The 130,321-nt window shown below is 42.2% G+C and overlaps 4 protein-coding genes across 4 annotated transcripts; 2 read left to right on the forward strand and 2 right to left on the reverse strand.

The window, feature by feature from the left end:
• The first annotated feature begins 61,604 nt into the window (after positions 1-61,604).
• cmss1 (cms1 ribosomal small subunit homolog) lies at positions 61,605-96,501 on the forward strand. Its single transcript, XM_015966097.3, has 10 exons — positions 61,605-61,733; positions 87,330-87,460; positions 94,537-94,608; positions 94,714-94,852; positions 94,955-95,014; positions 95,100-95,202; positions 95,275-95,335; positions 95,410-95,497; positions 95,566-95,654; positions 96,256-96,501. The coding sequence occupies exons 1-10, from the start codon at positions 61,694-61,696 to the stop codon at positions 96,337-96,339; spliced, it is 867 nt and encodes a 288-aa protein (XP_015821583.1). The 5' UTR covers positions 61,605-61,693; the 3' UTR covers positions 96,340-96,501.
• LOC107389758 (filamin A-interacting protein 1-like) lies at positions 63,525-66,145 on the reverse strand. Its single transcript, XM_015966093.3, has one exon. The coding sequence runs from the start codon at positions 65,934-65,936 to the stop codon at positions 63,735-63,737; it is 2,202 nt and encodes a 733-aa protein (XP_015821579.1). The 5' UTR covers positions 65,937-66,145; the 3' UTR covers positions 63,525-63,734.
• Positions 96,502-96,804: 303 nt separating the features above from the next.
• On the forward strand, positions 96,805-101,629 carry tmem30c (transmembrane protein 30C). Its single transcript, XM_015966096.3, has 7 exons — positions 96,805-97,133; positions 97,265-97,381; positions 97,449-97,556; positions 99,948-100,038; positions 100,105-100,248; positions 100,324-100,539; positions 100,622-101,629. The coding sequence occupies exons 1-7, from the start codon at positions 96,936-96,938 to the stop codon at positions 100,816-100,818; spliced, it is 1,071 nt and encodes a 356-aa protein (XP_015821582.1). The 5' UTR covers positions 96,805-96,935; the 3' UTR covers positions 100,819-101,629.
• A 747-nt stretch (positions 101,630-102,376) lies between these two features.
• dcbld2 (discoidin, CUB and LCCL domain containing 2) lies at positions 102,377-120,565 on the reverse strand. The gene is made up of 15 exons (XM_015966095.3): positions 120,306-120,565; positions 118,342-118,566; positions 110,866-111,003; positions 109,293-109,344; positions 109,145-109,217; positions 107,147-107,280; positions 107,019-107,059; positions 106,729-106,944; positions 105,048-105,172; positions 104,572-104,719; positions 104,356-104,484; positions 104,194-104,287; positions 104,076-104,125; positions 103,874-104,008; positions 102,377-103,015 (listed from the first exon to the last, which is right to left on the reverse strand). Exons 1-15 carry the CDS (start codon positions 120,406-120,408, stop codon positions 102,597-102,599), a joined length of 2,082 nt encoding a protein of 693 aa, XP_015821581.1. The 5' UTR covers positions 120,409-120,565; the 3' UTR covers positions 102,377-102,596.
• Between the last annotated feature and the right edge of the window lie 9,756 nt (positions 120,566-130,321).

Raw genomic sequence — 130,321 nt, forward strand, 5'->3', positions numbered from 1 at the left:
CCATTTGGAGTACCAAAGCAGTATTCACCTTTAACTCAAGTCTCAAGAAAGTAATAAAGTTCCATTTGAACAATATATTGAAACCTCCAGACTGCTGCCAGTGGTTGCACACTTAAAAGCATAAGCAGGTTATTAATGCTCAAGACCTTTCTGCAGAACACTCTTAACACTCATCTCAACTCAATGACTTAGATCTAAATCCTGCTTTGTTAACTTTTTCACTTTATTGACCATATAGTGTACCAAACACCCCTTCTTGCATTGTACATCCTTCCTAGTCTTCCGTGTTCAGGTGCTGGCTTTCTCAGACACTAGTGATTTAAAGAGACACAGCAGGCGGACATGCCGTCAGCTCTTGACTTTTGTGCATAAGAGCCCTAGCAGTAGAAATGACAGCCAACCTAATGCTGCCCACCTACACTCGAACTACTGAAGTAGAAAAAGAATCAATCCAGCTGTAGATCTACGGTCTAACCCGCAGTGCTGAAAATAACATGCAAACTGGTGACAGGGCAAAAAGGGCAACTGATAGCAAGACTTTATTAAAGGCTACAACCTTATAACTATTAGCATAGTGGACACAACACATTTTTATCACTAGATCACTTTAATTAAGAGATTCTGGAACCAAACCAAAAATCCTAATTTGTTCAATAAAGCTTTGAAAAAACAAATGTCATTTATTTGCAGTAGCTGCATCATGCTAATATTGTGAGAAATCCATCCATCCATGGACGTGCTAATTCTTTTTATGTTCATGAGGAGTGAATCCATCTCAGCAGCGAGTGAGGCGGGTTGCACCCTGGACATGTTGTCATTCCATCACAGTCGACACAAAGTTGAAACCAACAACAGGAGTGCTGCCATCTAAAAGCAACTCCATTTTCTTAACTTTTACAGCAGTTTGCATGACTATTATGTAAAAACAAATACACCACTTAGTTTGCATTATATGGTTATTTCAGCAGAAGTATTAAGAGAATCCTCTGGGACTCGGCCCCTCGGATGCATCAGAAATACAACATTTTGCTGTGGGTGTTGATCTCTATTCTAGTAAATGAATGTTATGCAGCATTGAAAGTATTGTAAATGGTTGTGAAGCAATGCTACTATGAAAACTTGGAGACACAAGTTCTTTAGTTTCACATGGCAGCAACAAGCATTGGTTCTGGTAGCTCCTCAGTCCCAGAGAATGTAAACACAATTTATCCAAACTGGGATCTCCATTTAGAATCTGATTAACGCAACATCCACTCACACTTTCCTCGCCAAGATGCCAAAATTCAGTTTATAGACTTTATACCACTGACTTACAATTCCAGTTGTCTCCCAGTAAAAGGGGCAAATGATTTCCAGTTAAATTGAGTGTCGTTAAAGGTCCTATGTGTGGAATTCATAGAAATCACAGCAAAAAAATGCAGGTCTTTAGTGCCATGCAGTTCAGAGTCTTGAAGGAAGCAAGCAAGTTCTGTCAGACCTTGAAGTTGTTACCAATTCACACATGGAGGAGGGGTGTCGACAGTCGGGAGGTTCGGTGTCACGTGGATCTGGAACCAGCAGAGTAGTGACAAGCTGGCTGCTGCTTAGCCACCAGCTAAAGCCCAGTTTATACTTCTCCGTCAGTTCCACGAGGGAGAGATTTGCACAGAGACAATTTGCCCTCATACTTCTCCGTCTGAACCCTTTGTCACCGGTTCTGTTCATAACCTTTATGGACAGAATTTCTAGGCACAGCCGTGGTGTGGAGTGTGTCGAGTTTGGTGGCAGGAGAATCTCGTCTCTGCTTTTTGCGGATGATGTGGTCCTCCTAGCTTCATCCAGCTCTGACCTTCAGCTCTTGCTGGGTAGGTTCGTGGCCGAGTGTGGTTGCCTCCTGGACATCTCCCTGGGGAGGTGTTTCACGCATGTCCTGCTGGCAGGAGGCCCCCGGGTCGACCCAGAACACGTTGGAGAGGTTACATCTCCAATCTGGTCCGGGAACGCCTTGGGGTCCTGCCGGAGGAGCTGGTGGAGGTGGCCAGGTAGAGGACGGTCTGGAGCTCCCTAGTTCGGATGCTGCCCCCGCGACCTGGATCTGGATAAGTGGAGGAAGACAACGACGATGACAACTTCTCCGTCTCCTGGGGAGTGTTGCAAAGAAACTCCCCGCCAGGACAACAGAGTAGCGCTGTTCTGTGGTAGTCTGTCACGTATCCAGTCCAAGATAGTGTGTTTATATTGTGTTTTTTGTATTTAAGAGACTTTTTAACACAAACAAATCTGTCCCTCATTCTCCTCCACCTCTTCGTGCGCTCGCCACTTCTAAACCCACGTTTTCCATCATTTCCTTCCACAAATAAAACACTTGCTGCGCATCTTTTCACTCCTCCAGTCACGGGTGAATAAAAGGTTCATATTTTTAGAGTTTTTTCCACAAGGTATTCTTCAAGCTTCTCCGTGTCTGCTGCTAGATATCCTCGGCTCTGTTAATGTTTTTGAGGGCGCAATGGTGGCACTGTAGATGACAGCAACATCCTGACGAATCACAAGCTTGTGCTCTCCGTCTCAACAGATGGCTGTTTAGAAAAGAGAGCTCAAGACTGTCCATCCTTGCGAGCCTACTGGAGAGCCCTCGCAAGGACGGATAATGGCGTTGCGAGCATCCGTCCTGACATAGAGGGAGAAGTATAACTTAGGCTTAACAGCGGCTCACGCTGTGGAGATGGAGCGAACATCAACCACTGGCTGTTTGTTAGCCATCGGACAGCTGAGAAGGTTTGGCTGGAGCCGGTGAGACGGTGAAGTAAACTAATGCTGACTTAGCCACCAGCTAGCGGACAAACGCTGAAACGTGTTGGGGGAGAGACGGAAGGCTGTGGGAAGAGAGGAGAGTTGATTAGGAGGAACTTCCTTGAAGAAAGACTTTGGAACTGATACGTTGGGACCAGATCGGGAGCTCTGGTTCAGTGAAAAGACAAATTAGCAACTTGAGGTAAGTTTGGGAGTCAGGGACACCACTTGGAGGCTGGTGTCCAGCTAATGGAGGGCAGTGATCTCATCATATGACAAATTTGACATGTCTCTCTATTTCATTTTTTGTTATTGAAACTGACAAAGTACAGCAACAGTGTAGCTTGTCTCTTCTTCTAGCTGATTTGTCAACTTCCAGGGTGCAACGCTGCCCTCTGCTGTCTCTTTCAGGTTACAGTCGTAGCGCTAACATGCAACGCGGAGCTCGTATGTCCCTAAACAGCTACTGTAGATGTGTGGATGACCATGGAGTGCCGACTACAGTTTATGTATTTAAAAATGTAAAACTTCAAACTGAGAGGAATATTTAGAGTTGATGTTTTGAATACTATTGAAAAGGAAGATTGGTGAACAAGGAGATGTTTGTGAACTGGATGCACAGAATTTGATAGTTAACATGTAAAACTATTACGCACTGGGGCTTTAAGTTTCATTGCAGTGCAGGAAAAATATCTCAAAGCCATAAAAGAGAAAAGGATACTTACCTTGATGGATTATGCAGCCCATACTCAAGACTGAACTCCTTTATTTAGCTGTCTAGAGAATAAAGCGTACATGCAGAAATATGCTTCAGAAAAACAAAAGATGAGGCAAATGATGCCACTGACCTAAAAATAAGTTCTTCTCTTTTATCATTTTATATTTTATCCAATAAAGAGACGACCCAAGGGTGTGAGTGTTCGCTGCATATCCTTCAAGCGTGGCAGTTTGAGGCTACGGCTCCTTTGACTGACAATCTGCAAAGTCACCAGAAAATATTACAAAATTTTGATTTAAAAAAATGTCCATTACTCACTCTGAGAGAGAACACTGAAGCTGCTATCATCTCATTGTGTTTTTTTTTTTACATTTACATTTCAAAATGTGTTTTAAAATGTGCCTTCAGACAGAGCAGCAGACTGCCTATCAGCTTCTTCTTTTTTTTCTTTTTACAAAAGTAATACAATTAAAAGAGTAATAGGATGAATAGGAAGCAGATTTAGGAATTGTGTGAAACAAAGTAATGTCACAATAAAAATGTCTCTGAGCTGCTCTCGCCTGTCTCCAGCAGGTGGGCCACTCACTAAAAACAGCTCACTGGCCAGATAAGACCACACTGTGATGTCAGGGAGGACAGCGGCACATGTGCAACCACAGATGTGCCGGTAATTACGGCGGAATGAATAGTGGTGTTTTAAGAGGAGATCGGGGGCAATTATAGTGATTTAAAGCAATGGAGTCAAGCCACGAACACACACCTTCTAATTACCGGCCAAAACCTCGCAGCCAGCAGATCCTGCAAGGTTGCATAACAAAATAAAACAAGGGCTGCCATGTGGTGTTTATCTTTCTTTATCTCCTGATCCTGCCCCCATTTGATAGCACATTTGCTCTGTGATGTGTTTGTTGTTGGTGCTAATGCCTTTGAAGGAGCTTGGTGATATATTTAGCCACTAATCAGACAAAATTAATCTAAAGTCGTTTGGAAATTTTGTTGCATTCCAATTGCTTGCGGGACTACATCGGATAGGACTCCGTGGTGGGGGAGGGGGTTTCCACAAGAGGCTAAAACAGGGATATAATTTCATTTGATTGCCACACTTATCAAGCCCAAATGAAGATTAATGAACACATGATGGAGGATTGAAAATAATAATATTCCTGTTGTCTTTAGGGCTCTAATTTGTTTGAGAACACGCTGTCACGCTACAGAGAGCTTATTGGCATTTGCTAATGGACTGCTCATTGCAACAGAGACAATAAGGTGGTGGTGGGGCCATCTGAGTTCACATGAGGAGTAAAGATGAGAAGTGAAAAGGTGTTTGTGTTTTTAAGCTTCGTTCAAAGCGACTGCAATGAAGGACAGCTTGAATGTGAGATTGCGTGAGCAGGAGTGAATTAGTGTATGCAGATTGTAGTAGCCACTTCCCTAAATAACTTGTTCATTGATTGCAGCAAGTAGATGCAGTATTGATAGTGTTGTTCACCCAAAGGACCCAGATCCACTAATAATTAATTGCGATTGAATAAGCAGGCAGGGCGTCTATACTGCATTGCAGCTTTGCACAGTACATCGGAGAGACAGTGTGCATGTTCAGCTCTGCTTCCTGTGTGAGACTCATTTGCAGCAGCCAGAGAATGATGAGAGTAAAATTAGAGTGGTCCAGTTGGAGGTTTACCAGTAACGAGGAAAGAACTTCACCAAAAGATTACATCACTACAAAGGCCGTGCACATTCTGGGTGAACCGTAGGGTTTAACCGATGTCCTGTTATTGCTTTTTAACCAAAATGCTATCACTTTAATCCCCCACTCACTAGAGATCCAGTTTCTAAACTAAAATGTGTTCCACCATGTGAAAGGCAGTTTCCTGTAATCCAGCTGCCCGCTTTGCAAAGCTGCAGATCTAAACTCTGTTAAACAGACAAAGGGAGCTGCTGCAAACCACATTAGGCGTGCATCTAATGACCTGAGGTTTATGGGAATTATGGAATGTATTAGTCACTCAGGGGTCATTACGTATCAGTAAAGACAATTATTAAACATTCCATCTTTCAGTTCTTTTTAAAACACAGAAAATGTTTAATTACCTGCAACGTTTCGTTTGCGGCTGCAACCATCAGGCTGACGCCGATGGTGGCGTCACTTCCTTTGTTTATCCGCGGGCAGCAGAGGATGTTGTCGCCCTCTGCTGCCCGCTCTCCCCTCTCCGATGATGCAGTCCCATACACGATCCAAAGAATAAACTCCATCATCTCTGCTCATGGTCCCACATCCGCATCTCCTTATCTCTATAGCTTCTTTTATCCATCTTTTGTATTTCTGTTATTCGGTGTTTACGATCCTTGTGTTGTCCCGTCCATTACATGGTTTTCTCTTGTGTAGTGATCTGTTACAGCTGACTTCTTTATTGTGCTTTCTGCTTCTTGTTTTGCTGCTCTTGTGTGTTTTGGACTTGTTTCTTTCTCACACTCCTTTCTATGTTCTATTGTTCGTGTGTTGAGTTGGCGTCCGGTTTCTCCTATGGATGTTTTACTGCAGAGTTTGCATGGGATTTCGTAAATGACTCCACATTTAAGTCCAGCTGGTATTTGTCATGGTGGGTGGCAATTTCTTGACCCACGACATGCAGAACCACAACAAGGAGAACAGGTAAGTAAGTAAAGGGTTTTATTAGGTGAGGAGCAAAGGGCGAGAGGGGAACCGACGAAGTGCAGGACTGGCAGCAGGATACCAGATGGGGATTCTGAGGAGGGAGACAGAGTGAATATAAGGTGGAAGCAATGGAGACTTATCTGGAGGCTGGGCTTACTGTTTCTTGGTAGTGGTGAAATGTACAGGGAGGGTTAGGTCAGGTCCGGGTGAGCTGCGGAGATCCAGGAGATGAAGGAACTGATTTATCCAGAGAAGTAGGAGTAGGGATGGCTGATGGCAGGTGAGCGGCTGAGAGCGGGCGGCCAGGGGATGAAGCAGTGTGGTCAGGAATGCAGAGATCCGGGGTTGTTCTGGAGATGATGAGGGATGACGATGAACCTGGAGGAGAGCAGGGAAGGGCATTCAGGAACTTCAGGCAACAGATTAACATGAACAGGATACAAATATCAGAATCAGGTTGGTGGCTAGAGCTACCCAAACAGAGTAATCATCTGGCGTGATGAAGTGTCACACTGCTCCTTAAATCCCCTGGGCCTTGATGGTGAAATCAGCTGCAGCTGGGAGCTCTCAGACACGCCCACCTGTGAAACAATACTCAGAGGGAAAAAACAGGGTTACAAGCTGGCAGCTCACCACGGACCATGACGGTATCTTGTCTTTTGGGTGTACTAGTCTGTTTCTAACTGTTGTGTATGGTTTTGTTGGTGTGTTTATGAGGGAGAGGGGAGAGAGGGCAGCAGAGGGCGACAACTAAAAGAGATTACAATAGAAGAAAACGATATACTCGTCTCACATGACGTCACATCCCTGTTCACAAAGACACCAACCCAAAAAAACATAGACATAGTAGTTAACAGAATCAGACAGGACAAGACTTTACACAAAAGAACAAACCTCACAGCAGACGACATAGCACAACTGATAGGTCTGGTAGCTAACTCCACTTACTTCACGTACAATAAAACAATATACAAACAACTGGAAGGACGTTACTTCTGCTGCCCGCGGGTAAACGAAGGAAGTGATGCCACCATTTGCATCAGCCTGATGATGTTGCAGGTAATTAAACATTTTCTGTGTTTTAAAAAGAACTGAAAGATGGAATTCGAAACTAAACACAGCAAGAACACATTATAAAACATGTTTGTTTTTCTTTGTTTATTATGATTTAGACATGTTCTGCATACATAAATGTGTCCAAATCCTTCATGAGAAAGGAGTACTCCAAAAGGGTAGCTATGTGTGTTATTTCAAGCTCAATGGAAATGCAGAAAGGACTGGGTTGGAAGGTTTTATTTTTTCATTAGTGATCCAGTTGGTACTGTTGCCTTGCAGCAAGGAGGCTTAAAGTTAAAGTTATACCTGCTCCATCATCTAGAGGAGCTCTGAGGAGAGCCGCTGCTTCTTTACGTTGAAAAAAGTTTGCTGATGAAGTCTGTGGACCTGACTCAGATGTCGTTTTTGTTGACTCCATTTGGAAAATGTCAAGAAACGTTTCACTGATCACAGGACTGACCCAGAACTTGATAGAGGGATTGTTTAAATTCCTTCTAGAAGTGGACAGTTCTGACATGCCCACAGTAGAAGGAAGTATGTCCCATCCTGGAGCTGATATTACTGTGATTATATCTTCAGTGAGTGGCATACAATGAATGAGTAGATAAAAATTAGTTCTTTGGTGAGTGCTTTTCTTTTCATAATCCAGGTTTTTCTCACTAAAAACCAGGAGTGTAACAATACATCAGTCGACATCGATACATGTGGTGAACGTTGATACATTGATTATATGGCCATTGATCCAAAATGAAATAATGTATACAATAATTATTTATGAAATGTGGTTTTATTATGAAAATTCCTTTTTTGGGATGTTCCGCTGACATGCTGCTCTCCACCTGTTCCTGCAACTCAACAAATGGGGTAAATGAAGGTGCCAGCAGCGTGATAGCCAGCAAACAGTGAAAATTTCTCTCTCCCTGATTGTCTTACATCATAATATTTTTATATATCGATCTGTGGATCCTAAATCAAACCAGATATTGATGATATTGTGACTGAATTGTGTAAACATCGAGTCATAATCCACTGTATTGTTAATATATCGTATTGTGATATAACTAGTTATTTACACCCCTGCTAAAAACCATGGAAAAATGTTGACATAGGATGAGGCTTCATTTGTGTTCACCACCACCACCAGCCTGAACCGTTGATACAAGGCAGGGTGGATCCATGATTTCATGTTGTTGGTGCCAAATTCTGACCCTCCATCTGAATGTTGCACCACAAATCGAGACTCATCAGACCAGGCAGCCTTTTTCCAATCTTATATTGTTTAGTTTTGGTGAGCCTGTGTGAATCGTAGCCTCAGTTTCCTGTTCTTAGCTGACAGGAGTGGCACCCGGTGTGGTCTTCTGCTGATGTAGCCCATCTGCCTCAAGGTACATGTTGAGTGTTCAGAGATGTTCTTCTGCATACCTTGGTTGTAACAAGTGATTATATGAGTTACTTTTGCCTTTCAATCAGCTGGAACCAGTCTGGCCATTCTCCTCTGACCTCTGGTGTCATCAAGGCATTTTCTCCCACAGATCTGCTGCTTACTGGATGTTTTCGTTTTTTTTGGACCAATGGTTGTGTGACAATCCCAGAAGATCAGCAGGTCCGAACCTGTACTCAGACCAGACTGTCTAGCATCAACAAGAACGTGACATTCAAAGTCACTTAAATTTCGTTTTTTCCCGAATTTTGAAGCTTGGTTTGAAATGCAGCGAATCGTTTTCACCTTGTCAACATGCCTATATGTACTGAGTTGCCACCAAGTGATTGACTGATTAGCAATTTAACGAGCAGTTGGACAAGTATACCCAATAAAGTGGCCAGTGAGTGTATCATATCCTATCTCTTGTATAGAAAAATATGTTGTACACAAGATTCTTGACAATGCACACCCCTAAATATAAGAAATACAGTATGTATACATATGTGTGTGCGTGCGTGCGTGCGTGCGTGCGTGCGTGCGTGCGTGCGTGCGTGTGTGTGTGTGTGTGTGTGTGTGTGTGTGTGTGTGTGTGTGTGTGTGTGTGTGTGTGTGTGTGTGTGTGTGTGTTGACCAGTAGCAAGATGGCGCCCATGAGTGGCTGTGCGTCTGCTAGGCTCCTGATCTGTTTTGGTTATTTGTTGTTTTTTATTGTTTTTTGTCTATCTGGTGCGGAGTCCCTGCTAACATATGATCGAGACTTACTGTTGTCGATCAGGTCCGCGATGATCAACCTCCAGAACTCCGATACCGGACCCGATTTCCCACCGCCTCTGGAACCTGGCGTTAACCCAGGTCTCGGCCCTCTGTTACCTGTCGGCCTGCCGCTGCCCAGGAGGCCATGGAAGAGGAAACGGGGGAAGAGAGGCGGCTACTTCGTTCAGCTTCGAAAGATCCTGAGAGGCGAAGCTCTTCCCGATCGCTGCTCCGCGGCTGTGTTGTGGCGGATCCAACAGAAACTTAATGGAGTTGGGCTGATCTCGCTGCTAAATGGAGCCCCTGATACGGGACGCTACCTGAAGGTGTGGGAGACAAAGAACCACCGCGGGCGTAGCGTGGAGTCGCTATGTAGCTTAGCCCGCCAGCCACCCACCATTATCGAGCCCACGGCACACACACCGCCAGATTCCTCCGCGAAAATGATGTTGATAAACGCGCGCTCCATCGCCAACAAGTCTCACATCCTCAACAATCTGTTCCGGACCAAAAAATTTAACTTTTTGTGGATTTCTGAGTCGTGGCAGCGCGAAAATGACGTCACTCATCTACGTGAGCTCTGTCCTCAAGACTGCTCATTCTTCTCTGCTCCACGAACCACAGGCCGCAGTGGAGGAACAGCTGTTATCTTTAAGAAACACTTTTCGTGCCAAATTATATCCTCAAACTCCTACAGCTCATTCGAGATGATCATGATTAAAATTGGTCGAGTTCAACCAATTTATGGAATTCTGGTCTATCGCCCACCTGGATCTACTTCATCCTTCCTGTCTGACTTTCAGGATCCCCTATCTTCAACTATTAAACTAGACAGGATAATCATTGTTGGAGATTTGAACATCCACGCTGAGGATCTATCTAACAGCTCCACTAGGGAGTTCCTAAACATGATGAACTCTTTTAACTTCTCTCAACACGTGTCTGGTCCCACTCACAGAGCAGGCCACACCCTGGATCTGGTCTTTTCCTACGGACTTCTTGTTGATAAACTGCAGATACATGATGTTGTGTTCAGTGACCACAAGTCAGTTTCTTTTCATATTAACCTAAATTCTGAATCTCTTTTACCAGACTCTGTCAAGCAAAGACGTATTATCAACAGTTCTACCATTTTAAATTTCTCCTCCCTCTTTGACTTTGTACCTCCTTCCTCTGATGACGTAGAGCTCCTTACCAACTCATTTAATGATCACCGCCTCAAAATTCTAGATCAGGTCGCCCATTACAAAACCAGCCGCAGTTCCAGTTTCTCCAGTTCACCCTGGCTGAACAACCAGATTTTTGATCTTAGACGCTCCTATAGAAAAGCGGAACGACGGTGGAAGAGGACAGGTCTGGTTGTTCATCGTGAATATTTTAAAGAACTTCTAGAGTCATACAACGAAGCTGTAGAAAATGCCTGGTCTTCTTTCTTCAGCAACCTCATATGCCAAAATAAGAATAATCCTAAGGTTTTGTTTGATACCATCTCCAGCATCGTGTCTTCTCCTCCGCAGCAGGCTCAGCTATCTTCAGCTGATGACTGTAACACCTTTCTCCACTTTTTTGCAAACAAGGTGCTGAATCTGACATCCAGCATTCCACCAGCCCTCCCCCCCTCAGGAGGGGAGGCCCCCCAGTGCTCCGAGTCTTTCACCTCCTTCTCCCCAATTACACTAAATGACTTAACCTCAATAATCAGTCAGATGAAGCTCTCATCATGCTCATCAGATATCTTAACTCCCTCTATTTTAGTCAGGTCCCTTGCCTCTATCAGTCCATCTCTGTTGACTATAATCAACAGCTCACTGAGCCAAGGCTGTGTTCCATCTCACTTTAAAAATGCAGTAGTGACTCCTCTCTTAAAGAAACCCAACCTTGACGCCAGCTCCACCAGTAACTTTAGGCCCATTTCTAAGCTACCTTTCATCAGCAAAGTACTTGAGAAGGTTGTTGAAACCCAACTCAGATCCTGGTTTTCTAAGTTAAAGATCTCTAACCCCTTCCAATCTGGCTTTCTGAAGCAGCACTCACCATGAACAGCACCATGATAAACCACACTTCCCATGGCCAAGCTGGTCGTTTTGATGTAACACTTGTGGGGGTGCATGCTGCTGTTCGAGCAGCTTAAACAAGCAAACAAACAAACAAACACAACCAAACCTTGAAGTGACATTAAGGTGATCACCCCAAAGCCATGATATCCCACTTCCCACAGCAGAGCCGGTCGTTTTGCCGCATTAATAAAATATACTGAATACAAAATAACTAAAATCATAAAATAAAATAAAATTCCAGAGAAAATTTAAAAAGGGACCTGCCACCTGGCACAAGATAGTTTTTATGCAAATGTTAAAATGTCACACACTCAAACTTTGAAAGGGTAGTTCAATCTGCCCAAAATAGAGGAATTTTTCGAAGTATTTTGCTAATATTTTTGCCATGGTAAATCTGATGGGTTAGAAAAGTAACAGCACTCCTCCCATGGCCGAGCCGCTCGTTTTGATGTATGATTTGTGGGGGTGCACACAGCCGATCAAGCCGAATTTATGTCTGCAGAATAATAATAAAGATGATTAATGCCAACCCCCCAGGTGTAGCACTACTACTGCTTGTTACCAGGTTCCAGAAGATTCCAGACAAGCCTTTAGTTTCCATGGAAACAGAAGTCCTAGTAGTGCTCTGGAGGACCATGATACTTCAAGGGGGAGGGGCTTGGTTGGTTGTACTCTTTGATGATGTCATATAAGAGCCTTTATCCGCATCATCAAAGCTGACAATCATTCAGTCCGGGTCCACAGGTGGTGAACACACACACTTTCTGACTCTCCACTCAGTGCTTGTCTATCTTGCTTTTTGAAATATTTCAGTAATCAATAACTGTTTTATTCAAAATGAGCAGAGTAGAATACATACACAAAGCCAAAAAGGGAAAATCTCCCCGGAGGCACGAGGCGTTTTACAAACATCGTACCATCTCACCTGCTGATTCAAAGCTTCAGATCGATCAGATGAGTTTGGAAATTCAGTCGCTTAAGGAAAAACTTTCCAAACAAGTTGTAGCAACTGAAGTTATGGAGTTTAAATGGCGTCTGTCTGAAGATCAGATTGCTGTGGTCCAATCGGAAATGGCTCAAGAAAAACTGGACAGAGAAAAAGAACGAGAGATGTTCAACGATGAGAAAAAACATTTATTGTTTTCTCTCAAGGTTCTTGAAGACGATTTGCACCAGAAGAGAGTGAATGAATCCCAGCTGCGCTACCAGCTAACTAAAACAGGAAGTTATAACTACATCAGAAAGTTACAATGGGAATTAAGAGAGTCTAGGACCAGAGAGATTGAGCTGCGTTCTCAGCTGTTGAAAGCTCAAAACCACTGCTGTTACTCAGACGAGGACTCTACAAGCTCAGAGTCTGAAGAGAGTGAAAACGTTGCTGTTAGGCCCCAGACGCCAGCCGAGAATCGGAAGAAAAGGAAGGCAGAAAGTGACTTAGAGAACACTTTCCCTCCATCCAAGAGACTGACGGTACGGCCGGAGGAACTGTAGTTTCTACCCATGAACTTCAAGTCTCTGAGCAGAAACTTGGTGATATTCTTTTTTCTTTTTTCTTTTTTTTAGCAGCAGTTTCTGACATTGTTTAGTACTTGTTAGCTCATTAACGTAGCTCAGTTAGCTTTTACTTGTTTCTTGTTTAGCTCGTTTCTTAGTGTTTTTACTTGTTCTATGGTTAGTTCAGTTCATATGAAATGTTATGCCTTGCTGTTATGTGTACTTATGTGTTTTATAAACAAAAGCGGCCAGCCTAATTCAAGCTGCATTTGACGCTCTTGAAGATGAGATGAACAAGAGCAGGACTCGTGGTGTTATAAGGTCCGCCAAAACAGAAAACTGAGACAAACAAGATGGTAGATGAGACTCCATCTACACCTGAGGCAACAACGCCTGCCTCCCTGTTCCAGGGGGCTCGTTGCTTAAACGTTAAGGACTCTGAGAAAATTCCCAAACAAAAGTTAGAATCTGATGCAAATGAGACCAATCTACAGGAGTTAAACATAATTACTGAACAGAATATTCAGGAAGAACAAGAGTTTAGGACCAGAGATGTCGAGATGCTGGTGCAGCAGATGGAAGAGGGTTCTACCAGTGAACGTCTGAGCTCTGAGCAGAAACAGACGTCTGTTAGAGCACACGTTCTCACACCTGAAGCATTGAAAACTGACGATGGATGACCAAGCATGTGTTTCTGAGCGTTGGGGCTTAGAGTCCTAAGTCTCTGAGCAGAAAGTCTGTGATATTCAGGAGTAGCAGGAGTCTAAAGAAAGGGAGACAAGTTACAATCCCAGCTCCTTGAGTCTCAGCAGAAACACCAATCAGATCTGATGCAGGCTCAGGCTGCACTTCAAGAAGTCAGCAAAATTCAAGCTGCATTTGACGCTCTTGAAGATGAGATTAACAAGAGCAGAACTCGTAGTGTTATAAGGTCCGCCAAAACAGAAAACTGAGACAAACAAGATGGTAGATGAGACTCCATCTACACCTGAGGCAACAACGCCTGCCTCTCAGCTCCAGGGGGCCAGTTTCTTAAACGTTAAGGACTCTGAGAAAATTCCCAGACAAAAGTTAGAATCTGACGCAAATGAGACCAATCTACGGGAGTGTTTCGGTAACTGCTGCAACAAGCCAATAGATGGCCTCAGCAGCAGCACCAACAGCTCCCATCTCCTGGTGTTCTGTAGTTTTGACCAGCTGTTCCTCATTTAGAAATCACCTCACCCTGTTAAAGAGGTGAACCTAGGATTAGACAGGGGGAAAAAGGCTCTGAGAAGTGGTGACACGGAGGTATCCTCGCCACTCTTTTCTCCCCCTTCAGTGTTATCTTATTTGAGGCTTGAATACACTCAGTTAGGTTATAGAGAACCCCAAAGTAAATTCGTGTGTGTCCGAGCCCTGGTAAAAGATTTGCTCAGCTTTTCGTTTGATTCGGTTTGGGGTTATTTCTCCTCGGTTGAGTTCTACTATCTCGGTCCTGCCCTGGTGTGGGCCATGGACTATCTCAGTACATCCATCCAGATCGGTGTCCTTCTGGGAGTTTGCCAGACATCTGCAGGAGACCTTTGGCCTTGGCTCATCTCCCGTTCATGCCTCAGACTCCACACCCCTGGGACACCAAGTCACCTCGTCCATATCTACTCTGTCAGTCCCGAGTCATCATTACTCTCCTGCTACCATCAGATCTGGTTTCCTCTCCTCTTCCCCGTTCCTGCTGACGCCGTCTCAACCTCCACACGACGACAACGCCTTAACCCTCGCCAGCAACCTCCGTCCAAGCACCACCTGCCCGCTCCACATCCAGGTCCCGCGGTGGTCCCAGAGGACGCTCCACATCCAGTTCTGGTGGTGGTCCCAGAGGACGCACCGCACCCTGTTCCAGCGGTGGTCCCGGAGGTCGTACCGTACCCAGGCCCAGCGGTGGTCCCAGAGGACGCTCCACATCCAGTTCTGGTGGTGGTCCAAGAGGACGCACCGCACCCTGTTCCAGCGGTGGTCCCAGAGGGCGCACTGCATCCAGGCCCAGTGGTGGTCCCAGAGGGTGCTCCACATCTTGTTCCGGTGGTGGTTCCAGAGGACGCTCCACATCCACGTTCAGCAGTGGTTCCAGGGGACGCTCCACATCCAGTTCTGGTGGTGGTCCCAGAGGACGCACCGCACCCTGTTCCAGCGGTGGTCCCAGAGGGCGCACTGCATCCAGGCCCAGCGGTGGTCCCAGAGGGTGCTCCACATCTTGTTCCGGTGGTGGTTCCAGAGGACGCTCCGCATCCACGTTCAGCAGTGGTTCCAGAGGACGCTCCACATCCAGTTCTGGTGGTGGTCCCAGAGGACGCACCGCACCCTGTTCCAGCGGTGGTCCCGGAGGTCTTATCGCACCCAGGCCCAGCGGTGGTCCCAGAGGACGCTCCACATCCAGTTCTGGTGGTGGTCCCAGAGGACGCACCGCACCCTGTTCCAGCGGTGGTCCCAGAGGGCACACTGCATCCAGGCCCAGCGGTGGTCCCAGAGGGTGCTCCACATCTTGTTCCGGTGGTGGTTCCAGAGGACGCTCCGCATCCACGTTCAGCAGTGGTTCCAGAGGACACTCCGCATCCCATTCTGGTGGTGGTCCCGGAGGACGCTCTGCATCCAGCCATCACCGCCAGTCCGGACCTCACCCATCGCCGCCGGCCGTCCAGACACCCGCAGTCCCGGCTCCTGGTTCCCCGTTGCCGGCCCCCCAGACTCCCGCAGTTCCGGTGCCTGGTTCCCCGTCGCCGGCCCCCCAGACTCCCGCAGTGCCGACTCCTGGTTCCCCGTCGCTGGCCCCCCAGACTTATGGCGCGGTGTGGGAGCCAAAATTAAGACTACTGCACAGCAGCAGGAGGCTATATAAATTCTGAAGCAAACTACTGATCTGATTAATGATGAGCTGGCACCGGTACTGAGAGACTTGCGCTGCTTACCGAGGAATAGCACCTTTACCGGCGTTACTACTAGATACGCTAGGGACTAGCAGCCCTCGGCTGGTTGTTGACTGGTTCAAACACTCCCTCTGCTGTCTATTAGCATGGATAGGCTAGCGTTAGCCTGGACGGGCTGGTGTTAGCATTGGAGAGGCTAACCATTAGCGTGCCTAGGCTGGCCACTAGCTGGATTTCCTACCTCCTCGACGGGCCATTAGCATGGATAAAACACAATTCCATCTAGGGGGTTCTGTCATGACTCCCAGTCTTTCACCCTCCTCTGCCTCTGCTGCCTCCTCATCAAGCCCTCAGCCACTTCATTTATCACACCTGTCCCTATCATCAGCTCATTACACACACCTGCTCCCTCTGCTATATATTCACCAGTCAGCCACCAGTCCCCTGCCAGATTATTGAACGCTCTTTGCCAGTAGATCTTCCAGCCTTTCACCTTGCCTGATCACAGCCTCCGGACCTCGTTTTCACACCTGACCCCTGCCTTGAATTCTGCCTGCCACCACGACCCTCGCCTGTCTTCTACCACGTCTCCAGCCTGTTCCCTGTACCTGCTCGTCCCGATCTGGTTTTGACCCACGCCTCCTCTCCGACTCTATCTACTGCCTCGCCCTCTTCGAATCATTTCACATCTAATAAAGACTTTTCATTTAACTTTTTACTGTGTTTGGTGTCATCATGGGTCTTCCAAGTTCTGGTCGTGACACTTTTGCATAAAATATCCCCTTTAATAAAAATAATTATGATATAAGACAAATACAAAACTGATCAGGTAAAAGCTGTAAATTCTGCTTTATGTGACATGATCATACAAACATAGTGTGATGTCATTGTGCTAAAATTTTAAAGTTTATTTCAGTGAAAAAATAAGCAAATGATGGTTGGTTCAGATCCAGAAAAGGACACTTTGGTAATAAATTTAAGTTTTGATCTCTGAGCTCTTTATCTAAGCTAGCATAAAAACCACAGACAGGAAGTGCATCATTATAATGTGATTAAGAAGTCATTTCCTCAGTTTTGATTCAGTTTTCATGTTTTGTCACAGAAACTGCTGAAAAATAAAGATTGTCATAAGAGACGGGCCAGAGTGGAACAAATTTTCAACCCTGGAGTTGCAGGGCTCAGACCGACCTACTTTAGGTTCACGGCCCATTATTTTTAAATCATGTAATCAAAACCTTATATGTTAAGTCAACAACAATTTATTTAACAGTGCACTGTTCTGTAAAGCCTTGTAATTCTGTGTATTTATTAAAAATATTTCCGTGCGTGTATAATTCAGTGCAAGTAAAGGTTGCTTCATAAAGTAAGTTTATTTCAACATCAGTTCACATCTCCAACATTGTACTTTATGACATTTTTAACAATATTAGAATCTATATTCTGTTCAAATAGGTGTTCAGAGATTTCCAAACCTTAAAGTGAAATAAATGAATTACTAAGGATATTAAATATTACATTTTAGTTGCGCTTTCTAAAAACACTGTTATATCTTGTTCCTCTCCAAGGGAACAGATCTATCACAAGTTAAATTTCACGAATATGAGAACTTGAGTTAAAGGGTGAACCTCCAACATCAGAAAGTCCGTTACTGCTAAATCCAATATCAAGACATCTATCTAACCCATAGAGAGAATTATTACATAATTACATTATTGCACTGTTATCGGACAGTTATTCTTTTATTTTATTTTTTTACTTTAATTTCATTTCTTGACACTAAAATAAAACTACAAAACTAAATAGCTAAAAACCAAAATGAAAAGGGGAACAGAAAGAAGAAAACCTCTGTCCCTTTTAACTAAAATAACATTAATACCAAGCACGTGCAGGGGAAGGGGTGGGGGGTGGGGGTCTTGAGCACCTGCCCCTTTTGTCCGAAGTGCCCAAAGTGCCCTTTTTCCGGTCATTCGTCAGATTTTACCGTACAAAGCTGTTATACTGTGATACCTATTGGGCACTAGGACCATGCAGAGGCAGCCACCACCAGCTGAAGCCTATTTTCCCTTAGACCTGCCTACAAGCTCACTGATTGGCTCTGCCGCATCATACTAACGTGTGATTGGTTGTCTCTGCTGTCGCTCTTCCTTGTAGCCATGGAAACGACAGACCGGTGTTTTGCCTGCAGGTAGGAGTCTGCGTCCATCTACCTGTAAGTTTTTATTCTGCCTGCTTCACGTCAGCTGGATGGATTTTAATATCAGAGCTTTTGTTTACGTGCGTTTGAGTCCGTGGCTAGTGTGTGTGGAGCAGAGTCAGGTAGCTGCATGTCTGGGACAGAAAATGAGACATGAGAGAGACTTCTCCTGAAGTGTTGAAGAAACTCACAACAAAGAATCACAGATGTTGATGTTTCTCACTCTAGATTCTCCGGGTCATAACTTCTGAATTACTAATCAAATAAGAATAATTCAAACGGTTTCTAAAAGTACATAAAACGAGCTTTCCAACGAGGTATTACATGATGTAATTCATGTTACTCCAAAAATCGCTATGAGAAGGAAACCAGCTTTGCAGCGTCACAGAAAGAAATGGAGTGAACCGCGACGGGAGAGCAGAGAACCAAAGGGAGGAGACAGTCTGATCATCTTCAACAGCAGCTTTTATAAAGTTATGGAAACGTCACAAACAAAATCCACCTGGTTGGTCAGGTGTCCTAGAAGGCTGTTTCTGTAGATGGTGACATGAGGAGGGACAGATTACAGTCACACTGGTTTTTATTTGAACACTCAACTGTTTACTAAATGATTCAGCTTCATTCCAGCATTATTTATACGTACAATAAATATTTATTTAGCTGAAAATATAATTTTATCAGTGCAGAATTTTATTAGTTGACTTTTTGTAATGAAATGTTTACATTTAACCTTTTATCTGCTTATTGATCTTCATAATGCTGGTAGAAATGTAGCTACAGTTGTGAAGTAGCCCATGAGTGTTATTTTATGATACCTAGTATTTATTTTACTGTATCCCGTTCTCTGGACCAGAGCATAGACCTGTGGTCACAGACAGGCTGCAGTCATTAAACTGATAATCGTGAGGCCAGGGGTCACGCTTTTTTTTTTACTGGTCTCAGCAAAATCTCCCTCTCACGCCTTCAAGCCATCCAAAATGCAGCAGCCAGACTCCTAACCAAATCCAGCAGATGAGCTCACATCACTCCAGTTTTACAGTCCCTCCACTGGCTCCCGGTAGAATATAGAATTCAGTTTAAAGTTTTAGTCCTGACCTATAGAGCTCTTAACAACCAGGCTCCAAGCTACCTATCTAAGCTTTTATCCCCACACTTCACCTCTCGGAACCTTAGATCCACATCTGAAAACCTCCTGGCTGTTCCTCGAACCAGACTGAAAACCAAAGGGGACAGGGCCTTTCAGACTATTGCACCCAGACTTTGGAACAGTCTACCTTCAAATCTCCGTCTCTCTAACACTGTAGAGGTCTTTAAAAATCATCTAAAAACTCACCTTTTCATCCAGGCGTTCCCTCCCTAAATGTTTCAAAAAGATGGCTTTGTTCGGGTTCACACCTTCACTTTGTTTATACTCATGATTTAATTTTCTACTTTATCACTGCTATTGTTTTTCGGATGTTTTTATTGGTTAGAGGTATTTGCCCTGATCTTTATCATGTTGTACAGTGCTTTGTGATTTATGTCTGTGAAAGGCGCTATATAAATGCACTTTTACTTACTTACTTACTTAACATCGGCCCAGTTTTGCTTATCAATACCGATATGGCATAAAATGGCTAACATTGGCTGATACCGGTAGCTATATTGTGCCTCCCTGATAGAAACAAAAGAAACACAATTCATTGCTCGACATACTTGAACAAGCTCCTCATTCTGGATCAGCACTGTATCCAGAAGATAGAAAGTCCCAACAATCACCAAAGAAATTTCCGTTACAAGACGTATTACAGTCTTGTGAGGAAAAACATGAGAATCTGAAGCCTCAGCCAGGGTTAGTCATTGTTACGAGGTTTTGTGTAATTGCTGCAATCACCACATCCCTCGTCTCATCTTTTTAAGCCAAGTGACATCCAGTGTTTGTAAGCGGCACGGCTCAATAACACCACGCTTGTGCATATGAGTTATTAATAAGAGAATACTTTCCATGTTCACGCTCTCAGCTCTTTCTGGCTGACACTGCAGCCAGGCGATGTATCATTCCAAGCAGCACTGTCCAAATTAAAAGTAAGGAGATGCCCGGGGTTTATGAGTTCTGTCGCAGTCAGGGCCAAGGGATCACATCCAACACACAGCTGCAGATGAGATGTGTGATTCGAACGGAAGGAGATGACATCCCTATTATTTCCTGAGTCATCAAGTATCTATTCTAATACTTCTCATCTGTCTTTCATCCCATCTCTGGTCTCTGTCACTGTGTATTTTAATGGGACTCTGCAGTTTTATTAACTTTTCAGCCAAGAAAAAGCCTGGGATGTGGGGAAAGGGATAGAATACGCACAGAGATTATCTGCAGGGAATTGAGGGCCATAAACAGGATCTTGCATTTTATTTTCATCAGATTGTCGCCAAAGGTTCACAGCTTAGGCGCCTTTACATTTTTGCACAGACAGCAACATTTCTCCAGCCTCTTAATACTCGTATAGGTGGGACTTCTGGGTAATATCTGATTCTTTTCACTACTAAAGAAAAAATAGATGAGAATTTGTGCAGAAAGTCACATAAATGTCAGACTCTGACAACTTGCACGACCTTTAAAATGTAATTTAGTTGTAAAGTTGACTCGTTGTCAATAGAACAGAAGAGCAGTAATTACCTTTTTATAGCTCAGGATACTGCAGAATGTGAATGCAATATTCTGGAGAGATGTATACATGTCACATTGTGCATCTGGTGACTCCAGAGTGAGGTAATTTGCTGTTTGCCCTCATGGCTATGTATAAATGTGATGTACACTGTAGGTAAGATGGATAATGTCTTGGGAGAGACCAAAACTGACAAATACAACCTAAATATGTCTTGTGCGATGTTGCATATCAGCCTAACTGTTAGCCAAGGCAGGATCAGGCAATTTATTTGCAGTTTGTTCTTGAAGGAGTGAACACTTGCAAGGGCTGGCATGCCCGTGAATTGTGTGGTATGTGATAAGGGTCACTAGCTTACCCTGCTTGCTGAGAAGAGAAAAATGATTTGTGCTTTTTTATCAGTAGAAAAGACAACTGGATTTAGCACAGAAGGGTTTTATGTGTTTCTAAATGGAAACAAAGTGATTAAGTAGACAACAGATTTGCTGTTTTTGAGGAAAAACACTATATATGTTGGTGATGGTCCTCAGTCATCTAGTTATGCAAATATTTAGTCATGTCCATGAATAGTTTTCATGAACTCCATTCTGTGAACGTAGGGCAGTGGTGGGCATGGTCCGCTTTCTGTCCTGACAATAAAAATTTCCCACTTATCAGCACCAAAAGGACATTAATATATTATCAGGAGAGCGGCTGTAAAAAGTGATGTTCAAGGACCAGAAGAAGCATCGTTTTTTATGGTGCTGTGTAAGACAACAAAACCTAATGAATGACATTGTTTCGGGTGTAATTCTGCTGCAGTTTTCAGCGTTTTGAGTTTAGAAACGATGATTTTAAAGCAGCGCAAACACTGATCATTTTTATTTGCTTCTATCCACAAGCAACTCGTCCAATTTTACAAATGCCGATTGTATTAGCGACGTTTGCCAATGTCATTTCCAACTGAGTTACAACCAGTCAGCGCGAGTTAACCACAAGTCCTGCTCAGCAACTCTACCGGCCTTTCTGTGAACCTGCCCCTGATCAGGTACTACGCTTGTTCCAGAAATGATCTGGAAAATGATCCTTCTGTGACATGGTCTCGGGGAGGTGTTTGACCCAAGACATAATCAGAATCAGCACTCGACACAGAACTGGGTAAAGAACAACAAGGTTTTTCTTTACAACTTAAAGAGCACCACAAAAACGGGTGAAGAGCGGGAGGCAATGGCTAGACCAAAATGTCCAGAGGGGGGAGAGGGGTCAGGTCTGGAGACGGTATTGGGTCTCCAGGAGGAGTGTGGTTCCATGAGGTAGGTGGGCGGTGGAGAGCGGGTCGATTGTAGGTGGTGAGGAGACTAATGCAGAGGTCTGGCAGCAGAATGCTGACAAAGGTGAGTAATCAAGGTTGAGCAATCATCCGGCGAGGAGTGGTAGTCTCTCTCTTCCTTAAATACCAGTGGTGGTTGATTAGTAGACTAGGTCCAGCTGCCCACTCCTCGGAACCGCCCACCTAGAAACAAAGCTCATAGTAGTTGGTGAGAGCCACTCACCTCAGATCGTGACATTCTGGGCTGGCCCGGTGAAGTGGAGACACACACATGGTGCAAAGTTCTAATAGTAGAAACAGCCCTTATTTCTCTGAACATAGGCTGTTCAATCAAATTTCTCTGTTCCAGGAATGTTCATAAAGGGAAAACTGAAATAAAATTCATTTCTGTGTACCTGGTGTGTCACGTTTATGTTCTGCTGATGATTTGTGCACAGATGAAATATACTATGTTTATCATTTTATAACATTTTAAAGTCTTAAAACAGTAACAGCAACGGTGTTTTATTAGTTATATTTTTATTATTTGGGATATAAACTGTCTGATCCCAACTGTTTTACCAGATAAAATATTACCTTAATATTTTCAGGGATTGTTACGGCCACCAGCCTGGCCATTGGGATGCAGGAGCCAGGATCGCCCCGGTGATCAGCCTGGCCCCTCCTCCTCCTCTCTTCTAGGCTGCTGAGGAGCACAGCTGATCTGAATCCTGCTGATGACCAACACCTGGACAAAAAGGCTGTGCCTTCAGCAGTCTGGGAGGCAGCAGTGCAGGGGTCCTGCTGTCCTCCAGGCCTCATTTTGTTTTCAACCCTGTCGAGTTGAACAGTTTTAACTTTGGTAGTTTTAACTCTTAGTGATCCACATGGATCTTTTGTGCATGTCACCTAGTGTTGACTGTGTTTTAAGGTTAACTCTGATTTAGTTTTTAGACTTTTATCAACTTCGTTGTGTTGATAAAACACCTTCAGTTTGGTAAAACTTATAATATAGTTTTAACCAGGTGTTTTATATAGGTGATGATTGGTCTTTTAACTGTTAACTGTATATAGTGACATTTTCATTTTGCATTATTTCAATAATGCTTGCCATCTGTTTGCACTTGTTTTTAGAACCTTTTATCACAATTAAACCCATTTTAAATCCACTGTTGCAATTCTTACGTTACACACACAAACACAAACACACACACACACACACACACTTACTTTAACACCTCCTGTCGGGGACATAACTGGGATTGAAAGCATGAAAAATGAAAGTAAAAAACCAGAGGAAATCACGAATTACCAGAACACGGTCAGTGGATCACTGAAGGCCAGACCAACATAGTGTAGCAATTAGTACATATTAATTATGACCAATAAGATGTGATATTCCATACAAATATGAAATATCAATCTGATCTTTGAATGTTTAATCAGAAGATTCTAGGGTTCTTTGCTTATTCAGGGACCATAAACACACTTTGTATTAATTCAGAGTCAGTATATAGTTTATAAAATGAATTTAATTATTTTTCCTAAACTAATGATACATGACGAGATATGAATAATGAGATGTGGTGTGGTGGATGTGAGGTGTTGTGATGGAAGCTAGATGTTGTAGCAACCGTTCTTTGTATCTGAGAGAAATTGTGAAATCTGGGTGTAAAAGAATGTGTTCTTTGTTATAAACTAGAGAGTTAGTTATTGGTAAAAACCTCATCAGACTCCAGTATGCAGGCTTACGATACCCTGGTATGAGTTGCTCCCGGCGGTCCGGAGGGGTGCGGTCACAGTGGTGAGGTCACCGGACACCGAAATCACAATACTCAGAGATTAGCGGCTTTCTCTGAGTTCAGCTTCCCCGGCCATGAGATGCAACCCGGGTTCTGCAGATTAGGTGTACAAGGTGGATGTCTGAGAGTTGAAGTAGCTCTGAAAAGAGCTGTTGTGACTGTAATTACTTGCAGCGTCGCAGAAAGGTTTTGACTTAAGGTCAAAGGAGATTGTTTCAAAAGAGATGCTTCTTTCCCGATTTGGCCGAATCGGGGTCAGCTGGAAACTGAATTACTCGGGAAGTAATTCTTGTTTTATTACTTATTGTGTTGTTATGATTTCTGGCCAAGTTTGGCAAATCAGAATTTGACACGTTTCTGAGTATTTACCAACATCCCTCGGAGAGGCACGCCTTCCTTCAGAACCATAATAACCTTAATATGTATCTTATTGTAATGTGTATGAGTGTAAACAATGATTAACTTGTTAAATCAAACACATAGTGATTTGTGATATTAATGGATCATTGTAAGAACAATATTCATTTCTAATTTATTGATTTAAGCACAGGTTATTCAAACATTTCATTTAAACGTCTTGTTCATTCGTCACACATGATTATTCACTTATTCAGAGTGAAGAACGTTGATGTCTGGCGTTCACACAGTGAGTGCAGGGAGAGAATGTTTGTTTGAATGTTTTGTCTTCATGGAATGCCAACACGCGCTGAGCAGAACCTTCTGGATTTAGAAGGTCACCTAGAAAGTGGATTTATTTCTGTAGATGAAAGGTTATCATGTTGATCCATTTGGACGTTACAATAGCAAATCAAACCTACAAGTTTTGCCGGGGCCTGGATAAAGACTTGGGTTGTATCTTTTCGGTTTGGCCTGTTGACATCAGTTTTTATTTCCTAAACTCTTCTCTTGATTCTCTTCTTTTTTAGTCTCTTTCATGTTGTCATGGTCTGCGTCTGCCCCTTCCTTCATGTGCCTCCTGGTGTCCTCCATCCCTCTCTAGATTCCCTTTGTGTCTCTTAGCGCCCTCATGTGTCCTTTGTCTGCGTTTCAGTTAGGTGTCACCTGCCTTCCCTCCAGTCCTCACTCCACACACCTGTTTCCTGTTTCCTTAATTGCTCTCCCTGTGTATTTAAGGCCTGTCTTGTCTCTGTTTGGTGTCGGTCCATTGTTGTTTGTATTTGTCAGCGATTGTTACTCGTGCTCCGTGTGAGCTTTTGGTCTCCAGGTTTTTGGTGCTCTAGGAGAGTTTTTGTTGTCCTGTGGTCAGGACTTTTGGTTTTTTGGCTCGCTGCCTTTGGGATTTACTTTTGTTTTTCATCCTGCAAATAAAGGATTATTTACTTTATTTCATCTCCTGCCTCGTGTCATCCTGGGTACTTCATTTTGGGTCCAAACATTCCCTAATCGTGACAAATGTGAGATGACCCATCTGCTGACTCTGACCCATCTCCAGTGTGGAGCAGGACCAGACAGGCAGGCAGGGCCATTTGAGACATGGCATAAATTTAAAGGTTGTGAAACCTAGCAGACTACGTCTGTCTCTGAGCACCTCGACCAGAGGGCCTCTGTCTGCCAGAGACATGGCCATTCTCACCGGTGCACAAGTTTACCCTCAAATAAACACGCGTTAAGCTTCATTGTGGAGTAATTCAGCTTTACTGTCTCCATTCAGTCTGCACATGAACTACTGCATGAAATGTGACACTAAAAAATCATTTAACCCGTGTGTGTTTTTGGACCGTTTTTGTTGTCCCTTCCCAAAATGACCTGGCAGCCATGGAGTTCAAGTCTGTTTGATTGTGTCTGCCCGAGTCTCCCTTCTCCTCCAGAGGGAGATGTAACGGTCTGTCAGCCCCTCAGATCCGTGGACAGATGGAGACACTCATCTTTTCTCCTCCTCCTCCCTCTGTTCTCCCAGGCGGAGATGCTCGTCCTGCCCGGGGGAACATATGTGCTGCTTCAAGGGAGAAGAGCAAAAATTTGCACAAGGGCCAACTTCCAGATCTGGCATGCTTCCCAAATGGCTTTGTGTTATTGTTCTGTTGGACCCTTTGTCATGATGGACATGTAGACTTGGATTCAGTGTCCAACCCACTGGATAAAACACACAGGACGCTATTAACAGTTACTGTCTGTCAGCATATGCGGAAACTCTTTTCAAGTCATGTGAACATGGTGCAAGTTGTTAGCCTTTGGAGATTGATGCTGAAAGCTAATTACTTCATGCAATATTTCTTTCACTTTTACAACCGCTGAGAATAATTAAATGCAAATTTCTTGCAGGAAGTGGTGAGCTGTTAAATGGCCCCACCTCCGCTTCCCTATAATCGGCTCTTCGTTTCATTTTTCTATAAAAGAACAGAAAAACGCAAAATCAAACTCAATTTTCTGCAAGGTTATTATAATGTTAACACGGGAGTGTCAATCACATTCATGATGCTTGATGGTTTGGGGAAATTTTCTAAAATAAATTAACTTTTTGTCTTCAATGAGTCGCAATTACTATATTTTTCTATTTTAAAAAAGGCATAACTCTGGGTTCTGATTTATTTCCAGCTTTATTAAAAGTTTTAGATTCCCAACCGGACATATATGGATAAAGTACACTTTGGTTTCTAGGATACATTCAGATTAGAGATAGTCTCATCAGCTCTGAATTATTTATTATTGATCCTTTCAAACTGAGGCGTTTCTGGAATAGCACGATAATTTCTTACGAGTTTTATTCCCAAATACACTTCAAATCACTGACAAGTCACATTAAGCTTGAGAAATCAAATACTTTAAATGTGTTTTTGTTTCCTTCAACAGTAAAAAGCTAACTGTTTTGGATTTCATGTAATATTACATCCATCCATCGTATTCATAATCATCCACTTATCCAGGGTCGGGTCGCTCGCGGGTCAGCAGCCTAAGCAGATAGGCCAAGACTTTACTCTCTCCAGCCACTTGGGCCAGTCCCTCTGGGAGAACCCCAAGCCATCTGAACTGGCTCCTCTCGATGTAGAGAAGCAACGGGTCTACTCCAAGCCCCTCTACAATGACCAAGCTTCTCACCCTATGTCCATAGGAGAGTCCAGACACCCTTGTATCTGTGATCTTGTTCTTTCGGTCACTACCAAAAGCTTGTGACCATATGGTGAGGGTAGGAACGTAGATCGACCAGTAAATCATGAGCTTTGTCTTCCGGCTTGGCTCTCTTTTCACCTCGACAGATCGATACAACGCCCACATCACTGCAGATGCAGCACCAATCCGCCTATCGATCTCCTGATCCATCTTTTCCTCACTCGTGAACAAGACCCGGAGATGCCTAACTTCCTCCACTTGAGGCAGGACCTCATCCCTGCCCTAGAGAAGGCATTCTACCCTTTTCTGACTCAAGACCATGGTCTCAGATTTAGAGGAGCTGATTCTCATCCTAGATGCAAGCCACTTCAGCGAAAGCTGAAGATCACGTTCTGATGAAGCCACATGCAGGGGCGGATTTAGGACTGAAGAAGATTCGGGGCTTAACACACACACACGTGCACACACGCGCGTGCGCACACACGTGACATGCACTAGTCAACATCATATATGTCTTGCACCACGTAATTTTTAATCTGAAACTACATATTAAGCATATTCAAGGCAGAGTATTGTTCCTGTTAGTGTTTAGTGTGAGATGATAGTAAATATTCCCATTCTTTCTCCAACAACTTTACCTGATAGTAAGCTAACTTTAGGCAAACCAGCAGCACAACAAATATTTTCAAATAAGACTCACAAACCTGAGTCAACACCAGTCTCATCAAAGCTGGGGTTCTGTCGTTGTACTTTTTGTCTAAAAAACGTCCTTATGTCCGTCTTCACTCATGCGTTTCAGGCAGAGAGTGTAGAAGAAGCCGGCTGCTGAAGGGCTTCTTCTTCAGTGGGGGAGGCTCAGGCAGGCTGTATACAAACTGCTGCCAGCTGCTCCCTCTCTGTTGGACTTTGGTACTGCATGTTACTTCCGCGATTTAGATCCGGGGCTTCAGCCCAAGTAACCAGGCCTAGCGCTGCCCCTGGCCACATGTAATATTTAAAAAGTCTATGTTGAAAGGAAGTTTGAGAGTGCTTTATATTCAAAAAGGTTGAAACATAAATGTTAATATTTCAAAGAAAATGTAAGCACTGCTTTTCTGTTTTTAGATGCTGCCCAGAGGACTGATCTTTGATCCATATGGCGTCAAAATAATGAATTTTTGAAGACAAGATTAAGTTCTACTAAGTTTAGTTGTTTGGTCTTTAGATTCCAAATCTGAATTTAAACGGAGTTGAGGTTGAAGTAACATGAAAACATCAGAGTGTATTCTTTAGGAAAACGAGGGTTTACGACACGTTGTTACTATGTGAGATGCTGGAGACCAGGAGATCACACAACTCATCACGCTTCACGGCTGAGAGTGATCCTGAAAGGAAAATTATTACACAGCAAATTAACTCGGTGGAGTGTGATTAAAAATATTTTTTGTGAAACTAATTTGCACTTACTGTAGCATAAAATTAAGGTTGTGTTGGAACAGTTCGTTCAATTTTCAGAGGACCATCAGGACTTTTGTGGGTTTAATGAGGAGCCAACTCACTCCTTTTTCTCCCTTTATACATCATGTGATTGTGACAAACTGATGGTGAATTTGGCAGTTAAAAAAAACACATTATAATAAAACACAGAATTTTATTTTGTGAATTAGGCCGAGGACTGCTGGTGCATTTATGTTCACCAAATTGAAAAAATAATTAACTTCGGGCATCTTTACAACATGAACACAACAACCATGTCACTTTTCACACGTTCTGGCCAGATTTTACAGTCTGTACAACATTTTCTTTAATTAAAGGTTGAATATGAAGCGCAAACACCAAAGTGGCATCTAGTGTGTGGAGGTTGTAGTTGCAACAATAGAACAAAAGGCTTCAAGTAGTCGGGATACCAGGTTAGCTGCCAATACGTGATATTTTTTATTTGGGTCAATCTGCTGTAGGCGTCACCTAAACTAACTCTGGTTTTAGATCTTTTATGGTTGCCCTTCTTCTGAGAAGTATAAGGACATTTTCTGGGCTCACAAGCAGTTGCTTGACTCACCAAGTCCACCATTTTCCACAGGGCCAGCCTTGCTGTGCCAAGCGGACTGCTTGGCAACCCGCAGTGGTGTCCTCTGCTGGCTGGCAGATGTAAAAATAAACCCAGCGTTGTGCCCATCAAAATAAATATTTGATAATTTTTTTATTGTCAAGTGAATATTTATTTATATAGCACATTTAAATGACAACATCCGTTGCCCCAAAGTGTTGCACAAAGGCAAAAATAAGTCAAAAGCAATAAAAATTCATAAAAGAGATGACAAAAGCATTATCAGAGAATAAAATCACAGGCATATAAGACAAAATACATGAAAATGGCAAAAGAGTAAAACAACAATGCTGAACTTCACAGGAAGCCAGTGAAGACCATTTACAGTACTCAAATGATAAACCACTGAAGGGTCAAAAAAGTGTCTTTTCAGCACTTGATTTCAGTAACAATAAAGTATCTAAGAACTGCAACGTCTTAATCTTGTTCTGATGGCATTCCAAAAAGAAAAAAGTGAGAATCCATATAAGCTTAATGAATATGCATGTAATCATGTGTGGAAAATGCCCCCAGGCAGTCAGCACAGTAGAAAAAAAAAATTATTGTAAAATGAAACGAAAAGAGCTGCATTTGGATTTGGGGTGACTCTCCCATGATTTTAGTGTGTGTGTGTGTGTGTGTGTGTGTGTGTGTGTGTGTGTGTGTGTGTGTGTGTGTGTGTGTGTGTGTGTGTGTGTGTGTGTGTGTGTGTGTGTGTGTGTGTGTGTGTGTGTGTGTGTGTGTGTGTGTGTGTGTGTGTGTGTGTGTGCTGACACAAAGATTGGCCTATTTGAAGTGAAGAGAGCAGATCTTTATGAGCTCTTCATGATATGGCAGGGAGACATCAGGGTGACGGGTGTTCTAACCCATTCTCCTCATGGTCATTGTGCGGAAGAGAAATGCGGGAGTATGACAGCGGAGAGAGCAAGCAGAATGTAATCATCCTTTACCTCCGCATGGCCTCAATCGAGCGGAGCGGCCCCTTTCTTGTCCTCTGCAGACATCCGACCGCAGTCTGTCTGCAGTGACAGAAAGAGAGGCCTTAACCGAATGGTTGGAGAAGACATGAGAGCTAGCCAGCTAGCGTGTGTGCATCTTCAGATAGGCCTTAAAAGAGACAAATTAATAAGTTAAGTTAAGTCAGAAATTAGTGTGATTAATATGAGAGGGAGAAAATAAGCAAACAATAAAAGCTTCTACACGTTAAGGTGGGTGAACTATCAACTCTTGTCACTAAAACAGGAATTTTATTAAGGTGAGGTTCTTTTTTTCTTTTTAACAAATGATCAGTCACTAAGTTTCACATCCATGCATCAGATAAAAATAGTCCTCAACTCATATTTTCTGAATTAGCTGGCAAAAGAAAATAGACAGGAAAATGATCGGGTCAGAAAAAGCCACCCTAAAGTTTCAGACAACCAAAATGTGTTTGAAGCTGATTATCTGTCAACCGTTGGTCACTAATAACATAAAAGCATCCTAACATGTTCATATAAACCTGAATTCTTGCCGCGGCATCAGAAACACTTGATCCCAGACGGGTGGTTGTGGGTAACCTTGTACCTACAGTGAAGGAACCACAGGAGGGCATGTTTCCACCACAGGCTGGACAGCTGCAGCTGAAAGGACGGTCTGACGGTGATGGATTACAGAGGCCTGAGCAGAGAGATAAAAAGGGTGAAAACAAGACAGAATGCAAGCAGGTTGGGTTTTACATTCTGTATAATGCAGATGAAGCTATTTTTCTTTAGATCATTCCTGATCATTAGGTTATAGCAGCTCTCCACACAACAAAACCCCAACATCCTTGTGTCGAACCATCTGGGGTTTCTCAAGGACAAACAGAGGCACAACTAAAACCTCTATTGATGTAATTATCTACCACCTGTCAAGCTGCAGTTTTTAAAAGATTTGTTGACACTTTGTTCTCATCAGTCTGTTTTGAACAGCTTCTGTCCTTTTTTCCTCTGTTTCTGGGGCCGCTAAAAGTCCCATCCCTCTCCTGGCTTCAGCGTTTGAGGCCTGGAAGATCGGCCGCCTCCTCTGTGACAAAGTCTCCTCCATCCAAAGTTAATTTTTAATGACACACTTTGTTATGTGGGTCTGTAGGAGGGTTCTAGCGGCTGCGCTTTAATAACGCGAGTCTCACTGCTCGGTCCCTTCTGAGAAGGCTTCATTAAAGGTGGCAACAGAAAAAGAAAGCAGTTTCAAATCCCAGATTTGAGCCAATTCAGACTTTCACATCTCTGTCCATCTGTCTGTCTGGGTTTTTTATGACTTTATTTTCATTTTTATGTCAAGTGCTATAAACAAATTTGATGCGTTGGAGGACAGATGAAGTGACGGGGTGAAAAATGTGTTGTTCAACTCCAGATAGAGGGCCACACACGCAGAACATTGACTCCTATCAGGAGTTTTTCACTTATGTTCCATAAATCTTACTTCCTCACAAGGTTAAAAGACGGTTTCATCCAGTGTTGACATACTGTGACTGCAAGCGGTCAGTATTAGTGCATAAATCCAAACGATAGGTCAGAATAATGAGCAAATGCATAGAAACAAATGTTGATAAACTCATTAAACAATCATCTGTTGCTGTCATTCAAAGATGTGCTTCGATTTAAAGCCAGTAGGGTTAATTGGTGAGCCTGAGACGGCTATGTAAGCCTCTGCGTGATGATGGGATCACATTCATGCTGCCAGCAGCCCCGACGGGCTTGGCAGTAAAACCATATAGTGTTAGTTTGATGCCAAGTGGGTCTGGTTTTGTGCTGTCCAACTTGGTTTTTGTTTGGCCGTTACCCATGTGCTAAAAAGTGCATTAATAAGCTACCTTTTGACTCTTACGGCCACCAGCTATGAGTTAGTTTTGTTGGATTTTCTTCTAGAAAATCCAAACGCTTCCCAAAATAATAAATATGTATTTATGCATTTTGGTTGTTTCGGCTGACATTAAGGAGACAATTAAAACACAGAGTTCATTATAACAAGAGCCTTTTTGGCATGGTGTTTTATTTTGCAGTGATAAATAACTGTTGTCATGGTATCTCAATCCATTGTTTTGACTTATTAAGATGCTCTTTTTAAATTTGCACCTATTACCTTCTTCGTTTCTACACTTAAACCATCTCCTACGAGATAAGCTGGAGCAGGATCCATCAGCACTTAAACACCGTTTCTGTGTGGAAATTGTTCCTATCAAATAAGCTCAAATTATCTTCTAATGTTCCGTAGTTGTTGGAGGGAAAACAAGGTTTAGAATTTTTTTATTTAATTTTTTCTTCCCTTCTGTGAAATTCAGAGAAAAAATGGCACCTGGACAGGAAGAAGCTTTCATGATCTTGAGCTTCTTTCTGAGAAGATCGCCAGATATGAAGACAGCCGGAGTCAAACAGGCAGCAGAAGAATTAGGCCTGGGTGGACAAACACAGGAACCAAAATCAGCTTGGCTGAATATTATTAATTAGGCTCCAAGCTGGATTTTTGGGAGGGATTCATGTAGTATCGGCTCTGAAAAGTGTGTGACAGCAAGGCTGAATGAGGCAAGCTGGTGAAGCCGTTAAACTGATGATGGGTTTATGATATGGAGCACCAGGCGGACTCTGTAAGTCACTTTTCACCGTACAAATTAAGACAATTTAAAAATAAATTCAATATCAATATAAAAACTGTGATCGCCTGCTTCTACTTTTCAAAGGTTAGGCCATAATATCAGGGGCGTGTCCAGGGAGTGGCCTGGGGTAGCATATGCCACCCCTGGAATCTGATTGGCCACCCCAGGTGCCACCACACTAATTTACCTTTAAATCGGCTTTTCATTGTCCACAAAAGGCTTGGGGGTAAAACAAAAAAAGCATAACCATTGGTGCCACCCATGCACAAAGTTGTGCCTCACCTGGGCCACCCCATTTTAAAAGATCTGGACACGCCACTGCATAATATCTAGGGGCTTGTTGGAAAGAATCTGGTGATATGATATAAAACGATGCACCGGTGAGATTATCTGACATGTTGTGATACTTAAATATATATATTTGCCATTTTTAGATTGAATTTAACTGAAAAACTCAGACCAGATGCTTCCAAGACACATTGGCTGTGTCTCAATTCAGGGTCTGCATCCTACGTCGGCCGGATTCGTCGGCCGGTTACGTCACAGCGCCGCGACTAGGCCTGTCCCAATTCGAAGACTCCTTCAAATGCGGTCGACGAATGCGGCCTTCTTTTCGCCTGAATGAAGGATGGGTCGGGTGTATCCTTCAACAGGTAGCATTTCCCAAGATGCCTTGCGGGCCGGCCGGCAGAAAAACTTAAAAACAATGGCGGACAGTGAAGCGGGAGCTGTCGGAGAGGATTGCGCATATAAATGTCAGTATAAACTTGAAAACTGTTAGGTTAAGGGCTTTTTGTGATACATGAACGTTATTTTAGTTAGAAATGTAACAGTAAAAGTGCTCGTATTGCGGTCTCGGCTCGTATGTTCGGCCGCGCTCGGGTGTCGTACTTCTCCCGTTACGTTTCCCCCTGATTTTAATAGAAGTTTGTATTTTAGGAACAAAAGAGAAAACCAGGGAATTTATTAAGCTTAGGGCGGAGATGGACCACATGATCACCGGAGCAAAGTATTCGGCGGCTGTGACATGGAGGTACAATAACATCTCATATTTTAAATAACTCGTTTGAGTTTATTTTTTTCTGCGAAAACATGAAAGGAATAACCCGTTGTCCTCTTTTCTCTATCTGTTTTTTTTCTTACATGTTTGTTAAGACTTTTCTGGAGAAAATGGGCATCCAGGGGAAGGTGCCAGTGATGACCAGCTTCTGGAGCTGATCTGGGAGGACATGAGGCTGCAGAGGGAGGCAGAGCAGCAGAGGGCACAGGAGAGAAGGAAGAATTTTGACAGCTTTTTACTTTGCTAGAAAAAAATGGTTAAGGAAGATTAAACATGTACATATAAAAGAAATATCTAAATAAAATCAGTTCTGCATTAAACTCTTGAATTTTATTTTTGTTTACAAATGAGAATTGTTTACTAGAGGGTATCCGCTGGGTCTTGAAAAGTCTTAAAAGGTGATAAATCGGTTTTGGTCAAATTAAGACACTTAGAAAGTATTAAAAACTATTATCACATCTTTGCTCAGGCTCAGCTTGTCTAAAGTATTTTCTCTGAATTAGCTCTCCAACAGTCAAGGAAATGATTAACCCCCAGAGACCCACATCAGATTTAAGTCTACAAGAATAAACCTTCCCCATTTTTTTTTCTTTTTAAAACCACATTTACATTGCTAATAGGCCCTATTGTTCAGTTCTGCAACACTATTGGCTGTTAAAATGTGTAAATAGGCCCGTTTATCTGGCCTCCTAGAACAACATGTGAAAGGTTAAAAAAAGATTTTGCAGTTGTTTTCTAAATTTGAGTTTCTGGGGGTTAAAAAGCTAAATAAAACGTCGAGCTCCATCGTTTAAAGTTCCTTCTCCCTTCTGCCCAGCGGTTCCACGGTTGCTAGGCGACGGAACGTTCGCTGAGGGAGTTCATGAAGGCTAGGCCTGTCCAAATTCACATTCGTTAACATCCGGTCTACCCGGCCGACGGAGGACGCAGCCCACGTCGGCCGGGTGGGCTGGGTCCTTCGAAGGATGCAGACCCTGAATTGAGACACAGCCATTCAGTGTTATTGTGAGATCCAGCATCTCCATTATAGGGCTTCGCGAGATCTTTTTGTTCCATAAAAAGGAAGGCAGTAAAAACTTCTGCCACCTAGCAGTCGGAGTTTGAATTGCACCACACAAAAGAAATACAGTGAATTATAATATTCTGTTTGTCATCCACCCTGCCGGTGCTCTTACAGCAAATAAGAAATTACACGCTAATGTTTCGATGCCACACTCGTTTCGTCAGAGTTACTTCTGTGTAGTTACACACATCAATTATATACAGGTGCTAATAATTTGGTCCAGAGACTGACTGTAAGGAATATAGGTCTCATAAATTAATATAATTAAATGGGGTAAAAAAATGAATAAATAAGAAGATGAAAGAACCTTTAAGTAAAGAATATATTCTCTAATTAATGAGGTTCACCCTATTCACATTATTGTGCACACCTCTCTACAAGGATCCGTTTCAGTAAAAAGCTAAGCAAAGCAAAAAAATGCTGATTTCTTCATTCGTTCCTGTGGTTCTGCGGTATTGAGTGTGTGCTTTCAGTAAGTTTCTCTTTTAGGGAGAAGAATGATAATGTCCCTGCTTCCAGTGGTGCCTCCAAAGAGTGGCCAGGGGTGGTCAAGGCCACCCCTAGAAAATTGCTGTCCACCCCACTGACCACACCAGAGGAGACCAATGATCTTTAATGAGTCCTATTAATGTTCACACAAACTATAAATTCTGATTATTTAACCAGACATGAATGTAAAACCCAATAAAAATATACAGTTGAATAATGAACAGATAATATATGCTTCTCACCATTTTCATAATAAAAGTTTTAATCTATAGTTTCTGTGAAGACATCGATTAAAGTGTTCTAAAGATTTTACAAAAAATATAAAATAACAATCCAACTAACAGTTTGAAATGTCTTTTTCTGAATAAATTATGTTTTTCAAATTTGAGATAAGTGTGGTTGGTGCTTATATATATATATATATATATATATATATATATATATATATATAAGGATAAAGGATCACCACAGGCTAAACTCTCCTGGAGTTACCACACGGACCAATCTGGTGAACCACCCCAAAGGTTTCTCTGGCCCCATCCGGTCAACCCTATAAAAATTATCTGGAGGCGCCACTGCCCACTTCTGGAGGGACCTGAGATCTTCTTGATGCCACAGAATCTGAGGGACGCTGCTCTACGACTTAGTGACAGGCCGAACGTAATCAAGGTTTTTGTTGCATATGGTGGTTTTTTTATATTTATTTATGGAATATATTTATATTTCCTGGTCGCTTACAAACTGTTTTTGTTATTTATTACCCGTGTTGTCATATTGTATGTCTATCCTTGGGTCTGCGCTGATGTAATTTTATTATTAGCTCCTCCTATTTTGGAGTGGACCAATGAGACTTATTTTCTTTGGACCAATTATTACCACCCGTATATAACTGATGTGACTAACTACACAGATGCATCTCTGATAAAGTGTGGCGTTGAAACGTTAGTGTGAACTATTTTTATTGCAGTAAATGTTTGTACGTAAACTCTGTATAAAAATAGACACACTGCGCTTAAATATAGATTCAGTATCAGAACAGGAAATATTGTGATTTTTCAGTGTATACATTTTTTCTTACATCCATAATAATATTCCATTTCAAAGTCCCGCTGTGTTTTGTTTGACCCAGAGAGCATGATCAGCACACGTCATGGTGATCAAACCACTGCAAAACATCATCGGAGGAGTATTGTTATTTTTAAAACCAGCTAATTTCCCATTTATTTAGATGGAGTAGGCTGGGTTAAAGCATATACTGTAGCCAGCCACTAGATGGCAGCTCTTGGGCTTCAGATTTACCTTTTTTAAAAGGTAAATGGTAAATGGCCTGTAATTGATATAGCGCCTTCTAGAGTCCTGGAACCCCTCAAGGCTCTTTACAACACAATCAGTCATTCACCCATTCACGCACACATTCACACACTGGTGGGGATGAGCTACGATGGAGCCACAGCTGCCCTGGGGCACACTGACAGAGGCGAGGCTGCCGAGCAATGGCGCCACCAGTCCCTCCGACCACCACCAGCAGGCAACGTGGGTTAAGTGTCTTGCCCAAGGACACAGCGACAGCGACAGACTGAGCGGGGCTCGAACCCGTAACCTTCCGATTACAGGGTGAGCTCTTAACTCCTGTGCCACCGTCGCCCCATATGTTTATTCTATTCACAAAAAGAAAACACAGGTTCAAATATTATTCAAAGTTGATTCAGTCTTACAGTTCAATGTTTGACTTTTTCTTTTTTACTCAAACCCCAAATCATTCCCTCTGAAAATAAAAACTGTTGAATTACACTCAGACTTGAGAATTCAGAGTTTGTTTGTTTTGTTTTTTTTATCTAATCTAATTGATGACTAATGGGTTCAGAGCAGTGTTCATCCTCAGACGGGCATCTTTCTGTGAAACAAGTTGGACTACCTGTTTTTTTTTAATGCAGAAAGGACTTTGAAGTTAAGTGGAGCTGCTGGTAATTATTCTCTATGACATCTTGCACTTCTGTTCGCTGCCAAAATGAACACCTGGCTCTTGGCTTGTTGCTACAATAATGAAGAAGGAGGGAAAAAAGAGACTACAGCTGCGCTATAGTTGTATTTAGCACCTAAATTAATAAATATCTCCCACAGGTTTCAGTGAAGTAGATAAGACAGTTTATCGCATGCATCTTTTTTTTTCCATCTGTGTAAAGATGTCATTTTCTTTTTTTTTTCCTCCAAAAAACTTTCTGTTGAGAGAATAATTACCCGAAAGGAAACAAAAGGCCTTGATTACAAACAAGGAATGCAAAAAACCATCATCCCATGTTGTGTAGCAACAGGCTGCAGAATTTGTTAAGATTTCATTAGTTTGTTTTATACATTTTCAGCTCCGGGAGGACGTGAAAAAGCCACGTTATTATTCTGCTGAAAAGAACACAAGGTTTAAACACGGATTTTCAATTTGGAAGCTGCTGCTCTTGGAAGAGGGATGGTTAAATATGCAACTTCAAGTCAACTCGAGTAATGAGGGAGATTTATTTGAAATGTTTACGCTGCTCTATTTTCTGCACACTGTACAAGGATGATTTCATCTTCTTCTCCATGTCAGATTTGAGACTAATTTAAGGATAGCTTGTCATTTTTGGTTTGTTTAACTTTTAATCATTAAAACCAAACAATTATGCTTAAAAAACAGTTAAAAAACAGAAGAAATTAGTCACTTTGCTTAAAGGAATGGATTGCTCATTTAATAAATACATTTGCAGTGTATGAGAGCCATGCAGTACTCAGGGCACACAAAAAAGCCCACAAACCCTTGTTCAATAGGGCCAAGTCTGCAACATCACAGCTGAGCTTCAGACGGCAGAGTTTGGAGTCTTATTTCCTGATATTTGGAGATCTCGCCCTGGAACCGCAACATGACTACAACTGATTTTCCATAAATAACACAAGCCTGGAGGACTTCTGCTGTGAGGTGAAGTTGCTAATGCTAATGATTAGCTTAAACTAGCCGAGACGTCCACTGCTGATTCAAGGACAATAAAACAACAACAGCCTTCCTCGTCGTGAGTCGAGATGGGTAAGTCCATGAATTTTGAGTGACAGTGTGAGGTAGATCTGTCAGAAGCTAATGCAGGAGATCGGTGTAGGAGACTATTTTCATGTTCAGCCTGCATGAAAAAGTCAAAGTGACTGATTATAATCTGTAAAAGCATTTAAACGTGCTTTAGTCAACCACACCTTCAAGAATTTTGACTAAAATGATCATTTCTTAATCGTTTTTGTTGTCTCCTTTTAAAGCTCGTATGGTTCTCAGCGGGAGATAAAAGACAGCTGATTTTGATTCGGCCAGAGAGAGTTTGAATAAAACAGGTTTTGTGTGACTCACATTGTTCGCTGCAGAGGCAACATTTGCAGTAGTCTCCATTTAATTCATGTAATTTTGCACTCCCTCCTCGCAGGAGGGAAGAGCTGATTGCAGTCCTCTCCCTGTCTTTTTCAATAAGCCTAGCTCTGTCAACTCCTCTTTCAGTCAAACGTGTGTGCGGAGTGACTGTCAAGCCGCCCAGACCCATTTACTCCAGCACGCAGCACATCCAAGCTGCTCAGTCTGCATCACGGCTCCTCCAACAACCCGCTTTCTGCTCGCAGTCACATCCAAAGGCTTTGAACTTTTGAATTTAGCTCACCTCCAACGTCCCCCCCCCCCCCCCCCCCCACTGCATCCCTCCACCCCAGCCATCCTCCCTATCTTCTGACTCCCTCTCCTTCCCTCAAGCTCCACTCAAGGCTACATGATAACACACTTTGGGGAAAAACATTTCCCCTCCCCCAAGAGCAGCCCGAACGGAGAGCATATTCACTCCATCACAGCGGCGGTGTAGCAAAACTGCTGTCACGCTGAGTTTGCTATGTTAATGTGGCTGTAAGCAACACCAGCCTGGCCTTAAAAATTTTGTGATGGAGGTACGGGGTGTGCTTCATGAAGGAGGAGGATAGAAAGCACAATGCAGGTCTTCAGGGCAAGGAGAGGGAGTGTTTAGAGAATCAGAAGAAAGAGCAGATTATTCACATTTCCTCTAAGAGCAGCTGAATTCCCAATCTAAAAACAGCTCAAAGGAAAGGAAATCGAGAGGAAACTAAAGCCAGAGAACTCAGCACATTCTTCTACATGTTCCTCTTTGAAACGGGCTGAAACAAGAGGCTTCAAAAAGCTCCACTGACACCCAGTGAAGCTTTGAACCACGTCCTTGGACCATCATGTGGAAAGGCAGATGCTCCCTTTAATCACCCACTTACAAACAGCATGTATTAAGACAGACACAGTCAACATGTCAACATTGCTTCACTGTTAAATCAACACAAACATGTTTCTGCTGAGGCTGTCGTCAGGAGGTTAAACGAGCATCAATCCGATGGAACATCAAAAAGCCTTGTTCTATACAGCAAACATCGTTCTGGAGGGTTTTCTATCTTCTAACGTTCTCTTATCTGGTTTGTAGACTTATTTCATTCAGTCATTTCTCTCCATTTAACAGTAATGACAAGCGTTGGATTGGGTGTCATTGGAAAGCCTGATTAGCCACTTTTACAACAAGGTACAACTTTAAGCATCGTGCATATGTGGAGTGAGCAACCCTTATGCAAGAAAAATATGTGTAAACATGTATTGATAAGCAATATATGGACGCAAAAATGTAGGAAAATCTGAGGTGTCAGAAATATATTAGAAAATATACCAGCGTGATATATAGCAATATGTGTAATAGTACATAAGGTATTGCCGCTTTTCTTATATTGGCGAATACATATATACATATATGTGTGTGTGTGTGTGTGTGTGTGTGTGTGTGTGTGTGTGTGTGTGTGTGTGTGTGTGTGTGTGTGTGTGTGTGTGTGTGCGCGCGTGTGTGTGTGTGTGTGTGTGTGTGTTTATATTTACGTAAGTGACCGATCATATAAGAAATGATATACCACTGAAATATATTGTCATATATATCTAATTGTATATTTTTATAATACATTGCAATATATGTTAGTATGTAAAACTATATGTTACATAAAGATATGTAATAGTATAATACTTTACATATAGATACATTTTGTCATATCTTTCATTTATTAAAACTGATTAACTAAATGGGCAATTTTTCATATTGTGTAATTTCTTGCTATAAATGGCCTATATCTCCACATACACATGAGGTTATACAAGGTTTTTCTTTCCCTCCACCTGAACCAATCCTCATGTAAACCCCTCTTATCTCTATTAAGGTAGTGCGACTCAGGGTTGCGAATGACCACAGTCACCAATTCTTGTCTTGTGTCTTGCCCATGTATGTCTGATCTCTGAATTGTGTATACTGAAACTCCAATTTCCCTCTGGGATTAATAAATTATCTTTGATTTGATTAATTTGATTTGATTACATCTGACTGTTTATTTTTTAATATATATATATATATATATATATATATATATATATATATATATATATATATATATACACCCATATTTGTATGTTTACGAATATATTACATATATTCTCACATATATTCAGATATTTGGTGTTCATGTAACTTTACATATACTTTAGAATGAGTTGTCAAATTTCTATATATTGGATTATATTGTCCAATATATGTTTCTTCCATAAGGAAACACAGCTCAATGACTGCATCACACCCTAAAATTTGTACCACAATGCCCTCCAGTATTCTGCCGGTGATTTTCATTCCTTAATTCGAGTTGCTCGGTGGATTGGACGGTTGCATTTACACGGTACTAATGATAAAACAACCTCATAGACATAATTTTATACAATCAGGGACCTCAGTAGCATGTCCAACCGGAAAGAGACTCAAGGGGAGACCCAGGACATGCTGGAGGGACTTTTCTAGGCTGGCCAGGGAACACCTTGGAATTCCCCAGGAGGAGCTGACCCAAGTGGCTGGAGAGAGGGACCTGCTTAAGGTTGGTTTATACTTGACGCGTCTGCGAGGTCCGCACGGCTCCGCGCGGAAAAGTTGCGTCATTTTGCGTCATTTTAACAACCACACTCCTCCGCCGCACCTCCGCACGGCCCAGAATTTCCGCAACGCGCACCTCGGAAAATTTCTAACCACGCGGACGGACGGACGCGGAAAAACATGGCGGACCGGCAAGAACTAGTACGGCAGAGGTTCATAAATACAGACATTTGTACGATTCAGCTCTCAAAGATCACCGTGATCAATGTGTTGTTAATAATTCTTGGAGAGAAATAGCTCGCACTGTCGGAAAAGACGAGAACGCTGTTAAAAATGCTGAAATGCCGTGTTGTAAACAGTCATTTCTACTTCTACTACGGTGTAGTGATGGATGCATGCCGTAGAGCTCCATGCTGCCCCGTTCAGTTTGGGAGAATATTGGCTCACCGCAGAGACGAGCCGCACAAACCATAAACGCTGCGAGTTGTGAAGCTCGTTCCATCCGCGAGCCGCATCACCGCGCGGAAAGTGAATGCGTCAAGCATAAACCAAGCTTTAAGCTGCTGCCCCCATTTTGTTGAATACCTTTCATATTTCATTGACAGTTTAATAATTGTGACCACTTACAAAATGTTACACCACAAATAACACGAGCCTGAAGGAGTTCCGCCGTGTTGCAGCGTTGTTAATGCTAACAGTTAGCTTCTACTAGCTGGGGCATGCTCTGCTTTCTCCTGGATGCTAAACCAAAAACAGCCTTCCCCATCACAAGCCAAGCTGGTCCGAGCATTTCCCCGTCTCTTTTCAATCAACGGCAATGCAGGAAATAGAGGTAGAAGACTATTTTCAAGTTTAGCCTTCATTATAAACTCAGCGTGACAGATTGTATTTAAAAAATAACAAATACAAACAGTTTCTCTGTGAACTTGGTCTATATAAATAAAATAATAATAATAGCACAACATCATCATGACTTGAACAACTTTCAAGATGACTTGGAAAAAGAAAAGAGGAAACATGCAGAGTAACAGTATGCTAACTGTTTTTTCTCCTTTACATCCTCCACATGTCTCATCAGGTTCAGTTGATCTGAGGTTTGATCCAACATTGTTTCCTAAATGTGTGAATTAAAGTACAAATGTGGTTACATTTGCAGAAGCAACCCTGCAGAGCTAAGTCGTGCTGCAGCCATGCAGTGGATCCAAGGTTGAATTAAAACTTATTTTTTTTTGTGAAATTTGACAAAGATTTAAGACAAGAAAAATTTCCTTTTTTCACATCCGATCCAGCCAAGATGTGAAGAGGCAACTGTCTGTGTGCTCTGTGTGCTGGGATGATGTACGAGCAAAGCCAGAAGCAGGTCAAGAGTGGATGAACCAGCATGTTGATGGAAAATAAACAATTGGTAATCCATGTTGCTGATGAATAAGTAATCCGCTCCAGACTTGGGGGCCACACTTGAAGGCACGGGGCATATGGGTCTGAGGAGGGGCACATACGCTCCTCGAGGCCAGAGGGCAAACTTTAGAGGGAGAAAACAGAACGGAGTGGTGACATGCCGGAAGGGATGAGGGAAGAAGATGGAATATGAGAGAAAGAGAAATGAGTGTATTTTCATTTTAGCATTCAGGACGAATTCTCAAACCCGACTTCTCAAGAGTTAGTTCGGGGTCTTGTAGCAGCGCTTGGAGGAGGCAGCCTTTTGACGCTGACCTCCAACAAAAATGCAAAGCTCAAAGAGGGAAAGTTCTCAGCTGTGACTAGACTCCCTTTGGAAATGCTCGACAAACACACAGATCAAAATTCCCAAGTAAACCTCCAAACCCAGCTCAAACATGAACACACACACACACACACACACACACACACAGGTTTGGCAGCTGCCATGGAGCACCGAGAGGATCTCAGCACCATCTGCTGGTGGCTTTGTTATCAAGCTGCTCCACTGTGTCTGAGGGCGAGTAAACAAATCCGTTCCCTAAAATCACTTTCTCCATCGTCGTTGCCAAGCCTGCCTCTCTTTCCATTCAACACCTCCTCCAAGCCAAGAAACTAATCCGACTTGATTAGTAACAGTTTGCCAGTGCAGCAGTATACTATCTTTTATTATCCATCAAGAGGGAGGAAGGTGGTTTAGATTTTATAAAATGTGATTTCAGGCGTTGCTTTGAGGTGCCTGGCAACTTGAAAATGTTTGAAAAAAACAAATTATAAAAGAAGATTGTCATCTTTTTTTGTTAATAAAGTCCAAACGTGACACGGTTCTCATGGATTTCCAAACAAAGGAATGGTCTGCTTTATTATTAAAGGTTGTTTAAACAGGCAGTCTAGCTCTTTGTTGTATATTTAGAACATTCAAAGACTTTCAAAAGACAAAAGTTGGTTCACTACAATCCAAAAAGTCCAAAATATCCTAATTTTCAAATGTAGGACACGTCCCTAAAATCACATTAGTTATTAAAATGCAGCACTGGCTCTTTCATAACAGTCGCAATGCCTGGCCGTCTGACAGAATATAGAATAAATACTAAAATACTGGGTTATATTTCAAAAATTGCAGTCAAAATGGTATTTGCTTCAATTTATTCATACACTTGTGGAGACTTGTCATTGACTTCCATTCATTTTTGTTGCTGAATTATATGCCTAACCCACACCCAAACCCTAATCATAGCCAATGGGGTTCTATTCCTAAGCTTAACCCTAACTAAAAGTTTATTCACACCATAGCTCTACAACCAAGTTTTAGGGGGTTTTCCTTTGTGGGGACCAGCCCAATGTCAGGTCAGGTGACCGAAACAAAGCAATTAGAGTGGGCAGTTCTGACATTCATGGGTCTGACCACAGAGGGGAAGAGATTCTGGTCCGAATGGATCAGAGCCTCCTGCCAGATGGGAGCGAGTCAAAGAGACTGTGTCCAGTGTGAGACGGGTCTGCTGTGATCTGACCTGCAAGCCTCAATGGAGGTGTACAGGTCCTGTACAGATGGGAGTTTTTCAGCCAATGACCTTCTCAACAGAGTGCATGACATGCTGCAGTCTCCTCGTGTCCCTGATGGTAGCTCCAGCATACCACACGGTGATTGAAGAGGTGAGGATGGACTCGATGATTGCCTGATCAACTGTACTGGCAGGTAGAATTTCTTCAGCTGCCTCAGAAAGTACATCCTCTGCTGGGCCTTTTTTATGACGGAGGTGATGATGGGCTCCCACTTGAGGTCTTGGGTGATGGTGGTGCCCAGGAAGTGACCACTGTGATGGGAGTGTCAGACTGTTAAAAATATTCACTTATCGGCAGCAAACCTGGTATCCTGTCGGCTGGAACCCTCGTTCTATTGTGGCAACTACAACCTCCACACACTAGATGTCGCTATGGGGTTTGTGTTCCATATTCCACCTTTAAATTGAAAAATTATGAAAAAACAAATGTGAAATTATTCATTTAGCATCACTATGCATTTCAAACAATCAAAATCTAGACAGATAAATCACAGTCTCATTGTTTTAAGGATCCCTTATAAATTCCAGTGATGTATATTTGAAAACACCTTTAATTTTGAGAACAAAACACTCTTTTGTGTACTGTGATTTTCCAACATTGGAGCAGAACTATCATTTGCATCCCACCGATTAGAAAGAGAAAGAAATCCTAATTCTGAGTAAACATCTCTTAACTACACCTGAGTCATCCTCAATGTGCTTCTGTGATTGCCTAAGAAGAAATAGCGACTCTAAAGGAGCGTTCCTCCCTGTGACAGCAGAGAGTTGTAGAAAAATGGAGAAATTCAAACAAAACGGAGATGTGATTCAGTATTTCTGATCTCTTTGAGTCCCACGCTGTGACATTCTGAGTCAGGCTGGGAACAACTCCAGGATGATTCTTTTCATCCTTTACTCATGTCCTGAGGGACATCCTGACTTGCCCTCTTGCTGCTTTGCCCCAAAGTCAAACCCCCTCTCTGCTGCATCCTTTCTTCTTTTCTCGTGTGTGACATCTCTCATTCTCTCGCTCCTGACTGATTACTTATTTACATAAAGCGTATAGGGTGGTGGGGGAGCTGAGGCATGCATGTGTATGGATTATAATCAACCATAATTATGGAGTGATGCAAGAAATGTCCATTAGAGAGTTTAGGCTAATTATGCAAATATTAGCAAATGGATTTCTGTTGTTTTTAGAACAATTAGTTTAAGAGTCATTTTCAAAAAAAATAATTTAAAAGATAACGCTTTTTAAACATCAATGTTTCACTGGAAAAAAGACTGAAACCGTAATTATATTTTTAAATGTCAGCTGACTGTGACAGCAACATTAAATCAAGTTGTGTGGAAGTAGCTGCACACGCACACACACACACACACACACACACACACACTGAGAGTTTCATTAATATCCAGTAGATTTTCTGATTTTCTTAAGAATAGAATAGAATAGAATAGAATAGAATAGAATAGAATAGAATAGAATAGAATAGAATAGAGTGGGGACATTCACTTGCTACAGCAGCAAATACAGAAAAATAATATCAAGATTACGGGTAAACACACAAAGGCAGTAAGATATTATTGTAACCTTCAATCACTAAAAACAACAAATAAAAAGGAAACTTGGGTTTCCAGAACATAAGGGACACAGACATATTATTGTACATCCAGTATTGAACAAGTATTGAACATATAGTAATGAATATTGCATTGATGTTATTGTGTAACAGATAATGCCAGTACCAGTTCATCCGAGGAGTTCTACACTCTTACTGCAGAGTGGGTGAATGACCTATGGTAGCGTTCTGTTTTACATCTTGGATGTCAGTCTGCCTCTGAAGGAGATGTCATGGCCTCTACAGTGGAACGCAGTGGGTAGGAGGGGTTTTCCAAGATGGAGGTCATCTTCCCCCCCAGCATCCTCCTTTCATGCATCTTCTCAGCTGAATCTAGTTGGCAGCCCAGAATCGAGCTAGCTTTTTCAACTAGCTTGTTCAGTCTCTTTCTGTCTCAGTCAGAACATCTTAACCCTCTGAGGCTCAAAATAAGTTTTGATGAAAGGGCGACCCACTAAGTCCTTCAGGGATATTTCTGAGTTAAAAAATGCTCATGAAACACGTATGTGGAGTAACCAGGTAGGTAGGTTTTAACTGTTGCAAATATGCAACGCCTGCCTCCAGAGGGTTAAAGGGATACTTTGCAAATTTTTCATATTTTTAAACCATTTTCTTGAGCCAGTATGTGTTAACATGAGCCTTAATGAAAAGCCAACCAGCCCCTTTTGCCCCCTGTGGCCAGAATATTTCGCTTGCAACTTCAGACTGGTGCTCTGTTGGGATTTAGAAAATTGAGCTGACATACCTGGTGCTGCAGTTTGGTTCCTGCACAGTTCCTGCATGTTTTAGATCATGAAGACAGCTGATTTGTTTAATTTAGTGATGAATCACTCCTGTAGACACAGATGGAACTAGGGAGACTTTTCAGCTGTTAGATTAAGGTGATGAAAATAGGAACGCACAGCATGAAGATAGATTTTCTTTTCGGTTCTACAAATGGACACTAGGGAGTGGTACAAGCAAGCCAAAACTACTTTGTTCCCCTTAAAGTAAGTTTGCGATGGGGACGGCTCTCATCTGGTTCACAGCCATTTTTCTGTTTGCTTAACACCATTTAGCTTCCTCGGAGAATAAAATAAACACTCCCTATTCTCTTCTTGCAAGTGGCAGTGTCAGCCCTGGTCCATCACCCTTGTGCTGATGGGTTTGGACAGAGAGCCTGTCCTCCTGAAGTCAGCCCCCATCTTTGCTTTGTGTCTCAAGGTGATGTTTTGGAGCAGATGAGTATTGTTGGGCCATGCTACACCAGTTCCTGGTGCCGCAGACTCATCACAAATCCTCCTGAGATGACAGAGTTCTGAAAATCTGAGAGGTTGAGCATTGACCGGAGTGGCAACAGGACCGTCCCAGTTTGATGGAAGCTCCTCAGAGACACAAACAAGTGTATCTAGCAGAAACAGTCCTGAGCAGCTCCAAGCCCAGTAGGAGAGACCAGATGGTGTCAAAGACGATGGGGGAAAACATCTCAGAGGAAATGAAACAGTTCTAAACTCATTAGGCCCTGTTTGGGTGGTTTTTAACCCTGTGAAATGTATGTTTTTGTTTTGGTGTCTTATTTATTTCACCTAAAGTCAGGTGATAAACTATCATAGAGTAAAGAAATAAATTCTACATAGAATGTTTTACAAATCTTTTCAGGAACAAAATAAAAGTAGGTTTCAAACGGCATAAATATGCTGTAAATTATTGTTAACTTTAAATATACGACACTTACTGTTTTCTCTTAAATACAGTGATACAGTAAATGTTAAGTGAAGGAGCCGTGGTTAATCAGTGATGTGATCGTTATTTTTCCGTTCATTAATTCTGATAAGACTCCAGCAGCCACGCAGCTGGGATGTTCAGATGAAGTGCTGCTCCACACCAGAGAACATAAATTCATAGGTTTTCAACAAAGGAGAGAATCAGATTTGTGTAAATGTCAAGTCTCAGTTGTTGACAATCAATATGAGAGTGCGTTCGAGGCATTTGGTCTTTTCAAACCCAGGTTAAACTCAATACTGTTCACACTGAGTTCCAGAGCGATTGCTGTTGATGACTACTAAGAGCCTAACAGTGGGTTTGGACAGACTGCACTCTAGATCGGCTGCTGCTCAACTACATCAAGATACTGAGACCATTTATGCTTTATGTAACTGCTCATTGATTTCCTTTAAGACAACATTTAAAAACATGCCTTTATCTGTTCATCCAGCTGTTCATCCATAAATTCATCCATCCATCCATCCATCATCCATCCATCCATTCATGCATCATCCATTCATCCATCGATCCATCTATCATCCATCATCCATTCATCCTCCCATCGATCCTCCCATCCATCCATCCATTCGTCCATACATCATCCATCCATCCATCCATCCATCCATCTATCCATCCATCATCCATTCATCCATACATCCATCCATGCATCCATCCATCCATCTATCCATCCATCATCCATTCATCCATACATCCATCCATGCATCATCCATTAATCCATCCATCCATGCATCCATCCATCCATCCATCCATATATGATCAATTCATCCATACATTCATACATACATCCATGCATCATCCATTCATCCATCCTTCCGTCCATGCATCATCCATTCGTCCATACATCATGCATCATCCATTTATTCATACATCCATGCATCCATTCATCCATCCATGCATCATCCATTCATCCTCCCATCCATCCATCATCCATCCATCATACATACATGCATCATCCATTCATCCATCCATTCATCCATCCATCCATCCATCCATCCATTCATCCACCCACCCATCCACCCATCCATACATCCAAGCATCCATCCATCTATCCATCCATCCATGCATCATCCATTCATTCATCCATCCACCCATCCATGCATCCATGCATTCATCCATAATTCCTCCAATCCTCCATTCATTCATCTAAACATCATCCATTTATGTTTCATGTAACTGGTCATTGAGGTTTTTTATAAAACAACTTTTAAAAACATGCCTCTATCTGTTCATCCAGCTGTGTAGCTACCATTCATTAATCCTCTCAGGCTCAAAATAAGTTTTGATAAAAGGACGAACAACTAAGTCCTTCAGGGGTACTTCTGAGTTAAAAAATGCTCATGAAATACATACGTGGAGTAACCAGGTAGGTAGGTTTTAACGTTGCAAATCTGCAACGCCTGCCTCCAGAGGGTTAATCTGTCCATGCATCATCCATTCTTTTATACATACATAATCCATTCATCCATCCAATCAATCATATATCTATCCAACCATTCAAGACACATAACCCACCTTTCTTGCTGGTGGTGGTTGGAGGGCCTGGTGGCGTCTGTGTACGGCAGTGTCGCTCCATGGCAGTTGTGGCTTCATCACCAGGGAGTAAATGTGTGTGTGAATGGATGAATAACTGTGTGTTGTAAAGCTCATTGGGTGGTTCTAGGACTCTAGAAGATGCTATATCAAATACAGATCATTCACTCATCCATCCATCCATTCATTAATGCATCCACCCACCCAGCTATCCATTTATACAACCATGCATTCATGTATTCATCTATCCACATATATTTGACATCCAGGGTCAACCCTTAATTTATTCTCCATAACACTAATTTCATTTACTACATTGAACTTATCTCATTCAAACTTTTCTTTACTAACCGTTTCCTGCAGGACCTTCAATGTGAGGTTAAATGAAGGTCGTTTGTGTTGAGCTTGAGATGATTTAATGTTTATAAAGTGAATAAGACCCACATGAGTATCTTTTAAATGCTCAGAGTTCTTTATGAAACAGGTGAGTACTTCTTTAGACTGGCTCCAACCAGAAGCATCTGCTGAGTCACATAAATACACATAATGGAGCAAGGTCCTTTTTGACAGCAGTCCTGTCTCACCTTGTTTTGCTCCTCTGTGTTCTTGTTTTTGATCTTTGCGTCACTTCTCTCTCCCACCCGTGCAGCTGGCTCCTCAGGATTTTAATTATGTGACTTTTGCATCTAACAGTAAAACAAGCGCTGCTGTATTCTGCAATTTTGACAAAGGTCATTCTGCGCTGCAGGCAGATTATTGGGTTTCTCCTTTGCATTTGCTCTCTTTTAACCAAAGTCAATGCCTGAACTGTTCTTTATTTCTGCTTCGACATTTGCAGAAGATAGATGGTAACTAAACATTGTATCGCCTGTTCTCCTGATCCATTTTTCTATCAGACCCACATCAAAAGTCACAAGTTGAGTTGTGATTCCATGGTAATGATCATTTATGAGTAATGCTACTATTAATGCCCAAAACCTCTTCAGCAGATGTCAGTAACAAGCAGCAGTAGGCTGAGTAAGCTGAAGTCACACTCTTAAAGGGGGTCACTCAGTGGAACTCAGATTTTATCTGCTGGAAACTTCCTGTGAATAAAATATTTAATATTTATTCTCCTTCTTTCATTTTCACTTCCAAGATAATATTAACATAAATAAACAAAATCTTTCATTTGCTTATTGCTATGAGCTAATTGCTAATAACAGTGAGTGCTCAGTGGGACTTTAGTACAAACTGGTTTTCAGAAGATTGTATTTTTGATGAAAAACGCACAATGCCTAAAAATTACTTTAATAATTTAATGTTAAAATATAAATTTGTATGACTGAATATAACTGACTAGTCTTTAGTTTTTAACCCCGATCTTTGCATTGAGAAATGATGGAAAACTTTCTGTTTCGGTTGTCAACAGTGATCTGTTGGTGCTCGAAGTATTTGTTGTGAAGGACTCTCAGCAAGCAATTACACCAGAATTTTATCTGAATATCTGTAGATTTGTCTGACATTTGGACATTTTTGCATTTGTTGCAGCCATCTTGAATCGTGATGATATAAAAGTGTTTTTTTCCTACTGACATGTTTTTAAGAGCAGATTGCAGTTTTGTTTTTTTCATATAAAATGATGTCCACAAAATACTATTTAAAAAGCTTATTGTGGGTATTTTGTTTTACAAAACATTCCCTTATTTCAAGTAAAAAAGTTGCACTTTAATCAAATCTTCAAAAAATGACTTTTTAATTTTTTTATTTTATTTAATTTTTTTTTTATCTTAACCTCTTAAGTAACTACGGGGAGTTTTAAGCTAGTTTTGCCTGAAGCTGAAGCTCATTGTGGCAAGCAGTTAGTTTTCGGGTAGAGACGTCATGTTATGGAGTCAGTGTGTGTTCACCAGTTTTGGACTGCGTTCGTTTTTCTTATGAATGGTAAGCTATTGTGTTTGTGGAGGCTGTACAAACTCCAGCAGCTCCGGACATTGAATCCACGGGTTTCCAAATAAGAGAATGAACATCACTAATTCGTTCCTGGTGCATTTGTGGTGCGCATTTCTGACCAGAGGATTACAATACCAGTGATGTGATGTGATGGGAGTTCAACATGCCTCTCATCTGCCCTGTGGCAGAGTTTTGAAAAATACCTATGGGCTCCTAGAACCCAGATCAGCATCAGGACCAGGTCAGGGAGGTCTGTGCTGAGCTTCAGAAGAGAATGGGAGCTTTTTAAAATTCCTAGCAGGCCAGGGAAGCTGGTTACTGGGTCAGAACCGGCTCCGAACCGCCAGCCTCGACCTCCAGAAGAGGATGGGCTTTTAAAAATTTCTAGCGGGCCAGGGAAGCTGGTTTCTGAGTCGGACCCAGGTCAAAACCACCTGCTCTGAATAGAATGACAGGCATCTCTCCCTCTCTTACGGAGAACATGAACAGATAGCTGACAAACGCGACTCAGAAACAGTCACTCCCACCCCATAAACGTTTCAAGCCGCAGTGTTTTGAGGCACTGGGCCCTCGTCCGACAAATCACCGTCAACAGACCAGGAAACATAACAGTAGCACGCAGTACATCCCCAATCAACATACTGACCTCCCTGGTCACTGCGAACAGGTTGGACATTGCAAAATGCGCCCCAGCCACTGCCCTGATGCGGACCACAAAGTCGCTCTCCACCAGCCACCGCTGCTTCACCTGCGCGTCCCAATCACCGTCCAAGGCATCACAGCAACCCGCACGGTCCCTGTTACCCGACCCCGCCAAAAATAACAGCCGCACCGACTCTTCCAGCTCCCTTCTTCCCCATTCACCACCGCAAACGAGGCCGACTCAGAGCAAAGTTGAGCTGTCGTCTTACCGGGATCGTACAGGCCATCAGCCAACCACCCAAACAACCCCCACTGCCAATCAAACCGGTACCACTCTAGCTAAAACTCCCCTGTCGACAGTGTCCCCCATAAAAATGACTCAAAAAGCCTAAATAATTTATGTATGTGTAAATCTTATTTAACCTGCAATTAGCTTTTTAAAGTGTTTTGTGTTTTCCTCTTTGTATAGAGACCAAATATGATATATTTGCAGCATGTTGTCTTGGACTGTTTTTGTGAAACTCAAAGTCTTTAATAAACAAAGATGGTGTCTTGAATGTTTTATAAGTTGGCCCAGGCTGTGACAGATGTCACTTTTGCACCAGATGAGTTCAGTCATCTGTAGAAGTTAGTTCTGCTCATATGATCCGATGGAAGAGGTCTCTGCTCAGGTTACCCTCTCTGACCCCCTGGTGCTTTGACATGCCAGCCCGTCATCTAAAGATGCATTTGGACAACATGTCGCCATGTAACCTCTAAGCTGTTTGTTTCCTCTTCAGTACGTTTTACATTATGTGCCCTGAAACTTCCATCAGGTGCGGCCCAATCCATGTGGCGTGACAGTTGGTGAGGCTGACAGAGGCTGGAACGTTTGCAACAACGACTTCTGCGCTGAGGTGCCTTCTGTCTCTTACCTCTAACCCCCTGACACATCTACAGGAGGGGCATTCACTTGTTAATCCCATCTGTGGCTGCAGGAACATGTGACCAAACCTTGACAGAGCTGTTTTCTTCTGCATAAACGCAAAATCCCAGCAAAGGACACTGTATGCAGAATGCATTTGACTGGAAGAAACTGTCATTTTTTTACCATTTGAATGAATGTGGGTTTTTATTATTTCAATATTTCTTTAGACACACACACACACACACACACACACACACACACACACACAGCATAGAGCAACAGTGATAAATTAATATTTGCTGTTTGTTTAGAATGCAGCACATTTCCATACAAGTCAGGCCCAGGCAGATGCTCATGAATACAGTTGTAACTTGGAGACCTGCATATGTTATTTGTGCTGAAGTTTTAGAAAGCTCAAGGTCCTTTATTTATTCATTTTCAGGCCCGCTTTGCTGGTCCTCCTGCTGTAGCCGTGGCATGCTGACACATTACATAGACGCAGCTTTCAAAAATAATTTTTGCTGGGCTTGTTTTGGGAGATCTTGATAAATATCTAACCCTCTCAGACGACAGAAAACATCAAGTTCCTTAAAGGTGTTGGGCAGACTCGGCATTAAAATTGTAGAAAAGCAGTATAACTACACTTTACCATCTATATAAATATGAACTGGGTTCCGTTTTTCATTTTGTTAAGGACTTTTGTCATAAATCATTGCAGAAAATCAAAATCCTCTCCTCCAGACAGTGAAGAACTGTGTTTCGTGTGCGTCACTCAAACACATAAAACAATGTAGCTGCAGTTGCTAGTATTGTGAATGACTGTATTTTATTTACTTTCGTGCTCTTAATTATTACAGAAAATTGCGTTTCCAGATGCAGCAAAAGGTCTGAGCCATACGTCCGTGGCCTACACGCATTTTTAAATAACATAGGTCTGATCTAAACTAATAATCTACATCTATGAACGCATCTAGAACCCCACCACCACATGGACTCCAGACGAGTCCCGTTAGCATGACTGCAGCAACACTGCTAACCGTGTTAGCTCTGGTAAGGAAAAACAACATATACACACAGTGGTAAAACTGGCAGCACATTATTTTATTTATTTGTAGATTATTAAATTATATTGAGAAAGATGATGGAGCTAAGACCAGCTGAGAACTTGTCAGCTTAGAGCTCCCGGTGGAGCACAGAAATGAAAAATAAAATACAAAAGTAAACAAACTGTACCGATTTTGGTTCTGAAGATGAACAGAATCCTCCCCAGTGTCCAAATCGGGTTGCAGATCTTCTGAGTCAGACAATCCAAAACTTGTCTGCAACTCCGATAGTGATATCCATCTAGCGGGGTCGAAGTTCAGTTGAAATACTCCGGTAATCCAATATCCATTCTTGTCTCCGTATCCCAGAGAAAAAACTAATCTGACTGACTAGCAGAGGCTTCAGAAGCTACATCTGACTGATGACACACTGTTCTCTGCTACAACGCTAACACAGAAACACAGAAGTCAGGGGTTGTTTACTATACATACATGTTTAAGCAGATCTCCCTGTGAAAGAAACATCACCAGCTGCCCAGGGCATAGACTGGAAGTTGGTTTCTGTTTTTCCCGCGCCAGTCAAAAACATCAGATTTTCTTAAAATTCCAGCCGTGAAAATCCAAAAACCCTTTTCATCCGAGGGTTTAATACTTTTTTGCAAATGCCATTCAAAGTACTTTTGCCTCTGGCCAATATCTTTAAGGTTAATGTCTAAATGATCCATGACTCTTGGCAGGAAATTGTGAGTTTAAAAAGTGCATGAGCTGCAGGGCCTCACTCTTTTGTTCTTTGAACTTTAACTAAATTGGAAAACAATTTTCCTTTCAAGTAGTCTCAGATTTTTTGTGGATATCTGGAACAAATCTGGAGGTCTTAGTTTGGTTTCTGTAATTTAGAAAACTTTTGAAGGGGTTGGCAACCTTTATCACAAATCCTTTCTAGAGATGAGCAGTGGTGTGTCCAGTGCGACCCAAGTAGGGCACTTGTTTATGCATGGGTGGCACTTATAGTTAAGCTTTTATTTTGAAAGCAGGGAGTGTCTCTGACATCCATGCATAGATGGCCCATTGGGCACTGGAGAGCGTAAGAGCATCGCCACCATATTGGATGAGTTCCTCACTCTCCAAACCCAACTGGAGTCAACACAGAGTGAACAACTATACCAGTTTTTGCGCAGCCCCTTAAATTACTATTGACTTTTCTAGCCGACCATTTGGGATTTAAAATTTTTATTTATTTTTTAATAAATAGTGGCGCAGTGGTTAGAGCTGTTGCCTTGCAGCAAGAAGGCCCTGGGTTCGCTTCCCAGCCTGGGATCTTTCTGCATGGAGTTTGCATGTTCTCCCTGTGCATGCGTGGGTTCTCTCCGGGTACTCGGGCTTCCTCCCACAATCCAAAAACATGACTGTTAGGTTGATTGGTCTGTCTAAATTGTCCTTAGGTGTGTGTGTGTGTGTGTGTGTGTGTGTGTGTGTGTGTGTGTGTGTGTGTGTGTGTGTGTGTGTGTGTGTGTGTGTGTGTGTGTGTGTGTGTGTGTGTGTGTGTGTGCATGATTGTTTGTCCTGTGTGTCTCTGTGTTGCCCTGCGATGGACTGGCACTTTGTCCAGGGTGTACCCCGCCTGATTGCCCATTGACCGCTGGAGATAGGCACTGTTTCATCACTTGTCATGTATTATAGAAAGTAAAGTTTATTTTTAATTATATACTTTACTCTGTCTGAATTAAAACGAAGTGTGTTTATGGTCACTGAATAAGCAAAGAATCCTAAATTCTTCTGGTTAAGCATTCAAAGGTCAGTCAGGTTGATCTTCTATTTATATATAGAATCATCGCATCTTATTGATCATAATTAACCCCCCCAAAATACACTACGTAACAACCGTTACACAGACAACCAGTCTCAGATGAGTCTCAAATAATATGATCAACAAAATTCAGAGCACACAAGAACATTTAAAATGCAGAAAATTGCAGCAGTTCAATTAAAATAAGAAAAACTTCCATTTGCTCAAAAGTTGTGTATTAATTACTGTTTTAATACAAACGTAAGCAGAAAATCGGTAGGATTTCCACTTTTTTCTACAAGGTGCCAACAATTTTTAGTGCAAGATATCTGAATGGATGTTTGAAATGCTGGAAAAAGGAAACCGTTTTCAAAAAGCTGATGTTGGGATTGTTATTAAGGAAACAAATGAGAACAGTAGAAGAACAAGTTATCTTTGTGATCATATTATAGTTGGGGTGAATTTCTCACAGTCATGATTAGTCTGTGTCCTGCCTTTCTTCTGGTTTAGCAGAAAAAGAAAATCCTTCCAAAGAACAGAGAGGATTGCTACCAAAAATAACACGTCTTCTTGTGATCATTAAAACGAGAAAGCAGAGGAACAGCTGCTTACAACAAAATAAACACATTAACACCAATGCTCCACAGCATGCAATCACAGATGCCTGACAAGGCAGCTGCCTGCTTTTAATTACAGTAGCGTTCATCTTCTCTTTGACTCTTGCTACCTCAACTTTTTGGACTTTAGCTGCTTTTTTATGCATTTATATTAAATCTCATTTTGAATTCAACAGGCTTTTCTGCCATTAAACAATGAGGGCAGAAATGACAATAGGAGCTTACCTTCAATCCTGTTTTTCTTACGGTTGTATTAATTACTGTATTTTATTTATTCATCAGTTCCATTAAATACATTCTACACTGAAATAAAATATGTTTTTTCTTTTACCATTTTTCTTTTGTCAACAGGTTTTATATACTGAATTGTATAAATTAACATTTAAAAGAAATGAAGTCCATGGACTCCATAAACTAGGCTGTGGTCTTTTCCTGTAAGAGTTTTCACGTTCCCTCCATGCTCTAAAGGTTATTTCAACAAATTCTGTCAGTGATCAGGATTAAAACTGATGCTAAAAACAACAAATTAAAACATGTTTGTTGAATAACTTTTTACCCGCCATTTCTGACATTCCCAATGATTCTGCACACACCTGCTGTTTTTAGAGCATCAACCCCAAATCAACTTTTTTTTTGTTGATAAGCCATGAGTGTCTAATTGTGCTGTAAACAGGTGTAGTCAATAATTTGGCATTTTAGTGCATCTTAGTTCAAATTAAAATATTCTGTCAGTGTTGTGCCTTCTTCAGGTAAAAACTCTGCACTATATTTGAATTTAAATCTGCCATCGCTGTTGGCTGAGATGTACCCTACGACGTTAGCTGGTACCATATGATGTCACAATGCTGCTGTCAGCCTGTGTGTGTGTGTATTTGTTGGCGGCTCTACCTGCTCGGTCTGCCAGGCGACGCCTCCTTGTGGTGCATTTTTCAAACAGGAAATGGAGTGGAGTTAGACTCTGGTAGAGGCTGACTCGCTCTTTAACTGCAGATAGTGAAGGCTTTGTGCTTTATATAGTTTGGCTGGCACATTTCACGTTTAAAGCTATGCAACTTTTTCATTGTTTCAAATCATTTTTTGAGCCAGTATGTGCTAAAGTGAATGAAATGTCACTCAGACCCTTCAGCTACCTGTGGCCAGAATATCGCATTTGCATTTTCAGACTGGCGGGGTGCAAACTGTTGGACTTGGAAAAAAAATGGAGCTGAAACACCTGGCACAGCAGTCTGCTTCCAGCACGTGCCCTGCATGTTTTAGATCATGAGCATAGCTGATTTGCATATTTACTCTTGTAGAAACTCGGCAGTTATTAAGAATTTTAAAAAAAGAACGCACCACAGAGAATTAATAGCCAACACTAGGGGGTGCTAAAAGCAAGTAAAACTGCCAAGTGTGCCTTTAAAGAATTTTCTGAGGGCTTACTTTGTTATTTTGTATCACATTTTTGCTCAAATAAAATATGTATAAACAATGAAAAGGGAAATGAGCCCAGAGTTTTACAGGAATGACCTTTAATTACAAAGCACCCGAAAGTTATAGATCATTGCTCCTTGTGTTGAATTTGTTCTCTTTTTTCGTTTGTTCGTTTGCATTTTCTTCTCTTGTTTTGAGGCGTGCACTGGCAACTTCAGCATTCTGAGATCTTTATCATTTCCATAGTAATCAGGCTGTTTGAGGATTTTTTCCCATTAAAACTTTAATCAAACATCTCAGACTCTCTCCTCCAACCAGAATTGTGTTATTCCGACAGAACAACAAAAAAGCATGCAGTGAAACCCGGAGGATCTTCCCTCCTCTTTGCTACAGCTGCAGGATGGAGGGCAGCTTTCCAAACATACCCTGCTACTCTTCTTTCTTCTAAATGTCCGTGTGTTGGAATAGAATCCCCAGCTGAAGCCAGAATAAGAAAGAATGTAAAGATGTGTTCTGTAATGTACACAACAGTACAGACAGACCAATGATCTCTTCCTCAGTGAGGGTGTGATTACATTTGCCGTTCTTCTAAGAGTTTGGAGGGATCGTTTGATTGACATCTAATTATTGTAAAAATACACTTCATATGCACCGTACCATATGTAGCAGTGAGGATTGACAACATGTTTGTTAAGTGATCAATAAGATGTGATATTATAAATATGAAATATAAATCTGATCGATCTTTGAATGTTTGATTTAGATTACTCTAGGTTCTTTGTACTATTCAGGGAACACACACTTCATATTAATTCAGACAGACGATGATAAAACCTTGTAAGTATCTGAGAGATTTTGTGATGTCTGGGATGTAAAATCTGTTTGACTGTATGGTTTAATAAGACAGAGATTATTTATAAAGCCATCCGACACAATCGTGCAGAGTCTGTGAATTCTTGTGTGACTGTCGCTCTCAGCGGTCCAGACAAAAGGCAGCCAGAGTGATGATTTACCGGACGTTGTGGTTACAGGAATCCCAAAGAGCCACACTTCCCTTTGAACTCAGATTTCTTATCCGGTCATGTGATGCAACCAGGATCTGTAGGTTAGACCTTCAACGTCTGAGATGTTGTGGTGTCTGAAATCACTCACAAGAATAATAATAGTAATAAAAAATCAAACCTTCACTTTTTAATACTTGGTTGCTAATCCTTTTCAGTCAATTACAGCCTGAAGTCTGGAACGCTAAGACATCACCAGATGTTGGGTTTGATTCCTGGTGATGCCGTGCCAGGGCTATACTGCAACCGTCTTCAGATCCTGCTTGTTCTTGGGGCCTTTCCTTTCAGTTTTGTCTTCAGCAAGTGAAATACATGCTCAGTCAAATTCAGGTCAGGTGATTGACTTGGCTATTGCATAATACTCCAATTGTTTGGGACGTTTCACCCATTGGTGGAGACAGATTTCAAACTGCTGTTGTAAATTTGTGTAGAATATTTTTGAGCTGAAGAGGGCGCTGGAGTGAAGGTTTTAGGCTGAATTTTAAGTTTTTGCAGAAAATGCACCAAAATGCAAAAATAACTACTACACATGTCTACAACACTATAATACAGGTATTTATATAAGTTATCAGCAAAAAAGAGTTGATTTTGGTGTGACTTGCTCCTTAAAAATCTCTGGTTGCTTTTGCAGTATGCTTTGGGTCATTGTCCATCTGCACAGTAATGCGCCGTCCAATAAGTTCTGCAACATTTGGTTGAGCAGATACAATTGCCCGAAACACTTCAGAATTCATCCTGCTGCTTTTGTCAGCCGTCACATCATTAATCAATACAAGAGTACCTGTTCCACTGGCAGCCATATATCCACGCCATGACTTGCCATGCCATGCTTAGGATCATGAGCAGTTCCTTTTCTTCTCCGTATTCTTCTCTTCCCATCACTCTGGTACAAGTTGAATCTTGGTCTCCTCTGTTCACAGGATGTTCCAGAATTGTGAATGCTTGTTTAATTCAATTCGATTCGAATCAAAAATACTTTATTAATCCCATGAGGGAAATTGATTATTATTGATTAAGATGACACTTGGCCAACTCTAATCTGACCTTCCTGTTTTTGAATCTCACCAGTGGTTTACATCTTGTGGTGAACCATCTGTATGTTCTCTGGTGAAGCCTTCTCTTGATTCTTGACTTTGACATGCATACACATACCTCCTGGAGAGTGTTCTTCATCTGGCCAACTATTAAGAAGGGTGCTTTCTTCACCAGGGAAACAATTCTTCGGTCATCCATCACTGTTGTTTATCCATGGTCTTCAGGGTCTTTTGGTGTTGCTGAGCTCACCGGTGCGTTCCTTCTTTTTGACAATGTTCCAAACAGTTGTTTAGGAGACGCCTAATGTTTTTGCTATCTCTCTTATATTTCCTGTTTTTACACAATTAAGCCTACATTATGTCTAATATGCTAATATGTAAGTCATGAAAAGGAAAACACGATGCTTCTGTCATTTATGTATTCATTGATTTGTTAAAATAAAAACCATTCTAACAGTTCTAAAAGGTTGATGAAAATCAAAGGCAAGGCTAACGGTGATCTACAGTTAGACATGCTATCACTAACGTTACCTACTACTAAACTTTTTGATGTAATGGAACATTATTGTTTCTTCATTAAAAAGCATTTGTTTGTTTTAAGAAGTAGTAGTATAGATACTAAAATGGTTGTGATGTGTTTATCGAACATGATTTGCCAAAACAAATAATGTGGCAAGATGATAATATATGGTTCCCTTTTGTTTTTAGTATCATGTGTTGATATTGCGCAGTGGCCTAAAGCAACAAGCAGTACAATGTACTGTGCCCTAATCTGCCCCAGAGCCAGCAGCCAGTGTACAGGACCAGTAGCTCTACTGATATGAATAGAGTTAAGTGTACGATTTGTAATGCTGACTTAAACAGTAAATACAGCAAAAACATATTTGTTTTATATTTTTACCCTCTAATTTCAGATTAGGCTCATGGATGACCACAGAGGCTGAGTCCTCTGCACATTCCTACTTGTTTACTTTTGGTACTAGAAAATACTATTCAATATTTGTATGCTTGATAAGTACATTTTCTTACATGAATTGTCTCTGTGTCTTTTTTATTTGAATTGTGTGATACCAATTGTTTAAAAATAATTCACAGCAATGGTGGGACATAGTTTAATCTGTACAGATTGAAGGCGTTGGTTATGTCAGTGGACTAATGTCTATATATCAACAGTAGCTCATGAGCACCACAGGGGGAAAAAATCTCCACTGACTTCTGGATGGCAAAACATTAGCATGCATCAACAATTTGTAAGGACATATCTAAGAGAACATAAAGAACCATACTAATTCTATCATAATCCAATTTGTCAGTGGGTAAATTGCAACCGACTATATAGTTGGGATTTTTGACTGTTGCTCTTATGTTTAAACAATGTTTATTATTCAAAATTATTTAAATAAATTTAATAATCAATATTATCCCTACCTTATTTTGAAATATTGATTGAGATCAGATATGAAGTAACAATTCATGATTGAATAAGGAAGGAGGATGTGTTTCTGTTTTTGAAGGGTGGTGTTCTCGTTTACAAACCAAAATGCCTCTTTTAGCTGCTGGCCAGATGATATTGTATGTCCTGAGATGTACTTTCTTCATACACATACTCATCATCTGCTGCCAACTGCTCTATGTCACTCATATTATTTTTAATGAACTTTCTCTTTTTCACTTCTTCCTCTAGTCTAGTCTTTTTGACATCTAAATATAAGGTAAAAAAAATAAAGTCCTGATAAATCCCCTTTCAATATTTTTTCATCTTATTATTTTATTAGCTAAAGTGTTCTCTTGTTACATTTTACAAATTGAATGGAAATTAGTTTAGGTACATGGCAAAGTAATTTCTCATTCAGTGGTGAGAGAACCTTCAAGGAGAAAGCAACATTTTCATTTGCTTTTAATGAATTTCCTAGTAAAGTAGTTCATCGTTTATTTCTGGCAAAACCTAGTCTGCCATTAGTCGCTAAATTTAATGAATGACGGGAACGTTGTTTCCTTGAGTGCTACAATGGCTTGCCCTAATCCAAGGATTCACTCAAATCCCGTGAGGCGTTTAGCGTCTCAACATAGTTTAGATATGATTTACTTTCAAAAATATCAACAATCAATTACAAATTTGATCAAACAATGCCTGTATATACTGATATCTAATGATGTGGTTAAATTGGGGAAATAACTGATTGTCTTGAGACTCTGTAGTTTATAAAATCCCACTTAGGGAGTTTGAGCAGTGCTGCTTTGAACGCACCACCAGCATGCTCCCATAGCGGTTTATCCGATTGGTCAGATCACGAGCCAGACCAGGAAGATGGGAGACGATTTGGGTGACGAATGGTGGAAACGTGAAGGTAATTCATTATTGTTTAAAAATCTTTACATATTTAAGTTATATTTAAACAATCTTAGTTCGTTTCGGGTTATGTGAATTACCGGAAGCTCTCGCGAGAAGTATATACTAGCGAGATGCTCACGTGGGTTAGCAAACAAACATATTTACCACCCATTAACATTAAGTCAACAACAAATAAAAACACAGAGTGTGTTTTGTGTGGCTAGACAATGATTTGTGTTATGTCTACACCGAACAAAGTTTCGGTAAAATGACTTTTAATGAACGAGGGCTGCGTCACACGTGTTGGTGAACGTCTGTGTTAAACTCCCTTTTGAAAAGCTGTAAGCGTCTTGTGCGCCATCTGTTGTGTCCTAAACCATTACCTAAACTAAGAATCAGCTGTGCTTTTACACATAACTCTTTGTGCATTCATTCGGCTATGTCCATTTCCATATGCATACATCAACAGAGGAAGCTCCATGCAGCTACTTCTAGCAAAGCTTTGTGTTAGCTGTGTACCAATAGAGGGCAGTCATTTAAAGTTAGTTTAACGGTTTTTCATGAACATCAACGTGTTGGCTTTGCTTTGAGCAGAAAAAACTCATGTACACCTTCAGTGAGTAAAAGAAAGGCTTTATTTAGAATCGGTAACAACATCCATCACCATAGAAATACACATAAATAGAAGTCTACGTCATTGTTTTTAAACATTCCTATGCATTGTAGAGAAAGGCTTTTATTTACTAAGTTTTAGGATGCAACAGTTGAATTATATTTAAAACCCAGTTTTTATGTTGCGTTATTTTTTCTTGTTAACTTTAAAAACCCAGTACAGAATGGCATCATTGTGTCACGCCACTTAAGTAAATTATTTACTTTCTTTACTCAGAGCCAACAGTGTAATAATAACTAATGTACATCATTGCTCCTAATGGTAAAACAAAGAAACATCATTGAAGGCCCTAAAACCTTCTGGATATATCTAGATCCATCTAATACCCCGAGGGGTGTCCAGCTGTTTCTTTTCCTCTCTCGTTTCCACAACCTTGACTAAAATGCTGAGAGAATTGGCAAGGCTGACTGAACAGGACGTCTGAAATCAAAACTGACTGAATGAACCAGACAGACAGATTTAAGTTTATGTGTTTTGGGTTCACTGATAAACCAGATTTTCAGGAGAGCTTATGTCAAGCTACGCTGTCCTGTGCTAAAATGGCAACGTCTTACACAAATATGTTGTTTTGGAGCTAGTGCATGTGGTCCAGCATCCAAAACACAACATATGCTGTTTATTTCAGTAGGGTATTTATTTATCCTTAGTGTCTCTACAGTTTTTCAAACTCTTGGGTATCTCTTATGAAAGTAAGATGATTTCAAATTCATCACTAAATGTAGTTGAATGTGCAGAAGATGGTGAAAATATTTTATTTACATTGGACATACAGTGCAGTTTTTAAGAAATCATCAACATGAAAACAAACCATTCTTACATTTATTTCCTGTTGCTGCTGCAAAATTATACATTAGAAGGAAAAAAATAGAAGGCACGCTGAATCTTTTAGGTTTCTTTTGTCAACTTATGGAAAGCAAATCAGAGGAATGGGAAAACATGTTTTAAACCAGTCATGTATTACTATTTGTCAGCATGTCAGACTTTAATTATTACAATTCAGTAATTTGTTTTGCACATTTAATACTGTTGATGCTTGAATTTCCTTTTTACTAATTGGTTCTTTCAGTTTGATTTGTAAGAGCAAGTTCCCAGCCTCTGTGAAGTATAAATGATAAAAGCAACAGCAAGAAAAACTCTTTTAATGAACAGAACATAAAACTTTTTAAAAGCAATAATGAGAACCCTATAGTGTGACATGTACGGTAAACACTGAGTTACAACAGTGACTCATTAAGATATATGAGTTACACTTAAGTGTAAAGTATGAAAGTTTCTTATGGGTGCCTAAATAGTAATGATTAAATTAAACTGGTGTCATTTTATTTTATAATAGATATATTTGGTCTAATCACAAAGGCCACTAACTGTGATGTTTGAGTGTGATGCAGAGGCATTAGCAGGGGAAATGGTGATGCTACTTGTAATCTTTCCAACACCTTTAACATGGCAGCCGTTAGCGATTACATGAGTCGTTTGCTCATGCCGGAGGTAGTAAGGCCCAACGGTCTGAGGAATGCTGTGGGTAATGCCGTTCAGAGGATGGATGGACGGGCTTCCCAGGTGAATATGGATCTTACTATCATCTGCTGGGATGATGCTGGGACTTGAGTCATTGCTGTTGGATCGTTGATACTGCCAGCTGTTCAGTCGATCGGGAGTCTTGCAGAAAAGAGCCTGGGTTGTGACGTCCGCGGGCTCAGGAGAGCAGGTTTTGACTGTGACGATCTGAATTGGTGAGTTGTTGTCAGGTGTGACGGAGCGGGACGTTTTTGGACTCAGCACTCGAGACACCGGCAGATCGCTCACCGGGGAAAAGTTGCGGTCAGGACTTGAAGAGGGGGTCTTGGGATTGCCTGCTGGTGAGCCAGAGTTCTGGATGATGGTTATTCTCTGCTTCGGCGAGGCTCCACTTGCTGGTAGGGCAGCTGTGCTGGTGTAAGATGCATCTCTGGAAGGGCTGGTGATCTCCAGTGTGGCCGTGTTGAGTGTATGATGTGGCGTTACTTTAATCTGCAAGGGCTGCCCGGGTGTGTGTGTTAGTGTCATCACCTCTCCGTTAGCATTTGGGTGGAGGTCGACCTCTGAGCGGCTGTTGTATTCACTCATGTTATTTGCTGTGTTTAGGCCATTGACAAGAAGCTTTCCTTCATTTGTGGCTTCCAAGTGGGTGTTTGGGTCCTCATCTGCGTTTTCTGTAGTTAGCTTCTCGTTGCACCTGTAGGAGTCCGGAAACATGCTCTCTACAGGTTCAGATTGTTGCTCTGTGGTGGTTTGACGATGGTGTGAGACATTGTTATTGTTCTGGATTTGTTTATACCTGTCCAACTCACTCGTCAGTTTCTCCATCACCCCGGCCAGATCTTTGTTCTTGGCTTCCTGCTGGGTCAGTTTCCTCTGCAGCGTTGACCGATCCGTCTGCACCTTACAGATAGACTCCTCCGTCCCCACCAGCTTCTGGAGCTTCTCCTTGAGGGTTTCAACTTCTCTGGTTAGGAGTCTACATTTCACTTGCTCCTTCTGGAGGTGGCAGAGAAGAAGATGCTCCTGATTGACCTCCTGCTTCTCTCCCTGCTTGTACTCAGAAAGCTCCTTCTTTGCTACCTCCAACTCCCCCGTTAGACCTCTAGACCTCCTCTGTTCCGCTTTCAGCCTCTTCTCTAGAGACTCAAAACTCTCCTCCACTTTGCTCAGCTCTCCCTCTATTGTCTCCTTCTCTTGGAGTCTTCTTCTCAGTTCATCTAGCTCCTTTGTCAGCTCTCTGACCTTGTTGTCCTCGGCTTGGCAGGGATAGTTGGTATTGTTTGGGATGGAGATGTTTGTGTACTTCTCTTCTTTCTCTTTCCTGTTGTCAAAAATGTTAAACTTTTTCTGCATTGTAGATATTTTGCCCTGTAGCTCTCTATTTCTCTCCTCCTCTGTTTTTAGTCTGTCTTGCAGTTCATCTTTTTCCTTTATTATGACCTTAATCTTGTCTTCTAAATCTGTCTTAGACCTCAGCGCCAGATGCCTCTCCTCTCTCAGTCTCTCTGTCATTGTTGCTAAATTACTTTGCTCATTTCGTTTGCTCTCCTTCCTATTAATCTTCTCCTCTGCCTGGAAAAGCCTCTCGGCCATATTCTTCCTGTCCTCCACCAGGGCCATCGTCAGTGACCTTAGTTTACTCAGATCCTGTTTGATAATCATTTCGCTCTTTTCCAGTCGTCCCTCTACAGCCTCTAGGTCTCTCACCCTAAGTCTTAGCACATCGAGCTCCCCAGACACCCCCTTGCTGAACTCTCTCTCTCGCTCCAAATTACTCCTCAGAATGCTACAGTCTTGTTTGCTTTTGCCCAAAACCTCCTCTATCCTGTCCAGTTCACAGATTCTGCCATTGAGCTTCTCCACCTCAAACTTCAGACTTCGGCATTGACTTGTCTCTTTCGCCAGCCTGCGATCGAGGTCCCGACATTGATCCGCCATCCGTATCAGCTCTTCATCCTTTCCCTCCATTTCCACCACCCTTCTTCTCAGCACCTCCACCTCCGTCAGTGGGCTCTGGGCCATCATGCTGGTCCAGTTTTGGTTGGAAACTTTGAGCTGCTCCACCCCGGGTTGCAGGTATTGAAGCTGCGTTTCCACTTCTGCACCAACTTTAGCGGCGCTGACTCTCTGCTCAGTTTGCTCAGCGGTGGTAGTTGAGTGTTCAGTGCTATGATTCTACTGATTCGCCACCAGTTTGCTCAGACGCTGTTGCTCTTTCACCAAAAGCAGCGCCAGAGCCTTCAACTTACTCGCTCCTCTTGTTTTTCCTCAGTCCTGCTCTCCTGTTTTTCCTCTCCTTTAGTAATAAGAGGTCGAGTCTGCAGAAGTAAAAGAAAAAAAAACTGAATTTATGTCTTCCTGCGAGAATTTGTTGGGTTTTTTGTTGTGTTTCATGTTCCCTAGTCACATGCACATCAGGTAGATAGATCAGTATGTTTATCTACTGTTGGGCTTTTCCCTGTTGGCAGCAAACAGCCTGTAGGATGTTTTGATGGACATGGCAGATGGTCCCTTGGCAGGGATTGTTAGTTAATTAAGAAGTTCTTCTACCCCTGAGTACCTTCAGCTCTGCAGCCAGGCTCCCTCCCCCTCACGCACCGGGGAAGCTACCACATATCCAGCTTGGAGAGGCAGGAATCCCCCCCCCCCCCCCCCTTCTTAAAGTAATTACAGCCCGGCTACTTTTAGCATGTGTTGTCACTCATCAACATTTCCCTCCATGCATACCGCAAAATGTATTAAACAAGCACCTTTTTGTCATTCTTTACGACCTGTTCCCATGTGGACTGGTGAGTTTGGGGTATCCGCAGCTGGTGCTACATAGTAAAACCCAAAGAGATTGCCCGTTTTTAGTTTCCAGTGTTTCCCTACGTCGAAAGTTGTCACAAGTGTTGATAAAAGTAAAACTATGCTACATACTTTTGTGTCTGAATAAATGTTTATCGTTATATCAAAGAATCGTAAAACACAAAAAGCCTAAAAAGAGCAACAGAAACTAGTATTTAAAAATGCAAAGTTTAGATATCAGAAGAGCTTTTCAATGTGATGTCTGCATTGCTAAAGACAAACTCGTGTGATCCTTGCAGGATTAGCTAATGCTTACATGTTAACCATCTGTTTCAGCTCGCCTGAGCTTAGCTAATTTTTTTTTAACTCCGGTCAAATGTTTCCAACCTTCGTCAACTGTGTTGTGTTTCCTACCTGTGCGGGGCAGCTGGCCTCTGTCCTTCTCTTGCAAATCCTCGGAATATATTGTTGCGGCTATTTCGTGTTTTCCTTTTTCCGAGTTCCCGGTGAAGTGGACGTTCCATCCGGAAAACCAAACATTGAGAAGTGCTCTGCAAACTGATTCTTACTCGCAGTCCGTGGCGCCCATTACATCATCAGCAAGTCCTTATATGGGACTCAACAGGCTCTTGTGAAGTGTGTGTGAGTGGTGAGTGAGTGCATGTGTGTTTTCTCTGGACTTCAGCCCATTCCAGATGAGGTCATTGTACAGCCATGCCAGAGAAGCTAATGGGAAGGACAGAGAAGACTTGTGTGTTTGCACGCAAAGAAAATCTTCAATCACAGTTAAAAGTCGAGAGGATAAGGATGTCTGTTTGCAGATTAGATTAAGCTAACGTGTTACCCCTCCTACCCAAATGCTGAGCATTTCCCAGGAGCTGTTGCTCTTTAAGAAGCATGGGATTTGTGTTACGTTGTGCATTTGCTCTGGCGTGTTTAGAAAAAGAAATGCATGTTTTCTGATTTGTAGCTGCTTTGCCTTGGGCTCGATAACCTGACTGAGAGATGACATCAGCTGTTCATCAGCCTTCAATTACACCCACATGTTCTTTTCCTCTCCTTCCCTCCAATCTTTTACTGTTTGTCGATCACGTCTTCAATTAGTTTGTTTCTCATTTTCCATTTTACTTGCTGTCATCAGTTTAGTCTCCATCTCTGCGTTGGACAGTCTTTTTCCTAATTGAGTCTGTGCTGAGTGAAGCGGGGAGGAATGGTTCCACTCCCGTTACTCCCACAACCGGTCATTTTATGTCACAACAAGAATCCCAAAAACGATAATTGTGTCCTAATTTCCCTGCTTGTTAGAGAAATGAACTGAAAGTGCAGTTAGAGTACATCAATATAAATTTGTTCCTTGGAGGATTTATTAGCATTGTGGCTACTTGTTCCAGCTTTCACTGGGAAATAAACTTTAGTGGTATTTCTGAGTGCAACAGTGTTGACTTGGATTAGTCATCACTTTACAAAAAAGCCTTTAAATGTGCTTTTAAACATCACTCTTACGTTTATGTTCACAAGACTGAACAGATAGTTTCATTGGTGAAAACAGGCCAACGTGGCAAAAGGCTGAAGGTTATAGGGGGAAAAGAATGCCTTCAACAAAAAGTTCACACCTTACTTTGAAGTATTACTAAAGCAAGTATCTCACTGGGCTGTAACCTTTGGTGATGAATTGTGAGTGCTATGGGGAGAGTATCCAAAATGTCTCAAAACATTTGCAAGGGTTCTTGGGTTTCCTCGCACCGGTAAAGTTCTGAACTTGTTAAAAAATATGCTAAACTATTTTCTGTTCAGAGTAATCACATAGTCAGTTGCTGTGTCCAAAAATGACAGAATTGTGGGAATACTTTTGAAGGGGTTGATTGTGAAATTTAAGTTGTGATTTATTGGAGACAGAAAGTGACATTTTGGTTCAAAATTGCAAATAAAATGAGGAGAACTCAGGATCAAAGTAAGGTTTGACGAAATTTGCACAAAGATTTTGACCGTACAAGTACTAGCATCTTGTGTTCAGCCTGTCGCTGAAAATGAGGTCAAGCACTCAACCAATTTGCATATTAAAAGCAACAACAGATAGTTTTTTGTAAACTTTAAGCTAGAGCTTTAACATTGATCTCAGTGATTGTTGGGTTACAAACTTCACCAATATTTGGCACCACTCTGCAGCCCCCTGCTGACTAAAACATGCACTTGATAGTTTTGTGGAGGGGGTAGGTGTCCTGGGGGGCGCTCTTTATCTGCTTTACGGCTGTTAGTTGTAACGCTAGCAGTTAGCATTTTCAGTTTGCCAATCGTCAATGAAAAGCACAAGAAAAAAAAGTTTACTTTCTGTGTTGGCATCATAATGGAGCCTGGAAGTAAAAGTAAGAGAGTAATGTTTTTGGAGGCAAAGCAAAGAGTTAAAACCAGAGTGAATATCGGTGTGGCCTATGCTACTTTGAGGGAGCTAAAGGAGGCTACTAAATCACGGGCTGATGGTGACCTGGCTTTGTTGCTACTGAACTTGTAAGTAACAATATTTTTTTGTCCAACAATGTGGATCATTTTACTTTGTGGTTTATTTTAGTGTTAGCAGGCCCATGTTAATATTAGCTCATTGTTAGTACAGCAGGCTGCTGCAGGGTTGTTTACAACAGTTGTAATTCCAGTTTCAACCAGTAGAGAAGAGGAGCAGGAAACTGCTCAGTTTTACTTTAAAGATGTTGAACAGTCATTTAATCATTACATTTGCAGTGGTCTCTGGTTGGAAGGTGTGCCTTGTAAGTCGTATTCGGGGGGCGGTATCTAGGTAGATGTCTGTCTGTCTGTCTGTCTGTCTGCCTGCCTGCCTGCCTGCCTGCCTGCCCGCCCATCAGTTCTTCAAACAATCTGTCTATCCATCCATCTATCAAATCATCCATCATACAGATGTCATCCATCCATCCGTCTATCCACCCGCTCATCTCATACAGTCATCTGTTTATCTTAGCTTAGCTTCACTATCTGAACAGTTTCCATCTATTTGCATAGGGCTCTATTGGATGGGGGATGGACTAGCAAAAAAAGAAATGACATATTGCCTACTAGGGGTGTTCCAAAAAAGGTACTTCACGATTCGATTCGATTTCGATTATGGGAGCTTCGATGCTTCGATTCTTCCATTATAATGGTTTTTGGTTCGATTCGATTACTGGTGCCACGATTCTTCAATTATTGAAATTTTTAATGCTTTTTTCATACAAGATTGTCTTCTTCTTTATCTACATTTGTAAATAAATAACCTATCAATCAGGGATGTGTATTTTTGAAATTCTGGCGATACGATACATATCACGATACAGGGGAAACGATACGATATATCACGATATATTGCGATACATTCAGTCAGACGTTACAAGCAATTTTTTTTACTGAATTTATTGTAAGAATGTTCAATAAACAGTCAAATCTGATACGTAACATGTTTAACATGCGGTATCTGAACCATGATGGAGGGATTTACATTTCAATGGTGGAAACAAAACCCGTTGCACACTGCTGCCAACTAGCGGGTGGCGATTGAATTGCACAAAACGAAAAGAAAATACACAAATGTTTGCATGTAAATTCTTTCAAGAATTAGATACATGGCTTTTGAATATCGATGTAATATTGCTGGAAAAAATATTGCGATATGTTGCCATATCGATATTTCCGATACACCACTTTTGAATATCGATATAATATTGCTGCGAAAAATATCACGATATATTGCCATATCGATATTTTCTTACATCCCTACTATCAATTAATTTAGTTCCTCTAAAACTACTCTCTGTAAGTAAATACATTTTTTTAACATTAAACTTTTCTAAGACAAATTCTTATTTTATGACTGTATGACGTGTAAATATTTGCACTTTGACCAACTTAACTTCGATCAGAGAAAGCTTTACTTACATTAGTGTCCCCTCCATTGTTGGGAAACACTGAAAACAGGCAAGCCCTGGATTTAATGAGGTAATTAACTCAAGTAAACAAGATTTTTACTTCCATCAAATTTATTTAATGGAAACTTAATGAGTCTGGCATATGATAACATTACAAAAAAGCAGCCATACAGATCAAATAAATAATTTCAGCTTATTCAGTCTGGAATATAGGCAACAGAAAAAACCTGACATATTTGAAGGTAATATGTTGCATTTTTTCAGAACAAAAGTGCATAATTCAACTGAACATATATTCAGCCTGGAGCTTCAGTACAGCGAGGCGAACACAACAAAATAGAGCAGAGTGACACTCATACTCATCTGTCCTCCCTCTTGTCCCCCTACATCCTCCTGTTGTGTGAGATGGGCAAATGTCAACATTGTGCTACTTTGACTCTCACTCATCTCTCGAGTTTGAAGAACGTGACTCACCAACTTCCATCCGTTCTTGTCCGACGTGAGAACAAAATGCGCCGTTACAGTAACGAAGGATTTGGTGGCAACTGATGTCCACGCATCACAAGTGAGCGCTATCCCGGTTGCCTTCTTCATGGTCTCCAGAACGCTTGCTTTGGTTTCCTCGTAGAGGTGGGGGACTTCTTTTTCTGCAAAGTGTTTTTGGTGAGGAATGGTAAATGGTCTGTATTTGATGTAGCGCCTTCTAGAGTCCTGGAACCCCCCAAGGCGCTTTACAACACAACCAGTCATTCACCCATTCACACACACACTGATGGTGATGAGCTACAATGTAGCCACAGCTGCCCTGGGGCGCACTGACAGAGGCGAGGCTGCCGAGCACTGGCGCCACCGGTCCCTCTGACCACCACCAGCAGGCAACGTGGGTCAAGTGTCTTGCCCAAGGACACAGCGACAGACTGAGCGGGGCTCGAACCTGCAACCTTCCGATTACAGGGCGAGCACTTAACTCCTGTGCCACCGTTGCCCAGTTCATAGCGCGGCTCCATGGTGCGCACCACTAACCGAAACCCCCTGTTGTTTACTACTGAATACTGGCGTAGATCCGTCGCGATAAAAGTAGCTAATGCTTTTGTAATGCTCCTCGCCTTCTCTGAGTTCTTCGGTAGTTTGGAGACAGTCTCCAGGATGGGGAAAGAGGTCAAAGAGGTAGTGCCACTCACTAAACAGTCCGGGCGGCGCGCGCCTTAAGGCTCCGGGTACGTGTTTTTATTTTTTTAGTACCGGCTTCGCAACAAAACTTTGATGTTGTTTTTTTAAGCATCGACGTTCATTAATCGATGCCGAAACAACTAGATGTATCGCCACATCGATTAATTGCACCCACCCCTATTGCCTACATTACATCACAGTAAGACTATCACTTTTACGGATTTTAAAAAGTCATACTGAAAGGAGGAAAACTCAGATTGTATCAGTTGTTTCAGATCTCACAGAGTTAAAACTTTGAGGATTATTTCTTCTAATTGTCAGTGTCTGACCTCATGTTCATTATAACTAATGAATGAACTCTGTTGCTTTTATTTTATTTTATTTTACTTTGATCTGATGCACTTCCAGTCCAGTGGAACATTATGAGCATCTGTGACACATAGCTGAAAGACGAGTCAGATGGTGGATTAGTTTCAGGATCAAAGCACATTAAGTTTCACTGTGTGCTGAACAGAATCCAGATAATCTGTCCTCAGCTTAATTTCTTACATCTGCAGCAATAACGGATGATGCATCGATAAGAGGGTCACATCAGTTGGGAAGTAAAAACATGAAGGGTGCTTTGTGGGTGCCCGATACCGTCTCTCAGAACTCCCAACAGATGAATGCATGGATGCCTTTAGTGTGTTGAGCATGTGTGTTTGTGGTCATCATTTCTAGGAAGCACATGCTGGCTTAGAACATGTTCTGATAGCTGAGGTTGGAACAACAATGCTGCAGCAGCATTGTAATGTGCAGATGTAATCATCCTTTGACACACAGCAGGGGTACTGTAGAAAAAAGTGATTATGAAGTGTGAGTGGAATGTAATGTAATATATACAGCGGGTCATCTGCTCTACACATGGCACCTATAGCTACCTTCTCTTAACATGCTGTTTCTGTTTTAAACTAGGAATTAAATAGTTGAGGCTGAAAAGGAAGAGGGGTTTCATTTTTAGTTAAATGTTTAGAGATGAATAAATGATGAGATAAAGATTTTTGTCAAATTCTAAAAATAATATTTGGAAACATTTGACATATTCCCAGAAACCGAGAGCATAATATTTGTTCAATTTGGGCATATTTTTTCTCAAGATTAGGCATTAAATTGCTGAACCACTTGGACTGAATAATAACTGTTTCTGTTAAGAAAAATGTGTACAAAAGCAAAAGTTCGGGCATTAGTCGCAATTAAATCAGAGATTAGCTGATGCGTTCGATTCGACCAGTAAGGCCGTAGGCCTGTGGGCCACATACAGCCCATAATGGGGGTATTTTTTTCTATATATGGTGGTAAACGCAGAGGTGGGCTGGCAATCTGTAAATTCTGGACAATTCACTAATGGCTGGTGTGCTCTAGGTTGTTGAGGGTTGTTACCTTAGATGAGTATTGCTTTGTAACAGGCTTCGTTGTCCAGTGGTTAGAGTGCCAGACTGGCATTTGTTTTTGCGCATGTTCGCATCCCGGTTGCGGCCGTAACTCTTTTCATCTGTTTTAGCTTCACTTGCCAGTATTATGTTTTCAACCCATTATTGGTAAACTGTTAAATATAAGAACTAATGATCTGTTTAATTATTATTTTTTTCTCAGTTTATTTAGCCAGTGTGAGTCCATGTGAGGTGAGCTGAGTAAATAACCTAAAATCCTGCTTGGAAATGACCAAATTCAAAGATCTTTAGAGACATAAAATATTTTGCAGAAAATAATCAATACAACTAAAATATTAAAACGTAAAATCTGCTTCGGCTGGCTGAATAAATTACTGCCAACACCACCAGGATTCAAACCCACATCAGCACATGGCAAAGCAAGGTGAAAGGTAGTCAATCTTAATATCTGGCCAACGCTAACATACAGTAGCATTTTAGCTAATTACATACAGCGAGGCAATAAACAATCTTAAAAACTCAGAGACTCATCAGTACCTATAGTAACAAGGTGTTAGTCATGTTTTGTTGAAAGAGGTAGGACTCAATCTTATTTACTTAAAAGCAGATGTGGAGCTGAGCCAGAGCCTTAAATCCCTCATCACCAAACCTGGGTTTTAGTTTTAGTTAAGTTAGTTTAGCTAAGGTTTGTGGTGGTTTTCAAATAAATCTTTTTCAGCCACATTCCACAAGGTTCTTCCTCTCTGGAGAGGCAATGAAAGCTAGACTAACAGTGGCAACCTCACTCTCTCTTACTCCAAGATGCATGTTACAAACATCGCTCTTGTAGCCACAAATTTTTTTTTCTGGTTGTTTGTACAGCTGCACTGCACGATGTCTTCCCGAGCCTCGCCAGTGCATTTATCGGGGTGAATAATTTTTAGGGCTGCAACTAACGATTATTTTCATAATCGATTAATCTGTCGATTATTTTTTCGATTAATCAATTAATCGGTTTGTTATTGTTTAGCTATTTAACCTATACAAGTGATTAATACATTTCAGTTAAGAAAAAGAAAAACATAAGAGAATTGTGCAGTTGACTGCAATCTATTTTATTGCACATGAACACAGTCAGCGGTGTAAAATGAGCTAAACAGTGCAAAATATCAGTCCAGAATAATTTTTTGGCATCAAAATATAAGAGGTAAATTCCATAAAAAATAATGTAGAATCTGGAATAGAGTTTGTAAGTGGTATGCATTGCTGGGGGTGAGTGTCTTGTTCCCCATGTAGTTGTCCATCGTTGCTTGTTTTTTTCTGCATAAGAAACACAAATAAACTGAATTAAGTATACATATAAAATAAAGCAGCACACACACTACAACACTAAATCAATATTACATTATTTGAATTAATTAACAGTGATCATTTATTTTGACAAAAATGTGTTGTGAGGCGTTTTACAGCGTTAGATAGTAAAACAGTCTTTTAATAGTTAAAAAAATGACTTTCTGAATTTTTCCTGTATTTAAAAATTGAAAGCGTACAACTATGCCGCGTTATATTCACCTGGACACAGCTCGTCTGTATATTTTTCTCTGCGGAGTTGTCCTTTTTTGAATGAGGAACATAGTTATGGGTTTGTGCCGTTTTTCTCTTAACGAGAACATTCTTATAAACAGACGTGCTAAATTTGGCAAGCGCATGATACACAACACGGAGGAGATTCACGATTGCATCTAGTCAATCAGAAGTAGAACACCGTAGACTGACGCGGCAAAAAAAAAACATGTTTAACATCCACTATAACGAACTCAGCTAACACTAAGTCCCAAATGTGATCTGCGTTAGCTTGTTTATTTTCTGTTACTTACCGGACATTCCTCTGCTGCATCAGCCCCCACGTTTTCGTCTCAAATGTTCACTTAGGGACGTCGTGCTTCCGTCGTGCCATGGTTTTTGCATATTTTGCAGGTCACCGGTCTTTTCAAGGCATCTAGTGAAGTGCTCCCATACTCGTGAGGTTTTTGTCTGGGGTTTCTCTTGTTTTGTCGCTTCTATTTTTCTTCCGTATTTCTTGTTGATCCGCCATCTCTCACAGCAAGATGAGCGTCAGTAACGTGATACGTCATGAAAACTGAGGGCACTTATTGGCTCATTTCTTCTTCTACGGCTCCACTGGTAGATCAGTGGCTCATTACTGCCACACACTGGCGGCAAATTTAACAGATTGTAACCGATGTCAGATTGTGGTAAAAAATTGACTTTATGTGGTAAAATATGATTATTAAACAAATAATCGATGACTAAAAAAGTTGTTAACTATTTTAATAATTGATTATAATCGATTAGTTGTTTCAGCTCTAATAATTTTAAAATCCTCTTAAAATGTTCTATTTACCCTCTACCGGCAACAAAACCTCACCATGTAAACTAATGGTTGTGCGCTAGTTCCGGGATCTCACCGGATGTTGCTAACATCATCGTTTCTCCATAAAAACATGAAAAATAAGGTGGAAGATAAGCTTGTGTTCTGAATCTGACAATATGTAACACATTTGGCTCAATCTGCAATTAGTCAATCTGAAACTAAAATTTTTGGTATTTTATTGTCCTATAAATGTACCAAATGCCAAGCAGCATTAACAGATATCTGCCATTTTTATTAGTCCAGTGTGAACTGACAATTACTACGTGCTAAGTCATGAGCACATGCACCAATCTGCACTGATTCATGACGCATGAAAAATGGAAATGGTGTAAATATCCCTGATTTGCAGAATTAGCAAATACTAGTTTGTTTATTCCAAGGCTGATTTCAGCACCAGAACCTTGAAAGAAAAAGAAAATGTTCTTGAATTTGAAAAGAAGTTTGGCTTCCAAAGCTTTTCACCACAATGCACTTAAGTTTGACACCTCTGTTTTAGATTATAAGTCAAATCATGTCTTCAGAAAACTCATTTCCTCAGCTTTGCAGAAACCACAATGTTCACACCACAGACCTTCTGTCTACACATGTATTAATCATCTTAAGGTCAAAATGAAACTTCTTGTGTAAGGTTTCAGCATTGTATTTAAATAGATGGAATTCTAGCAAACTTCATCACGCTACAGACGTGGCTATTTTCAGTCTTTAATTGCATGTGTGGCTGTGGCGGATCAGAAAGACTTTTTTTCATTCTGGCGTACATTTCCAGACAACAAGTCTCCGTCCAAGGCTGCGAGCCCAGTGCGGCCCCAGCCTCTACAAGCTGAGATTACAGAGTGGACTCTGATGGTACAAGAGGCGAAGCTACAGAGAGGTTCACCCAAAAGGCGCTGTTGTTGGCCTAAAATTGCATAGAAGAGCTGGTGACCATCGTTATGTCAGACCTAACCATATCCTTTGACCACATCACTCTATTTAGGAAGGGTGTCATTTCTGCCCACCAGCAAACCCTCAGTCCATTTTCTGAGTTTGGAAGAGGGCTTCAACAAGCACTGTGTGGTACTTTGAATCATGCTGGAGAGTGGCATTTTCCACCGTACATGTAATTGCATGTGAGTGCTTGTTTGTGTGTTTACTAGAGAGAGTGAACAGGACCACAAAGACTAAACAAGGCCAGGATGTAATGGACTGTGTCTGAGTGGGGTAACTCCAAGTACTGTCTTGAGGTCACATACACTGTGTTAGTAGAAATACCACAGCCAATGGTGCTTTGCCTGCTCACTCAGCCTTGATGTGCTTCGCAGACCAATATACACTAAAAAATATCTAATCCTGCTTAAGTGTACATCACAAAACTCAAGTTTGATTTGTTCCAGTGTGCTGAGGTACTTAAATCCCTTCCGCCTCTCTTACTCCAGCTATTAATCCACATCTACATCTTGAGGGATTCAGATAACCACTGTTTGGATATTTCGACAAGCATCACTTCAGTACAGGCTACTAATTTTGTGGGAACTGTGAAATAAAAATGTTTTTTGGGGCGGCACTTGTTTTAACTTCTGGGACTTGCTTGCTGCACAAACCCCTCCTGTCCTGCTCCAGTAGAGCGGCGAGGCTTTTACTTCTACGATGGAGATCTTTGGGAACTTCTTCTGCTCCTCTAACCCGTGTAGGGCCTGACTGTGAGAGTGGCACACCCCTGCTAGTTGCTCCATCTGCTTGGAGGAATTCCTCTGGACCTTCACTGTAAAACTGAGCTAAAAGATAAAAAGAAAGTGAAGTAAAGTAAAAGTTGTAGGTTGATTTTTAGTTTATGGATTTTACACGGTTTCATTTAGTTTCTTTTCCTCCGAAGACCTAAAATAGGCATGAAAATAGTACCTTGGTTCACAAATTTGTAATCATTACGAATAGTGAGATTGATTGTTTGTAACACCTGTAATGCAAAGTAACACATTTGTGCTGTGATGCTGTAATAACAGATGCTCTTTTGTCAGACAGTAATGTATTCATCTCATTACATTTGATTATCCACTCCATATGGCGCCTACTTTCACACTTTGAGCTGCATGGTACCTCAGCAGTTGGGATTCTGTGCACATCCTGCAAGTGGCCCTGCAGGGCCAGGGGGAGTCTCTCTGCAGGGCACGAAGCACCATCTCCTTTCTGCTGAGTCCATAGCGGGCCCCCGGTAGAACGGAGTTCAGAGCAGCAATTACCTCATCTCTGGCCTTGTGCAGCAAACAGTGTGGAAGAACATTGAGCTGTTTATTTTATCTCACGTTAGCTAAGTGCTGAATGTGCATGCAAGATGGAGCGAATGAACCTACCTGTAGTTCTCCCTCTAGAATACTTAGAAAACTGCAAGTCATCAAAAGATGTGTCTTCTCTTGAGTATTTGCCCATCCGCCTCCATATGTTTCCCTCCATGTTGTAGTCTGGGTTTGGAAAGGGCCGCTTGTGTCTGGGCTGTTCAGAGAAACCACTTTGATCTTGAGACAGAGTTGTGTAACTAGAAGAATCAGGAAAATGAAACCGAATGAAAAGTGGTGTTTTAAAAATCTTGTCTTCATTGTACAAATAGTAGTGATGCAGGTTATGCCTTACATGCTTGTCATAACAGCTGGTGTTAGTGAAGTGGACTGGCCTGCTCCTGGCTTTTCTTTGAGTGAGGCTTATGTCATCTCATAGTTTCAGTCTTGGCATGTTTACAACTGATATTAATTAGACTGAGGAATTTGATTTAAGGCTTCCAGATACATTTGGCGCTCTGTGTGTGCGCGCGTACGTGCGTGTGTAATAAAAGCAAATCTCTTCAGCTAAACACTGTCTGATTCCCAGCTTACTTTAACTTATTGTTCGCAGAAAGCAAGCGGGTTCCTATTAGTGAAAGATGATGTCATCTGTTTTTTTTTTGACTCTTCATCTTTGCTACTCTCATCCAAGCTCCCTCTGTGGCGTCCAGTTTCTCAATGTAACTAAAAGACTTATTTTGTTGTTGTTTCTAAAAAACTAACCTCATTAGACCTTTAGTTTGTGCATGTTGGAAAATGTTACTAATGGAAAAGCAGTTTGGCCCTCTCTCCTTTTACCAAACAGTCTTTCTCCTTCCTAACTTCATACTAACACAGAACTGTGGCATCTATTTGCTGGCATCAAGGCCTCCAGGGCAACCTTGAATATTTGCAAATAAACTAATACTTGTTCACAAAGAAGATTTACCTGAAAAGAACAAATGATCCATCAAATGCCAGATTTCCACCACCAGATCTCGGTGCAGATTGTGGACCGGTGTTCCGATATGGGTCTGCAATTTTCAGGCGAGCGTTTCTATCGCAGATTGGGCTTTCGTGTCAGCAGGCAAGGTTAAACAAACCGTCACGTGCATCTTTTATACAGAAGTTGCGCAACTATTCAGTATTTTTGTGCTGCATTAAATGTTCTACAGAGCTAAAGACAAAATAAAATGCTTCCCAACAGGCACCACAAGCGACTCCAGAGTACGGTTGCTGAGTCCAGAGGCCTGCCTCACTGCCTCGGGTCTGTGGATATGAATAGCGTCCAGCATGTTGTAGCACCTCCATGTATTTCTCCCAATTTTAATCCGAAAAAACAAAACAAAAAACAGTCCACTCTGACTGTTTCTGTCCGTAGCTTTTTTATATTGAGCTTTGATTTCATCAGCTTGACCCAACACCATTCAGATGTCCACTCGGATCCTTCGGCTGCCATGCGCTTACCAATCTTCCTAGCTCCTCCTGATTGTGGACTCTCACGATGATGGTGAGGAATGTATGAAGCTCTGAAGATGACCAATACTTGCTGCTACTTGCTGACAATTTTTCATATTCATGTACAACTAATGAATGTACTAACTATACTGCTCCAGAAATTTCTGGACCTACAACAGAAGGGGGCCAAAAAAGTCCCATGACTAGCACGATCCAGGTAGGTTGTCTGGACCGGTTTTACAATCGGAACTGAAAAATTAGTGATCCGATCCTTCCTGTTTCAAGCCAGAACGGTCGATGGAAATGAGCTAACAATTTCAGAAATGTTCCTGTTTAAAACATCAGCTAACACAATTAAGATCTTGCAATGGTTTCAAATGCTTAAATGACAATACTGAGAATGCTCTTTGCTTCTGTGTAGCAAGACAAAGAGTAAGTCCTCCTTCACCCTTATACTAATGTCAGTTTGACCCCTTGCCCTCATCGAACTTTGTCCACCAACTCCAATTGTAAGGAAGAAAAAGAACCTTCACCAATCAGCTTGAATAGTTTTAGATGGAGACATGTGGGAGAATTAGTGTGAATTATTGAGCTTGGTCACACATTCAGTGGAGTGGCCTGGGGCCAGTTTAACTTAGACATGAGTGTTAATATATTTCTCTCATCTGATCGTGCTTTTAGTGCGTGCAGTCGGGCCGGGATTCATGCTTGTTTTCTTGCCCTTGGCTCCTAATTGAGTAATGATGACGAGGTCTGAACACCTCACAAATCTCTTTCACACACTCACACGTATGACATGAGTCAGGATGTTCTCTCCTTAGTGTGGACACCGTGTCCAAATGAACACATTTGTACTGATGTTCACTCCAACCCAGAACTTTAGTTCTGACTGGGAGCCAGTGTTGGCTGTAGTTATGGTGTCTACGGCAGCACCACTGTCGACCATTAGCTGGCAGCTTAACATGCAACCGGCCGTCTCTGTTTATTCATCAGAACGCCAACCGGAGCAGCACATCACTACGTCCTGTTTCTGTCTACCTTAAAGGGCAATAGCTGCCTTCAGAATAAACCATTACTAAATCCCTGAAATATTCTCATTTTCCATGTTTCTCAAATGCCCAGTCAGTAAAGTTAAATATAGTCACAGGCTGAACAAAAATTAATGGTCACATGGCGATCTAATGAGCCTGTTTAAATTACTGCAAGGCTGGATCTAATATAACTACTTAGTTTGATGCATAAATCTCTATTTCTTCATCCCTGTTGTTAAATAGGATACAGTTTTTAACACATTTGGTGTCTGAGGCCCTTTTTTACAAGTTACATTATAAGGACTTTATGGTGCATTGAGATCCAATCACTTAGACCACATGTGGTGGTGGTGGTCTGGGGTGCAAATTGCCAAAATAAATGACGTACCTCCAAATGGGCAGCAGAATGTCACAATATTGAGTTCTTCACTTGGAAATGTCTAGAAAAAACATATTTTTGGTCAAACTACTGTAAAGACATAACTCACTGAATGTGCCGTCTTTAGAGTACCTCATTTGTTTTTATTCCCTCTCCAACAGTGCATGAAGGGTGTGAGGACCTAACTTTTGCTCAGTTTTACAGGTCCCAGGCACAAATGGTTATGCTTATGTTTATTTATTTGGCAGACGCTTTTATCCAAAGCGACATACAATTTTTTTTTACTTGTTGTGATCTGTAGGGGAAATCGGAGTACCCAGAAGAAACCCACGCATGCATGGGGGGAACATGCAACTCCACGCAGAAAGGCCACAGCCGAGTTTCGAACCTGCAACCTTCTTGCTGCGAGGCAACAGTGCTATCGACTGCGCCACCATGCAGCCCATAACCATAACCAGGTTATACCCTGGTTTGTCTGGATTACAACACTCGTAGCATGGAAATAAAAATGTTGCATTACATGCAACTGAGTCCCTTTTTATTGAGCATCAGTGTGCATTTGGGGCTCTTCAACCCATCCAAGATTCACGTTGCTAGCAGGATTGGACCACCTAGGACTGTTTGAACCTTGATGGCACTCATGCACTCATATTCAGATTATTTCTGGGTCAGCTGCTGCAAACTAAAGTGATCAACTCCAGACTCTGCAGTTTTACACAGCATCCTCATATATCTTTGTCTAATTCAAATCCTCAGACCAGGTTCACAGCAAACCACATAATCATTGAAAATAAAACATCTTTTAGGATGACTCAAACAATCCCCTGGAGATAGGATCATGGTTTGCTAACTAACCCTGCATTACAATATCTTTCTTATCTTAAAAGCATGCTGTTCTGGATGAGAAGCAAAATGTCTTCAAGCAAGTGATGAAGTCCAGTTGCTTTTTTCTGAACCTAATCAGAAGAATCTGGACTGCATGTGGTTGGCTGCAGAAGGACTAGGCAGACCCTGGCAAACTAGTACAAATAAGTTATGTGGGCAGAATGTCTCTTTGGGTTCAATAAATATTTCTGCCTTTTTGAAGTGTGTTTCTGTGTAGAAATCATAAATAATCACTTCAAAACGGCCAAAATAACCATTTAAATGGGCTGAGTTAAGTTGTTATTGGACTTTGTAGTTCTGGATAGCTAATGCATAATTTAGCTTTTTCAAAACTTTACAGGGTGGTTCTTGTTTAGAGACATACTGCAGAGTAATTATATAATTTTCAGGCCAGCTAGAGACACTGGAGATGTTTATGGTTTTTAAAATCATTTTACCTCCAGCAGTGCTGTTGTATAAGTGCTGTTAGAAATATGAGAGTCATTAGCCCGCATATACTGCAAAATCTTTAAGACACGCTGCAATGTAGCATTACATAACCTTTGCTGTAAGTGTGATAAACTCACTCTAGAAGGTTTTGGCTAAGTACTGTAACATCCCGTCATTAATTTGAGATGATATTAAAGTAGTTCTTCTTAAATCTTTTGTACGAGCTTCAATGCCATCTTTAGACACCTCATATGAATTCATATTGGTAAGTCTGTTTTTCTGGTGTTGCCTTAGCTACAGTACAACAGTGAGTGAAAACTAAAAACCTCTTTGAGTATGAGGTAATGTACTCCTGTGTGGCAAGTTTATATTTTAGACTTGGCATCCTGAACAATATTTGTTTTAGTTGTGCGATTGTTCTGTTGAGTCACTTGTTTTGAAAGGCTTTAGCCTCGTGGGTGGTCTTTCCCACATTACAGTTGCAGCTCTATAAATCAAATGGTCCTCAAAATTGTGGAAAACAAAACAACAACCATTTATTGGTCACCAGTGTCATGCCAAATTGTCTACATTGATTTACGGTGATGTAAGTTGTGTTCGTAAGTGGTTGGCTTTTCAGTTTTACAAGAATCTGGTTAACAGCTTCCTGTTAAAATCTGTGAATCTGCAAATTACCCCTCATTCAAGTGCATTAGAGTCTGGTAGAACCATACCCACTTTTCATGCTACTAGTTATTAACTTTCATGTTTATACAGATGCCAGGTTGTAGGTTATTTGTGCATTGCATCACTAAATTGTACAGACCGTAATTGAAGAGATTTTGTCCACATATAAAAGGTCTCAAGAGAATGTAGAAACGTGGGGGGGGAGGGGGGGGGGGGTTGGCTGTAGAATCAAAGTCATATTAATAATAAGAGTAGAAATGTTTAACCCTCCCACTGTCCTAAAGGGTGTGACCCCACGAGGAAAGTTGACCACTGAGCAGGGTTGATGGTTTATCCCTTGGGTCCATGTGGCAGAGGTGAGGAGTGAGCACCACCTCACCCTGCCACGTGGACCTCAAGGGATTAACCATCGATCCTGCTCAATGGTCAACTTTCCTTGCGGGGTCACCCATAAAGACAGTGGGAGGGTTAAGGATCTCCTCCAAGCATGCCCAAACATAGCTACGTGTACTAGAAAAATGCTTTGATTCGTAATCTGTCCAATATGGTTACTTTCTGTTTAACCAACTGAATGAAAGAGACCAGAGGACGTCAGTCGTGATCTGTCGTCAGTGTGTGCGGAGTGCAGCATCTCCAAATAAATCTCAAGTAGGAACGTAAACTTACTGCCCATGTGGGCAGCAGTTGCTCAGGAGGTAAAGCAGGTTGTCTAGTAATCAGAGAGTTGTAGGATTGATGCTGGCTACCGGCAGAACTTGCCTACTGGTGTTGGTCTGAGGGACTGTTGGCGTCAGTTCTCGGCAGTCTGTCAGAGAGCCCCAGGGCACCACCAGGGTGTGAATGTGTGTGTGTCTTTAAAGCAATCAAATATTGACCATTCACCACATGTAGAGTTGTCTTCCATTCAGGTTTTATTGGTAAACTTAATGCAAATCAGAAAATAACATCTGGCTGTGATCAGTCCATAAGTAACGTTGATCATTGATCATAGTAGAGGGACTAAAAGCAACAGTTTGGTCCTTTTTTTTTTGTTTAGTCCAAAGCCACGTTGCGATGTGTTGTGAAGGTTTGGAAAAAGTGTTTCTCGTCTAATTCTTGTAAAAGCTTAAAAGCTTTGGGTTATTTCCATTGCCTTGCATCTCTGATTAGCACCTGCTGCGCAGCATCCTCAGGAGCTCCTATCACACACTGCCAGCCAGGACTGGCTTTGCTCCGACACGTGGGTGCTGGTGTGTCAATCTAACAGGGATTAAACTACAGAGAACAATCAATGAGAGGCACAAGGGTTCTCTGAAAGATGAGGTAATGCAGTGTTTTTCTGAAAGCGTACACCTTTAATACAACATCAGTTAGAACATATTAAAGGATAATTTTATAAATCAGATGCATGATGTATACAAGATACTAAATTCAGTTTGTAGTTTGATTGCCAAGGATAAAAAACCTATCAATAAAAGTTTTAGGGTTGTGTGTGTGTGTGTGTGTGTGTGTGTGTGTGTGTGTGTGTGTGTGTGTGTGTGTGTGTGTGTGTGTGTGTGTGTGTGTGTGTGTGTGTGTGTGTGTGTGTGTGTGTGTGTGTGTGTGTGTGTGTGTGTGTGTGTGTGTGTGTGTGTGCGTGCGTGCGTGCGTGCGTGTGTGCGTGTAATACTACAGAAGCTTCATTATGATATCCATGCTGTGCTAACCTCAATGTGCATCAACACAGTTCCAGTTTCGTTCAGAGAGCTCATCAACTTTAAAACCAGACCATTTGTCTTAAACAGAAACAATCAACTGTTTCATGAAACAAGTCCATTGATCCTCATTACACCCAGTCACCACCATCGACCAGCCGTTAAAACCAGTCATCCCTATTGATCGCCTATTAAAGATTACTGGGCTGCCCCGTTTCCCTGTATGTCATTTCCTTCCACAGCCATTGACTTTCATTGATCTATGGCCATCTGAGCTGTAACCTTGTTGCTCCTTATGAGTCTAAAAGCATAAAGGTTTCCTCCCTCTGACTACCATCTGGAGCATCTGTAACAAAGTGGACATTAAGGTGTTATTAAACTTTTAATGACTCTGTCTCCTGTTTCCAGACCATCATTTTAGATATAAGCTGTTTATAGACACCATATTGGTGCAAAAAGACATCCTTGTAAAACCTCTATTCCCCCTCAGTAATTCACAAACAAAGAAACTCATAACGGCATTGGGTTAGCTTACAAACCGGGAGTCTGCTCCTTAAAATCAGCTGAATGACAGCAGCATGACTGGATAGAGCTATTTTCTGATAATTCTACCTCTTATTTAACACTTCTGTACTAATTTGGCTGTATTTTCACCTCCACTGGGAGCTCAGATTGGGTTAGTGAAATTCCAGCTAAAAAGCTCTCATTCTGCCTCAGTACTTTCACACAACATCAATAAAATTGAAGGGAAAATGAACTTAATGAATACATGAATGAGAAAAAGAAAAATAAGGTTTAGGCGTTCCTATGAACCGTTACGATAAATCATACATGTGTAAATGATGAATTGGCCTCTTTATTCTGAACGTTATGTTTGCCTTCGTGTTGCTTGTTAAATGACAATTGTATTTAGAGTCAGCCTGGCTGCTCTATCAGCACCTTAAACTCATTTAAACATTGAGTTAACTTCTGTGCCCACGGGCTTATTGTGGAGTACTTCACAGCTCATTGAACACAGCACCAATGTCGTGTGGTTTCGTTTAATGTTGCCGACTCAGGCACTTAAATGTGCCACTGGATGGTGCGAAAGTCACATGAAAAAGGTTAAACCACTGCATGGGGTTGTTTACACAAGCTGAATGTTTTTCCTTGGTGATTAGAACTAAATCAAACTCTTCTAAGGTACTTAAATTTCAGCTGTACCATTTTGTTCTTACTCAAAGCTGATTTCATGTTAAATTTATATTATTTGACAATAACTTCCTTTTTTTTTCACGAAAAAAGTCTTACCGTCCCATCGGATTAGTAGAAATGCCTTTATTAGGTTAGCTGGTTTCATTAGCTGCGTTATAGCTAATTTTCACCCACGTTTTCATCACTTTCCAGTCATCTTTTCTTCTGATTATTGGCATTTTCCCCAACAGACAGAGTGAGAGTGAGAGTGGGAGTGTTATCAATATTCTTTATTCTTTATTTACAGACCATTTTCATAACATTCCTGTACACAATATACACAATATCACTCTACTACATAAATTAGATGTGTGAAAGGGACTCCAAGAAGCTAAAACGGCTTATTTAAGGATCCCATGATTAGATTAAAATAATGCATTCTCACAAACCTGACTTTTATCAGAAAATCATCAGACAAAAAAGAAAACAATTAGTCAAATCAAACCATACTTATGAAGTACCAAAGACCAAACTGTTTTTGCGATATAGCAGAAAAATGTCAGAGATTCCTGGTGGACCTGTTCCCTGGATGCATGGAATTGCCTATATTTGCTGCTTCTTGAGGATTATTACATTCATAAACAACCATACAAGTCTATGTAATATGAAATTTGCTATATGAAGAGTGTAAAATGGCTTCACATTAATAATTTTACACTTTTGGTGGTTTGGGCTATTTAATGAGAACACCATTACATCATTCTTGGTTCCACCCAAACTAAATGTCCTCAGAGGACAGTAGTAGAATAAAGCACTAAAGAGGAATCATGATAATACAAAAACAAAACAGCTAAATTGATTGGGAGGTGGTAATTTGGAAGACAAGGCAGAAAATGTGAGTTGGATGTGATTGTGTGGCGCCTTTTGGCAGCACTCTTGGCCCAGAGCAGTGATCCACTGCGGTAGATCAGTGATACGCTCAATTTTCTCAACCACATTACAGGAGCCCAGCAGTAGCCACATGCAGCATCCTAAACATTTTCATACAAGTTGTAAAGGAGAGCTGATGATGAAAACCATGTTTGCAAAGATAGATGAGACTTTGATATGCTTTCTAAAGTAAAAGCAGCTCAAAGCAACAATACTGCCATTAAATAGAATACAACATGTTGTACAAAATGCTGCCCGACTTATTTTGTGCATTTGAGTCAACTTTAAAAAGTGTCTAGGAAAGATGCAAACCATAGAGTAAAAGGACTCAGTGTGAGGTGCTAGTTTAAAATTAAATCTAGACCCATCAGGAAACATGTCGATGTTGACTTCAGTTTTGGATCAGTCTTTAAAGCTATTGACCGTTTATTTTAAAGGGTCTAAGAATTACCTCATAGCATTAGTTGAGAGGGATGCAGTAGAAAGGGTAGCAACAGGGAGGCTAAATATAACCAGATGCTTAGTTCTAGATCTGGTACATTGTTGCTACCTCAGGTAATCTTTGTTTCCTGACTGGATAGAGCGCTGGAGAACACTAGAAAAGTCAAAGATGTAGGATTATTGTTGCAGGAGTGGAACTAAATGTCTCATTTGAACACGTCTCTCTCCATTATTCAATCAAACTGAATTTACTCCTACTTCATGGACACTTCTTTGCTTTTGTTTCCACCGCTTTCTCTCAACTGACCTAAGTATAATTTTATTTCTTTTAGATGTTTTAACAAAGAAGCTTTGTCTTTATTTTTCCTTCTATAGATGGATCTGAGGATGAGGAGGAAACAGAACAAGAGAAACAGCTGGCAGAGAAAACAAAGACTAAACCAGAAAAGAGGAAGAGGGTAACGGGGAAAGCAGCTAAAGCCAAGAAGAAGAAAGATGACACCCAGGTGATGTCATTTCTGTGGTTTAAGAGTACAAGTTTATCTTTTTTCCAACAGAATTTGTTAGTTCAACGAAACTAGAAGTCACCATGGCCCTGCTGCTGATCAGAGTGGGATTTTGATTTAACCTCCATACAATCCCTAACATTATTGACAAAAATGTTTATTATTTGATAGCACTCTTATTTTGTCATGTCTTCAAAATAATGGAGATTTTTTTTAAGTAAGCAAGTAAATATGACAAAACAACAGCAAAATACAGCAACGCATCAGAAAATACACCCTCATCATTTCTATGGCAGCTCTTCTCTGCTTTTATAGCAGTTTTGTCTGTTTTTTTAATGTGACTGATGCTTCAGGTAGAACATTAAAGTCATATTAGTTGGTCAATATTCTTTACAATATTGTTTCAGTGTTACGTATATATTTCCTTGATTCTGATTCTAAATGGACCTGATAAATGGTTGTCTACGTTAGGGTTGTCACGGTATGAAAATTTAACCTCACGGTTATTGTGACCAAAATTATCACGGTTCTCGGTATTATCGCGGTATTTTTTAAACGGTGTTGCATATGTTCAGAAAGCATTGATAGTCCTGTTCTACACAAACTGAAAAAGTTTTGAAAAGGTTTAACAGTGTTTATTAAACCTAAAATAACACAAAGCCTTAGCAAAAGTGCAACTTTTCACAAGTAAAGGAACAAATAGCTTATTTTTCTGGAACATGTTACAGTAGTCAGTGCAGGTTTAAATTATACAAATCCAAACATTCAAAACATAAACAATATGTAAACAAATCAAAGAAACACCACTTGTTTTCTCATATACTTGTTTTCTTCATTATCAAAATGAAAATCTAAAACTCCAGTCCACACTTGACTTGAGCACTGTACAAGTCAACCTTAAAAAAATATGTATTTAAAATAAATAGCCACTTTAAACAAATTACTAAAATAACTACTACACTATGTAATCAAATCCAAATGTTCAAGTATAAATGGCACTGAATAAGTAAACAAATCAATGACAAGGAACTAATTGTATATTTCTCTTCATCATCAACAAATACGATGCTTCATCCAGCAACAGGGTGTCCGTGACACGGTTTAAATGCTGGCAGAGGACGCTGCGGCTGCAGTATATAGTGACTCGTTGCATTCTCCCTCAACCAAAAGTCCTCACGTCATGCATTTAAGCTAAAATGCTAATGTTAACTTACCTTGCACTGGCTGTAGAGACGTGGGTGATGGTCACGCAGATGTGCCTTTAGATTCGAAGTGTTGCTGCCTTTTGCAGACACTTGTTTCCTGCACGTTCTGCAAACGGGATAGCAGTCTTCTATTAAATGTGCCTCAGCATTTTTCAGAAATCCAAAATATGCCCATACTTCCGATTTAGTCTTCTTTGAGGGCTGATGGATGTCCTGGGCGCTGCCGTCTCCTCCTTCGGCCATTATTTCAGCTTCAAAGTTTTGGTGCAGTTGCAAACTAAAAAGTGCGTGTGCGCGCCGCGGGAACTTCAGCTGAAGCGACGGTGGCTGGTAAGGGTCACCGCGCCTACACCGCGGCCACGGTAAACCCACCGAGATAATTTAGTTTTTTAAAAACTGGACGGTTATTTTTATTGTCAACTTTTTTACCGGGGTTTACCGCTATACCGGTTACCGTGACAACCCTAGTCTACGTTGATTCTAGTACGATTATCGGAAATTTTGGTTTTAATCACCATTAAGCAGCTCAGCTGTTATCTACTGACATAAATCTGTACCTGCAGTATCCTTAAAAAGTGGATTATGGATAGTGTTTTCCAACTCTGTGAGAAATCCTTAAACTACAGGGACTGGTCTTAAAATTAGAATATCGTGACAAATAGGGCTGCAACAAACGATTATTTGGATAATCGATGAATCGGATGGGGTCTCGACACGATTAATCGATTAATCGGATTACATGGGGAAATTTTTTAAAACTGCTAGGGAAACGTTATTTCTCTCCTTCCTTCACTTTATTTAACACAACATTATTAGAAAACAGTTCAATAGCAGAAAAACAACATGCCATCACCTAAATTGTCTTATAAGGTGTATAGACAGAGACCCTAAGCTACATCTATCTGTGACCTAAAATGCTTGGTCCAAGTTAAACAGCTTAAGGGCAATTCTCATCTGTTTTGCTTGATCTCATCTGTTGACATTTATTTTAAATGTAATTAAACATAGGCTGTGAATTAATCAAAATTGATCACTATTTCCAAAAATGACTGAAAAAATACCAAATAAAACAAAAGTAAATGAATGCCATCCTCCTTGCGATGATGCCCTGGGCAACTGCCATAAAGTCACATCAAGAAATGCTGCTGATCATTCCAATGATCCCAAATAGACTCACATTAGGCCACATGAAAGCAACTGAACCCAAAAATATATTAACCAGTATATAACTGCACTCTCACACAACACGCCTGCAGCAACAGTTAGGACTCCTCCCTCCCTTTTAAAAGCGTTTTTGCTTCTGAGGACATTGTGGCTGTAAAACCACATGCTAGTAGTCTGGCCCCGGTGTGATCAACCAGTTTCTGCGGGAATGTGACGGCGGAACCAGGGCCAGATTAACACTTTGTTGTACACTGGGCAACAATATTCAAGGGCTCCATCATCACGACCCAAGGATCACCATAATGTGGTCACATACAGAATATTTTACTGTAATATGCAGTAAATATACTCAATACTTGAATGCCTGACAACACGTAACCCGCCCAGAGTAACCTTTGACCCACCTCGTGTGGACTGACCAATGAGGAGAGGGTCTTAACTTGAGGCCCTCTCTTCATTGGTCAGTCTGCATGAGACTGACTCTCAACTGACGTTCAGTCATAGGCAGCGAAGCGTCTCTGTGCAGCGCAAAAGCCCGGGTGGACAGTTTGTTTAATGTAGGGTGATCATATTTCCATTTCCAAACAAGAGGACAGGGGATCTGTGCCTATGACATCACACTATGGCAACGCCACACAAACCATGTTGGGACCCATTTTTTGTAAGAACTAAATTAATATCAGATTCTGCCAATAAAAGGGCTCTAAAACAATTCATATGTAAATATTTTGCATATTTAATGTAAAATCTAATTTTTCTGCTTTAGTGCTGCAACAAGGTTTTATTAATAATAAATTATTATACCTTTTGTTTTACTACAGCATCGGTAAGCTTCCTGTGCACAGATTATTAAGGATGCTTGTTTCAGCTGTGAGATTAGACGATAGGATCAATGAAAAAATAAGTTGTCACACACTCCATGGAAACTTTCAGAGAATCCACAAATAGTGGCTTTCAAATGGTTTTGTTACTTTTTGCAAGTTTATAAAAGCAGCAGATGAGACAGCATGTCTGATAATTTAGTTTTTCATCTGATAATATTAGAACATGTCAGTAATGTCTGAGGGGACTTTATAAACACTGTATAACTAACACTACTGGAGAGGGTATGAATTACACAGAGGCTTCTGGGGAGCCCAGTTGGGGGGGAGGGGGGGGGGCATTTTGCCTTGGCCCCCAAAATGTCTTGAACGGCCCTGGGTGTGTGACTGAGTTTTGAAGGTGATCTGAATTGTATCAGATGTATAAATATTACATGTGTATAACTTATTGTTTTTTACTGGTAAAAACGTGTAGTGGAGATAAATCTACCTACATTTTACTTTGTTTTCTTGTTTTTATTTAACTATTTTCCTGTCCTGTCTGTCTCTCATCTTCCTGCATCTCCTCTTAATTCTCCAGAAAATCTGCTGCCTGGATTCTTACCTTTTCACCTCATCAGTTACTTTTGAGCAGATCAAAGGGATCTCCTGACCGAAAAAGCTCAGAGCGCGTTTTCGATGCTGCATGAGGTGACATCACCACAGCACAGGTGATGAGCTCCGCAGTAGCGCGCTTCAGGCACAAATAAGACAGAAAATAGAGAACATGTGCAGACATGAACGATCGTGTGCTAATTATAGGTTTTTGGTTGCGCCACTTTGAGAATGGACCATGCGCTGGAAGCAGCTGCCTGGATCGCTGCGCAACAATGCGGAACCGGTTCGCAGCAGAGCAAGTCTGCCGGCTCTCCCTCGCGCTGATCTGCCGGCTTTCCCTCGCGCTGATCTGCCGGCTCTCCCTCGCGCTGATCTGCGGCTCTCCCTCGCGCTGATCTGCGGCTCTCCCTCGCGCTGATCTGCGGCTCTCCCTCGCGCTGATCTGCGGCTCTCCCTCGCGCTGATCTGACTTGCTCTGGTCTGCGCGCAATGGCGGGCGGGAAGGGGGGGCGCTTTTGGAAGAGTTGTGCGACACAACGAATCGATGACGCAATTCGTTGCCAACGCTTTTAGTAATCGATTTTCATCGAATTTATCGATTCGTTGTTGCAGCCCTAGTGACAAAGTTGATTTATTGCAGTAATTCCATTCAAAAGGTGAAACTTGTGTATTAGATTCAGTCATTACATGCATACTGATACATTTCAACTTTTTATTTATTTTAATGTTGATGATTATAACTGAAAACGAATGAAAATCCTAAATTCGGTATCAGAATATTAGATTATCAGTTAAAACCAATGTAAAAAAGGAATTTTAGAAATGTTGGTCAACTGAAAAGTATGAACATGAAAAGTATGAACATGTACAGCACTCAGTGTTTAGTTGGGGCTCCTTTGGCCTGGATTACTGCAGCAATGCGGCGTGGCATGGAGTCCATCAGTCTGTGGCACCGCTCAGGTGTTATGAGAGCCCATGTTGCTCTGATTGTGGCCTTCAGCTATTCTGAATTGTTGAGTCTGGCATGTTGCATCTTCCTCTTCACAATACCTCATAGATGTTCTATGGAGTTAAGGTCAGGTGAGTTTGCTAGGCAATCAAGAGCAGGGATACCATGGTCCTTAAACCAGATACTAGTAGCTTTGGCACTGTGTGCAGCTGCCAGGTCCTGCTGGAAAATTAAATCTGCATTTCCATGAAGTTGGTCAGCAGCAGGAAGCATGAAGTGCTCTAAAACTTCCTGGTAGATGGCTGCGTCGACCTTGGATCTCAGAAAACACAATGGACCAGCACCAGCAGATGACATGGCACCCCAAACCATCGCTGACTGTGGAAACTTTACACTGGATCTAAAGCAACGTGGATTCTGTGCCTCTCCTCTCTTCGTCCAGACTCTGGGACTTTGATTTCCAAAGGAAATGCAACATTTACTTTCATCAGAGGACATAACTTTGCAACACTCAGCAGCAGTCCAGTCCTTTTTGTCTTTAGCCCAGGTGAGACGTTTCTGATGCTGTCTCTTGTTCAAGAGTGGCTTGACACAAGGAGTGCAACAGCTGAATCGCATTCTTCTGTGTGTGGTGGTTCTTGAAGCACAGACTCCAGCTGCAGTCCACTCTGTGAATCTCCCCACATTTATGAACAAGTTTCACAATCCTCTCCAGAATGTGGTTATCCCTGTTGCTGTTACACTATTTTCTACCACATCTTGTCCTTTCCTCCATCTCTCTATTAATGTGCTTGGACACAGAGCTCTGTGAACAGCAAGCCTCTTCAGCAATGACCTTTTGAGTCTTGCCCTCCTTGTGTAAGGTGTCAATAGTCGTCTTTTAGACAACTGTCGAGTCAGCAGTTTTCTCCATGATTGTGTAGCCTAGAACTAGACTAAGGCCCTGTCCACATGTAGCCGGGGATCTGCCAAAACGTAGATATTTTTCTACGTTTTGGCCTGTCATCCACACGAAAACTAAGTTTATTCACATGAAAACGGATCTTTTTAAAAACTCCGGCCAAAGTGAAGATCGGCGTTTTCTCCGTTTTGGGTGTCTGCGTGTGGACAGACAAAACCGGAGTTTTAAGGTCGGCAACGTCACTTTCCGCGACAAAAAAATGCTGACATCACGTGTGCGACCTGTGTTTACACTAGCCGACAGCATGGATGCCCTCAGAGCTGCGCTCGCTTTATCAATTGTCCAAGCGCTTTTTGCTTGTTTGTTTCTGCGAGCGGAATTACTGCTCCTTACGGAAGAACACAGACGAAGGACGAGGTTAAGAACGGGGGATGTACTGCCGCCTACAGGTCTGGCATGTCCTTAACAACGTATTTATCCGGGTACGTGTGGACAGAGTTTTTCTTTAAAACGAGGTGGTGTGGATGCAAGTTTTTGGAGGGGCGGATATTCATTTAAAAAAACCCGGCTACGTGTGGACTAGGCCTAAGGGACCATTTAAAGGCTTTTGCAGGTGTTTTGAGTTAATTAGCTGATTAGTGTGGCATCAGGGGTCTTCAATATTGAACCTTTTCACAATATTCTAATTTACTGAGATGCTGAATTTGAGATTTTCATTCCTTCTCAGTTATAATCATCAAAATTAAAGAAATAAACATTTGAAATAATAATAAAGCCCTTTATTGTCCCTCATTGGGGAAATTCTGGCGCACCAGCAGCAAAGTTACAAGTATGTTAAGAAAACAGATTCACACAAATATGTATTTGTATATAAATGAAAAGAAAAATAATGATAGAATAGAGATTGTAAAATATTTACAGCATGAATTTAGTAATGACACAAAAATATTATATAAGATGTTATAATAGCAGCATGAGACTAGAGATGGAATAATGTACAATCTTCCAATGTTGGACTCGGATTATGTGCCACGGAGGCAAAAACTGAAAAAGGGTTATTGCTTCGATCAATGTGTAATTATATGTGTGCGTAAAAACTGTGCAAATAACAGCAAAATATATCAGCCTCTGTGTAGTGAATGAATGTAATATACACATTTCACTTTTTGAATGGAATTACTGAAATAAATCAACTTTGTCATGATATTCTAACGTTACGACCGGCACCTGTATACTGACCAAAACTAATTATGAATTTTTCCATAGTTGATCCGGCCTAGGAGTCACCATATTTGTTCTTTGGTCATTTAAATAACACATTTGTTCATGGAGTTAAAATAAAGTATCACAGAGACTAAAACACCTGATGTATCATGTGACAGATTATTGCCCCGGCTGTAATAACGTCTCTATGTGTTTTGGCTGATGTGTGTTCTCAGAAAGAGTGTGTTGTCTCTGAAAAGAAAGCTTGTGAAGATCACCAATCAACTAAAACTAAAAAGAAGAGAAAGGTGAGCGTGGCGCCACCTGCTGCTGCAAACAGTCCGCTGGTTTCTGGACTGATGCTCTGGCTGTAAATAACCATACATATATTTATGTTTGCTTCTTATTTCCAGAGGAAGAAGAAAATCATCACAGATGTCTTGGCCTCCTCTGAGCCGAAGCCCGGCTGTCCGGCTGATCTGCAGGATCTAGTCTCACGTTACTTCTCAGACAAGCGCTCAGTCATTGAGCTGGAGGAGCTCAAGCTGCAGAGTGAGTCGAAGCTACCCCCTTTTCCAAATTGCAAGTTCAGTCAATAAATCCTGACCCGCTGAGTCACCGAGGTTACCGTGCGACTTCTCACGTCTCTCTCAGACTCCTGCTTCCTGTCCAGTAATGACCTGACACACAGCCTCTCGTCTTACCTGAAACAAGGTGAGCGACGCTCTGACCTTGTCGGATGTTTACATCCAGGCTCGCGTGTCTGACTTTGATCGCTTCTTTGTTCTTTTATTCTAAGTTTGTCCCAAGTGGGCAAAGATCCAAAAGCAGCACACAGAGAAGAGTTCAGTGGTGGTCCTCATTGTCTGCAGCTCGGCTCTGCGAACCATTGAGCTAATCAAGTAAGTGATGAACAGCTGACATTTGTCCTTCTCTTACATTAAAATTATTGCTCGTTTCTGTTTTATGTGCAGGCAGCTGACGGCTTTCAAAGGTGAAGCCAGAGTTGTGAAACTCTTTGCCAAACACATCAAGGTACCTGAAAGTTAAACATAATGTGTACAAACAAGTGCTACCAGGTCAGTAATATTCCCGACTTGTCTGCACAGATAGAGGAGCAGGTGAAGCTGCTGCAGAAAGGCGTCACGCACATCGGAGTGGGAACACCTGGCAGGATCAGTGCTCTCATTGAGAAAGGTTTGCGTGGACACAAGAGTGTTTATCTGCAGATGTTTCGAGTTTCTCAGTCTGACTTTGTACCTCAGAGGGTTTGACCTTGGAGGCGCTAAAGTACCTGATCCTGGACTGGAACTGGAGAAATCAAAAACTCAGACGGATGGGGGAGATTCCTGAGGTGAGCTTCTGCCCCCTGCTGGAGAGAAAAGCTGAAAGCTGTTTTAAAAGTGGACGTTTGGGCATCATTTTAGCTCAAACTCTGCTTAAATGTGTGTGTTGAGTTATTTTTACACCACAATGGCTAATTAAGCCTCCTAGCCAGGCTACTTAAACTGATGTTCAGCTAGCTTGCTAATGTGTGAAAAAACAATGAAAAATAATGTTTTCTTTATTGGAAAACACACTAGCAAGTCACTTGTTGCATAGGGATTTGTTGATGGATCCCTGGGTGGATTTATATTTTTAACTTAAAAAATAATAACAAGAGGCCATCCTAACTCTCCACGCCTGGAGGTCAAGGTTGGAGCTGCCTCTACACACACACACCAGCAGTAAACAACGCACACGTTGGAGAGGAAGAGCAACGGTTTGAATTATACCCAGCATAACAATGTCCCAAACATCCGTTGTTTTGATTTACTGATTTAAAGTGAAGCTTCATTCAATTGAAGTTGCTCCAAATGGATATAACCTGCAATAATCCTGATAAGTTTAATGAAGAGATCTTGTTTCTAGCAGCTAACATTAAAAGTAATCTCACGTTTTCTCATTTCTTTTAGATTAAGTTGGACTTCATGAAGCTGCTGGAGAGTGGAATCCTGACAGCTTGTAGAGAAGACAAAGTCAAAATCGGATTATTTTAACTAACTTTTTCAATCATCAAAAGACAAATGGTGTTTTTGACGCTTAAGATGTTTAATATTTTTGTTTTAGTTTGTGTCCGTTTTTTACCTCTTTGTGAGACTTGTCATTAGTGTTTCCATCTACAACTGTGATATGTTAAATAAACCGGCTCAATATAAAAACTGTGATGTTATTTATTAACTTTACATTTGACAAGCCCCTCCCCCTCCAGGAGCACAGGGTCACGAGTCCACCAGGAACTCCCATTAGTCATAAAATCTCATCCATCATGAGTTTGAATGAAAACATTAGATCTTCAGATGTTTCAGTTTAACAAAACAAACTCCTGTTTAGGAGGAAGTCGACACAATCACTTAAGACCAGCGGAAGTAAAAGAGAGGTAGTTGGGTAAGCGCCTGTGGTTAATAAGTAACAGACATCAACAGTCAGCCCCACCCTGCAAAGCCTGCTGGGAAAAACTTTTAGTGAGTGTAGCCTGAGATAGCGCTGATATAAAAAATACAGGAAACGGGTAGTGCAGCATCTTCTCGTGCACTTTTCCTTGATTCTTTAGAATCTCCAGCCACCCATCAGGTTCCAGCTGACGGTCCCAGACATGGGCCGGGGGAAGGACAAGGCTGGGCCTTTGGCTCGGAGGCCAGACAACTCCGCTTTCAAACAGCAGCGTCTGCCTGCTTGGTGTCCGTTGCTAACCGCTAACACCGTGCTGCCTTTCTTCTATGTCATGGCTCTGGTCTGCCTGCTGCTGGGTGTGTGGCTGCTGCTCACTGTGCAGAGCACACAGGAAATCAAGGTGGGCGAAGCTGCACCCTAAAGCTTTGATGTCTGAAGACTGTGCTAAACAAACAGGAGTGACAGAAATGATCAGAGGTTGTTGAAAAATGGTTCATGTTGCTTTCGTTCATAAGTCTCGTGTCTTCTCAGCTGGACTACACAGAAGGAGGAACGTGTGATGCATGTTTTAAAATGCGCTCAAATGTGAGCCTGTCAGCGGAGACCTGCTGGTGCACGGTGGAGTTTTCCATTGAGAAAGCGTTTAAGGTAAGAACTCTTCATGTTTTGAAGTTATACCTGTTTCCACACATTTATTGGACCCTCTTCTTTCCAGGGTGATGTCTTTTTCTACTATGGGTTGAAGAACTTTCATCAGAACCTTCGCAGGTACATGGACTCCAGAGATGATGGGCAGATGGTGGGCAGGAAGAACAAACTAAAGGTATCTGCACCTCCATCCATGGTTTCCTTCAGATCAGAGCCTTAGAGTGATCTAGCATCAGCTCTGGCTTCACCTGTTCCTGGTGCTTCAATTTTTTTTATTTATTATTTTTCAAATCTTGTTATGAATCATCTCTTCCCCTCATCCCAGCTTGACTAAAAGTAAAGCTGCCTCTTGGAGGGTGTAATCATCTGTCCCTGCTGAGATGTTGCTGAGCTTCACGATGGTCTGTTTCACTCCCATCGAGAGCTTCTCTCTGCATGTTGTGGATCAACACTAACGACTTCCAAATGCCAGCTCCCACTTGGAATCGATTACAGATCTTGTATTTGCCTAACTAATTGGTAAATAACAACGGAAAGGCCCACAGGTGTTTCTAACCCCAGCTCTAGATCCAGATCAGCAACAGAAAACCTAAACAAGCAGCTGGGTTTTCTAGAATGCACATTGAACTTCTGTCCTCTCTGTGACCGTAGCTCAAATATGTTGGCTAACTAAAAATGATCAATGTGGAATGTGACCAGCTGAATATTGAGATGTGATTTAAAGCTGCAATCTGGAGTTTTCCCCCATTCAGGAATTACAGAAGTCTAGACAGACAGCAGAAGAAACAAAAGCATTTTGCTCTGCAGGTCAGTCTAGCCATGCTCCATTGGAGCCTCAGCAGGCCAGACCAGTTTTGTATCTAGCCAATCACAGCGCTCTATTAGTTTGGTGTTAACAGTCATTCTGAAAGAGTCCCAAATTAATTTCCAAAAGTTTTATTTTATATATGTAATAAATTTATCATAGTTATATAATAATCTCCAAAATTACAGTATACATTCAAACAAATAACTATAAATATCAGGGGAAAAGTATATTTGTTCTATGTGGATTAATTTGTCTAATAAAGGATTAGGTAGAGAAATAGAACGGTAAGAGCTAACGTCTTACAAATCTCCATTTTTATGAATCACTTTCTCGACATGGGTGAAAGTAGTTGGTAAATCGTCATTGTCCTGAGAATATTCAAATGTTTTTAGCAACTAAAGGGTTAATTTTTACGAAATGACTAACCTGCTTCTTACACTATCCACTTTTTTTCATAAAGTAAATTAACAGTAGCTACCGATTTTCAGTAAACCTGGACAGACTGAATCAGCTGTTGAAATGCGCGTTGGTAGGAAATTCAACGAGGAAGCACGGATAGTCAGAACACCGGAACGACTGTAAACAATGGGTGAAATTTCTTGTTTACAGTATAATAAAGATATTTTAGGAGCCATTTACAAGCTAACTGTCAGATAAACATACAGCAAGCAGTAATTTAATAAAACAACTTCAAGAAATACTTACTGTGACCTTCGACGAGTTAAAAGTAACTAGATAAGTGACGACATGGACGTAATTTTTGGAGAGGACAGGGGGGACATGCCCCCCCCCCCCCCCCCATGTCCATGAGTGAGGAGATTAAACGTAAACTTCCACAGGTAGCGCATCTCGACTTGTGAACAGCCTGTGACGCAATAATCAGCCTGCGCTGCGCATTTCCCCAAAGTAGCACATTTTGACGGGGAGCACGGTTAGTCGGAACACCGGATACATGGCTGTAATGGTGGCAGGATACCTCAGAAGAGCGCTACACCCTCTGTTGTCCTGGTGGGGTCGGTCAATGCGGGTCTCTCCCTCATGGAGCTGATGGAGGAGTAAAAATTAGGCTTTAGGAAGGACACTGCAGACTTCACCGCTCCACTTTTGCCCCACACACATGCTCGGAGACATCCATGTCCCCGAGAAGGTGGTATAAACAAAACCTGGTCGTGCGAGGACGGGCTGACCCAACCGGGACCGGAATGGGCCCACCAAGATGTAAAACTGATGTAAAACTAGCTTTAGTCATTTCTGTTAAAGAGCAAGTCACTCCATATCAACTTTTTTTTGCTCATAAACTAAATAAATGAGTGTCTGGTCGTGCTGTAGACGTGCAGTCAATAATTCGACATTTAGTGCATCTTAGTTCAAGTTTAAATTTTCTCCCTATAATGGTCAGTGTTGCACCATCGTCAGGTAAAAACTCTGCACTGCATTTGAATTTAAATCTGCCATCGCTATTGGCTAAGAGGTGCTCTATGATGTTAGTTGGTACATTATGATGTCACAATGTTGTGTGTGTATTTGTTAGCGGCTCCGCCCTCTCGGTCTGCTATGCTACAGCCTTTGTTGCATTTTTCTAACAGGAAGTGGGAGTGGAGTAAGAATCTGGTAGGGGGTGACTTGCTCTTTAAGTAACTGAACGGTTGTTCGTAAGTGACTAGTATGTTTATCAGGATAAAAAGAAAAGAAAACATAAAACCTCCCTCTAAAGCCCTAAAGTACATTTTTAAAAACATCCTGTTTTCATTTTGACAGAATCCAAGTTTTTATTGTGAACCGTTTGCTAAAGACCAGAATGGAGTTCCTGTAGCTCCCTGTGGAGCTGTAGCCAACAGCATGTTCAACGGTAAACACCACTCATAACAATCAGCCTTTCACCTGATTGGACCGTTAACTCCTGGTTTCCTCCCAGACTCCTTCACTCTGACCCATCACCGCTCCAGTGGTCCGGTTATGGTTCCTTTAATACGGACGGGCCTAACGTGGTACACCGACAAAAACGTCAAATACCGCAACCCAAAGACAGACAACCTAACTCTGGCTGAGGTGTTTGAAGGTAACGGATCGTTTCCGCCGTCTCAAGGTGGTGGATTTGTGTTTGTGATACAGGAAGTTGATGCTTTCTCCATAGGTACAACTAAACCGCTGTACTGGCAGAAGCCCGTTTATGAGCTGGACCCAGCTGACCCGACCAACAATGGCTTTATTAATGATGATCTGATTGTGTGGATGAGGGAGGCGGCCTTTCCCAATTTCAAGAAGCTGTATGGGATTTTAAACCGGAAGGAGAAAACCCCCTTTGCAAAAGGGCTTCCAGCTGGGAATTACAGCATCGATATAAACTACAGTATCCTTTCACTAACTCCTCTCCTCTTCAGCAGCTGAGATCACTCCGGTTATTTTTAAGCCTTGACCTCCCGCTTCTTCAGATTTTCCGGTGCTGCCCTTCCGAGGCAGAAAAGAAGTGGTGCTGACCACGCTGACGTGGTTTGGAGGTCAGAACCATTTCCTGCCGGTTGCATACCTGGTAACCAGCAGCTTGATCCTCCTGATGGCCGTCACCCTCACGGTGGTCTGGTGGAAGTTTGGAAAGGATGGGAAGAACACGCTAGTAACATTCCAGTAGAGGTGTTGGGATGCTGAAGACCAATGTGTAGGAAACATTCACAAGCAGCTGCAGAAATGCATCAAAAATCCTAAATTCAAGGATGGTTAATGGGAGATTAAAACAAAAAGGTTCATTGAAAGCTGGTCTGGCATCTCAAAAGCAGAAGCATTTGGATGCATTATTTTGCACTTGTTTTATTTTGAAATTCTCAGTCCGCAGAAGAGCTGCAACGGTTCAGCAAGTATGTACATTTGTGTGCAACTATTAGCTAAAAAATGAGATGACTAATGAATTAATTTAAGATTTTATGTTAGTTGTGTCGTCTGTCCTTAAGAATTTTTCTTTTGGGAAAAAAAACTCCAGTTTTGTCTGTTTTTTTTTTTTTTTTATATAAATATATATTTAAGTTTGGCTGCAAAACCCATTAAACATGAACCATGATGGGAAAATCAGTTTTAACCACAACTATAAAACTATAATAAACTTGGCAATCTGAAATACAAGTTTAATAACTGATAACAGAAACATCATCAGACGCAATCTCTCTTTTCATTTGAGGTTTAAAATTCTTTTAAACAATCCTTAAAATGTACCAAATTAGACATTTTTGTCATTACGGTCAGCTGATTATGGCTGGCTTTAGCCCAGACGTTAATCTGTTTATTTCACTAATGAACAGCCAGTTGTGGGCCGTAAATAAACCGTGAGAAACAAGAGTCTTGCAGCTCTAATCAGCTTTACTGTGCTTTTTTTCTGGTTTAATCAAATGCATCATGAGCTGGTATTTATTTCTTTACATGTAAGAATGAAATAAAAAAGTACAAGTCTTTAGGTTGTGAAACTGTCTCTTTATTCTTCTTACAGTCAGTGAGTAACACTCACACAGGAAGCAGCAAACCTGTGTTCATCAGTCTCCTTGAAGAGAAAGCGTGGCAGCGACACAGCGATGTAACGATGGGTCTTAAAGCCGCCCACCCTCTGTTTGGTCTGATCTGGTCTGGCACCAAGTGTGCAGGAGAGGAGGGCAGTTCCTCTACAGCTTTCAGCCACATCAAACATGTAAAACACACACACACACTACAGAAAATGTCACAACAGCTTCACGCACGTACAGACGTCCATACACAGAGACGAGAAAAAACAAGTAGGTCTAAACGACAATGATCACAGCTGTAACGTTTACCCATCTACCTCTTTCTGTTGTACCTTTATATTTTGTTGCAAACATCTTTACTAAGCCATTCTAAATTAAGACTAAATTACTGTTGGCACAATTGTAAAAAAAAAAAATACACAAAAAAGCAATATTTGGTCTCCAGATCTGTAAAAGAAAGAACTTTTCCACTGGAAAGTTCATTAATTGATTTTCTGACTCGGCCGTAACATGAATGACGGGGTTAGTCCTTAATCAGCAGGATGTGAAATAAAAAAATAAATATTCCTCATTTGAGTTGACAGGATCACAATAATGGAATCATAAAGAACTACAGACATTGTCGAGTCGTGCTTCTGAACAACGTAAGACACGAGCGTACCGTGGTAACAGGAAGGAGCTTCTCAATGAAACATGCAGGTTTCTACCTGTAGATCAGATGAATGAAATCAGTTTCAGAGGCGAGCTTTACAAATCACAGAACAGGGACAAAGTATCAGACAGTAGTCAGGTTTCTCCTCCTCGGCACCAACACATTCATTGTGGTTTCAGTGATAGGACTGTAATGGCACCACACCAGCAGCCTGTGGCCTTGCAGAAAGCTTCAGTCAATACAGACGTCTCCAGAATCGTTCTGGACTCCTCAGCTCTGCCCTGCTGGCTTCTGAGTACCGCTCTGAGGTACCTGATAGGTCAGATCCTCAGTGGGTGTGGCCTGTCCAGTGGCATTTTTAGGCGTGTCATACACACAACCCTCAGCCTGTCCACCGTCTGTCCACGAGAGAAGTGGTGTGGGTTCGGCGCCCATAAAACTACGTGCTGTAGTGGACTGGCTCAGCGCAGGCCCACCTGACGGGTGGCAGCCCATGTCGACCAGGATTGGAGTTGCATATTCAGATCCTGAAGCCGGCAGTGGCTCTGCGTAGGGGTGGTAGACATCTGGTGGGATGGGAGCGTCGTACAGGTCTGGATCTGAATATCCCGGGTCAGGCCCCTCATCCGGTTTAAAGGTCGACCGTGTACCTAATGTTTTCAGCCCGCTCACCAGTGGCTGGGCGTATTCTGCAGACAAAAACATCAGATATCAACCCACTCCATTTTTGAACCATTCAACCTGAGGCTGGCCTAATAATTCAGAGCGTTGGTTTTTAATTAGTGTTTCATCACCTAATGAATGAGTCACACACCACTCAGAAACACACTTGGCTTGTCCTGTATTTGGTCCTGGCCCAATACCACATCAGAACACAAGTTTCTAAATTTCTGACAGCTTAATACCTGCTGTTGTGTGGATGGATGCCAGGTGGGACATGATGGACTTTCAGAGGCTAATCTGTGATTGCATTAAAACCAAATTAAAACTATTATTTATTGCAGAGCTATGCAATGTGAAGGTGTTCAGCATCAGTATTGTAAAAGACTCCTTGGATGGACTCTCACTGCCTTTTGTGCCCATGCCTGCTTAAAAAAAGATGCTAAAACACACACACGGGCGAGAAAATGAAGATTTAATGCAACATATCTCACATCAGTACTTTTGCAGTAACTCCTTTTTCTAGTTTCATGTGGTGAAAATGTCCATAACGCCCCCTAGTGGCAACCTGCAGTACATGTTTTAGACTCTGCCTCCTTTATGTAAACAAGTGGGTCTATAAATACATGGCAGCATCTATAAACGATATATTAGGGCTTCACTTTTTAAAAATAGAAGTGGAGACGTTTCATCTCGTCTTTATGTTAATGACATAAACCACAGATAAATTTGAAAATGCTTAAATCAAAGTTAGGACCTTGCATTTTACATTCTGTCCAGCAGGGGCATATAGGTTTATTAAAAAGGTAAAAACATTTTTGTAATTACATTTATGGAACATTTATAGCCACACACACACACACACACACACACAGAATGTTGCCCACCTGCGGGTTCAGCATGCAGCTCTGGTACAGCACTCCGTCCTGTCAGCTGTCTGACCTCAGTGGTGCTGTATCGGATGGGGTCCTCCGTCTCAACCGCCTTGGAGGGCAGCAGCTGCTTCATGTTTTTCCACCAGTCTGCAACACATGAACAAGTTGATGCACAGAGCTGCAACAAGAACTAACACAGAGAGAGCTGATCTACCTGAGCGATCCCAGTGAGGAAGATCGTACGTCCCCTCGGAGCTCTTTTTCCTACAGGGAAGAGAAAATGTCATGAAAGAGCACGGGGAAGCTTTAGGTGGTAAGTGAATGACGCGTACTTGTTCCTCCAGTGGCAGGCCCAAGCTCCGATCACGACCACAGCTGTCATGAGCATGACCAACACGGGTACCAGAACGGCTTTCAACACCACGTCTAAACAAGGAAACTAGAAGTTCACAGCAGAAGACAAATATCTGTTTTGCATCTTTCATTAAACGTACCGTTGTGAGGAGGCATAGTGGTGTTTCGAATGTCTGGGGTGTGTGTGGTCAGACTAACACGAGGTGGGCGTTTCGTGCTCGGAGCATTTTGAGAAGGGGTGAAAAGCCTCGGACTTGGCCCCCTCCTCCCTGTCCGCAATCAAAAATATTCATCTAGAAAATGTGGATCCTTAAAGGTTAACGCATGTATTTACTCTAAAAGCAGTCGTCACTGACCTGTAGTATCTTGGCAGCCGAGCAGCTCCAGCTTGAGTGCGATTCTCTGGTGCCATGAGGTGGGACTGATCCTCAGGAAACGGCCTTCAATCGGAGGAATGAAGTTGTTCCTTACTTCATGCAGGTAGTTGATGTTTCCTTGGAAAATCTGCCGTACGACAACAGATCATCTAATATGTGACAGAAATGTGGACACAGTGGCTGTTCTAGCTGTGGACAAAGGCGCTAATTATGCGATCGGCTCCACCTGGGTGAGGTCACTTCCCAGTCCGATCGCTGAGCCGGTCATCAACGCCAGCTAAAACCCCACAGCTCAACCACTCAGTAGTGTCCCGACTCATCTCCCACGGCACTTAACTCAAACCACTGCCTGCTCACGTTTCCTGCCATTAAACACTCTTGGTCGATAGCAGTTGCTATGGAGACGATCCAGGAATGCAACTCTACATTACAGTTCCTTGAGTGACATATTTTACCTTGTCTTGTGTAGAATTTTCTTCCTTGTAGGTGGTCCATTGCTGACCGTCAGCACTGTAGAGAACTCGGTACGCAGAAACGAAGTACGGGTACTCCCTCAGGGTAGAGCCAGTGGTGATGATGCCTGCAAAGAAGAACAAGATGAGCATGATTCAATGGAGATTAATAAAGACTAACACCACGTCTGGAGTCCTACCTGTTTACACAATGTTTACCATCATTTCATAAGCCCTTTAAACCAGACATGCCCAGGCTTACGCATCCACTCATTTAAACACCACATTAGTTACACGGGCCACATTCAGCCTTACTTAGGTTTATCAAACAAGTGCGTTCCACTAGGTAGACAGTCAGATTAGAATAAAAGCTGTAGATTTGATAGTTATTATAAACTTCAGGTCAGCACATATAACTTTACATCATCTGTGTGTTCAACACATAGGCAGTTTCTGCCTGACCCCTCCTTTCCACCAGAGCCGTCAGCAGCACGTTACTGCAGCAGCACGTCTTGCTCGCGTAAGCTGCTGCTTGGTCTTTCCCACGAGACGCGAAGCAGCAGGGGAGCAGCTGTCACCGACAGAGCACGAAGTCACGCGACATTAGCAAAATCACGCGTGACTTTGTCAGTAAACACAACAACAAGCAGGAGAAAACTACAAAAGAAATCACGTTAATAATTAGTATAAGTTCACCATCTTGCCCCAAAACCGCAGATACGTCACTCCATGCGTTATCCTTCTTGACGTCTTTATAAAAACTGACTGGGATCAAACAGGATTGGGTACTTCTCCACTTCAGTAATCAACCTTTTGTCATCCATTATGGAAAAACAAAGGAGACCGCTAGCTAGGTGACAACTTTTTTTAAAGTAAAGCAACTGGAAGGCAGTATGTTTCTTTATTCTGAAAATCTCGGGAAGCTTCTCTCCGTTTCCGCGTCCGATTTCCTGTCTTTCCTTCCCCAAAAATGTCGAACATGACCCGTTTCAGAGGCGTAGCGCGTAGAAAATCGAACCAGCGCGTAAGAGCCGCGACATGCTGCTCCTGAGACGCGGCCGACTCGCGCTGCTGACGGCTCCGGTGGAAAAGGTTCTGTTGACCACGGCGGTTCCTGTCAGCAGCTATGACGTGCTGCTGACGGCTCCGTTGTGGCTCTGGTGGAAAGGAGGGGTGAGAGTACGTTTTACTCCATCTAACAGAGACGGATCTTGGATGTGGAACAGATACAAAGTTGGTGACATTTCTTGTGGACACTTCATTAAAGTACAACTATGAATGAACAGCATACCCTGAGTATAATAATCGTAACTGTAGAGGTGTGTGTTCACGAATGAGAAGCCAGGAGAAGGGCTTAAAGGTGTTATACATTTTTCCACCTCTAGGTGGTGCCTTTAAGGAAAAATCTCAAACTTTAGGGAAGAATAACAAATAGGTGCAGCTCAGCACCTGTCAGAACAAATAGGAGGTTTAAATAAAACTATTTTGAAGAGCGACTGTAAACAAATGAACAGTCTGTGCCCGAGAAGATCCATCTTAGGTATAATGTTCATCAGATCTGCTTATTAGAACTTAGCAGGTGTCTAATGGGACTACATGGTGGCGATAGCTACACCAAAGAGGTGATTAGAACCAACAAAGTAAAGACCGATAATCAATACTCCTGGAACTGTGAACTCTGTACCTGTGATCCTCCGCTCCCTCTTGAAAACCACCTGCAGCCACTGTAGCTGGTCGCTCTGTGAAGGCGCCCAGGGCAGCCCCGACTTCTTAAGGCGAGCCCCCGATGGTCCCCACACACTGTTCTGACCGGCGTTGGCGCTCCAGTCCCACACGGAGGAAGCGCTCAGGTGAGTATCTGCAACACCGCCAGTCTCCAACCCCAGCGTCCCGTAACAGCCTGAAGGGTTTAAGACATGGAATCAGAATCAGTTGCTGTCAAAATAATAATAATAACAGTAATAATAAACTCACCATTGGTCTTGAAGGTGAAAAGGCTGTTTGACAAAGTTCCTCTGAGAAGAAAAGAAAAAATGGGAGAAGAAGCTAAGCAGATGGTGACCGGGGCGGGCTTTGTGTCCTGTAGTGTCAGACTGCGTTACCCAGTGGAAGTGACGTTGTTAGCCAGTGTGCCCTCATAGTGAGGGATGCCTTTGCTGCTGACCACATTGATCCTCCCCCCCACAGCGTTAGACACCACACCTGCATGGACTGCTGCTGCACACAGGGGAGACGACTGCAGGAGGAGACAGAGAGGCTGTGGTTACACAGAGGACCACACAGTGTTGTGTGTGTGAGACTGTTATCAAAAATAACTATAACCAGGCTACGAATTACAGTGAGGCTTCCAGGGGAGCCTCTGCAAAAACAGGGGAGTGCACACGGCGCAGCCGCCAGTGAGGTGATGTCACCAGAGCGCAGGTTTTGAGCTACGCTGCAAGCGAGAGCGTCAGGCATGAATAAAAGACAGAAAGTACCAGAGATTATAGGCAGACATGAACGATAGTGTGATATTCTTTGAGACGGTTACTGTGGCCGTGTGCAGGATGCAGCTGCCTGGAGCACATGAACAATTAGGACCCTCCGCTCTGAAGTCCAGGGTGCATATAAATGATGTAATATAGGTTGAAACTGGATCTTTTTTCAAGCTCCCCCTGGGTGTGTAAGTTGGGGGACTCTAGTGGAGCCCATCACACTTTCGGGGTAGCTGGGCTCCCCTTAGCGCCCCCAAATATCAAACCTCGACTATAACCATCGTTTCTCCACATAAAGTGATCTCAGATTGATGTCCTGTTGTGACGGGTGATGTCTGATGTGTTCATTCAACAAATGCTAAGAGTTAAATCGATTATAGGTTCGTCCTGCGTTTACGTGAAGTCCTGTAAGCCGATTCCTGCTCATCTCACGCTGAGCACCTGCATACCTACATAACCTTTTACGACTGGCTGTTGATCGTGGTACGTGCATGCACACAAACTTTAGCAATTCATTAAAACTCCATCAAGCGCATTTCCAGTCAAGGAAAATGGGATGCTCTTAATAAAACGACTACACAAAGTGTATTTGAAAGTGTGGCGTTACTTAACAGCATGACCACTTTAACCTTCAGACTCAGGCAGATAAAAGCTGATGAATCAGGATGATGTCACTTCTCTGCACAGCAGATAGGAGGAGGAGCCGATGGAAATGACTAAGAGCCGGGTGCATTTCTGTCCAGACCTGCAGCCACATCACAGAGGAGCTGACAAAGAAAACCCAACTGAGCTTGGACGATACCCTTGCGCAGCTGCTTGAGTGGAGTGAGATGTTATTATGCGAAAGGGTAAAAAAAAAATAAGAAGAACCACACTGCGACTCTCAGCTGTGGGAAAACTGGTGAGCCACAGGGTGACGAGCACACACACATGCAGCGGCCACAAGCCATCAACACTTTCCTGGCGACTTCCCAAAAAATGGCACGCCACATCCTGAAGAGGGCTCTAACAAACCATTACCGCAACAGCTTGCCTCCACCAGAGAAATCAACACTCGCGTGTACGATAACTGGGATGTAGAAGGAAAGAGTAGGAGATACTGAGGCAGACTACTAAAAGCTGCATGATTGTGATCTGGGTGGGGTCACTGATGCAGACAGTTAGAAAGCTCTGGAGATTTAAACACACCCAATAAAAGGCTTTATGAATGAATCTCGTGCTCACAAACTAACACCCAGACATTCACACACAAAGCTTCTCCAGCATTAGCATTGCGCTGACTCATTCTCATCTATCGGAAGAATAAAACACACCACTCTGCTCAGCACCCTGCTGCAGCTGGACTGGATTACAGGGTTATTATTCGCAGCCAAACTATTATCTAACCTCCCTTTTACCCAGTGACCCTGCCCCTCCTCTGTTCCTGTGGGGCGCTGCTCTTCCTAAAGCACATCCCAGCGCTCCTCCCCGTCCTCCCATCAGCCAGAAACACCCCCCCCCCACCAACTCCTCCAGCTCTGAGTGAGGTCATCGGAGAGAGACACAGTGCCTGTGACCTCATGCGTTACAGGGGTGCTGTCGGGTCAGGATGGAGGCAGTTTGGCTCAGGGACAATGAAGGAATCACCTCTCTGTATCCGATAGGAATTGTTCCAGAAACCTCCTCTGTGGACGTCAAGCAGCCCGCAGGACAGTATTTACTGAGGAAAGAGGGACACATTAAAAAAATTAATGTCTTACAAGTCAGGTCACGACACAAAGCGATCTCTGCTCACCTGAACTCTGCCTCTGGGAAATCAGTTCCTTTGTTGAGGCAGGTGATTAAATCTGCAACGTAAAACAAACGAGCATCAGAACTGGTTTCTCTGCTTGATCCTGCATAACAACCTCAGTCCCAGCTTTCTCAGATAACCAACAGTGAGGCCGTGTAACATGTAGAGACTCATACGTTCACCAGTGGTCTCAGTAGAAAAAGCTTCTACTGGTGATAAGACAGAAGAACATCTGAGCCGGATCTAAGCTTAATCAACAGAACTTGACTTTTTTTTCCATGTAGGGTCAGAAATCCTTAACCTCTGAAAGCCTGAGATGTTATATGGTGTGCATTTTAATGTCACCTAGCTGCTCTGGACCTGTAGGACCCCACAAACATTATTTTGAGAAGAAATAAATAAAAAAGTAACCAAATGATTTTCTAAATGATTATTTTCCCCCCAAAAATGCATTAAAATATTGTTTCCCAGCGTATTAACAACAACTCTTAGATAAACTGAATAAAATATTACAGGACAAAAAGCCAGCATCCATATTTGTGGACACTGGGAGGCCATTGATTGATCCCATCAGAGCCTTCGCCATCAGGTCACACGGTAAAGATGTACACTCTCTTCGTGTTCTGACCACGTTATTATTTACAAAAACAGTAATCTGGAAAACCAACCAATGAGTCAGACAGCAAAATAACCCTAAGCCGCACTGGTGTTACCATGGTGACGGGTGTACTTTGTACTGCGCTGTCCACCCACCATCACCTGAGTGATCAGTTGCATGAGGACTAAGCATACACATCAGCTTTGTGGCTGAAGCTGCGAGACTCCCAGCGTGACTCAAGGTGGCCACTGGGACCAAATCATCACTTGTCTCCTCAGACTTCTGGTGATCTCTACAACTTCACCACATGAGGGGAAAACATGCACTCAAATGAAGCAGCAACATTCCAAGTCATGCGTCATTTTTGAAAAAGGGGATGTGGGATTTTCTTCATTCTGAATGAGTAAATCAAACATTTCCAGTAATGAAGAAAACCCAATAAGAATCGGCTCTAAATGTAAGCAACAGTCAGGGACAAACAGATTTACAGAGCAGAAACAAACGACTGCACCACTTGGCTTATTTGTTTTAATTGTGGTGGAAGTGCAGATTTTATGTAAACACAAAAAGCATCAAATGCGGTTGTTGTCTCAGTCTCAAGTTTGGGAAAATGACAGAGAAAAATGCTACATTGAAAATGTACGTCTTCTCAAAACCCAAAACTGAACTTTGATCGAGCAACGATGCGGTTTTGATAGAACGCAAAGATGATCTAAAGAGAGAGAGATGAAGAAACTGTGACAAGCTGCCAGCTTTTAGACACCCTCACATGTTAAAGATCAGCAAGTCCTTCCAGGACAATATAATCACATCACAGCTATAAAAAATAAAATGGGACACAGAGGGAAAACAGCTGTGACTAACACAATCACTGAGGCAACTCAGATCCCAAGGAGACAACAGAACTGGGACCAAGCTCTAAACCAGAGAATCAATGGATGATTTACAGAAACCTGAGTGAAGAGACTTCAAGCACACCTGAATGTTCAGTGATGGAGTATGACAGGTAGAATCCACGTCCGCTGTGGTGCATCCCACTCATGAACTGGACGGTGACCTGGTTGCCTGAGGACTCAATCGGCTTGTTGACCTTTTGACCCAAACCACAGAACTTCACTGGTGGCCGCACATAAAAAAAAACAAAGAGCTAAATCGAGTTAGTGATTAAAATACTTGGTTACTGCATTAGCACCTCTCATCTATCGGTCTTAAAGGTGAGAAAAACATGTTTTTTTAACTAAAAAAAGACAAGAAAAAATATCTAAAAGGTGTCTGTGCTTCTGCCATAGAAACATAATTAACAGAATTTTTTTGAGATTTTACAAAACTTAAGAAGAGATTTAAGAAGCTGGGGCCTCATTTATCAAGCTTGCTTACGCGCAAAACGGCGTCGGAAAACTGCGTAAGCAACTTTGCACGCAAACTTTGGGATTCATGAAAGAAAACAGCAGAAAACAGCAGAAAAATGTATGCTACTTTAAGTTGACTAAGGACCTGGCTTACGCACATGTTGGACATGGAGAGCACCTGCAGTGCTGCTGCTGAGAAGGATACAATCATGAAATCCTGCAGCATTATCACTTGTACTGCTTCGATTTCACACAGATCAAGATCCCCCCCATACACGCACGCGTGCACACACACACACACACATGCGTGTGCGCACACACACACAGCCTGAAGCGCAGAATACGGAATGCAGAATATCAGCAGGGAGACAGATTGAGACAGATTGTCATGCGTCTGTGACAGTGTGTGTCCTGTCACTGTGACCAGATTGATCATGCGCCCTGGCTACTTGAACAGGGGAGATCGTTTGGCTGACTGATTAGCCCGGGAGTCTGGGGATTGAATCCCAATTGGACCATTTTTTTATTTCCGCCACAGATCTCTCTGAGGAATTCACAACATTGACGGCTTCAGCAACGCTGTGCCACTCCGTGGATTTTCTCTTATTTGTTTTGCAAAAGTACTTCCTTTCATTTCTCCACCTCACCCACAATTACCCCAATTTCTGCTTCTGTGAAATTGCGCTTCCTTGATCTGCCTTGATCTACAGTCATTGTCATTGGCAGAGTGCTGCAACAGCCAGCTTATGTATATGCATGAGATACACAAGGCACTTTGCATTGACTATTTATGGCAGTAAGTGGGCGTGGTGACTAAAAAGCAGCTGAGAACCTTTCTAGATAGTTTCTGATTTATGAAGCGGAGACTGCGTGCAGCTGTGCGTACTCCATGTTTGATAGATCACAAACCTACTTAGCGTAAGTACATTTGTTTTTGCTGAGCTTAAGTACGGTTTTAGTAAGGATTCTACGCAATGTTTGATAAATGAGACCCCTGGTGAATACAATAAAACAATATACTTTAACAAGTTAAAACAAATACAAAATCTTAATTAAAAGCTCTAAAAAAGAGCCTGTATAGGTTAAAGAAACCAGTGAATAAACCATCAGTAGATTTGGTTGTCATCAGCATACACGTGGTAATAAATACTGCAGATAATCCAGCCTAGAGGGAGAGCATTAATTATGAATAGAAAAGGCCCCAGAACATAACCCTGAGGAACACCACATGGCAGCTCAGTTGTGTCTGACATATGATTTATTAGTCTAATAGGCAAACTCAACTAATCTAGAATAATGTGGGAAGACGTATTCTCTGTGCCCGCAGGCATCGTGTCACTTGACACTCTTGAGCTGGGGTAGGCAATCCTGGTCCTTGAGTGCCACTATCCAGCATGATTTAGTTGTTTCCCTGTCTCTACACACCTGATTTTAATCAGTAGATGATTAACAGGCCTCTACAGAGTTTGAAAACCCGGTCAATAGGTGATTTAACTGCTGATTTAAGTCTGTTGGAGCAGGGCAAACACCTAAAACATGCTGCAGGACCAGGACTGCCTATCCCTGCTCTTGAGTAAAGCAGTTTTTGTAGGACAGTTTGTTCAATTAAAATAATGAGTTTTCAAATAAAAATCTTTGTGATAATCATAGTTTTGAAATGCCGTGAATGTTTAGGGATCAGATGGCTCTGGATTAGGTTTCTGGAGAATCAGCAGAACGATTGCGTCTTCATCAATTAGGTGAAACACTTTGAAGAACAAAGACATCAAGAGAATAGCAAGATGGTGTTATATAACAGCAAGAAAACCCCTACTTATGAGGCATCAACAGCGCGGAACTGCAGCAGAACGGTTTACTCGCGAGTTTTGCTGCGTGCCAGTACCCACCAGAAGAATCTCAGCTGTGGAGCGGCTTCTCTGCCGTGCTACTCGCTGGACTCACGAGATCACAAAAACCTCTGGAGACTTCAAAGGTCACAGTTTGTTCATGCCATCCGTCAATAAACCAAAAACAAGGAAATCGTGATCGATATCTCTGTTTGATGTCGTATATGATGTTGTTCTTCTCCACTGCCTGGATTAAAGCCATAAAAACACACCGTTGCACCTCTGGAACAACGCTGGTAAAAAAAAAAGTAAAAAAGGAGAACATTTGGAAAGATCTTTCCAACAGATTATTTATCATAGATAAACTGACAGTTTTAATGCAGGAGGCCGTGTGCTATTAGTTGAGTAGTTCAACTGAACTACTCTGGAACTGATTAAGAATTGGATTGATTGACTGAATTGACAATGCCATTGATATTGATAAAACCTTATCAATTCCCACCCCTAATTATTATATATTAGAGAGGAGAAACTTGCAATGCTGACAGGTCTGTCCATTGTTGACAAAGCTCTTTGTCTGGTAATGGCTGACTCTGTTTCTGAATAGTAATATTCACCCTCTGATGAAGATTTTCGCTCGTCCAGTGAGAGGGAAAGTGACGCTGCAGCTGTGCAGCAGCAACAGTCTGCGTGCTTCATGAGAGTAAACATGCTTCACACACATGATCCAAAGCTTATTTCACCGTGTTCAGGACACAGTGGATGTAGAAAGGATGATTAAAACACCACTAATAGTGACAGACGTAGCGGGAAAGTAAAAGAATAAAGAATAAAACGCCAAGCAGATGCAGTAGATGTGAAACAAAGTAAAGCGTGTCATATGATTGATATGAATATTCCAGCGTTTGAAATAAAACAGCAAAACTAAAAGTTTACTTTTGAAATCAGTGCAAATGTACTGATTTTAAAGCAAAGAGCAAGTTGTCACAAGAGAGATGAAACGAAAACGTGGTTCACCTGACAATCTGTTTCAGGCGTGTTTTTTCAGTTTTGGCCGAAAACCAAAAATTCTTTTTTGGGTCACACTCGATCAAAAACTTTCGGTGGCCAAATTTTCTGTGCATCCCTAATTAAATCAAATCGCTGTAACAGACTTTTGTTTTGAAAATTACAGGAGGTTTAACACTGAAACCGTGTGTGATTACCTGTATAGCCCCAAGTTACAGTGGTGTGAAAAACTATTTGACCCCTTCCTGATTTCTTATTCTTTTGCATGTTTGTCAAACAAAATGTTTCTGATCATCAAGCACATTTAACCGTTAGTCAAAGATAACACAAGTAAACACAAAATGCAGCTTTGAAATTATGGTTTTTATTATTTAGGGAGAGAACAAAATCCAAACCCACATTGCCCTGTGTGAAAAAGTAATTGCCCCCCTTGTTAAAAAAAATAACCCAACTGTGGTGTTTCACACCTGAGTTCTATTTCTGTAGCCAACCCCAAGCTTGATTACTGCCACACCTGTTTCAACCAAGAAATCACTTATATATGAGCTGCCTGACAGAGAATTAGACCAAAAGCACCTCAAAAGCTAGACATCATGCCAAGATCCAAAGAAATTCAAGAACAAATGAGAACAAAAGTGATTGAGATCTATCTGTCTGGTAAAGGTTATAAAGCCATTTCTAAAGCTTTGGGACTCCAGCGAACAACAAGTGAGAGCCATTATCCGCAAATGGCAACAACATGGAACAGTGGTGAACCTTCCCAGGAGTGGGCGGCCAACCAAAATTACCCCAAGAGCGCAGAGACAACTCATCCGAGAGGTCACAAAGGACCCCAGGACAACTTCTAAAGAACTGCAGGCTTCACTTGCCTCAATTAAGGTCAGTGTTCACGACTCCACCATCAGAAAGAGACTGGGCAAAAATGGCCTGCATGACTAATTTCCAAGAAGCAAACTACTGTTAAGCAAAAAGAACATTAGGGCTCGTCTCAATTTTGCTAAGAAACATCTCAATGATTGCCAAGACTTTTGGGAAAAGACCTTGTGGACTGATGTGACAAAAGTAGAACTTTCTGGAAGGCAAAAGTCCCGGCATCTGGCGTAGAAGTAACGCAGCATTTCAGACAAAGAACATCATACCAACAGTAAAATATGGTGGTGGTAGTGTGATGGTCTGGGGTTGTTTTGCTGCTTCAGGAACTGGAAGGCTTGCTGTGATAAATGGAACCATGAATTCTACTGTCTACCAAAACATCCTGAAGGAGAACGTCCGGCCATCTGTTACCCCCAAATTCCACTACCTCCGCTCCGCTCCGCTCCGACACGAACACCGGAGCAAAATCGGTCCCGTTGTAGTCAATCAGAGCAATTCCACTACTGCGGCCGTGCTCCGGCAGTGCGGCGCCGTGCGCCGCCCTCTGTTTCAGCGTCCGGCAAAAATAGAATCGATCCTATTTTTGCCGGACGCCGGAGCACCTCCGCAGTAAATGGACAGAAATCACAACCGCCCAATAGGAAAAGGAGCAAGCACAACTTCCGTTTTTCACAATAAAGCGATAAACAAAAGGAGTTTTTTGTTTCATATGCACAGGTTTTACAACTTTTAACAACTATCAATCGCGGCTGAACTTTAAATGCACAAAAGTAAGCCATAAATACAGTTTCTACTATCAAAATAGTCACACTTTGTTGATCCAAACACTGCTGTTCTCTCAACACAAATGATGGGCAGATTAAACTGTTCATTTCGATGCTTCTCCCACACAACGGGTGTTTGGATCTAACTTCCGCATTTATTGCTCGGACTGTATCGCAAGATCTCGAAAATCCCGCACATGCTTGTTTGCCCACCTCAGGTCTCCGCACCGGAGCGGAGCCGTTGTAGAGCGGGTACCAGTAAAAATTGAGTTCGGAAGCGAGCGGCTGCGGAAGGCGGGGGCGGACCGGAGCGGAGGTAGTGGAATTTGGGGGTTAGTCAACTAAAGCTGAAGCGATCTTGGGTGCTGCAGCAGGACAATGACCCAAAACACACCAGCAAATCTACCTCTGCATGGCTGAAGAACAACAAAACGAAGACTTTGGAGTGGCCTAGTTAAAGTCCTGACCTGAATCCTATTGAGATGCTATGGCCTTAAAAAGGCAGTTCATGCTAGAAAACCCTCAAATAAAGCTGAATTAGAACAATTCTGCAGAGATGAGTGGGATAAATTCCTCCAGAGCGCTCTAAAAGACTCGTAGCAAGTTATTGCAAATGCTTGGTTGCAGTTATTGCTGCTAAGGGAGGCCCAACCAGTTATTAGGTCCAGGGGGCAATTACTTTTTCACACAGGGCAATGTAGGTTTGGATTTTGTTCCAGGGCCTGAAATTCACTTGTAAAAATAGGGGGGAATTACCCCTCACATATGTCTGTACAGGGGGAATTTATATATATTGGGGGGGGGGGGGGGGTACCGAATGTGCAGTCTCATGTTGTTCTAATCATACCTTACATCACGTTTATAAGCAGTTTCATTGGACTCCTGCAGCATTCTCATCTTCGTTGCTCTTGTCCCTTTCTTTGTTTCATCTCCTCTGCCTGATTTCTTTCCTCACAGAGAAGTTAAAAAAAGAAATATAAACTTTCCAGGAACTACTTGTGGGATTAACAATGGGCCTTAACATTGTTGTATTCTTACCTCAGATTGATGCATTTATTAACTTTTTTTAATCTTCCTTAGTGGTCCTCATAGCTTCATCTGTGGCCATCTTTTCTTTTGTCTGAATGGTGTCTTTTTCTTGGCCTCTAACACTGCTTCTTTCTCCATTGTAATAACTTTGAAGTATAAAAATCAAATAAAAATACTCCTTTTTGCTGCACTGGTATTAGAAATTATCTGAACAATTTTCATTGCTGAAGTTTGTTGTCCAACTCTCTGGGCTGCATCTTTGCTCTTGTTTGTGCTTCTTATCTGTTGTCTCCATCTTCGCTTCTTACTCTGATTTCTGTCTCTGAATTATTCAATCTCAAACTGATAAATTTTCATTAACCCAACTTTTAACACAAACAGTTTCGTTGATGTGGCATCAAACACAATTGCAACTATGTGCATTATTGTATCTGTTAGCTCACACTAATTAGTTATGGAGCGGGGTTCTCCCACACTCCGCTTGGTCCTCTGTCCTCTCTGTCTTCTCTGCTTCATCTCTTTCCATTTGATAAAAGCTCAGTTGAATTCAAACTGCTCTTGCGGAGGGCCATTCTACAAATGGAGCAGTTCATTTCACCATTACTATTTTCAAGCTAGGGATACAGTCTGAGCCAGTTAGCCTGAAACTTATCTTAGGCTGCTTGCTAACGTTATTTTCAGTGACGTTACCTTTTTGAAAGTCCGGAGGATCTGTCTCCTGTCTTATTCACAGCATCGCTGGAATCAGCGCTGCCTCCCTCCCTGCCTCCAGCGCCTCCTCCCTCGCTGCCTTCTGCGCTGGGGATTTCTTGTTAAGTTTTTTTGGGAGCAGGTTCCCCTTCGTTGTTAGATTTCCGTTTTAACCAGCGGTCCATGTCTGTGTGCAGCCGTTAAATCCGACAACCGAATCACTACTTTGCTGCTAGCAAGGGACTGAGCTCGTATTTTGATAAATGGAGAAAAAAATAATAATAATAATCCAGCGCGCCGCCAATCACCAAGATGAAGAAAGGGTTCGATGTTGTGGGATTTTAATGGCTCCGATGCAAACGTCCACATACGCTGCAGGCTGTGCGGGACTTTCCCGCATTCCCGCATTATAAAACTAGATTTGCGAGAAGCGACTATATAACTCACAATACCCGCAATCCCGCAGTGAATTTCAGGCCCTGTGTTCTCTCCCTAAATAATAAAAACCATCATTTCAAAACTGCATTTTGTGTTTACTTGTGTTATCTTTGACTAATGGTTAAATGTGTTTGATGATCAGAAACATTTTGTGTGACAAACATGCAAAAGAATAAGAAATCAGGAAGGGGGCAAATAGTTTTTCACACCACTGTAACTGTGCGGCTTACCGTGCCGCTTCTGGGATGATATGCTGGAAATTTCCACAACACGTCTGGTTTGAATCACCCCTATAGGTTATAAAAGATTCTATCTGAAGCTGTGACGTCCGCTGCCGTTCCGTGCTGCTGATGCTTCCAGTGTGAAGGAGAGGTAACAAATCAAAACGAAGACTAGGAATAGGGGATAAATATAAATTTGTTGCAGTCGGCCCTTGCGTGTTAAGAATCACTAGAAGAAATGTAAGTAAACTCTCACCAATCTCACTCCTCTCTGGTCCGATGCCGTTGTAGAGGCGGAGGTAGTTGACCCGGCAGTCACTGTCTTCTATGTCCAAAAGAGCAAATCGAAAGTGGATCCTCTTTCCGTGAAGAACTGTGATCTCCCACTCACACACACTGTTGTTTGGGTACGCCCTTGGATATCCCAGAGAGGACAGGGTCCCACTGCTGAAGCCAAGCACAGTGGGGCCACAGCCATCACCTGCAGGACACAATCAAAAAAAGATGATTCAGAAACACGCAGAAGAAAGCAACAGGCTCACAATTTATTGGGTTAATAATTCAAGACTTCATTATTTGTAGATAACTGTGTGAGAGAGTACAGATAGAGCATCCTATCCAGGGAACGGTACAGTCAGCTGTCTGGGAATGTTTTAAAAGCCTCTGCTTTCAGGATGTGCTTCAGATCATTGTCCTGTTACACTTTTCTGGTTTCAGACTCTGAAATAAGTCAGTAATATCTGCTGATATTTAAACTCAAAAGCAGAAAATGTGAGCCTTTACCCATGACACCTGTAAGGTGACCGAGTGGTGCAGACCCTACTGGTGCCTGATATTGGCTACAGATAGATCATCGGGTGTCAGGTAAGGTTACCATCAGATGGATCTTCAATATATTTATAGCCTATTTTATCACAAATGTGACACAGCAAAATTATTTACCTCCATGTTGGCCATGAGTAACCATTAACAAAGTCTGTATTATTGGGAAGATTTATTTAAAAATACATCTTATTATTTATGATAGTGAAGGCAACAGAATTTGTAACCAGCACTGTCACTATACTATTTTTTATCGTGGTTATTTCTCATCAGTTCCATAGATAACTTGCAATTAATCGTAAATGAATTTGGTTATAAAGGTACCATAACACCATATTTTCATGTTTCTAATGTTCTAATTAGCTATATGAGCAGACAAATAAACTTCCTTGATGCAAATGTGTGTTTGTCATCGCAACAATCCAAAAGAATGAAAAATGCCGTCCAGAACAAGTTCTACAGAATAGTTTAGTCCTTGTGCAGTTTCCACCCACTGTTCGAAACTACTTTCTTTTTCTGAACACTACAGGTGCTCATCTAGCTTTTTACATTATTTTGAAATATTCAGTCATCTTAGCCAAAATGATAATCTCCATTTAGTGATCAACTGTGACATTACTGTGTTTTTATTGTTTATAGTGGATTCTGAGCTCTGTAATTGCTTTTAATCTGATATTGTGGACTCCTTTGCTCGGAGAGGAGAGGCTTTATGGTGCTGTGGATGTTGTTTGGGCCTGTATTTATCTGGAAGCCCCTCTTTGGACATAATCCAGCAGAACAGGACAAAAACAAAGCTGCCTTCCTCACACATGTTACTGAACAACTGCATGACACACTTTCTAAAGCTCACATTGCTCTCCTAGAGCTCAGAAACTCAACAGAAATCATGTTTTGAATCAGAAATTAGCCTTATTTTTGTCATATTAACGTTAATTCAGAGCATAATTCAGACTGGGGTATTTACACCAGTTTAGCTCTTAAAAAACAATTGTCTGCTAACTGGATACAATGCTACATGGAGTTTTATCTACTTGGTGAATTTTGGTTTAAAAGAAAACCAAAAAACGATGAAAACATAAAATAATCTGAATCAAACTAACTAAGTCAGTCACTTTGACGTAGGAAGACTTTAAAACCCTGAGGGTTTAAATCGTTTAGCGTTAGCTAAACATGCTAAGTTTAGGAACCGGTTTGCCTAGTTCTGCTTCAACTGTCCTCCACCTAAAACCACCCCGAAAACGGTTGTGGGTGAGCGGTGTGGACTGCACGTTCATACGGCCATGGGAGGCAGGTATAACACGGACATAAAAACAAGTGTGCGTTTACTCTTAAAGCCAGCATGGCTCCACGGTCACACCGGGCTCGTCCGGTTGTCACCGCAGCGGTGTGGGGACCAACCTTTCTGGGCTCGGCAGCTCTCCGTGGTGAGGATGATGAGAATGGACAGGACGAGCACCCCGGCCCCTGTCGGCCCCCAGCCCACCATTACCGCTCTGTCCATAGAAGCCTGCAGTCCGAATGCATAATGATCACCTCCAGACCGGCGGAACCGCTTCGGCCTGCACGGGCGACACCAAAACTGACGAGAAATCCTCCAGCAGGTTCCTCCTGGGGTTGTTATTATTTTGTTTCATGAAATGTAACGAGTTCAGGGCACGCGCACGAAGGAGGAGGTCAACGCTCCAACCAATCTATGGAGACACTTCCTTCTCCCGTCGAGACTCCGCCTCCTGGCTCCCCTTCCCTCGCCGAGACCTCCCCCATCTGAATCAGGGACACCTGAGTCCCCCAAGTGGACACTGAACGCTCCTACAACAATCCGCATAAAAACACTGTAATCGCCTTTAAAAACTGTCCATAAAAGTATTTTAATAAATTATATTTATATAGCTATCTTAGCAAGTCACCTTGTCTAATAATAACAAAAACAAAAAAACTAAAGATGATTCCACTTCAGAAAAAATAAAATGCATAGAGTTTTAGTAGAATAATTAAGGGGCCTGCCATGAGTAGTGGCAGAGCCCATAGACGTTGATTATTCATGTCTATAGCAAATAATATAATAATAATAATAATAATCAAACTTATATAGTGCTTTATTAGGACACTCAAAGATGCTTGCGTGATCTCTTATATTTTATATTTTTTCTTATATTTTTTGTTTTTGTTTTTGTGAAGCGCCTCGTGATTTTTATCTTGAGAGGCGCTATAGAAATGATATTTTCTTCTTCTTCTTCTTCTCTTACTAATCCCCTTATTGTTCTTCACCAAATGATTTGGCGTGTTTTTATCTTTGATCAGGTTTTCCTTAACACCATTTTTCTGTCTGACCAACTGATGACATTTTCCCATTTTTTAAGGTCTTAAATGAATGTTATGATCTTCCTCTGATGTGTTTGCAAATGATACAGAGTTTTAACCGATAGCTGGAAGGCTGTTAAAGTAACGATATGTTGTTGGGTCAGGACTTTTTACAAAAAGGTTCGGATATTTCTCAAGTCTGCCTCCTTTCTGGTCAGCTCCAGAAGAATGGAAAAATGAATGCAAGTCTAAAAGAGTTGTTTTTATCTGCTTTTACGCCCGGAATCGCATATATATTATACTTCAATTTAAAGGAACAATGTGCAGTTTTTACCAATAATTTTTGGAAATATCCATCAAAAAGTTGTTGAAAATGAACTAAATGATGCCCAGATGTTGAAAAATATTGGCGGCTTTGTAAAATATAACCACAAAAATCAGGTCTAAAATACATGGGAGCGGGTCTGTCTCTGGGTGATGCCATATTAGATGCCATGTTTCCTTCTACGGGAGTCCATGAGGACAAAATGCATCTACTGATTTGTAACAAACGATTACAAAACTTTTGTCATTCTTAACTCATTCACTGCCAGCCGTTTCCTGATCGCTAACGGCCTTCGCTACCAGCGTTTCTCACCGTTTTTACTGTTGTTTTAAGAGTCACAGAACGTTGCGCGCTAGGATGATGTCGATGCCAAAACAACCAAAACAAAGAGGAGACTCAACTCTTACATCAGGAAGAAGCCGCGTGTTTCGAGCGTTATCCGTTCTTTCATAATCTGTTATTGAATTGTGATCGGCATACGCTTTTCCAGTTCGCGCCTCACTTTTTTTACAGGAACGGCCCAAAACGATCTCCAAACACATGGATGTGTTGCTTCCTGATCATGTGATCTGTGACGAATGCGGATGAAGATCGGCTTCAGGGCTGAGATGTTTGTTCTCTCAGCGCGGGGGCTCGTTCCGATGCTCAAACAGTAAAAAAATGCAAATGACGACTTTAGTCGTCATTGGCAGTGAACGGTTGGATCTAAAATGACGACTTTAGTCGTCAATGGCAGTGAATGAGTTAAATGTTGTTTTACACATTTACCTCTTCACTTGTTGCCAGTGATGAACAGGAGTCTGATGTGCTTGTTATTTTGTTAAAGTTTGCAATCCTCTGGCTTTTTTTACCCTAATGGGCGTCCGTTGGTAAGGTCTTACTCCAACACAAAAATACTGCTTTCTTGCAATGATTTAGGTACCTACAGCCCCCATTGCCAGAAAAAAGCACATTAATGTGTGTTAGGACCATGCCTGTCACGTACTCAGCTTGTAAAAGTTCATAATTCTTTTCTGGCTCTTGGCGGGTGCAGACACTTCTTTTCCTCCTCTCCTCCATATCTTATCCTCATTTGTCTGTCTCTGGCTGCTGGGTGCACGGCTGCTTCTGCATTTTTTCTGGAAACTTTGAAACTGAAATACGTTTAAATGGATCTTGTTAGTTGGTCTCTCAACGCGATTGATAAAATGTTTTCAACGATGAGAACGGGAGAAGGGGCTCCCGGATGCCCTGCCAGTACAGACCCAGTTGGACACATCTTGGACTCCTGGAAACAGTGGAACTTGATTTGTTTAACTCAGCTGTCTGTGGAGGACTCTGAAGATGTGTGGATATTCGTGGTGTTGGTGTCAGGTTTCCTGCTCATTGGCCTTGGAGGCTACCTGGCTTACTGGAAAATTAACGAGCTGTCGAGGAATATTGCCCTGATCCCGGAGCTCAGAGATGGTTTGCACCGCGCTGTGAATTCACAGACTCAAATAATTGTCGAGATGAATCGTAAGCTTGGGACTTTGGCGGAGATTCATTCTTTGGCACAATAGATCGATGCCATCAAGGAGAGAGTGGACGAATCAGCACGGATTGGGATCGATTAACGTCCATTACTATTGGAATTCGGAGAGGTGAGGACCAGCAGACTGTAAGACAGAGAGGAAATTATCTCTGTCTGGCCCCAAAACAATTTCTAATCGAAATCTGGTGTCCTTGAGCCTGCAAGGCTCCAATGAAAACTCCCCCCTCAGAAGATATGTGGAATATGTCGTCGCTATGGCAACTCAACTCTGCCTCCTTTCCCAGCCTGTGCAGGACAGCGGCCCTCCAACCCTGAATGCGCCCCCCCATCCACACTGAGGTGACATGCGCTGCTTCATCGTGGCTGCAGGAGCTGAAGCTGGGATAGTCCCAACCTACCACCCCTCCTAGTAGACACTTATGTTGTGTTGTCTGAAGTCTGTTGCACATCTATGTCTGAGGTGTGTGTTTTTTTTTTTTTGTTTTTTTTTTTGCAGAGAAAAGCTGTCCTCCTGCTGGAGAGTAGCTCTGAAGTGCCTCTTTTTTCCCTCCACCTGCACCAATCCTCATGTAACCCTCTTATCTCTATTAAGGTAGCGCGACTCAGGGTTGCAAATGACCACAGTCACCAATTCTTGTCATGTGTCTTGCACATGTATGTCTGATCTGTGAATTGTGTGTACTGAAACTCTAATTTCCCTCTGGGATTAATAAAGTATCTTTGATTTGATTGATTTGATTTGATAACTACAAACCATACATCGGCACATTCATATATGATGTCACCACAGATACTCCTCTCCCCTAATGTAGTTGCTACATAACACATGGCAAGATTGATTTGATTCTTTTCTCCTGAGGGAAGGATTTGAAGCTCGCTGAACTTACAGCCAATTTTCCATTGCTTTTCTCCGTGTCTGGTTCGATGACGTCAATTGGGTGATACGCATTTGTAGTTCTGGACACGTTTTCACACAAAACCTAAAATAACGTTTGCATCCATTCTTGGCATCTGAAAGTCTTTATAAAATTAACGGACATATGTAAAATCCATGGCATGTAACAAAAAAAGTTTAGAAAATTGCGTTTTTAGCCCCATTGACTTGCATTAACATTTTCCTTCTTCCGGTGACCCATGGTCCGGAAATAGATGGGCATGACGTAGGCTCACGGTAAAGACGTTGGTCTTTTGTCATTGTTCCTCATGCTTTTCTACTTGTTTTTTCTTAACTTTAAGTTTTTTCACTAAATTCTCTGTTTTCCAACTTTTTCATAATATTTTTTATCATGTTTTCATTATGAGCAAAAAATAATTGGTGAGTGCGTTTGGTCCAATTAGAATTTTGATCTTTGACCTTTTTCAGCTTCACCATCTCATTCTTTCTGTGGATGACTTTGATTTTGTTTTCAATAGTCATTGCAAAAGTGACTTTTTACCCTCACTTCAGGGATTGTTTATTTAACAATCTTTTTTTTCAGTTTCAAACGTCTGTTTCTTATATCAAACCAAATAATCTCTATTTTTTTACTTCTGCCCGTAACAGGTGTGTATTTGATTCATAGGTAATTAACCATTGTACAATTTTCCATTTTCATACTCTGTTCATTCATATTAAAATTCTGCTATTACATTTTAACAGATGAAAATATTTCTGCTGTTTTTTCAGTTAAAAATATTCCAATATGCAATTTCTCAGAATAAAAATTCAATGTCATAAACTCAGTGTCTAAAACAATAATTCTGGTGAGACCGTTGTATTTCTTCCATAATACAAGCTTGCTTGTAATTTTAGGAAGTGAAAATGTCATTTTCCAGCTTCCACTTTGCTTTATTTTGTTTTGGATTGATACTTGCTGACACGTTGAGAGCCGGAGGTTTGGAACCAAAATGCAGAAACCCAGACAACTCAGGCAGGAGCGGTTGGATAAATGAAAAGTCATTTCATTAGGATGATGGGTAAATATCCAAAGGGCAGGAAGCAAGCCTAAAATCTAGAAAAACTGAAATACAAAAACAAAGCTCATTTATGAGCAAGAACCTGGAGTTTCTGGAGGAGGACAGAACAACTTTGACAAAGACAATGGACTGATAAACACTGAGAGACAAGACAGGGTTTTATACACAGCGGCTGGGTGATTAAAAGGGAATTGGGCACAGGTGAGATTGATAACTGAGAGGAGGAGCAGAACAGGGCAGGTGAGGAAACCAGACCTAAAATCTGTAAGACAAAGCTACTGAATGTAAATAAACCTAAACACTGTAGAAAGACTAAAGATAAATAAACTAACGACCTCAGAGTGACAGAAGTAATTATACCGGAAGGCAGGAGAGGATCATACTTAAATGGGGAAGGAACACAATACACTAAAGGGAGATATGAACCAGATAATCTAAAATAGCAGAAAACTAATGATAAGTGAAGTGACTAGAGGGAAGCCTGGAGAAGCAGGGGACCAAAAGGGGCACAGAAGATTAGGTGACACATGAGAGGAACCAGGAGGGGGCTGGGGACCACAGGGACACAGAACATGACACTTGCACCTTTCAGCGGAGTCTTACACCTGTGCTTTGTCATAAAGTAGTCCCAAGTATAAAATGGCGCCTGTGATTCTTTTATGTTAATAATTATTTGGCGGGGAAGGAGCCGGAGCTTGTGGCAGAGGTTGAGCGGTACCGGCTAGATATAGTCGGACTCACCTCGACACATTGCATTGGCTCTGGAACCCGAGACCTGGAGAGGGGTTGGACACTCTACTTTGCTGGAGTTGCTCGGGGTGAGAGGCGGAGGGCTGGGGTTGGCTTTTTGTTAGCCCCGAGACTCTCTGCCTGTGTGTTGGGGTTTACCCCGGGGGACAAGAGGGTAGCTTCCTTGCGCCTTCGGGTCGGGGAACGGGTCCTGACTGTTGTTTGTGCTTATGGGCCAAATATCAGTTCAGAGTACCCACCCTTTTTGGAGTCCCTGGGACGAGTGCTAGATAGTGCTCCATCAGGGGACTCCATTGTCCTGCTGGGGGACTTCAATGCTCACGTGGGCAATGACAGCTTGACCTGGAGGGGTGTGATTGGGAGGAACGGCCCACCTAATCTGAACTCGAGTGGTGTTTTGTTATTGGACTTCTGTGCAAGCCGCAGTTTGGCCATAACGAACACCATGTTCGAACATAAGGATGCCGACCGGTACACTTGGTACCAGGGCAGCCTAGGTCACAGGTCGATGATAGATTTTGTAGTCGTATCATCTGACCTGCAGCCGTATGTTTTGGACACCCGAGTGAAGAGAGGGGCGGAGCTGTCAACTGATCACCACCTGGTGGTGAGTTGGATCAGATGGCAAGGGAACATGCCGCGTAGACCTGGCAGACCCAAACGCATAGTGAGGGTCTGCTGGGAACGCCTGGCAGAAGAACCTGTCAAGACGGTCTTCAACTCCCACCTCCGGCAGAGCTTTGACCACGTCCCGAGAGCAGTGGGGGACATTGAGTCCGAGTGGGCCTTGTTCCACTCTGTGATTGTCGAGGCGGCTGTTGCTAGCTGTGGTCGTAAGGTGGCCGGTGCCAGTCGTGGTGGCAACCCCCGTACCCGCTGGTGGACACCAGAGGTTCGGGGAGCCGTCAGGCTGAAGAAGGAGGCCTACAGGGCGTGGCTGGTCTGTGGGTCTCCGGAGGCAGCAGACAGGTACCGGATAGCCAAGCGGGGTGCAGCAGTGGCAGTTGCCGAGGCAAAATCTCGGGCGTGGGAGGAGTTTGGTGAGGCCATGGAAAAAGACTATCGATCGGCTCCAAAGAGGTTCTGGCAAACTGTCCGGCGCCTCAGGAGAGGAAGGCAGCAACTCGCTCACACTGTTTACAGTGGGGATGGGGAGCTGCTGACGTCAACTGAGGCTATAGTCGGACGGTGGAAGGAATACTCTGAGGAGCTCCTCAATCCCACCAATGCGCATTCCGAGGAGGAACCAGAGCTGGGAGGCCTGGGGATGGACTGTCCGATCTCGGGGGCAGAAGTTGCTGAGGTAGTCAAACAACTACACAGGGGCGGAGCCCCGGGGGCGGATGAGGTTCGTCCTGGGTATCTCAAGGCTATGGATGTTGTAGGGCTGTCATGGTTGACACGTCTCTACAACATTGCGTGGTCATCGGGGGCAGTTCCTAGGGAGTGGCAGACCGGGGTGGTGGTCCCCATCTTTAAGAAGGGTGACCTGAGGGTGTGTTCCAACTATAGGGGGATCACACTCCTCAGCCTCCCTGGAAAGGTCTACGCCAAGGTACTGGAGAGGAGGGTCCGATCGATAGTTGAATCTCAGATAGAGGAGGAGCAATGTGGTTTTCGTCCTGGCCGTGGAACTGTGGACCAGCTCTATACCCTTGCAAGGGTGATGGAGGGGGCATGGGAGTTTGCCCAACCAATCCACATGTGCTTTGTGGATTTGGAGAAGGCTTATGACCGTGTCCCCAGGGGCACCCTGTGGGGGACGCTCCAGGAGTATGGGGTGGGTGGCTTTCTGTTAAGGGCCATTCAGTCCCTTTACCAGAGGAGCGTGAGTTTGGTCCGCATAGCCGGTAGTAAGTCGGACCTGTTCCCAGTGAGGGTTGGACTCCGCCAGGGCTGCCCTTTGTCACCGGTTCTGTTCATCACTTTTATGGACAGAATTTCTAGACGCAGCCGTGGTGTGGAGTGTGTCGAGTTTGGTGGCAGGAGAATCTCGTCTCTGCTTTTTGCGGATGATGTGGTCCTCCTAGCTTCATCCAGCTCTGACCTTCAGCTCTTGCTGGGTAGGTTTGCGGCCGAATGTGAAGCGGCTGGGATGAGGATCAGCACCTCCAAATCTGAGACCATGGTTCTCGACCGGAAAAGGGTGGCTTGCCACCTCCGGGTCGGGGGAGAGGTCCTACCTCAAGTGGAGGAGTTTAAGGATCTCGGGGTCTTGTTCACGAGTGACGGTAGGAGGGATCGGGAGATCGACAGGCGGATTGGTTCGGCGTCTGCAGTGATGCGGACGCTGAGCCGATCTGTCGTGGGGAAGAGGGAGCTGAGCCAGAAAGCCAGGCTCTCAATTTACCGGTCGATCTACGTCCCAATCCTCATCTATGGTCATGAGCTTTGGGTAATGACCGAAAGAACGAGATCGCGGATACAAGCGGCCGAAATGAGTTTCCTCCGTAGGGTGGCCGGGCTCAGCCTTAGAGATAGGGTGAGGAGCTCGGACATTCGGGAGGGACTCGGAGTAGAACCGCTGCTCCTCCGGATCGAAAGGAGCCAGTTGAGGTGGTTTGGGCATCTGGTCAGGATGCCTCCTGGACGCCTCGCCGGGGAGGTGTTTCGGGCATGTCCTGCCGGCAGAAGGCCCCCGGGTCGACCCAGGACACGTTGGAGAGGTTACATCTCCAATCTGGTCCGGGAACGCCTTGGGGTCCTGCCGGAGGAGCTGGTGGACAAGGCCGGGGAGAGGACGGCCTGGAGCTCCCTAATTGGGATGCTGCCCCCGCGACCCGGACCCGGATAAGCGGAGGAAGACGAAGACGACGACGAATTATTTTCATTTGTAGTCAGTACGATTATTTAGGTCACCAAGCAGAATTGGGATCACTACTGAGTGATTTTAAGGATGTTTTTCACTCACTATGCTAGTTGTATCCATTCATTTACTGTGTTTAATGCTAAGCTAAAGGAGTACAGCCGAGTCAGGAGAATTACTGGGCTGGTTACAAAGTGTTTTCCCCCACTTCTGACTCTGGGAAATATATCAACAGACAACATTTCACTTTGGGGTGGAACAACGTCACATAGTTTAGGCAGTGTCCCATCTGGTCTAGCACGTATTGAGCTGGGTAGCTCCGGATCGGCTCCCGCTCTGACTGGATTTGTTCACAAACACTTCTCAGGAACGGGGACATCTCTGAGCACGTGGGCGGGGCGAAGGACTAACGGAAAATCTGTGGTATCTCCCTTAAACAAAGGTGGCTGTGAGCATGTGTGTGTGTGCTCCTCACAGCAGTGAGAAGGAGACAGAGAGCTGCCACAGCTTCAGTCAGGGGCGACATTTACTTCTCAGCATCCAGAATGATAATGAATGGTGCATGCAGGAATCCCCCCTTTGGTTGATTCTATCCGCCAATCGGAGGCTCCCCCTAACGGTAGGTGTATATTTGAGCCGGCCAATCAGTCGTAGTGGGCGTGTTGGCCTGGACCAGTCCTGAGCAGACCATCTGAGGATAAGGGCCAAAACTGCCTGGTAGGATAGGAAAAGTACCAGGCCACCCAGGTATGAAAACAATGTATGCCATGCGAGCCGGGCCAATCGGTACCAGATGTAACACCCCTATTACATTCTCTAAAACTAGAGCATCTTTTCACATCACTACCGGCCAACAACCGACGCTTGTTGTGGGAATGAAACTGAAGCGTTTTAACAAGAGGGTTTGCGTTTTTTCAAGGGGAGACTTTAAAATATGCTTCAAGTTTAAATAATCAGCAGCAAGTGTGACTGTACACTAAGCAGGTCTGTTTGAGTCATTCAGGTCAAACAAAAATTAAATGAACAATGAGGCTATTCATCCTCATGAGCATGTACGATGTCATGCACATAAAACAGATGAGGCACTGTGGAATCACGTAGCCTCATATTCACACCATGCATGTATACCGTAATAAACTATAAGTTTGAACGGGAAAGAAATATGAAATCTTGAACTCGCCATGTCTAAACGAGGTTCTAAATGGAATTCTGCCTGAATATTAGGTTTCTTTATCCAGGTTTACATTTATTTTTTATTGCTTTTTAAGATAACATTGAGATTTAAAAAATATTCAAGAGAAAACTGGTCTAGATAAAGATTTAAATTTTTTAAAGAAAACCATTTTTTTTTAAATGCCCAATTTTTATGTAAGACTATAATACGTATAATATATGGTTGATTTCAGAAGGTGATTTTTCATTAAATTATCAAGTAACAAGCTCAGGTATATTTTTAAAGATTTCTTGATAAAAATCACTTATTTTTTTGATCAGCCTATGAGGAATTATAAAATGCATAAGAGCGGTTATTTTCATCCCGACAGCAGCAGGAGGCAATAACTTGTTTTGGTATTTGTTTGTGTTCGAGGAACATAAGTAGAATTAATCTTTTGAGACAGAATAAATACATTTACATATTTTTAAAGATCAACTTGCTGGAGGTCCATTCAGTTCCAGCAGACATCCTTTAATCCTGTACTTTCAGTGTGTGTGTGTGTGTGTGTGTGCGTACGTGCGTGCGTGTGTGTGTGTGTGTGTGTGTG

Source organism: Nothobranchius furzeri, chromosome 14 (assembly GCF_043380555.1).
Source record: "Nothobranchius furzeri strain GRZ-AD chromosome 14, NfurGRZ-RIMD1, whole genome shotgun sequence".
Taxonomy (NCBI): Eukaryota; Metazoa; Chordata; class Actinopteri; order Cyprinodontiformes; family Nothobranchiidae; genus Nothobranchius; species Nothobranchius furzeri.

Coding starts and splice junctions, on each gene's coding strand:
- tmem30c (XM_015966096.3), top strand. CDS start 96,936: ATGGGCCGGGGGAAGGACAAGGCTGGGCCTTTGGCTCGGAGGCCAGAC. Junction 97,134..97,264: donor AGAGCACACAGGAAATCAAG/GTGGGCGAAGCT, acceptor GTGTCTTCTCAG/CTGGACTACACAGAAGGAGG. Junction 97,382..97,448: donor CCATTGAGAAAGCGTTTAAG/GTAAGAACTCTT, acceptor TCTTCTTTCCAG/GGTGATGTCTTTTTCTACTA.
- cmss1 (XM_015966097.3), top strand. CDS start 61,694: ATGGGAGACGATTTGGGTGACGAATGGTGGAAACGTGAAG. Junction 94,609..94,713: donor AAACTAAAAAGAAGAGAAAG/GTGAGCGTGGCG, acceptor TCTTATTTCCAG/AGGAAGAAGAAAATCATCAC. Junction 95,203..95,274: donor CGAACCATTGAGCTAATCAA/GTAAGTGATGAA, acceptor TTTTATGTGCAG/GCAGCTGACGGCTTTCAAAG.
- dcbld2 (XM_015966095.3), bottom strand. CDS start 120,408: ATGGACAGAGCGGTAATGGTGGGCTGGGGGCCGACAGGGGCCGGGGTG. Junction 107,060..107,146: donor AACAACGTCACTTCCACTGG/GTAACGCAGTCT, acceptor TTTTCTTCTCAG/AGGAACTTTGTCAAACAGCC. Junction 104,126..104,193: donor GCCTGCCACTGGAGGAACAA/GTACGCGTCATT, acceptor TCTTCCCTGTAG/GAAAAAGAGCTCCGAGGGGA.
- LOC107389758 (XM_015966093.3), bottom strand. CDS start 65,936: ATGATGGCCCAGAGCCCACTGACGGAGGTGGAGGTGCTGAGAAGAAGG.